This window comes from Numenius arquata, chromosome 22 (genome assembly GCF_964106895.1).
Source record: "Numenius arquata chromosome 22, bNumArq3.hap1.1, whole genome shotgun sequence".
Lineage (NCBI taxonomy): Eukaryota > Metazoa > Chordata > Aves > Charadriiformes > Scolopacidae > Numenius > Numenius arquata.
This window is the reverse complement of record NC_133597.1, coordinates 3,531,484-3,670,832: the sequence shown is the minus strand read 5'-3', so window position 1 is coordinate 3,670,832 and position 139,349 is coordinate 3,531,484. Positions and strand designations below refer to the sequence as shown.

At 54.0% G+C, this 139,349-nt stretch overlaps 3 protein-coding genes across 3 annotated transcripts; all 3 read right to left on the bottom strand.

Moving 5' to 3' along the window:
* Nucleotides 1-26,697: 26,697 nt before the first annotated feature.
* On the bottom strand, nt 26,698-75,854 carry SORL1 (sortilin related receptor 1). The gene is made up of 48 exons (XM_074162262.1): nt 75,633-75,854; nt 65,916-66,032; nt 65,482-65,607; nt 64,782-64,943; nt 62,711-62,778; nt 62,209-62,389; nt 60,117-60,218; nt 59,021-59,190; nt 58,116-58,308; nt 57,808-57,925; nt 57,208-57,281; nt 55,228-55,316; nt 54,943-55,121; nt 53,409-53,595; nt 52,264-52,392; nt 51,940-52,025; nt 50,168-50,340; nt 49,814-49,945; nt 49,190-49,281; nt 48,244-48,490; nt 47,660-47,798; nt 46,797-46,970; nt 46,526-46,639; nt 45,290-45,412; nt 44,510-44,629; nt 42,264-42,389; nt 41,914-42,021; nt 41,365-41,496; nt 40,985-41,116; nt 40,149-40,283; nt 39,627-39,782; nt 38,878-39,027; nt 38,339-38,467; nt 36,715-36,841; nt 35,998-36,167; nt 35,310-35,422; nt 34,860-34,964; nt 33,837-33,909; nt 32,528-32,610; nt 32,145-32,241; nt 31,391-31,575; nt 30,786-30,905; nt 30,517-30,681; nt 29,483-29,657; nt 28,839-28,945; nt 27,969-28,161; nt 27,639-27,851; nt 26,698-27,158 (listed from the first exon to the last, which is right to left on the bottom strand). Exons 1-48 carry the CDS (start codon nt 75,852-75,854, stop codon nt 27,091-27,093), a joined length of 6,579 nt encoding a protein of 2,192 aa, XP_074018363.1. The 3' UTR covers nt 26,698-27,090.
* Nucleotides 75,855-88,647: 12,793 nt separating this feature from the next.
* SC5D (sterol-C5-desaturase) lies at nt 88,648-92,873 on the bottom strand. The gene is made up of 4 exons (XM_074162261.1): nt 92,658-92,873; nt 90,702-90,834; nt 90,114-90,214; nt 88,648-89,827 (listed from the first exon to the last, which is right to left on the bottom strand). The coding sequence occupies exons 1-4, from the start codon at nt 92,865-92,867 to the stop codon at nt 89,402-89,404; spliced, it is 870 nt and encodes a 289-aa protein (XP_074018362.1). The 5' UTR covers nt 92,868-92,873; the 3' UTR covers nt 88,648-89,401.
* Nucleotides 92,874-107,977: 15,104 nt separating this feature from the next.
* On the bottom strand, nt 107,978-137,983 carry TECTA (tectorin alpha). The gene is made up of 23 exons (XM_074162293.1): nt 137,920-137,983; nt 134,556-134,689; nt 132,965-133,252; nt 127,751-127,888; nt 127,066-127,231; nt 124,388-124,800; nt 123,519-124,089; nt 121,410-122,002; nt 120,339-120,912; nt 118,606-119,216; nt 117,723-118,284; nt 116,085-116,284; nt 114,347-114,730; nt 113,430-113,716; nt 113,058-113,338; nt 112,788-112,898; nt 112,239-112,441; nt 111,426-111,589; nt 111,048-111,296; nt 109,870-110,032; nt 109,551-109,638; nt 108,808-108,924; nt 107,978-108,078 (listed from the first exon to the last, which is right to left on the bottom strand). Exons 1-23 carry the CDS (start codon nt 137,981-137,983, stop codon nt 107,978-107,980), a joined length of 6,462 nt encoding a protein of 2,153 aa, XP_074018394.1.
* Between the last annotated feature and the right edge of the window lie 1,366 nt (nt 137,984-139,349).

Below are 139,349 nucleotides of genomic sequence, written 5' to 3'. Positions count from 1 at the left end.
GGGTTGATCTAGTAAGCCCTCCCATCGCGCAGAGAGCAGGATAACCCTGTAGAGGAGTCTTCCCACCCAAAAGATCTCAGCTTTATTTCGTCATCTCCCCTGTGTACTGCACCACGAAGTATATATGCACTGCGATGCTCTGGTGTAAGCGACGAACACCATTCCCATTGCGCAAGAGCCCAGGTCCATCCTGGCCTCCAGGTGTCTCCTGGAGGCTCTTGCTGCTTCTGCTGCTCTTTCTGTAGCTCTGAGCAATGCCACAAGCTCTTCCGGCAGCCTCCTCTCCCCCTGTTCATCAGCAGCAAATAAAGGTATTTCTGAAGAGTTCATCTCTCAGTTTCTGGAGTGCTTTGCCCTCTCTGGATTGGAGCAGCGAGCAGCTCGCTAGTGGCAAAGACGGCAGTGAAGCATTTCTCCTCTTCGTTGCTCTTCAGGGTCCCAAGGCAGGAGGCTGAGCAGGGGCTTTCCATGCGGAGTTTGAGCTCGGGGGCTGGACGGTGTGTACACGCTGGGTAGCACAGTGCATTCCACATCCCTGCGTGGCCGACGGAAGTGCCTTCACCTGCACTTACAGCGCTTGCGGCACCGGAGCCACCACCCCAAACCTCTCCCGGGAGATGACAGTATCGAAGAGAAGCAGGTCCCAGCCGTCGGTGCATTTATCGCAGATCTCTGTGCCAGCAGAGACCTTGCTCTGAGTCACTTACCTTTGAAAAAAAACCTCAGGCTTTGGTAGTTCATTTTGCTGTTCCTTCTTTCTGCACTCCCAAAGATGGACCAGAGATGCTTTATTAGACTGAGCAGTTCCTCAAAATCAGGCTTCTTTATGGTGTCTCATCTATTGACATACCGGGCTCCCTCTCCCCAAGGCAGTATTTCCCTGCGGCGATAACTTTTCCCTGCGTGGTCAGCCTGCGGCGTTCCGAGGTGTCTGCCCCGGGGCAGGTGGGACAGGGACCTGCTGGAGGGCAGGGGTGGGCACCTGTAGGTCTCGGGGGCATCTCGCCAGCCCGCGGCCGGCTGCAGGCTTTGAGCCGCTCTCGACCCGCAGCCGCTGCCGCCCTCCCCAGAAACGCGGGGCTGTGTGAGTCACCATTGCAATCTAACATTCCGTTGCCAGTATTCCTACCTTTTAGGCGTGCATTTATTTAAGTGTGGTAGGTGTTGCTTTTTTTTTTTTTTTTTAATATTTTAAAACGATCTTTTTTTTTTTCATTTTCTCTCTGTTTTTCGGATCTTTCCGGTGGGACTGTTGAAGGCGGTGCCTTTCTTTTCCCTCTTTGCCCTGCTGGCCACCCCGACACAGTAAGCCCCCCTTGTCAAAACGGCAGCGAGCAGGGACAAGCTTTCAGGGGGACGGCTGTGCGAGGGAAGAAATGGCACCGTTGCCAGATGCTGCGGCGAGCAAACAGTGTCGGAGCCCTGCGATTTTTTTCCCCCCGCTGTATAGCAGGGCTGCTGCTGTACAGAGGGCTCCCGACAGCACCGCAGCCATGCACTTAACTGACTTTAAAAGGGACCGAGGTGAAGTAACCCTTCTTTCTTTATTTTTTTTTTTTTTTTTTTTTTAAATACCCTGTGGTGCCGAACTGAAATTGCAGCCAGCTTCTATTTTCAGAGGCCTCGGTAAGAGAATGTTTTTATCTGGAGATACAATGACTGTCGCCCCGTAGCCTGCAGTTCCCATGCTGGTGCTGCCAGGACCCATGAATGCGTGCTTTATGAGCTGCTCTCGCAGGTGTTCGGGGGGCATGTAATCACTAATGAATAGTAGGGAGACATAGAAACTCAAGGCAGGCTCTGGCACAGGGAGCTAGGCCAGGCTTTTTTTTTCAGTCTGTGAGAAAGGGAGAAAAAAAAAATTAAAAAAAAAATAAAAAAAAAGAAGTACAGTGCCTTTCCTCCTCTCCCTTTGCATACTTGACTGGGGAGAGCTCTCCCAGCCTCTGCCCGGCTAGCTAGTTATCGGCTCCATTTATACTGATATACTGACACAGATGTAAATTCGGCCATAGAATTCAATGTGCTTTTTTTTTTTTTTTAAGCCTCCCACAGGGAGCTACTGCCTGTAGAAACCCTGAGCGGGCGATGCTCCCGTCAACACGGAGTTTGCAGGAGTTGGTCTTTAGGATTTGGCTCAGCGTTTTGCGCCTTTTGGCTCCTCGCTCTCTGGGCGCCAGGGCTGGTGTATAAAATAAGTGAGGAACGGTGGCTGCAGGAGGAGTGCAGTCCTCGGTATAATTTGGAATGTGTGTGTTATGGATGGGGCCTATTATGATAATGATGATTAATTCGCCATTAAGCCTGTCTGATACTTCCCCTTCTACAACCCTATGGCGACCGTAAAAGCTTGCCTGGTAATGCATAGGCACAAAGGGAGGTGGGTTGAGTTGCATGGGCAGTTTGAATTTTGGCGTGCTGAGCTTTCAAAGGCTTGACTTTGCAGCCAAATAACGCACTCTTAATGAAATTCTGTGTCACGTGTGAAAAAAAAATAAATTAAAAAAACTCCAAGCAGGGTGTATTTTAAAAGGGGAAAATCTCTGTCTGTAATTTTCTGAAGCTACCACTTCTAACTGTTCTAACACAACAGCTCAGCAAAAGAGGGGAAATAGTCCAGTTTATTTTCTGACTCTCAGAGCCTTTGGATCAAGTGCTTTAAGCCCTCTTGACCTGTAGGCCAGCGCGGAGGTGACAGACACCCAACAGTCCTGCACCGTGTTTGCTCAGGGCTTCAGCCCCGACGGCAGGTCTCTCGCGCCGTAGATAAACTGCCTCTCGCTCAGGCTTTGGTCTGGGAGGGAGCAAAGGCTCTGTGAGCCGGGAAACGCCGACACAATTGACTTTGAGTCTTTGGGCTTGGAGAACCTGAGCTCCAACTCAGCTACGGCTACTGCAGGGTGGACGTGACCGCTGGCTCCTACTGGCAGAGCTGTTGGGAGGCAGCGTGCCTGCAAAATTCGGGTGCAGAACCTGGACGTGAAGCCAACTACCTGCCAAATGGGTAGGATTTCCCCTGGGAAAACTCCCAATGATGTCTGTTTATTATTCTTGTTATTGTTTAAACATTCTCTGGAAGAGAATAGCCCCCAAGTCATGATTACGTTTATCAGTCGGTGTCAGGTTAACAGTTATCTATAAAGCAATATATCCTTAAGCTTAAAAGGAAGGTGCTATTTTGGAAAAATATTAATATTCAGGGTGTGCTGCCTAAGCCAGTGTTTTTATTTGTGCTCATATTTTTCATTGCCTTTCTTTTACACCTCAAGGACACATTTATGATCTCCTCATAGTATTTCACTTCTGAGGTGAGGGTGATGCCTTGAGAAAAAACAGATCTCACATTAATTTGGCCCCCAAAGCCACTGAAGTGCTTGTGGAAGAGGAAAACATGAGTACAGTTCTTGGATACTTGGCTGTATTTATGAGGAATTTCCCACTTAGTGCTTTATATCTGCAGTACCAAGATATGCAAAGGTCTAATATTGGGGTAGCACACGTTTTCTTTAGAAATAAAGGGAGAGTCAGGCACTCCCTACCCTCCTGGAAGTAGCATCCCTGAAGGATTTGTCCATTGCATAAAAATCTCAGATACTGTCCGAACATGCCAGAGAAAATAAAACTTCCAGTGCTTTGCATATGTTTGCAAGTAGGGTTTTACCCTCCAGAGGAGGAAGCAGAAATGCCGAGGTGATCTGCCAGTAAATGAGGATAATTACTGATGGAAGAACGATAACACTCTGTGCTTGCAGCATACGTTTCGCACTGGGCTCTTCCAGCACTGGGCTGGTGGTGTTATGTCTCCTCTATGGCTGAGGGAAACGGGTAGGGAAGATGCCTAAGATCATTTGTAGAGCTAGTGGCGTAGCAGGAAAGAAAATCATCAATTCCCAAGTGCCAGAACATGCTTTAACCGACAGGAAGCACAGCTTTTTGGTTGGAAGATGGCTCTCTGGCTGGTTTTGCCACGTTCTTTGAGCACTTTACGAGCAGCGAATGCAACACCTATAAAATAGGAATTAGCCCTGATTTACATGAGGCGAAATGAATCACGGAGGCAGGAGATCACCACACCTAGCCTCAGCTTCCAGAAGTCAGGAGTCTCCGGTGCTTGTGGTTATAACCAGGGTGGCTTGACGAGGCCAGACATGGGAATTGTAGGAGGCACGTAAGGATCTAAACTCCGGGTGCTGAAGTCACAGTGAGGGCGCAGCCATTAGACTTCTCTGTCTTGACATGGAAGCAGTATCACTCTGGAGTTTGTCACAATTTTGGATCTCAGTATCTCATTTCTGGAAAAAAAAAGCCCAACAAGCAAAGACAGCCAACCTTTGGTTCAGGGAAGAATGAATTTCCCCAACCTGAACGGTGGCGCCAAGTCTTCGCTAAAAATTGAGTTTATTATTTTGCATCTGTTTTTCAGATATCTTGTGTTTATCTGGAAGAGGTGATTGTGTATCCCTCGCACGTACCTTCTTATCTGTAGCAGGCTAAACAACTTCAATGATTTCTAGCTTTCCTTGTACATCATTTTCCCTCCTTTCTGAGGTCCTCTGGAGGGTCTCCACCTTCCTGCAAGCTCAGATCTAGTGCTGTAGCTGAATCCTCACCAGTTATAAAGAGGGCAGAAATATTCCTCCACGTACCCACCAGGCTATTCCACCCCGGCATCGTACCCTTGATTCACGTTCAGCTTGTTATCCCCTCTGCCTGCTGGGTCCTTTTCTGCAGATCTCCTAATCAGCCTGGGGTTTATTTATGTGTTGGAATATTCCTGCCTATGTCCAATATCTTGTACTTATATCCCTATTGGATTTCGTCCAGTTATTTCAGATGATTTCACAATTTATCCACATCCTTTTGAAGGCTAATTCTGCCCTTAACATACTGGCGGTCTCTCCCAGCTCCTGTGTTGTCCGCAAATTTAATAAACAGACTCTCTGTCAAGGTCATTATGGAAAATGTTAAATAGAAACAGGAGCACGACAACCACTTAAGTTTGACACCCACCATGCAAAAATTTCCCCAAATCGTGCTGGTTTTAGCATCAGGGGAATGTAACTTCTGCCTGGAAAATCACAAGCTAGCAGCTCTCTCAAATACTTCCAAGTTCTGCTTTGTTGTCAGATCTGTGTTTCACCTTAAAAAAAAAAAAAAGACCTCCCCCATATGACTGAAATATTTTGAGATTTTTAAATAGTACCTTTCCACTTAGAACTAATGGGACCGCGTATGTACTTAAGATGACATTTTCATTCATAAAGATTGCAGGATCCACCACAACTCTCACTAGCATATTTTATTACCTCCAGAGGGGGGTACGGCAGCCATTTTAATGATGTACAATTTAAATTTGCACATGATTCACTCAAGTCGTGGGTTCGTAATTCTGTGGAGTTACAAAGTTCTTGTTCTGTAATCAGTTGCTTCCTAACTTGAAGTCATCTCAAATTATAAATTGCTTCTCTAACCATTGCAAAATACGGCAGCATAATGTCGTGATTGATGCTATAGAGAAAACTCTGGTACAGTTTGCATGCTATCAAATATAATCCTGGTGCAGGTGGGTGACTGAAGCATGGGGTAAATGCAGTTGATTAGATATTTTGTCTCATTCAGGATCCTTTTCTGCGAGCACTATGTGACTGAATGCATATTGCATGAGGGGCCTGTTCCAAAGTCCATTGAAATGAACTGAAAGACTCCCGTTTCCCCGGCGTGCCTTGGAGCAGGGCAAAAACACTGTCAGGCAGACGACAGAGATGATGTGTTTCGGCTTGCGGAGACTCTTCTAATGACAAAAACAAATGTTTTGTCTATGATGTATGGAGCTATTAATGACAGTAATTCCTCGGAGAGCCCAGTTTGCCCGATTTGCCCTTTGAGAGCCCGATTTGCAAATATTGAATACATTTCCATTTTACAGGGGGAGTGGGAGAAACTGAAGTACGGAAAATTAAACGAGATGGCCAGGTCCTTAGAGAAGAGCTAGAGCCTTGACCTCTGCTGTAACCTGACTATGTCAGGATGCTCATCCTGGCAGCTTTGATGGGATAACGCAGCTGTGATCATGTTCCTTGCTTCTAGCATCATTCCTCCCAGGGAAAAGGATGCTCCCAGGAAAAGGATGGCAGAGCACTGGAACAGGCTGCCCAGGGAGGTGGTGGAGTCTCCTTCTCTGGAGACATTCAAAATCCACCTGGACATGTTCCTGTGCAACCTGCTCTGGGTGGACCTGCGTTGGCAGCGGGGGTTGGACTAGATGATCTCCAGAGGTCCCTTCCAACCCCATGTGATTCTGTGATTCACACATCCAGCACCTGGGTCCAGCCAGGTTGCTGTTAGGCCAGCAAAGGCCGTGGTAGGGAAGAACATCAGGCCACACCAAACGGCAGCGTGCTCCAGCAAGGGAGCAGGAAAAATTAAGTGTTGGCATTTCCCGTCTCTCTTCAGTAGCTGACGTGCCACGGCAGGGACAATCCCAGCTTGTGGCCAGTCCCCAGCAGAAGTCTCATCCCCTGCCCATGTCCCAGCAGAGCTGCGTCCTTAGCTGGCCCCAGGATGGGGCTGGGACCTCCCGGAGCCCAGGGAGGAGGTGTGAGGGCAAGGGATTGGAAAGCTGAGCGTGGTTTCTCTCTGTGTTTTCCAACGAGGTCTGAGGGTTTCTCTGTTTTCCTTAGAAAAAGTGCTTTACTTTGCTTGTGTTTATTTGTGACTGTTGTCAGTGATGGGGAAGGCAGCGTCGCCTGGACCGGGCTGCTGCTGCTGCTGCTCCTGCTCTGCAGAGGCGAAACCGAGACAGGGAAGGCACCGGCAGCCTGGAGGGAAGGGGAATTATCCATGTTTCGTGGGGAACTTGTGCATGTGGATGGGATAGATGTAGGACCACCGTCGCCGAGCTAGGAGGGGAGTCCTCACCCCCTTGACCATCTCGTTTTGCCCGTGACGGAGGGAGGCAGGAACCGGGGGGAGGGAGGGGAGAGATGCAGAGCCTGCGACTGGGCACCCCGGGCTGGCAACCAGGTCTGCCACCCAGCTGGCCATCCCCGCCGCCTGCGGCAAACTGGATTTAGACGGGTTCCTGCCTCTGCTAAAGGTTCATATTTATACCTGCACCATTTCTCCTTCTTGTTGCCCCCTTCTCCTTCCTCCTCTCGCCTTATATAGTCACGCGAGGCATGGCTTCGAGGAGCAAGGGGCGGCTTGCCAGAGCCTCCGACCTCCCCTGCCGACGCCGGTCCCTCTCAAGAGCTGAAATTTTAGTCAGAGCCGCTGATGCTCTAGTGGAACTATTTGCTGCATCACGAGAGGTTGTTTGTGTAAACGCCCGGGAGAATAAATAAATAAAGCGGTGGACACCTAGAGCATAAAGCCAATCTGTAGCTGGAGGCGCAGCCCTCACCGGTGAGCGATAAATGAAACTTTGTTCCCCCAAAAGGCGTGGGGGGGGGGTTGTTTTCACACACACCCCCCCCTTCCCCATTTGCTGGTCTCTAGCGGTGCTCGAGACCTCCAAGAGGTCTGGGCGCAGATTGCAGTGACTTCCAACCTCGGCTCCGGCTCTTTGTGCCAGTATGGCATTATCTGCGGCTTTTCTTCTTTTTCTCCTCCTGCTTTCTTTAAAAAGCCGTAAAACAGCAAGTGCTATTCAGTGATTAAGATTATTTGGGTTCACTTCAGTCCTGGCGTGGTGCTAATAAAAAAAAATGTTAAAGGGTTTGTTCTCTCATTTGCAGAAGAAACCGTCTCACTGTGGGAATGAACAATTAACAACATTTAAATGAGCTGAACTTGGTCCTTTTCTTCCATTGTCTTTGTGCCTTTTGAATCATCTGGAATTGGATTTTCTCTGCTGTATATTTTCCGGTGCTCTAAAATGTTTTACATAAATTCTAGACCAGTCCCGAGATGTAACCCCCTCATCCCCGGGGTCCACAACGCCTCGAAAAAATTATGAAATGTTGTGGTTAATCACCTGGATCCCGTTGTACGATTGCGGTCTTTGGTGATCACGATTTTTCCCCTGCCATTATTTTCCCCTCTAAAGGAAATGCAGTACAAAGATGGGGAGGGCGTTCTCTCCGATTCCGTATCTGCAGGCATTTCTGCCTTCATTAATTAAAAATGATAGCAAGGCAGGCAGGCAAAAAGGTTTTGATCTTTGCATCGGAAAAAAAAAAACCACAACAAACCAGTGTGCAGCCTCTGCTAAAACCTTTCAGCGACAGATTTAAGCTCTCCTTTCACACGCTTGCAACATCAGTGGGCTGTGTGTACCTGAAAATATTGCCTCCCTTCCCCGGGAGCACGGTGGGACACGGTGCGTTTGAGCGGGGGTAGACCCATAGTGGAAATACCTCACGGAGGGTGGGCTTTATTTTTTTTTGGTGTCCGTCTCGCAGGGGCTGCCGCAGGTGTTCCCACCGGGTTATTTTACCCGGAGCACAGGGGGAGAAGGTGGTCCTTTAGCGCTAGGAGGAGGCGGGGGGGGGTGTTGGATTTTGGCTGGGATTTGTCCCTGGGTCGCCGCCCGCAAGCCGGGGGACAAGGCGAGATGCGGTGGCATCGGGGAAGAGGGATGGGAGAGAGGATTTCAAGGCCTTTTCCCGCATGCCGACGGTTCCCGCGTATGGGGGGGCTGGGGAGCTCGGGGGAGGCGCGGCGTGGTGCGGCTTTAAGAATCGAGACTCGGGACACCTCAAATGAACTCTGCAGCAGACGGCTGGAAAAAGCGCCCCGGCCCCGCTTCTTCATGATGTCATTTTTCAGGTGTCGTTTTTGCCGGATCGGGATTGGAACAGGCCTTGTTGCTAGGACATGAGTGGAAAAAGCAGCCGCCGATTGGCTGGCGGGGATTTCCCGGCCAGCCAACCGGAGGGGAGCAGTCGGCATAGAAATGAGAAGCAGAAAAGCTGCTGGCTGGGACAATTAATGTGTTTGCAGTGTCAGAGCAAATTGCGGCGCAAAGTACTGTGCGGGTACAATTAAACCGAAAAAATCTTCCCCTGTGTAGGCTGGTGATGCTGCCCTAATGGACCAGCCTTGGGTCTGAGGCAATTAGCAGCCATGCTGCCTTCTGTTTGAGTTGGCAGCTCGGAGCGGCTAGCGCGGGAAGGGGAGCTTTTTGCCTTGCGCAGCGCAGAAGATTTTTAGATAGCATTTTTATTACCTTTAGCCTGCAGAAATAGGATAGGTAGAATTCATTTCTGCTAATTTTTTTTTTTTTTTTTTTTTTTGCAATTATTGTCATTTAAGTCCATCATGCGAAGAGGAAAGGAAAAAAAAAAAAAAAAAAAAAAAGTACCAGTCTGCTGCAGGGACTCCATGTAGGAGGAAGGAGAGAGGGAAAAGCAGCTGGTGGGAAAGGCTGGTTTCCTACCCTGGAATAAACACGGCAACAGCAACAGCGAAAAGCCGGCAGGAGCCTGCTCTCTGCATAGGTCTTTGAGTAGAAACTATCGCTTTATAAAGGGTAATTGAGTATGATTCTGTTATTTCAGACCCCGGCTATAAAAAGCCTTCCTATTTAAGCTGTTAGTTGTAGTGCCTGCCTGACAGAGGAATAGCCAAGTAAGCAGATTTGCCTGCCTGTCATCCTTAACCGCTTGCTCTCGCCGGGCTCCTGCCACGCTGCTGTAACAGAGGCGGTTTTCTTACATAAATGCCCGGCTTTTCCGCAGCCATCACCCCCTTCCCTCAGGAGAGAGGCACCTCCTGGGCCATCGAATCCAGTCCCTCGCTTGCTGGCAGCCACTGTCTTGGAGAGGGATGGAGCTCCGTCTTAGAGAGGGATGGAGCTCTCTCTCCAACCTCTCTGGGGTTTTCTTCCTCCTTACCTTCTCTTCCCCCTCGCTACTTTTCCTGCGGAGTCATCCCAGCCTGTCCCCTCTCCATCACATGCCTGGACCCGCCGCTGGGACATACCGACTGCCTCCCCACGGCTCTGCAGTGGCACGTGGTCCCCCTCTGTGGGCACCGCCGAGATGCTTTTGCAGAGCCACGCGTGCCCCGGGGTGGCCCACGGGGGAGGTCAGGGGGTCCCGTGAACAAAATTATGAGTGTCAGGTACGGGGCAGGGGGCCGCAGTGGTGTCGGGGGCCGAAGGTTGATGGTTGCTTTCGTGAGTCCCCGCGGGGAGCAGGGTCAGAGGGGCAACTCCTGGCCCTGCTGGTGCCGTGAGGAGGGGAGCAGAGCTCCTCGGGGGCTCCACAATCTGGTCTCACCCACTGAAATGGCCAGCGGGGTACCATGCGGACGGGCACTGGCTCCCGTTACACATCTCCGGTTGCTGAGAAGGCTTTGGGGCTGCAGGATGGAAGGAGCAAGTATCACAACCTGTCCCTTTCCCGCATCTCCAGGAGGACAGCTCGCTCTGCAGCGCAGGCAGAAACGCCACCGGTCCTCGGACCGCTTAGGAAACCACCCATTTTATTTATACTAACCCAGAAGCACCGGGTCTAACCTGCACCAATTCCTGTTTCAGAGCATTTGCGTTTGTGGCCCGTGTCCAAAATGTGGAAAAAAAAAGATAACAATTTCTCCCTGTGTAACCAGAGCTCATCCTTATAGCAGCCAGTTAACCATTTCAGTTCCTCTGTCTTCCTAGAGTAGAAGCTATTTTAGACAGGTTTATACCAGTTTCCCCAGAGGGTGAGGCGTGCTAAGTGTCCCGACCCTGGGATGCAGGTGGATGGCCACTGGTTAGCCACAGGCTTGCTCTGCCTGGCTTCCTCGTGCCGGCTGGCTCGTGCCCGCTGCACATGCAGCAGAGCCCACAGGGCCGCGTGGCTCGAGGAAACTTCCATTCTCAAGTTCATCATGTTAAAATAACTGAATTGCCATGGAAGAGACTGGAGGGGGGAGCGAGAAGAGGGAACGCAGACACACAAACCAGAGCCCTGCTGCAGAATTAGGGCAAAAGTCTGGCCTTGTTTATTCTCATGTAAATCAAGAGTAAACCCAGGCAATTTTGTCATTCTCCTCTCTGACGCATTACTGTAAATCCTACTTTCGTAACTCGGTCATTATTTATGAGTATTACCGCAGTGCTATATGAGATCAGGGCAGAGTTATGCCTGGTCACATGCCTGTATTAAGGACTCCAGCTTGTACGGTTAAGTAGAGGAGACAAAGGCAGTCGATCATCTTCATTTTACAAATAGGGGCGGTAGGATTACACGATCTGCCGGAGAGCGTGCAGGAAGCCAGTGTCTGGTCTGGACAGGAAACGGTTTTCCTGTCCTGAAAAACTTTTCATAGTAAGAAAAAAAAAATAAAATAAAATAAAAAAAATAGTAAATCCTGTTTGACGTTTGGGTGAAGAGTTTCGAGGGCAGGAAAACACGGTCAGTAACTGCCCGGTGTGAGTTCCAGATTGGAGCCCCTGGCCCGCAGGGAGCAGGCGAAGGATGTGCCCTTGCAAATCCCTCCTCGCTCAACAGCTTTCCCCTGATTGGGGGGAGCTTATGGACCCTCCCGGCCACCGGTGCAGCCAGGGACTTCTGCTCTCCGTGATCAATGATGATCGCTTGAGCAGGATCGATTCATCCTCGCTACCTGGGGTTTTGTCTACTACATCATGTCCAGAGCATGGTGGAAAAGATTAAAAAAGAAAAAATTTTGAGCAAATCACCACCTGCTGGGACAAAGGCATTTAAAAGATGTTTTTTCTCGAGATGAAAGGCTGTATGCTGTATGTCTACTTTATATATGCTATATGTGTACCTTATCACCTATTTAATCATTTTCTGCATAGGAAAGTGGTTCAGTTGAATGTTCCCGCCTCCTGCCCAGGCTCTGCCTGGCATTGCCCTCAGTCTTTGCTCACAAGCTGAGCCCCTGGGAAGGATTGCCCTTATGACTGTACCAGCTTTTCCATCTCCAAATTGCCAGTCTGTGCCACCTGCTCCTCAAAGGCTGGAGACTCGCTCGGTGGTTGCGTGCCGGGATATCTGTTGCTGCTATTCAAGGACTTCCTCCTGGTTTGTTTTGCCATATTATTGCCCGATATTTTAGCTGGAGGACTGAAATCATAGCGGACAAATGTAAATAACGTTTAGCAGCCCGCCTTTCGCTGTCGAGGTCACACAGGCAGCGATCACACAATCACTGCGTCTCAGTAATCTCATGTTTCTGCATAACTCCACACCCCCCCCATCTGACTTCTCCATCTCACACGACAGTATCTGCTCAAACCAGACCAGGTAAACGTAACGCCTCGGTATTGACCTAGGAGGAGAAAAACGACTTTCTAATCTGTTGAAGATGGTGTTTTCTTCTCCAGTCAGCCCGTCCCCTCCTCCTACCATCATGCAGTGCAGGAGCCAGGAAAGATGAGGTCTCAGTCTGTGTATAGCAGAGCAGCAGTCTTTGTTAGACACAGTGTGTGGATACTGCAAAATACTTGGGAGAGCTGAGCAGGTATCTTTTAAAGGGGAAAAAAAGGCAATTAATTAGACTAAATAAACATATATTAGGGTTCAAAATATGCACAGCCAAAATGAAAGCCACATTCTGGTTCATTAAATCTGAAAAGACTTCACACGTTTTAAGCCTGTAATCATATTCACAGATGCAGACCCCCCTTCCCAACCTTCCCCCCACACACCCCCCCCCGCCTTCCCACAGATTTCACACCTTGGTAATGGCTATTGTAAAAAAGGAGCTGCCGATCGCAGCCGGGCGCAGGTTTGCAGCCTGCTGCAGGGGAGATGGGCTGGGGGGAGTGGGATGCACATGCAGGCAGGAAAATGACTGTTTTCCGTGGCATCTATGTCAGGTCCTCGCCACAGAGTCTGTCATGACCAGGAGGACGCGGGCTGGTGCGGTTCAAGTGCATGAGGAGGAGGAAGAGGAAGCACCAACCCCTTAGCTCATACTCTCCTTCCCCACCCTGCTCCAGCATCCCGTGCAAGCTGGGGCCGCACGCCGGACCCCCCGCTTCCATCCTTCCATCCCTCCCTCCCTCCCTCCCTCCCCTGAAGGGTGGTGTGTTACCAGGGAGCTAAGCTAAAGAACATATGGAAACGTCATGCGTGTATATATAGAAGAGGAGCGAAAATGGATGCTCTTGGGGACAATAAACATTAGTGTATCTGCAGTGGGGGGGGAAGAATTTCAGCTATTTGTGCTGATTTTATGGATTTTTGTCAGTGGTTTTTCACTGTTGTTTGTAAAAATAAACACGTATATACATATAAAATTTGAATTAGTGAGTCTGTGAAACCCAGGAGTCATTCTTTATGTGAAACTTCTGCTTTTTTCCAAAACGGCACCATCAGAAAGAAAGATGTTATGACTGCATGCCAGCAGATATTTGTAAGGAGACATTTTGAAAATCTGAAGTGATCAGTGTGAACGTTTTCAAGATGTTGGGGCTTGTTCTGGAATACCTTGGTTATTCAGTGCTTTCTTCTGGTTTTAGATAAAATGAGATCAAATCGAAAATGTTTCTAGCATGTAAAATCTCACAGGCAGCTTTGTTCGACCATTTCTTTCTTTTAGTATTTTTTTTCTGTTTTTTGGGGGGGGGGTTGTTGGTTTTTTTTTTTTAAAGAAAAATCTCTAGTGAAGATTTCACTCTGCCCCGGTGGGTGTGTATTATTCAGCAAGGAGCCAGCTCTGTGGGCTGCATCTCGCTGTACTCTCTCTTTTCAAGAAAGCAATCCCGAGGAATTTGATGCAATTACTCAGGAAAGTAAGAAAGCTCAGCGTAAGGTGTCTTGCACAGAAACCTGGATATCGTGGTTTCCGTGCCTGGATACCTTGATCGGTTTAAGCTGATTAGAAAAGCTTCTCGGTTCATTCTTGGGCAAGCTGGAAAACGATCCCTGCTTTGTATAATGAAGTATGTTATCTATCCTGCCCTATAATAAATCGAGAGCGGGGTTGGAGGGGGATTGTCATCTGGTCTAAATTAGCATTGCTCCACTGATGTTGATGGCGCCTTGACAGTGCTCACCAGGTGAGGATGTGGCCCATTTAGGGAGTTCCCGTGGGGTTACAAAAGCGGCATTGAGGACCATGATTTCAGAGAAGGAAAGAAGCCAAGAAAGGAACAGGACAGCTTGCAGGGAATCTTAAATGACATTAATTGAAATCTTATCACTTCCTTCATCTTAAGGTGAACCCGGGGCACAATAAAGAGCAATTATCTGCCATCTTCCTTCATCTGTCCCACGTGCAGGGAGGGGAAGAGTATATCCATCACTTTTTCTGCTCTACCTTTTTTTTTTTCAGTAGAGAATACGATATATTTATGGACCTGTCACCCCTTCAAACCCCTCCTTTCACAGGAGAGCTGAACAAAAGCGGGTGAAAGCAATGGAACCGGGAAAAGAGAGGGGGATCTGGAAACTGGAACCAAGTGAAAATGGGGGCTTCAGCCCTCCGAGAAGCCATTAAGGGACCTTGAGCTACCACACACGTCAGGGGGTTTGCTGTGGGCTGGAGGGGTGTGTGCTGGCAATTAATAGAGCTGAGCGGAGGCCTGGGACTCTCAAAGCTGGGACGTGTAGGCTGGGTGCAACACTTGCCGCAAGCCAAGCGAGGCTGGGACTTGCCCATAGGTCATGGAAATGGCCACAGAATCCTGCATGGGGACCGCTGGCAATTTTTTTCCCCCTGCTGCCCTTATTGGGGGGGCTGGGAGATGAAATGGAGCCCATGTCCCCGTTTAAAGCGTCAGCAGGACTGAGGGTGATCGCCCCTTCTCTTGGACAGACGCACCGAGGAGACCCAGAAGCTGGATCACATCCTGGTAGACCAGGAGGGAGATGGGTTCAGAAGGGGATCTTTGCCCTGTCCTCGCATGTATTTATATCTATTTTGCAAACACGTGGAGGACTGCAGACCTGGGGCTTTCAAAAGCAACACGGGTTTGCAGGGTTGTGCCTGGATTCCCTTTGCCTAAGGATTACGTGTCTGAAAGGAGCTTCTTGGGTATCTGAAGCGATTCGGGACAAATCAGCTCGCTCTGCAAACGTAACCCAGGCAGCAGGGAGGAAATTTTATGAGGTCATAATAGGAAAACGTGACCAAAGCCCTGGAGCTCTCTCAGCTCGTGGAAAGAGGAGCAGGACGACCGTGGTGGGACCGTAAGGGTCTCGAGAACCAGATTTCCTTGTGGCTGCTCGCTTTTTTTGGGATTCCTTGTGACCTCGGCCAGGCTGTGTAACCTCTCTCTGCCTCGGTTTCTCTGCCGGTGAGCAAACAGAGTCCTACCTCCTGGGACATCTGGGATGCCTGGGGTTTAGCAAAGCGCTGCAAGGTCCAGAGATGGAAGGTTGCTATGCGGTTGTGCAGATTTCATGTGGTTGATGGTTTGGAAAGCTGGGGCCGCACTGGGAAGAGCGGGAGCAGAGCTCACTCCTGCCCTGACAAACGTTTTGGGGTGTGAGGAATGGGCTCGAGCCCTGGGGAGGAGGAGAGGTGCTTTCTCAAAGGGCACACAGCTCCACGGAGGGGCCGTGAGCTCTTGGCCCTTTCCCTCAGCCCCTACCAGGGTGTTGCTCCCCCGGTAAGGGCCAGCATGGCTCGGCGCTGTGGCTCGTGTCCCCCGGCTTCCCCAGGAGCCGAAAAGAGGAGCAGTGTGTCCCCCGCAGCGCTGTGGGAGTTTGAGGGGAACGGGAAAGGGCACCGGCACCTGAAGCACAGGGTGCAGCCCTTCGCAGGGAGCCGGGATGGGAGAGGGGCAGGTTGCAGGCGGCTGGATTTCGACTGTGTGTACAGAAACTCCAAGGCCATGTTGCTTTCTGACAGCAAATCGATGCTGCTGTAAACACGAGAACAAAGGAGCTCGCAGAGGAGAGGGGGAAGGAATGAGGAAAAGGGAGAGAAGGAGCTCTGCTGCGCTAGAACAATGTTGGGAAAAGCCGAATTACTTCAGCACCTATTCATACCCGGGCCAAAGCTGGTGTCTCGCCCATTCCTGAGGCCGTCGAGGAAGTCGTGGCCTCAGGGGGATGAGGTGTGAGGGCGAGAGCCAGGAGTTGCGGGGTGGCTCGGCTGCTTCTGTGCCTGGTAGCCCCGGGCCACTCGCTGGGAGCAGGATTCTCTCCCAAGGTTTGGTGGCTGTTTAATGCCGAGCCGAGGGGCTGGATGAGGCAGACGCTGTACATGTGCAGCTGGTTAGGGCCGAGCCTGCCCCTCCCCTGTACAGAGTTGTCTCTCGTGATGGATATCACTGGCAGGGTGAATTCCCATTCATTTGTCCTGTGGCTTCAGCAGCGCGAGCGGTTTCCATGCAGATCCCTCAGGAGAGAAGGCTGTGGAAAAATGAGGCTTTGGGAGCCAAGATGCTGGGACTTTCTTCTTCCCGGCACTGCAGGGGAAGAGCCCGGCAGGTTTAAGTCTGGGATGGGGTCTGGGTCCTGACCCCGCATTGAGGTCGTGTCGATGCACGGGTTTGGGGTTTAACCGTTGCGTATAGGTTGGTGAAAGGGTTATTTAGGATAGCCCAGCTCAGGGCACCCTGCTGGTCCGCATGACAGAAGCACAGGTTTCCACCAGAGTTGGTGGAGTGGGAAGGCAATCAGATGCTTCACAGGTACAACGTGCCGTCGGAAGGCTCAGCCTTCCGTGAAAGTAGGGTTTTCTTGTTTGGTTGGGACTTAAAGCTCATATATTTCCTCTGGTTGTCATTGGGAAGGCCACATGGGAGAGCTTTAAGGACCCATCCTGAATGGGGAGAGGGGATTTCAGTGCGCACAGCTCGGTCCCTGAGCCTACCCATCTGCAAAGAATCAGCATAACAACACTTAATATCCTTCCCCAACATGGCAGTTGTGGGGCTTAATTAAACTGTGCAGAGTGCTCGGAGATCCTCAGATTAAAGGCTGTGTGTACTGTGAATTACAAAAGCAAACAACATGAAAATTTCCGTGTGTTGTGCTATAGCTGTCTTCATGTACCAGAAACAAATCATTTAACGTACCTCTTATATGTAACTTGTTTATATAGGATGTGCTTATTATTCCAGTAGGAGGGAAATCTGGTAGTTTTGGTGATCGTTTCTGAATACGTAATCCACATAAGGCATAAAACATCTGAATACGATGGTAAAATAGTACAAATAGGTTTTTTAACTATATACGTGTGTGTAATTAGCCATGGGAAATGTCATCCGTTTTAATAGGCCTTGAAAGATGGTGGGAGGTAAATTTAATATAGTATAAAAATAAAGGTAATCCCAGCAAAAGACAAGCGTGGAGCGGTTACTAGAGTCACCGCAGGCAGAGACAGTACGTGTTTTGTGTCCAACAATAGCAGCGTACGTGACTTGAAATGCTCTTTCCTTATAAAACAAAATACCCACTGGTTTGGCTTATTAGCGCTAATCTTCAAAGGGAGAAGCAGTCCTGAGGTTCCTGGTTCAATTCAGAAGTTCAGCTCCGCTCTGGCAGCGCTGGCTTGACAAAGTGCCATTGTTGCCCACGGCCAGGGCTGTGCATGTGTGTATGTGTGTGTGTGTGTGAGGTTTAACCTTCTGCATTTCCCCTTTTCGGCTACACAAGGAATGCCCAAAGCCAGGCAGAAATATGTCTCTGATGTATAGTTTACATGTGAAAATGCTGCAGTTGAACTTGCACTGACTCTGCTCAGAGTGGATCGGGTTAAATGGACTATTACAATGGCAGGAGCTCATCTGGAACTAATAATTTTTGAGGCCACCAAAAGTAAAAAGTAAAAAAAAAAAAAAAAAAAAAAAAAATGAAAAAAGAGAAGGGGGGGGAGGAATCCTGGTGAGTTTGGTGGCCAGTGACTAAAGCTGCTGCTGCCATCTACCGCACATGGCTGGCAGTGGGGCCAGCTGGGAACAGCTCGCTTTGGACCCAATGGGCCCCAAAACAGGTTAAAATTGTGTGTGAATAGTGGGTTCTGGTGCAGGCGGGAGCGGGTTCCCAGCTCGGCCCTTTGCGTGGGCGTAGCTGGGGTCCGGCTCGGGCTTCTCTCCACCCGCTGCGGAGCATCTTGGTGGGTCCACTGCAAAAGGGAGCGGAAGATGGGGCTTTAATTGTCGCAGGTTTCGAGGCGCCGCTCGAAATTTGCATTGTTGCCCCTCGCTTAGGATTCACCACCACGGAAGAAGTTTTTGGCTCCGTTTTTTTTTTTTTTTTGGGGGGGGGGGGGGGAAGGATGCCGTGCCGTTAACAAAGCCCTCCTGGATTGCATGCAACCTGGCTGCCTCGCAAAGCACGCGACAAAACGGGCGCTCGGTAGCCGACATCTGTTTTGTCTCAGAAGGAGCGATGCTGGTCGGTGGCCCCACCCCGCTGGAAGCGGCTCAAGCATTACCGTGCTTGCCGGCCTGGCGAGACAATAAACGGAGTCTATTTATTTCTGATGGCTGGACTCTAGCAGGTCATGGGCATGGTCCCCAAGGGCGATGCGTTCACATCCCCTTCCTCGGTTTTCTCTCTTCCATCTCTCCCGGCCGCCTCCCGTTCTTTGTGCCTACTCTCCCTTGACAGGACAAGGGGTAATGGTTTTAAATTGGAAGAGGGGAGATTGAGATTAGATATTAGGAGGAAATTCTTTCCTGTGAGGGTGGTGAGGCACTGGAACAGGTTGCCCAGGGAAGTTGTGGATGCCCCATCCCTGGAAGTGTTCCAGGCCAGGCTGGATGGGGCTTTGAGCAACCTGCTCTAGTGGAGGTGTCCCTGCCCGTGGCAGGGGGGTTGGAACTCGATGATCTTTAAGGTCCCTTCCAACTCTAACCATTCTATGATTCTGTGATTCTCCCAGGGGAGCTGGTCCCGAAACAAGCAGCTCGCCATCCTTGCGAGGTTAAATAAGTTTAGGAGGAGAAGTGCATTTGAAATGGTGCTGATCCAAACGCGTGAGCCAAAGGCCCTGTTGTCTTTACCAGCTCCGAGTCCGCCACGGTGATTTCCTGGGTACGTAGAAGCGTTGGCTGCGAGCTACATATAGCCACCGCGAAGTGGAACTGGATGGAGAAACGAAAGCTGGTCTTGTGACTAAACACACAAGTGGGAATTGGCCTCTGGGCTTCTGTTTCTGGCCCGCCGAGGGATCCCAAGCAAGCCACAGCAGGGGGAAAGGAAAGCTGTGTAATTTCAGAAAGGCAGCCTAACCCCGGCAGCCCTCAAAGGAGGAGCAGGGAGGGTGTCAGGAGAGGACCCGCCAGGCTGCTCTTCACTGGCTCTTCGAGCAGAGCCTCGGGAAGCCTCTCGGGGACGGGGTGCTAAAAAGGCGGAGATATTTGGCGAGTTCTCTTCTCCAGGCTGTGGGACAGGGGGCTCCGAAGGCAGCGCACGTGCTTCGGGAGCGGAAAGGGGCTGCGTCCAACCAGCCCCTGGGCACGGGAATGTTCTCACCCAAATCGTGGGTTTGTGGATTCACTTCACGTAGGCTGTACAGTCTTACAGTCACACGCCTCGGTGTGAGCTAGTCACCTTGAATTCCCTTTGTAGCAAAGAGGATCTGACCTACTTTAAGACAAGGGGAAGCGCTCTCTGAACTGCTGAGCCTCCTCCTTGGCTACTGGGGGGGGGCCTGGAGTGACCCTCTCAGCCTGGGCAAGGATAAATCCTGCCTGACTTTACACAGAAGCCAGGCCAGTAGGAACCTCCGACCTCTTCTGTATCTCCCTGCCATTACCCTTTGGGATCTCGGGCTTGGGGAAATAGAAAACGTGCAGGCAACCATTCTCGCAGTGGGAGGGGAGTGAAAAAGTGCAGGAAAATGTTTGAGAATGGCTCATTCAGGTTCTGAATTCCTCCTTGGAGAGGGCATCTGCTTCCCTCCCCCGGCTGCAGAAAGATCCAGGGAAAACGAGTCTTCTCGTTTGGCTGAGCCACCCTGGTGATGTGAGGCTTGGTGATGCGAATGCCACATTTTCTCCAGCTCTGCCCCAGATCCTCCACCTCTAAAATACGTTCCCCTCCTGTACAGCCAGCGTCAGGTCGTAGCAAGCCTCAGGACGTATTTAAATAACTCCTGCTCAGCTCACACCCCCAATGCCCCGTTCGCTGACTGTCTTCCTGGCTTTCCTTCCCAAATCACTGTTTGGTTCCTTTTTCATCACCCTCCAAAGCAGTGGGATTTTTTCCAGCCCAACCCCACGCAGGTGCCCTTGCCGAACGGGAGGTCAGCTCCGCTCCCTGCTTCGCTATGCAGGGCCCCGGGAGAGCAAATCTGCCAGGGCATTGTGTGAGCCCAGCTATGAGAATTTGGGGGATGTGGGCTTCTGGATGCCTATAATTTACAGGGAAGAACTAAACCACACATCCTGGAAGAGCCCCGGACTGCCATTTTTCTTGCCTCCCACATTTGGCAGGTTGCGAGGTTCGTGGCAGGAGCCAAGATGTTGGTGGTTAGCATGAATCTTTCCTTCCCACAGACCTTCTCTTCCCTCCTTAGAGCAGCGGCTGGTCTATCTGGGAGCTCTTGGCTCCTCCATCCCAATTTCCAGCTTGAGTTCTGCTGCGAAATATCCTCATTTATTTCATCGTTCCTGCCGAGAAAGGCTAAACACAAACGTTCAGGAGTCTGGCACAAGGAACTCGGATTGCTTACTCAAAAGAGGAGCGGCGAGCCAGAACTTCAGCTGCTCTCTCTCAAGATCAGAGCGCACCTATTTTGTGAAATGCTTAACCCGTGCTGGGGAGAGCTTTGGCAATCTTGGCCTTGCTGTGTTTCCACCTGGCTTCCTCGCTCCGGCAGGCAGCTCACTGAGTCTGAAATCAGTGCATCCTCATCCTCCCCTCCCCTGTGGCTGGGGGCCATCCGCTGGAAGCAGCCCCTGACTGGGATTTGTGGGAAGGAGGGATGTAGTTTCAGGAGCAGCAGAGCGAAGGGAGCCTGGATCCGGGCCTCGCAGCTGGCTTTGCGCCGTGTGCTCCAACCGAAGCTCCTCTGGTGGTTGGAATCTTCCTCCTTAATGTGTTCTCATGCGTATCGTAGTGGGGAAAAATGTTTTGCAGGGGGAATGCTCACTTGGATCTCCTTCCTCTGCATAGCCGCCTGTTTTCAAGGAACACACGGGATAGTGGCATCTTTTGATACCTCTCCCCCTTTGTCAGATGGGCTTGATTCAGAGGATGCTATGGGGAAGGGGAGGCTCAGAGAAACCCACATGACCAACATGATCATGCCTAGGCGTATTTCTTCACGAAACTCTGACTTTTCAGCCCAAAAGCAGTGGGCAAAGATTGCTGGATGCTTCCTGTGGCACATTTCATGTTCAGCTGTAAAACAAGAGACAATGAGGAGTCTCAAAGAAAAAATGAAGTCAGGTAGTGGGCAAAGCTGGCACATTTATTTGGGAACTGCCAACAAGCTCAGCAATATGTAAGATCTCTTTCTTCATTAGGAATCATTGCCTAATGGCATTACCTAAAGCAGTTGAGAGCAGGGTATACCAATTGCACGGGTACTACTGAGACTCCATGAGAAAATCTCTTATCTGTCAAGAGAAGGCCATGGGGTCTTGAGAGTCCACGGGCAGGCTAGGGAAAGGTTTGTGAGTGGGATGGTGGGCAGGAGAGTCCGGGTCTCTCAGAGCAGTATTTCTTCCGTTCATCACAAGGTAACTTGATAAATACAGTTCTGATGAAGGCAGGAAAAGATTAGGGGGAAAATCTTCCCTATCCATTAAAAGATCTGCAAGTTTTGGTAGGAGGGGAGGCATAAACAGATCTTTTTTTCTGTCAAGCCTTTACTCTGTTGAGATTTTCTCAGTCACGCTGACTACTTTAGCAGAAAGTAGGTGCATGGGAATGAGGTGTAAACTTCTTGTACCTCCTGGGGGGAGCAGCCTATTTCAGCAACAATAGGGAAAAATCAGCTTCATTCATGAAGAAGGGGGCAACGGGGAGGAAGGAATGACTGTTTGTTAATGTTGCCTTAAGCTAAACATTAATGAAGTGCAACACTTGAGATGCTTGCATGCCTCAATTATGTCCACCAAGCTCACATGTTGCCGTTCCAATTATGTAGGCTGAAAAATGAGGTACGTGTGAAGAGACTGCTGCCTGCTCATTACCTCTCCCTGCGAGCAGTAATTCCGCTCTCTTCCAGCGGCTGGGGCGTCAGGTGTTACCTGCACACACCGGGTTTGGAACACCAACAGCCCAACAGCGCAACCGCGGGGAGGGGATTGCTGTGGAAGTGGATTTTAATGGGGGAAATAACGTGTGACGAGAGGGGCAAGCCCTGGGGTTGGCGCCGGCGATGTGGCTCCGCAAACGTGGAGGTGAAGCTGGGGAAGGCTCGAGATGTTGTCTTGGAGTCTGAGGGTGTTGCTCACTTGACCGGTGCCGACCTTGAAGGAAGGGACCGAGAACCAGCCAGATATACGTGATCGCATTGTGAATGTTAGTGGCACTTTTCTGGTAGGACTCAGCTGCTCCTTCTGCAGAAAGCTCAGTTTTTCTGTATCTGAGCATCCCGTTAGCTTACAGAATGCATCTTTCTAATGTGAAACACAAATCAAATATGGGTCAGAAAAAAGTCTCCTTTTTATTGCGCTGGACACACAGAGGCTAGATAATAATTTTGGAAACCAGAATTTGGTTTGTTTACCCAGTCCGTTTTTATTATTATCATTAAGTGGGAAAAAAAAATTGACACACAAAAATTCCTTCAAAATTGTGCAATAACAACATAGCAGAAATCAGTGAATGAGAAAAAAAAAAAGACACAGAGTAGCAATTCAAATGGTATAGTCTTAAACTTCACTTAAGGAATCAGATTAGAAGTTGACACTAGCTCTAAAAAACTCATTAGAGACTGGTTGCTTGTCGACTGCTGCATGTTTTGCAGGATTAATTATAAATGTTTCCGCTAGTTCCAGTAACGAAGATGCTCTCTGGGTCCAAGAGTAACTAACTCAATTGCACCGTTTCCCTTCTGAAGTCCATTTGAAGGCGACTTGAAAGTTGTTTCGGAAAAATGTTATTTTGGTTTTTCCTAAACACAGTTTTACATTTCCACCGGCAAACTAGTGAGGTTTGTCATTAAAGACTTATCTGCCCCTGCAAAGAGATTTCAAGGATATGCAGATTCTAAGACTGAAATGTGCCCTGCTCGGTGAGAGTCCCTGGCTCAGGGGAGGCTTCCCTGGTGGCTAGTGAGAGTTTGGGGCTGCTTTTGGTGACTCTGGAAACAGGATTAATAAATAATCCTGCCCGTCGGTTGTCTGGGCGAGGCAGATCCCTCTCCACCCTGACAGGAGCTTGCAGGTGACTTTTCCCAGGGTTTCTAGAAACCTGCGGGAAGCCATAGCATTGTGTGACCACCAAGGTGACCTGCAAACACAAGGGTCCTTTGGTCACGGGGCCAAAAGGCGATGGCGTGGATGCTGGCAACCAGCATCGTCCCATCACATGCTCCCTCGTGCTCCTACGCTCGCTCCTCCCCATTTTGGCTGGGAAGGCGCTCGTATACATCTATATGCGACTTGATCTCTGGCCAAGGAAAATGGCCTTTTCCCCAGTCCTGAATCTGCCGCTCTCTCCTGCCAATGCTGTGTCAAGGTAGGAGCACATGGAACAAGTTAGGGCAGGGTTAGCCGGGGCGTGAACTTACGGCGCGCCAGCTATTCCCCGGATTAAATATCTACACGCGGAGTTTTCCCCTGCGGACAACACGACGGGCTTCACCCCCCACTCTGAAATTCCTCTAAGCCTTTACCTGGGGGCACGGGCCATCAGCCGAGCGGCAGAGGAGCTGTAAGCTCCTGCGTGCCCGGAGAGGAGGTGGCCGCCTCTGCAGGTCGCAGAGGAGCGATGTGATTTATTCAGGCTGGGAGGGACCGCTTTTTGGACCTTGAACGGGCGCTCAGATCTCGAGCTTGGGAAATGCCACCTCCTTGTAAAAAGCAAAACCCCCGCCCCCAAAAAAACCTCAAAAAAACCCCCAAGTCAGAGCAAAACAAGCCTCACGGTCCAAAAACCCACCAGATTTTAATGTTTGACTTGAGTCTTTTGTTCAAATGGACTTGAGACTACCAGCGGGCATCTGCAGTGAAGTCTGAAATGGATGTAAACACAAATCAGCTGGAAGAAGTTCCTCCTAACCAGGATACTTCCCGTACCCCTCCTTTTCCTTATGGATCCAAACATTTTTCTGGGTTCCCCTGAGGTAAACCCAAGTCACCTCCCAAAAGTTAGGGTAGCGATTCATGTCGCGTTGCATAAGGCTACGGAAACAAAACCAGAACGAAATACGCGTCCACATCCAGGTACCATATTTACAGCAGAACCCTCCCACCCCATATACATCTCTGTGAACAAGATTCCGTGCTTCAAAAGTTCATAAAAATATACAATTTACCCAGAACAGCATCTGTCCTGCTCACTCCCTGCCTGGGGCTTGGACTTCTCTATCTATATATAAAATACACTAGCCCTGTGAAGTCGCTTTGCTGAGAGCACAGTGGTGTGAAGGGGAAGTCTCAGGGGGTGGTGGTGGGGGGGTGCCTGTGCATGACAGTACTGTCCACGGAAGGTAAATTCAGCTTTGCAGGAAGCCTGCCTGCTGCAGTGCTCCCAAACACCGGGGCCACCCTGCAGACGGAGCGCGGAGGGCTCCGTTCCACCCGCGTTGAGGCACCGGTAAGCGGGAGCATTGCTTTTGAGGACAGAATTACAACAAGATGCTTTGCTGGCACCAGGCTGAGCTCCGGTACGAGCCTGGCTGAGCCACGGGTACAAAGGAGCCTTTCAGAGTGGCCAGAAGTGACCTGTCCCCCCAGCTGACGCTTGAAAGGGCCCAACCACGGGATTTCTGCAGAATATAAAGTGGTTACCAGGGTCCCCCTTGGCATCGCCCTTCCAGATACAGACACGAGACGGGCTAAATTCGACTCGCCGTACTCGAGCAGGATTTAGCCTGGGGGGTGTAAAGTCGCAGTATTTAACCGATGGCAATTCTCACCAGAGAGGTACCATCTTCCGGGACACTGTACTGTAGTTTTCCATTACCTGTGCCAGAAATATTTGCCTAATGAGGAAGGGGTTCAGTAGTCTCTCTCTCTCTCCTTTTAGGCTTTTTTTTTTTTTTTTTTTCCCCTATATCAGATCCTTTGATTTATATCTTCAGAATAGTTTAGCTTCTGGGTCAGATTCTGGTCTCTCTGCATAGCTGTAATTCTAGACAAATTGAACTCTACGTGCTGGGTTGATGCACCCAAAATTTTTACTCCCGAACAGCACCTGACCCACTAAGAAAGTAAAAATATTGCAACTCTGCAAGCTTGCTGCTATTTATAAAATCTGGTTATAGTTTGGTCCCAGCTTGGGGGGAAAAAACTGTCACCGGGAATGGTAACGCCAGTAATTGAAAATAGAGTTCGTATTTCTATAGAGTATCAAACCGTACACAACTTCAACTTTCTATACATTTTTCTGTACGTGAAATTAAATGGATCGGTCATGTATCAAAACATAGTTGGCCTCTCTCGTTTCATCTGTAGGAAGACTGCAATCAGAACTTAGTCTACGCAGCAAAAAATACTTTTGGTTTATACAAAGGAAGCGGCGTGACGAGACAGTGTGCTGTATTTTACTGGTGCGAAGCTTTGCATATATAGAGCACGGACAGGCGTGACCCGTGAACAGCCGCGCGTGTCGTCGCTCTTGGGTTGGCAAGTAGTTGGATTCGTGGCGAGATTCACATTTTGCATTCACAAAAAAAAAAAAGCTCGACAGTGGTAACAGACATTTCTACTGCTCAGCTCGGTGGCCAGTATCATGTCTACTGGGAACGTGAGATGACTAGCGATGGGAAAATAATATATATACACGTATATATATATGTTATTTCTAAAGCTGAAGGTACGACTGCAGCTACTTTTAGGAAACACTAATGAAAGAGGATCGAATCCCTGCTGTAAACCTAATGAGTTTAGATTTTTTAGTAATTACAGCTCTGTATGACTGTGGAAAATCTGTATGCGAAGCCATCTCATAGTTGTGCACAGTGGAGGCTCCCCCTTCTGTCCCCCCGACACAGTAGCATCTTAGAGAAGCTCCAGGGAGGAAAGGTGTCCTGATTAGCTGGGAAGTGTGTTTTAAGGTGTAGGGCCAATTTTTTTTAGTGACTTCACTGACGTAAACTAGAGATTAATCAGGCCACGTGTGATGGGCATGGTCAGCAGCTCAGTAGCTGCAGGTGCCCTCCGAAGGGGTTTGGGCAGGGAATGGTATGTTGTTACCACACACCTGAAGGCGAGGGTCAAAACCGTTGAGCCTGGGCGCTTGCACAGCGCTGGGAAAGGATGCTGCTGCCTGGGGGTAACCGCTCTCCCGCCGGCAGAGCCCCAAAACCCTCCTGCCCTCGGCATCTAACCCCCCTGCGGCAAGGGTTTGCATGACCATTGGCTTGGTGGGGATGCTTTTGGCTTATAGGTACAGCAGCAGGAAAGCTAAACTCACACGTAAAATATGTGCTGCAGTATCTTGACTCGGGCTCTGAGATTGCCAAAAGATTGTGCCTTTCAATAAGGGGGGAGAAATATGTAAAAATAAGGATTTTTATTATCGTGGCAAGAACAATGATGGGGATGCCAAGAGACTACTGCCTTGCAAGATAAAGTGGCACATGTTCTACACAATAATGTGTACAATGTCTGACGACTTTGGAAATCTGTTCTCAAGCAGATTTCCCAATAAATTAACACAACAAAAATACTTTCATATAAAACAAAGTCCAAAGGATTTTTTTTTTTTTTTTAAAAGTAAAAGCAAAACCATCAGGGACTATATTACTTATCTCTCTCTACATATATAATCTCCTGAATTTTTTTTTAAATAAATTTATTCTTGTCTTAGAAAAATAAAATGAGTAGCCAATTTAGTCAACGGAAAATATCTCACAGACTTAAAAGCATGCCCAGCAAGCATAGCCTTGTAAGACTAAATTATTGTTAAATCAAAGCAATTTGTTACTAAACCAACCTAGTCTGCAATTCACAGTTGATTACTACAAAGTGTATTTTTTAAATTTTTTTTGGCCCATATAAAAATAACATATTGCAACTCAAAGTGCATTTTTAAAATAAACAATCAACTATTTTTATCAAATAAAATATTTACACCATTTGGTTTGTACAGTCAGAAATGCGCTTCATGCGATGACCATGGGAACATCATCTGAAAATCCAGTTATCATTGGGGCTTCGTCATCCTCATCTCCTGAAAGATAAACCCAGAGCTCTGTTACGCTGCCCTCAGCGTTTCACGGGGCAGGAGGAAACCAGCTACCAATGCTGGCCACAAAACTGCCCTCAAAATCAGTATATTATGGCCTCATTAGTGCTCTTACCTGGTTGTTGTATCTGTTATATTCAGGTTTTAATTGACTTGCATCCATAGAATGGTTTGGGTTGGAAGGGACCTTAAAGATCATTGAGTTCCAACCCCCCTGCCATGGGCAGGGACACCTCCCACCAGACCAAGTTGCTCAAAGCCCCGTCCAGCCTGGCCTTGAACACCTCCAGGGATGGAGTGGTTTAAGTGAAGCTACTAAAACATTTATCCTGGGCCAGTTTTGTACTCTTGGAACAAATCCATGGAGATTTTGATGCCAATAGTGGCCCAAAGCATGATGGAAAAGTTAGGTCTTGCACTGGTTTCACATCCTTAGGGCTGCGTGTGAAACCAAGGGCTACGTACCTAAATCATCTCCTGAGGAGAAGATGGCCGAGCCCAGGCGGGAGCTGTAGTGGCTGTTGGCAAAGGTGGTGAAGCTGTTCTGCAGCCGTCGGTGCCTCATGTACAGCACCACGAACCCGATCCCGAGGGTCACCAGCAACAGGAACAGCACCGGTACCACGATGGCAGCGACGTCCGTGGATCTACCGGTTTTTGAGGCAGAGGAGTCCTCACCTGAGATGCGGGAGGGAAAGAAGTGCCGTTAGCAATGGATAGCACAGTTCTCTAGGAGTTTGTGAGGCTTTTGTTAGTCTTTGAGAAGGAGGATGGGGGAAAATGCCAGGGGCTTACCAGTTCCTAGTTCATCGTAGAGAAGCGTGGCCGGCTCGCCGCACATCTGCCCACTGTACAGGCACCTGGCCTGAACGGTGAATGAATAGTTGTGACCTATCTTCAGGTTGGAAACTTTGAAGAAGTTTTCCGTGGTGTTCCCGAGATAAGCCGTCATGTTCAGCAAGCTGTCAAACATGTGAATCTCGTAACCCTGAGAGTTGTGAAAACAAAGACAGAAACCCCAAATCACTTGGCTGCAGAGGTCAGGTTTGCTCCTTCTGATAGGGCTTTGAAACTTGTTTTTCCTCCCGCATCCAGCTTTGATGCGATGTGCTGGGCTATCAGCTGGGAGAGAGCAACGTGGAGCCTCCTCCAGGCATCTGTCAGCGCACACTGACCTTGGCCACTTCAGGGAGGAGAGACGGTTTCGCTCTGTCTGGTTCACTCTGTTCTTAGCATCCACCCGAGACCACCCAAAACACAGAGTCCAGGACTCGTGATGGGTTTTTATTTTGGCATACTTTGCTACCTGCCCGGGCCCTGACAGAGAACGTGTCACAGATTTTCTATCGAAGTCAAAAAAATGACAATTCCCAGACGCTACCGATGTGCTTCCCGGCACGGGGGGGGAGGGGCGATGTCCTATTCCCAGTCCTTTTGCACGTTAGAGTTGACCTTTTCCAAGAGGATAATTATGTTCCTAAAAGGTGACCGGCTGGATCTATCAGCTTCAGTGGCTTAGTCATGATAGGAATTGAAGTGAGCTCTACCTAGAGGGCTCATCAAGGGCATTCAGAGGAGCAGAGAGTACTGGTGTATTTTAAAGAGTCTGTGAAAGGAGGTTTTTCTGAAACGCTGCCTGTAGGACAGGAGAGACACGCAACTTACCCGGCTTTCATTGAAATTACTTTCCTTTAACGCCAAACTCTTCCAAAAAAGCAGAATGTGGTCATTTTCTGTTATAATTTTTAAGGCGTCCGGTGCAGACAGCGGAACTGCAAATGAGAAGAAACGGCAGGCGGGTCAGGTTTAACACTGGAGACACCGTTCTTTTGGCTGAGAAACAGCAACGGGGTCACTTCTGAAACTTGGTATCTTTTAGGGACCAGCACAATCCTCTGCTTAGAAAAGGGCTGTACTGGAGGATGGGATACTGTGGTAATATAATCCAGTAGGAGGTTTTCAGTGGATTTTTATGGTAGGACCATATGGTACTAGATGGTGTCTACTCAGCCAAACGGGCGTCTTTCCCATCTCCATCTGGGCAGGAGAAAGGCTCCCCAGCTATCGTTTGAGAGGCTTCCTCTCCACTGCTGTTGTTTGGGGGTTCAATTGGGAGCTCTCCTCCCCGGGAGCTGCAGGGAGGCCTCTCGGAACTGGGCTCTGGCTGGGGGAGAGGACTAAGCCATGGAGAAACAGCCAGCGCAGGGGTGGGATGATGGATGGCGTGAGGGATGGTGCTGGATTCCCTCTAGTGGACACCGCTGCAAGGACTCGCCCCGGCACCCACCCAGCAGAACTCTTGCCGTTACCTGTGCTGATCTTCACGCTGGATTCTTTGCTCATGTTTCCCAGTTGAACAATCACGTGGTATTTGCCTCCCGGTTCAAGTTTCTTAATGGTGTACTCCACCGTGCTGTTCCGCGTTTTCACTTTGTAGATTTTATCTGTTTTTCTTACTAAATCTTTCACTGCGACAGCGTATAACTGGAAGGGGAGGAAAGGCACACACGGTGAAAGATGTTACTTTCCTGCAGACTTGCTAGCAATTTTGTACAATGATAGGACATTAGATGGGAGGGGGTGCGTGTGGACAAAATTTGAATTAAACCATGCCCGCACTCTATAGAAAGCCCAGGAAGCAAGATTTCAAGCCTCTTGCTGCGCTCGCTGGATCCCTGCCCGAGATCAGTATTTACAGATAGAGAAAACGCAGTTACTGGAACAGATGAGGGCAGGAGGAAAATCTCAGGTTGTATTTCTTACTGAATCACAAGGATGCAGTGCAAACTCCTGCCCTGTCAAAGTTTCCGCTTTTGCCGGGAAGATTTATACCTTTGCCGTTAAATTCTCTGGACCAGGACAGGAGCGGAAAGCTTGCTGAGAAAATGACTCGCCTTCAACGGAGCGAGACCCGACGGCACGCCAGCGTGCCAGAAAACAGAACCGGGCTTTGTTGGGGCTGAGCTGGGGCGGGAGGCAGAGCCCACAGCCCGGCCGCCCCCATGTCGGTCCTGCCGACCTGCGGGTTCTGGGGAGGCTCCAGGGCAAAGCCGAAGCCCAGAACAGTGTTTGAGCACATGCCCAAGTTCACTTTCAGACTCTGTCAGCGATAGATATCCCAGATCTGACTCTTATTCACGCTGCGTTTAAAGTTATACCCCTGAGCCAGTAACATGAAGAGAGGAAATGCATGTCCCAGAGGTGTCAGCATCTTGACAACTGTTTAGATGGAGCGTAGACCTGATCTCAGACTCAGTTCTCCATCGGCAGCAGGGCAGGGATCTGTCTTTTGAGGGAGGGTTTTGAGTGCAAAGGGACAGGAAAAGGTGCTGTGAGATATTACCATGTCCTGGTCGGGCGAATCGTAGGGCGATTCCCACTTAATGACAGCGAAGGTCTTTCCGGTGTGCACCGAGTGGAGGTGCCGAGGGGGAAGGCGGTTGTCGGGGATCATCTTCACCACAACGTAGTCGGACGGTGGCCCTTGGTAGGGAGACATCACACGGACCTTGAAGGGATGAGGCAGCGGTTAATACTGTGCCTGCATCCTTCGGTAGCAAGCTACAGCCCGTAGCGCGGGTAGGAGTGGGGGGGAAGAGAAAAGGAGCCTACCAGAAACAGGTACTGCTCGTCCCGCTGCACGAGCACCGTCATGTTGTGGGAGGTCGTGGTGGTGTTGTGAGGGCTCCTGTACAGCTCAAGGAAGGATGTGGCGTAGAAGATGCCATAGACCTGCGGAGGGAGAGCACGACAGGGACGGTACAGAGCGTGGCAAGGGACAGGGCTCCCACCCGAACTATCATTGGCTGTGGCTTTTTGGGGACGTGATGCAATGACCCTTTTTCCCCCGGGCACTCCCTCCTGCCCACGTTCAGGTTCAGTCCGTCCGCTCGCCTCCGCGCTCCCCACCCCAAAATCCTGGGCTCAGCTCAGAGAACACAGCAGTCGATTGAAAGCCCGCTGGAGCATCATGCTATCTGTATTTCAGCCACTTCCCCGCTGGATCAGTGGCTGAACAGACAGACAACAAGAAGGCTTTCTTTGCTTCAGCTGAAGGGGCAGCAGGTGCCTTCCCTCATTTTTTGAGCGCAAAATTTTCAGGGTCTCGCAATCCAATCCCAACAAATAACCCTGTTTTAAGATTTTGCTTGTGTTTCGAGGCTCTGAGCTAGACCCCCCGCCTCCTGGCTGGTGAGAAAAGGGAGTTGGTGCCTTACGACATTCCTCGGTCCGGTCCAGCTGCACTCCACCGCAGTCTGGTTGACGGCCTTGGCTTTGAGACTTGGCGATGCAGGTCTTGTCCCACTGGTCACCACATGTACAAAAGACAGAGGGCTGTCACCCAGCTCCGTCCTAGCCCAAGCAGAAATTTCATAGGGGGTGTGTGCTGTCAAATTTGCCACTGAGCAAGAAGAGAAACGTGCACTATTAGGAGAGGCAAAGGACTGCAATGGCAGGGGGAGGGCACTAGGAAATGGTCAGTGTCATCACAAAGTGGTCGAGAGGAGCCTGCCTCTCTTGGTTTGTGTTTATCATTAATTTTGAGTCATTTCTTTCATACAGCAGCACCTGGGACTCTGGTATCTAACCTTTTCTTTATCGCGATGCTTTCCCATATCTAGACTCTGCACACCAGAGATTTTTCCAAACCAGAAATTTGATTAATAGGGACACGTACTATACACAAGCCCTAGAAATTGTTGACCTTTTACAGAGTAGATAAGGAACCACAAACAAAATCCCGTGTGATGAGAAAAGGCTATTGCAGCTCTGGGGGGTAAATCCCAAATCCGATTGAAATCTCCGAGTCCTAAGAAGAGAGGCCAAGGATTTGCTGTTTTGTCCTCCCATGATTTACGCTTTCCTAAAGAGAAACTGCTCAGTTGCAAAAAAAGGAATCCCACAGCCTTCTGTAAAACCTTCCATTTGGTGTTGACTAAAGCAGAATTTTACTCTTTGCACAGAACTTACCTTTTTGGACGGACTTTTCTCCTTCTATGATCAGAGTCCTTTTTTCTTGCCTGTGTGTATCAAATGTCCAGTAGATGTTCACGACGTAGCCGCTGACCTGTCAGGCAGCAAGGGCACACAATACGGACTATCAGTTCAGCTGGTTTTTGCAGGCAGTGAAAAACTCGCCGCTGAAAGTCTTTGCATTGTGTTTTCCATCCTAATGAAGAGTGCTGGGGCGGTTTATGAGTAGAAAGAAATGATTTGGCATGAAATAACTAGCTTTGAAAAGTAATTGCAATACTTAAATGGGTGGCAGCTTATCCCATCCAGTATTTAGCATTTACCCAACACAGGTCTTTTTTTCTTTATTCTAGTTTCAGAAGTAAAGGTAAAAACTTTACCTTGATATTTGTAGTCATTTTTAGGCTGAAACTGATGGAGTCCTCACTGTAGCTCTCGATGTGTATGACAGGCGGAGGAATGACTGGAAGGAAAGAGAGAAACAGCTGTTACCTCGGCTCAAAGAAATATAAATACTTACTGAGAGGGGACAGGTAAAATACAGGCTTTCATTACGACAATCACTTCTCAGAGCAGGAATCCCTCCATCTTCCACCCCCAACCTCACCCGTCTGTAAGACACGGATCCCTCAGAAAAGGCACCGACACGCTGTACCTCTGTCATTTTTTCAGTCAACCACCTACAAGCTGCCTTATCTGTGCCAGGCTTGGCACAGGAGGGACACAGCGAGCTCTGGAGACAGGTATTTACTTCTGGAGACAGGTATTTACTTCTGAACTCAGTGGGACAAGCTCATATCACAGCTAACGGCTTCTGGCCATCCAAGAACTCCTGGGGGAGGTTGGGAGCTATCGGTGGGGGCAGCTGCCGAACGCTCATGCAAAGCCTGACGGGAAAGTTATTACGGTTCTCTCTACCTCTTTTTTTTACTAACCATCAGGTACTCATGTACTTCATATTGTCTGAATGCTGCAACTTTAGTAGCCTGGTGTTTTCTTTCCTTCCTTTGTCAACATAGTGAGGATGCACTTTTATCTAACAAATTAGCAGACAATTTTGACATCAGAGTATAGGTTTGGAAGGAAAACTTGGCATGAATACAAATGATTTCAAAAGGCTTTTCTAAAAACAGTTTGGAAGGAAATGATTTGCTGTGTTGTTTGAATTTATCAACTGTCAGGCTGTAATGATGTGATAGTTCCTGGGAGCCTTACTGGTCTCTTAGTGGTCTAACCTACACGAGACGTAGAAACCATCATAATTATAACCTAAGAGGGAGTAGAAAGCATCCTTTCAGGCAGTGACAGCGAAGGAGTTTAGTGGTAATATGTCTCTCCTCTCCGAAGGCAGGATCTAGCCTACACAAGTCAGAGGGAATCCATCTGCAGGAGTCCAGGAGAGAGGGGCACCTTCTGGACAGGCTTCTCGCCTGCTTCCAGGGCAGGATGTCTATCCGACGTGCCACAGAGTTCAGAGGAAGAGTAGGCGCCCCGTTCAGACTTGCCACTGAACTTTGAGGCAGCTCAAGTTAAGCGAAATGGTACAGCAAAGTTGTTAAATAGTATAAAATGCTCAATAGTGAAGAATGAAGGATGAGGAGGGGGTTACGCATGGTGATGCCAACGCTTCGGGCTTATATTCTGCCTTTTTGTTACGTGGTCCGAGTTGACTGCAACAACGAAATTTACCTTTGCCTTTTACGGTGGTTATGGATTTGGAATCACTCCAATTTCCCACTCCTCGACTAGTTACCGCAGCAACCTTTTCAAATAAGAGGGTTAGTTAATATGAACAAATGTACCCCGCCAACATTGTATAATGCAAACAGAGATCGAGGTTAGAGCAAGGTTACGGACGTGGCGGAGCTCATGGGAAAAGGACTTTGAAGCAAACAATAGCTTAATTACTTGGCAATAAAATGCTTATTAGAGAGATAAAGCAGACTACTTTAAGTCAATTAAAGGAATCTAAGAGGAGGGAGGTGCATCCTCTTTGCAGATAACCACTCTCGCATGAGATCTTTGAGGAGCCCATCAAGATAAGGAGCTTTGGACTCTGTCAGCCATAGCGTAGGTAAGAACTGCGCCGGTGAAGTCCACGCAAGCACCGAATCCAGTTCCAAAGAGTTATTTGGGAACAAATTAGTACAGGAAGGAATACCAAGGAAGGAAAGACTTGCTCCAACTGAGCGTAAGAATAACATTGAGTCATGGTCGGGGAGAGGGGTTTATCCCACCTCCCGGTGAACTCCTCCAAGAACCCACGCTCATTCAGCACAGGGAGGATGGATATATTTCCCAGGGCTCACTGGGCAGACTTTCATTTCCTATTCTTATTAGTTGTGTCTATAATCATCCAGCTTCTCTCATCTGCATACATTCCCCACAGGCGGATCTGCTTCTTTTCCCCAGTGATACAGTCAGGACCAAATTTATCTCTGGCCCAGATCCAGTGCAATTGCAGTGACAACGGAATGGGCAATTAGCGGTGCCGATTTCATAATACAGCCGGGCCTCCTGGGAGAAGGTGCAAACCAAGGGCCTTAATTCAGGCCTTGAAGCTATATACATTAGCAGTGCAAATGCCAAGCCCCCACTGAGGGTTGTCATTAAAGGGCAGGATTTTAACAACATACTTTTTTTGGCAAGGACTTAGACCATTTAGTGAAAAGTAAGGAGAACATGCACAGACAGAGCTGTGAAAATACTCACCCTAACGGTGTATAACGTGTTGACCTGCAAGTCCTGGATCTCAGTGTAGTTCTTGGTGGTTCTAAGGGATGACCACTCCTTGGATCCACTCCTGCTGTATTCCACCTAGGAGCACCAAAACAAGGGATGAGGGCTTCGCAGCAAACATCACCATGGGGTGACAGGTCTCTCTGTGTCAAAAGGCCAGGAGAAAGAAGTACGAAAGCTTAGAAAGGGAGCCAGAAATGAAATTATGAACTTGAGGGCTGTGTCGCTACCTACAGCCCTGCAGCATTTCTCCTCCCAACTCGCCCGAGGTTCTTAGCAGATTTCCTCTACGAACTGTCCTCTTCCCGTCCCACCCCACCTCTGCGGAGATAGCTGTGTTCAGACAGGCCAGCCTGCAGTGCCACAAGCCCCCAGCAGCATTCCCTGTCCCACCATCAATCCGGACTTGGCAGCAGGACTCACGATGAATTCCCGGATGAGGCCGTGGGCGATGACGGGGGGACTCCAGCAGCCCAGCACCACTCCTTCAGCTTCTTTTTTCAGGGACAGCTGCAGGTTAAAGGGAGCGTCTGGTACTGGGGAGAGAAACAGAGGTGTCGGTGACGGTCGCAGTTGTGTGTCTGGATCACAGTGGGAAAAGCAGGATAAGGCCAGTGTCTCCCTAAAAGGTTGGGACAGAGGGGGAATGGCCAAGTGGTCCTGCCTCACGGGAGATGTCATCTTCCTGCAGGTCCCTTTCAATCCCGCTGTGGAGCAATGAAGCTTTTTTTGTACCTGGGGTGAAGCTAGGATTTTGCTAAGCTCTTCACTTTATTTTGCATCCCTTCCTTAACCCGGCCTCCACTCTGCAGCCAGAAAGATCTTGCTCCTTGCCTGCGGTACTGAAGAGTCCCACAGGCTCAGTGTAAGAAAATATAAACTTCCCAGTGATACTAAACGACTAAGTGACAGGGAAGAGGGCAGGTTGGTGACTCAGTGCAGGACTGACTCTGTGCAGGGAACCCGCAGCCCTTTTTCCCAGTCCAGCACAATTCCCAGGCCTGTGGAAAGACTCCTTTTGTTCCTAGCGGGGATACCTCCACGGTATCTACTTTCTAGGCCGAATTGGCATGCCTCGGGTCACAGACACAAGCCACGCAGGTCTGCTTACATCCTTCGGGTGTCCGGAGGGTGATGAAGTCGTTGGTGTTGTAGACTCGGCTGAGACACTGCACTTGGACTTTCACCTGATAGGTACAGTCGGGCTTGAGGACTTTCAAAACGCTGTTGGTTTTGTTGCTGTGGGTTTCCAAAATCTTCCAGATGCTTTCACCGACCGTCCTGCACGAGAGAGTCACACCCCTCCAGTCAGGACAGTGTTTTACAAAGGGTGAAACCATCCACCTGTATCTTAAGAGCTTGCTGCTGGGTTTCCTTTGCAAGTAAAGCCAAACCACCTGCTTGGAAGGGTGCTTTTTGAAAGCCTGAACTAAACATAGCTTAGTGACTTATAAGCGCCGTCCTCCGAGGTTTTCTATAACTGCTGTGCTCTCCTTTCTTGACTTTGCTCTCGTCGTTACCCGTCCCACAAAGACAAGACCCGAGCAAGAAAGAAAAGCCTGAATATAGCCACTTTACTGTCTGTGTAAACAATCTGGAGGAAACAAATACAGCTTTTTACAGATGCCCCCTGGTTACAGCTATTTTGGGTCTCCTTCACAAGCAAGTACAGAGACCTTCCAAGCAGATTGCACAGTCCCCAGCCTTTCAGGCCCGATTCTGAATGGTTCTTAGCTGTAAACATGTGCGTGCTGATCCCGTGCCTGTGTTTCTCCTATCTTTCACTTGATACGAACAGCAACGGGTCACGCAGCAACGCGCAGTGTACCTGTAGTAGACGTTGTAGACACAGGAGGATGAGGACATTCTCTTTGGCCGAGCCCACGTCAGAGTGACATCGCCGGAGAAATCGGCCGTCCACTGGAGGTTCTGGACTTTGTACACGATTGCGTCATCTGAGCAGGCAAGGGGAAAAGTTAGTCTGTCGGAGGGAAACAAGCCCTTTGCCCAGAGCAGAAGCAGGAGTTACGTTCATAGCACAAACAGCACGGGGAGGTAAAAACAGTGGTATGACCCAAGGCAGTATTTGCAGTATTCCAATTAGATGTGTAATTCAGGCTGGTGTTATCGGTGGAGAAGAGCGGGCTCTTCAGAAGGCAGTTCAGAGCAGGAACGCACCCCCGGCGCTCTTAGTTCTCCCCAAAACATCTTGGTTGTCTTTATGCAGCATCACGCAAACGTCCCCTTTCCCCCAAGGAAAGATAAAGCGTGGCTGTTGATGAAACACTCTTTAAGATAATTTTAGAAGTGTATGAGTGCAAACTGCTGGGTGCAGGCTAAGTCACTCTTCTACTCGTGTGACAAATCTGTGCTGTCACTGTAGGCCATCCAGGGCCTTTCTTTGTGTGGTTTTCCTTATCACATCTCGCCTTCAGCAGAAGGGCCCAAACGAAGGGTGGTAATTAAGGCAGTAGTCTGAGGATTGCCTTGAATGTGAACTTTACACCTGAATCGCCGCCTGACCTTGGGAGAGGCATTTAGGGGGTAACAGCACTGTGAGACCCAGCGGTGGGGACTCGGGGGGGCTCATTCGAAACAGCCCAAATCCTTTCCCCGTTCTTTCCCTCCGGGGACCCCATGCTGGAGCCCACATCCAAACCCCGTGGCCTGGCCCCGCATGGGTGCTCAGCTTCATTCCCAGTGCCGTACAGAAACCAAGCGGAGCGGAGACAAACCGCTGCCGCTTCGCTTTCCCTAACGAACTGGAAATGAAACCCAGCAGGCATGGGGGTCCATGGACAGGCACGGCAAGACAAGCTACCCGATGGAAAAGAGATGGTTTCCCCTTGGCATAGCAAGCCATGAATCTCAGCAGCTCCTTCCCCCTCCCCTGAACCTGCTAGCCTCCTCCCAATCAATATTTAATTAAAGAAGTAAAACCTGATTGATGCTCAGCCCCCCAAGCAGTTCGGTAGAAAAGCGGCTGAATCTCATGGCTGGCCAGAGACAGCGATCGATCGCTGTTATCTGCCCAGGGCGGGCTGCGGCGTGCATCCCGCCTGCCTCCACGGGGCCACCGAAGGCCAGGGTGGGAGGACCAGTGACGGTGTCCGGGCATGCGCCACAGCTCCCTGGGTCACCTTGCAAAGGAGGACAGAGCTGGAGCCTGTTGCTCCACCCGTGGGCCATGTAAAATAGACAGCTTTGCTTCTACCCATCCTAAAGTTGTTTTTTCCTGTGTCTGAGGCTGCTGGAAGTCAAATTGTCAGTGTAGAAACTGTCGGGAAAGTTTGTCCCAGGTGGTAATAAATGGGTGAGGATGGTAGCTTGGACAACTGAAGAGAGGCAAATACATCTAGGATGTTGTGAATGTAAGGTCACATATCCAGGACAGCACCTCAGTGTGCTAATACAGAGCAGGCAATGAGAAATGGGAGAGAGCTGCTCCTTACCGGTACAGTTCCTCTCATCGCTGCTGTCGGAGCAGTCCAGATATCCATCACACCGCTCTGTCACCATAATGCAGGCCTCTCCGTCCTCGCATTTATAACCGTTAGGGCACGACAGGGTGCTGTGAGTAGCTGAAAGAGGCAGAAAAGTTTCACAACTTGGGGAAGAAAAGTTCCCTCACCAGCCCCAGGCTGTTTGCAAGGGCAGGGTTGGCAGTGCTGCTTCAAAAGCAGGCACGATGCTGGGGTGGCTGCATGTCAAGGCAGTGGCAGTGTCAGAAACAGGGCTATCTCGTTTTGGGTCCATCTCCTGGCATGGTGGCATCAGAAGAACCTGGAGCTTATCCCACTGAAAACAACCACTGGCCTTCTAATGGGAATGGCACCGGTTGTTTGGGCTTTTTACTCCTTTTTTACTGTAATGCTGCATTTGCTGGCAGGATGTCACCAGGAAGAAAACTCCTTGGCGGCTCCCCCATCCTCACAAAGAGTTTCCCAAGGGAAAGAGCCAGGCGAGACGCTCTCCTCGCCCCAACACTTACGGCAGTTCCTCTCATCCGTGCCGTCCTGGCAGTCCCGCAGCCCGTCGCACTGCTTCCAGTTGGGGATGCACTTGTGGAGCTGCTGGCACTCGAACTCGAACCTGCTGCAGCGTCCCGGGAGCGCCGGGGAGGTGGCCGTCACGTTGGGTCCTGCACACAGCGGCCAGCGAGTGAGGAAACCACCCACAGCACGGACCAGGCTGCCGCTGCCACCAGGAGGGACACCAAAACCTGTCCCCAGGTCCCGACTCCACTAGATGGCAATCTCTTCCCATCTAGCAGGTAGATGGCTTCTGCTGGGATGACGCCTAAGCCATCCTCTCTCCTGACTGCAGAGGGCTGGGAAAGCAACTGGTTTGCAGGGGATGTCCTGCACGGGCTCAGAGCTCGGCAAGCCTTAGCAAGGACCACAGTGAGAAAAAAACCCTCTTTTACCTTCAGCGTAGGTGTGAGGTGGGAACCCACCCTGCAGTCCTGATCTCCGTGCCCCTACACAATCTGAGACTCAACAGCATCAGGTTTGAACAGCCTCATCTGAGCAGGGACCTGCTGCAGCAGGAATCCATGCCGCCTGCGGGGCTGGAGCAGCGTCCCAGCTGGTGGCAGGGGCTCTGACCCTCCAGGGACAGAGGAGTCGGTGGGCTTTTACAACCACGGTGTAGTTTAGCCCTGTTATCTGGCAAGGCTCTGAGACTGTGACAGTCTTGGGTGCTCCTACAGAAAAATGGGCGAGGAAGAGAAAAGCTTACGTGAAGTCGGGCAGGCTTCCTCGTCGGAGCCGTCGGCGCAGTCCTTGTAGCCATCGCAGACCCAGCTGTTCATGATGCAGGCGCCGCTGTTGCAGCGGAAGTGATTAGGCAAACACGTCGGTGGGATCGAGGTAGTCACGGGATGGACAGGAGAACCTGAAAATACACCATTCAGAGCTGATCCGAGAGGCCAGCTCCTGCGCACGGGCTCTAAGCTGTGCCTGTTCCCAGCAGGCTGAAAGCCACTATCAGTGGAGGGAAGCAAGGACATTACAAGCCCCATGTTTTCACCTGCATTCTATCTGCACAGCTCCTAATCATGATTTTTAAAAACACAGAGTAAAAAGATGCATGAGAGGGCACACACAGCCCATTCCCAGGGGATTTTTGAAGGAATGGGGGCTGGCGCAGCCCTGCGGGAAGGCAGCTGATGCCAAGAGTGGTCCTTCAGTGTGGCACAGCCCAGCCTCGGCCAGGGCTCCCGTGAGCCGAGCCGAGCCAAGCCAAGCCGTGTCCCCTTACCCTCGCAGTCCTTCTCGTCGGACCAGTCCCCGCAGTCGTTCTCCTCGTCGCACTTCCACCGCTTGGGGATGCAGTGCCCGTTCCCGCACTGGAACTGGTAGTACCGGGAGCAGTTCGGGGCCTCTGTTGGATTTTCTGACAATGAGAGGAGAGTCCTGTGAGCCCCAGTGTTATCTCACCAGTCTTCAGTATGGCTGAGGTGTTGGAGCATCTCAGGCCAGGCTACAGCTATCTAGTCCCCTGAGCAGCGTGAGCAGGGTCCTTTCTCTTCTCCTCCAGCATCCCCATTCCTCACAGCCCTCGCTAGCCTGCTGCCACCACTATTACACCTGCGTGCCGGGTACTTCATGGCCAGACACCACCTAAGAGCTCAGAACCAGAGCTGACAGCGAAATTCAGACAGAGCACGGCAGAAACGGAGAAGCAAACCCTGCAACTCTGAAACGAAGAGGCAGCTGCTTCGTCTGGCTGGGTACGGCTCCGACAGCTACCCAGGGAAGAGTGGTAAATATTGAGTTTGGCTGAAAACTGCCTGTCTGCTTTGGGCTGGGAATCTGTGAAGTAAATATGGTCACGTATGACTTAGTCAACCACAAGACGTGCCAGCCGTGTTGGATTTTCAGCGTGCTTCACTTCACCTTCCTGCCATACGAGGAAAAATGATACTGATCTCCACGTAAGACAGTCTGCAATGTGCAAGTGGAATGCTACACGCACACACGTGTACGCACACACACGAGGGCCTATGTCATACATGAAGAAGCCAGTACACCATGCTCCTGAAATTCAAAGGAGGCCGGAGCGATGGTTACAAGAGACCCTGAGGTCCCGCTCACCGCAGTTTGCTTCGTCAGAGTAATCGCCGCAGTCATCCATCCCGTCGCACTTCCACACCAGGCTGATGCACACCCCGTTCTGGCACTGGAAGCTGAACTGGTCACAGGTCCGGTGGAACTCAGGGTCCTGGGCTGCGGGGTGGCACGGAGAGAAGGCAGAGATTTAGTGTAAAGACCAGAGTCTCATCATTAAGGAGAGAGGAAAGAAGGACACTTAGAAGCAATCATGGATTTATAAGCAGAGCATTACAGTCCAGAGCCACCTCTTAGGAGAACTGGCAGCTTTCTGGTTCCCTGGGGAATGTGCTCTCCTCTCTATGCATCTGGTTTCATTCTCTATCCCACCCTCCTTTTGCAAAGAGGCACAACATCCCACTTACAGCAGCCAGCGTAGTTGGCATCTTCATCTGATCCGTCTCGACACTGGATGATGCCGTCGCACACCATGGAGTGGAACAAGCACTGCTGCCGGTTCTTGCACACGAAATCCATGTAGCGGGTGCACAGGGGTTCTGGAGAAAGGAGAGGTGAAGAGGAGAAGGGATGGCACCTCCGCAGCGCTTGGCAGCAGCGATGCCACCCGCTGCGACCTGCCCAGACCCGGAGTTCGGGAAGTTAGAGAAAGTTTCCGAGACAAATCGCTCGAGCTCTGTCCCCACACAGGCCGAGAACCCACCGGGGTACCAGCGGGTTGGCAGAGGCGTCAGGAAGGATTTGGTCACCTCCCTGAATACAGCTCCTGTGACAGCGTGCCCTCCCTGCCCGTCACAGCCCTGCCTGCTGTGCCTTGTGCTGACACGCGCAGGCCAGCCCCGTTTCCCAGGGGGCTCGGGAATGCTAACGAAGGCTTTCCCATTATCTCACCAGGGCTTTTCTCCCAGGGAGACAGGCTTTGGCAGGCGGCAAAGGCTGTCAGCCCCGGTACTCACCGCAGTGCTGCTCGTCCGAGGCATCGGAGCAGTCGTTGATGCCGTCGCAGTGTTTGCTGGTCGGGATGCAAGTGCCGTTCGGGCACTGGAAGCCGTTGCACTTTTTTTCTGAAATGCAGAATTGGGTAGATGTTGAGCAGGGCTTTTTTTTTGTTTGTTTGTTGTTTTTTTTTTAAAGCTGCCTTGAGTTAGCTACACAAAGCTCCAGCCGCCCTCTCCCTGTGTCTGCCTGCTTTTGGAGGGGTGGGAATCGTCTCCCCCGGGGTTTGCTTGCAGGGTCATCTCGGCGCGTTGGTAGAAACCCCTCCAGCCCCGCGGCAGAGCCCCCCTCCCCACGCCTGGCGCGTTACCGCAGGTGGCCGGGTCCTCGTCGGAGCCATCCTGGCAGTCGGCGTCGCCGTCGCAGGCCCAGCGCTGGGGGATGCAGTGGCCGTTGTGGCACTGGAAGCTGGAGGCCTCGCAGGTGTGATATACTGCTGAAACAGAGACGGGGGCCGGGGGGACACCCTGAGCTGTGGCACACGTCAAGTCGGGCCACGCAGCACCGGCTTCCTCTGCCGGCACCGGGACTTCATGCCGTGGCAGGTTCCAGCACAAAGCCCCCGCTCCTCAGCCCAAGCAACCACCCCGTGGGCTCCAGGCAAGAGGTTGCCAGGACCCCAGGTTCTCCCTAGATCGCGCCATGGTCTTTTTCTCCTCCGTGCCATGCTTGCTCATCAGCCTGCCGTGCCTCGGGGACGGCTTTTGGAGGCTAGCGAACCCTCCCAAAGCTCTCCCCAAGTCAGGAGCCTCTTTCCCTTCTCGTTGCTCGGTGTGTGGGGGCAAAAGTGACAGTGGTGGCATCTTGCCAGAGATGGCAAGGACCGTCACAGCGAGCACGCAAGCTTTGGTGGAACGGCAGGGTCCCCCAAGCAGGGCAGGACAGACTCAGAGACAGCCTTTAATTAAGGCAGGCAAGGCTTTTCCGTGTCGCTAAAGCAAATTAGATCTATAATTCTCCCTGGGTTTCCAAGGGAGTAGGGCCCTGGCTTTCCTTAGGCTCCTGTCACAAAAATATCTGCCTGTGGGGTATCTTGGTTGAAGCCTAGTCTATGCTGTCACTTTAGAGACAAATACTGCTCTTCAACCAGGAGAGCACTCGTCTTTATTGAGAAGAAAAGCAATGTTCGACTTAATTAAATTGCATGCTACTGGATTTTAGGTTGGCAAGTGACATGCACTTGCAGATATTTCAAAATACCACAATCTTGTGGCAGTAATATTCTATTAGGTATTCAGTGTGAAATGTAATTATTTTAGATAAGAGCAATAATTGCAGCCGGTGAAGTCAGATGAAATGTTTCTCAAATAATTGTGATCCTCTTAGATAATTTCAACTTTAGGCTTTACAGACCCGATATGCTTTCTGAAGTAGGTTCCTTTCCTGTAGTAATTCTCTCTGGGGAAACTCATATGAGAGATAAGTGATACCAATATAAATTAAACCTTCTTATAGAGCCACGCACTCGGAATACTAAAGACCAGGATGCCGCAGGGGCTGAGCACGCAGGAGCTCGGAGCCCTGAAAGGGATCTCCTGGATCCCGTGCCGGAGCCCCATGAGGGCAGGTAGCCCCGCTGTCAGTCCCAGCTGCTGCCAGTATCCTGGGGCGGGGGGGGGTCTCCTGGCCCCCCCACAGGGCTCCCCTGGCCCCATCAGCCCGTCTGCTCTTTCCACGTGGCATGGAAACCACTGCTGTTATCTTGAAATATCCCCTGCATCGCTTTACAAATACGATCACTGAGGGACTGAAGCCTTTCACTGAGGGACTGAAGCGCCGCCTACTCTCAGAACTCTCTTCTTGTGCAAATACTTAGGGTTTGGGCTCGGTTGGTCTGGGGGTTTTTGGCGTGTTTTTAATGGAAAAGACCAACACGTTGTTATCTGCTGTCTTTTCTAATGAGGAAAAGGCTCTATCTGGCTGTGAACTCCAGGAGACCACTGAGGGACGCCACTTTTACACCATGGTGCTGAGGACGGTTGACTGTTGTGACTTAGAACTGCAAATAGAGAATGAGTCTCATGGGGGTAGGACGTGCTGCAGGAGAGGCATAAACTAGGAACAAGACTATTTCTGGCCAACCAGGTTGCGTCAATATGAGTTGTAAGCAAAACCAAGTGTGGATCTTTAGATTTCCAAACAAGGGAGCCCCTTTTTGAGCAGAAGCATCCTTTGCCTGCCCGGCAGCCGCAGACCCGCTGCCCCATTCAATGGTGGTGTTTCAAAGGCAGGGCCACCGCAAAAGGCCTGTGGCCACCGCAGCAACGCACGCCTGTGGGTGCAATCTTGCAAGTCAAAAGCAAAGCTGGATCACTGTGTGAGCATCGCAAAGTGGTCAGCAAATTCAGAGGGAGCCCCAAGGCCCATTGAAGGCACTGGAAGGAGTGAAACCCTTCACTTTTGGAGCATTATATCACCCCGAGCTGAGCTGTGGGTTGCCTGGCTACCCCAGCTAACGAGCAGGGAAACTGAGGCACAAAACGTTTTACAGCACCTCAGGCTGTAAGTAATGAGTGTGTGGCACAGAAGGTTATGGATCCGCATCAAAGCGCTTACCGGTGCAGTTCACTTCATCGGACCAGTCCCTGCAGTCGTTATCACCATCGCACTTCCAGGAAAGACGGATGCACATCCCTGAGCTGCAGCTGAATTCGTCGTTTCGACACTGGTGAGCCTCTGCAAACAAGCACACACAGTTCAGATGCTGCCCGGGGCCAGGGGAGAGGAGAAGGAAAACTTCACATGGGCTATTGAGGGAGGAGAGGAGGGCGATATCTCAGAGATGACAGCCTGCACAAGCCCTGCAAAGCAGACTCCTCTTGAAAGCACGTCTTCCTGCCTCATCCCAAGACCTGAACAACAAAGAGCCACTGCCTTGCTCTCTAGCAGCCTCCTCTCTCCTTCAATTCAGCATCCCACCCCTCCGAATTGCCGAGCTGGAGGTGGACGGCCACAAACATGACAATGCCGAGCAGCCCACGCCTTGCTGGGCAGCTGCCCAAGGTCAGCTTGTAATCTCTACCAAATATTTGGCTTCGGGTCACAGGAGTACCCAAGGAGCAGAGTCGGGAGAGCTGGGTGATAATGACACCAAAGTCTCCCTGCCGGACCACAGCGAGGGGGAGAACCAGCTCCCAGCCCCGCTCTCTCATGTCCCTCATTTCCCAGTATTTATTAAGCGATGGGAGGCGGAGGTTGGCAGCCAGGATAAACAGGGAGCTCTGGAGAAGCACTGTCTTGCCTTACAGCATCTACGAGCACCTCCCCGCCCCACAACCGCTGGGTTTTCCACCCTTGCAGAGGGATGGGGAAGGAGGTTTGAGCGAGGGCACCCACCACAGTGACTCTCATCGCTGTTATCTCCGCAGTCGTCCTCCAGGTCGCATTTGTAGGACAGCGGGATGCAGGTCCCCGAGCCCTGGCAGCGGAACTGGGTGTCGGCGTCGCACACGGTGGTGGCTGGTGCGGTGGAGAGGAGGAGAAGGAGGTGGAGGTTATGGTTAGACAACGTTCCTCCTGCCCGAGCACATGGACTTAGTGCAGGGAACTGAGGACAGCATCCTGCGAGCTTTGCTCAGTGCAGCCTGAGTGACCGGGATGGGATTTTAATGGCGTTATTAGGAACTCTGCATAAAGCAGAGCAAAGAGGGGTTAGATGTCTCCCAGGGAACCAGGACCGAAGCCTGTGTCACCCACCAGGTCCACTCGCAGGCCAGTGCAGTGCCTCCCCAGCCAGGGAGCAGGAAAGCTGAGGGTCCCCACTTGAAGGGGACTTGAAAGTGCAAGTGGTGGGTCGCAGCAGAGCAGCCAAAGGAGGGGAAAAGCTGGGCATGAGCATTGCTAACCAGTCCCTGTGCCAAACTGGTAACCCCCGGCAAACCCACGCAGAGGAACGGGTACCCACAGAGGCTGTCCCTCACCCAGAGCCAGGCAACGAACTCAGACTTGGACTCTGCAGGAAAATAAACTCTTTATCAGTACAAACCGGGCATAAATGGCACCTCTCCAGGAACACCTGGTCCTCCATCGATTTCCTAACTTTAAAGCCAGCCCTTTTTCCACAGTGCCCTTCAGGTTCTGCAAAGCCTGGTAACATCTGCCCCTCCTGCAGGCATTGGCAGTCCCTGATTTTGCTCAAAAAGGCGACCTCCATCCTTAATGTGTGAACTTGATTTATTGGTTCAACACGAGGCCCACGATGTCTGCACGATGAATACAGAAAGTCACTCTCTATCTGCACTTTTTTTCTCAGCATTGGCTTTGCCCTCAATTAGCCTCAGAAGGCAATTACTGCAGGAGACAAACGCGCGCCCTCAGGGGAGAGCTGGCACCAGTCTCACCGAATTTTCAGCCCCTTACACCTGAGCTGGTCGAAGGGGAAATATTGGCCCTTGCAGGACACGACTCATCCGAGCAGCTTTGGCTGCCTCCCCGCGGAGGAGACAAATCGCACCCCCAGAGCATCTCTTGCTCTCCGTGGCTCTAAGGGAGCGCAGCCCCTCGGCTGGGGTGCGATGCCGACGCAGCAGACACCTAAACTGGGACGGGCGAATGCCGCCGCAGGACACTTACGGCAGTTCTTCTCATCGCTCATGTCCCCGCAGTCATTATCGTTGTCACACTGCCAGATGCTGTTTATGCAGTTCCCGTTGAAGCATCTGTACTGGTTGGGCAGGCACGTGTTTTCTGGTGCGAGAGGGAAAACAAAAAAACAAGCTGGCGCGAGGCATGACGCTGCTGTGCTTTCAGAAGGTCAGGCCGTACTCCTCCTCGCCCAAAGGGCGGCGGAGAGGTTGAGCAGCCCTCCATGCAAAGCAGCAGCAAGAACCGAGCGTGGTTTTACCTTCCTTCATGCAGGTGTCGTTCTTCATGACGTAGCCGTGAGGACAGTCGCACTTCACCTCCCCCGTGGGCAGCACGGTGCTGGACACCCCCTCGGGGCACTTGCAGCTCCTGCCGTTGTTCGACTTGGGCAGGCAGAGCAGGCTGCAGGGCTTGGCGATGCAGGCGTTCTCCCCTGCACGAGGAGGAGGAGGAGGAGGAGGAAGGGGACAGAGTCAGGACGGAGGGCTGGAGACACCACGGGAAGGCCAATTTCACCTGCCATCCCAGGTTTTGGGGTCAGACCCCCATAAGGAGCCGGCTCTGCAGTGCTGAGCGCTGAGGCTGTCCCTAGGAATGCACAGAGCCATCTGCTCAGGGGAGATCGAGGGCCTTAAAGGTCCTCCCAGTCTCTTGCAGGCTGCTGACCGGGGAAGCCCTTTGATGGTCTGAGGCCCTTCAGCCCTTCATCATCACGCAGGGGCCGCCGCTACCTGATTGCAGCCCAGACGGACGAGTAAGTGGAGGACAAAGCTGGTGCAGCTCTGAGACGCTAGATTTTTTTTGGCTCGTAGAGCACTTTGCACGGAAAGGCCGTGGTCTGTGACCTAAGCTATGAGGTACCACGACATCCGAGTGCCCTGTGGGCCCCCCACCACGATGGGGAGTGTCTCTCGTGGCAGCCGAGAAGTCGGGCACGCCACTAATGAAACACATTCCTTACACCAGCTCCCAAGTGCTTCAAATCCTGCAGGGAAGGGGACAACATATTCCGGCTCATGAAATGTGAGCCAGGATGGCCCGCTGGCCTGGGGACCTGTGGGATCGGGGGATGAACGCGTTCCTAAATCCCAGGAAAGACCACCTTCACACTCACGCGATTACCTGTTGTCTTTCCTCTGTAAAAGATTTTCATATCCATGATGCCATTTAATCGGCCGACTAAGATCTCCATTCTGGAGCCGCTGTTTTTGGAAGCTCGGAAAATACTCAGCTGGGACCAGTCGTTCCAGTAGATTTCGTTCTGAAACACAGGCTTTGCTCTTAGCGCGAGGAGCTGCGCCGCCGGGGCCCTGCTCGCCAGCGGGTACCTGCACTAAGCCACCCAAACCGCCTGGGCACGCCGGGCAATGGAGAAGGCAAAGCATCCTCAACCCCAGAGGGCAGAAGAAGGGGAAGACCTGAGCAGGGATGGAAGCAGCAGGCATGTTTGCTGAGAGGCAAACCAGCTGGAGAAGACATTGCAGCGCAGCTGCTCGGGGAAGCTGCACGTCTCTCGGATGTTGGTCCCGGTTTCTACCGCACCTTTCTGCTCGGAGTGGGAGGAGAGCAAGCATCACGCCTGCTCCTACCCTCCCAATCCAGCGTGCTCAACGCTCCTCTGCCACCCATCCCATACGTGCAACGACCTCCCAGCCTGTTTGCGACGGAAACGCGTGTCGATGGGAAACGAGCCGCCACATACATACCTTAAATACAGCAATAGCGTAGGGGTGAGGGAGGCTGTCCAGGATCACGGATCTCTGCAGCCCGTTGAAGTTGACCCTCTCGATCCTGTCCATATAGGCCTCGGTCCAGTAGATCCAGTGGTCATCCACGGAAATGCCGTTTGGCCACCGCACGCCCTCCGAAACGATGCAGCTGGCCGATGACCCGTCCATGTCGCTTCTGTAAATGCCAGCTCTGGAGTCTCCCCAGTCCGTCCAGAACATCAACCTGACAACAGGCAGGGAGGTTACACGAAATAACAACAAAACAGGTCACGGAGAGGAAACAGGTTATGAAGCTGAGGTCTGAGTACTCTACGTCGCACGTCTCTTGGCAAGACGTGCCTTTGGAAAGGGAGCTCTTTGCAGTTCTAAGCAACACCACTGGCATGTCTACAAGGAGCAGAGAGCTCCTTATTTAGCTGCAGGTCCTGTGGTGTGAGTGCGGCTGGGGGTCACGCGGCGTCAAACCACTTTTATTTAGCCTATATGGCTAAAGGCAGCCCAGGATGGGCAGCGCTGCATTTTTACAAAGCCGTACTCTGAAGGACGTAACTTGCATTGGGCGCTGGAATTTTGAGGGTGGCTCAGATTCTCAGGTGTCACTGCAGCTTTCCCTGCTGACCAGACCGGTTTTACTGGCAGATAAAGTTATTTACTAGTGGATGTGTACGGGGAGGAACACAGCAGTTTAATCAAAAGACAAAAACAACTTGTGACCCGTGCTCCGAGGCAGTTGGCACCTTAGTGGGGCACGCGATGGCAGGACTGGGAGCCGCACTTTCTGCCACCGCTCCCGTCCCCATCACGTCCTTTGGGGACCAAGCCTGGAGGTGCAGGAGGGTGCAGCACCCTCCCTCATGTTCACCTCTGCAGGACGGGAGTAGCAAAGCAGCCCGCTATTTGCGATGCTTGCTTGCTTTCTTACCCGTCTCGGGGAACCAGAGCGAGGGCTCGGGGTCGTTCCAGTATGGAGGAATTGAGGACGGTGAGTCGCAGGTCTCCATCCGGATTGGCAACCTGGAGCCGTAAGGGAAACCAGGAGGGGAGCGTTTACTGCGGGGCAACGCAGAGGGCAATTGCACTGGTTAAAGTTACATGAAATCCGTGGCAGGTAATTACTCTTCCCTAATGAAACAGCTGCCGTGGGCGCAGGGAGCAGTTTCTGTGATAAAAAGAGGTTAGATCGGTGTATTTATGGACGTTTCCGTGTGACTGAGCGAGCAGCTGGCTGCGGCAGGGCTCCGTCCGTACCCTGTGCTGGCAGTGCGTACGGCACAAGGGTGTTGCTGTTTCCCCCCCACATCCCCCCCCATTTCCGACGCCTGATTCTGCCTCACAAACCGACCTCAGTGTAAGTACACAGGGCTGGATGTTATCGTACCCTGTTTGCATTGAGATGCAATGCAGCGGGATGCGGGAGGAGGGTCAGCGTTCGGTAATGCCCCTCCAGCAACAAGGTTTTAAGGGGAGCAGCCAACTTAGGGCCTGGCCATCTCAAAGATGGAGTGATGCAATAACACCTCGGTAGCAAGGGTGGGCACAGCCGTACCTCAATTTTGGGAATCCCAGCATTGACCCAGTATAGCAACTGACTGAGAGGTTCAAAGGCCAAAGCTTCCACTGTTTCCAGCCCGGTGCTTACGATTATCTCTTGCCCGGAGCTGCCGTTGAGACAAAGACGCTGGAAAAAAAAATAATAAAATAAATAAATGAGGATAAAAGATGAGGAAGTTCCGCAGCCTCAAGGCGAGTGCGGTCAGGTGTGCGAGGCAAGCCCTAACAGACAGCGCAGGGAGGAGCGGTACCCGGGGTAAATATTTGTATTTCGGGGTGTTGTTAGGTGTAAGGACGCGGTGACACCGGGCGGCCGGCAGCGCGGCGGCCTCTCCGCTCCCCGTCTCACCTGTATGATGTCCAGAGTGATGTCGGCCCAGTACAGGCAGTTGTGGTCGTAGTCGAAGTCCAGGGCGACCGCCCCTCGCAGCCCGGCCAGGGGCAGCTCCTCGCTGACGCCGGAGGCGAGGTCGTAGCGGTGGATGGAGTAGCGGGTGGCGTAGAGAATGAACTCATTCTCCTCTGCAAGAACAGGCAGCGCCTTGTTTAGACCCCTCTTGGCCATTTTAAGCCACTCGAGTGGCAAGAAGAAAACGCCAGGTATATTTTTTTTTTTTTTTTCCTTACCTCCTCCCCCCGCCTCGCTGCACATTTTAGCACCTCGGCGTAAGGGAGGCAAAGGCCCTTTGTCTCAGTGGGATTAGGTTAATGAGAACGCGCTAATAGCCTTACGCGGGTCCCGGGAACACACTGCAGCCCTTGTTCCTTCCAGGGGCTGAAGGAGGAGGTAAAGACAGCAAAATCCATCCTGACCCCTTCCTTCCCACGTCAGCGTGCCGCCAATTAGAAACAAAACACCGACCCCCCTGCTCCTCAAAAATCTCGTAAAAAGAGGTGGGAGTGATGCAAATCTGCGAGTCCCTGGGGACGCCAGCACCGCAGCGAATATCCCAGAGTGGGTTTTGTTCCTAATTTGCGCAGAACCCAGTGTAATGGGATACTGGTCCGGGACCAAGTCTCCCGAGCATTAGCACACTACCGGTAAGGTCCAATAATGCTATTAATGAGTAAAGCTGATGTCAGTAAGTAACTCTGGCTGTGCATCCCTAATGAGATTATGCGGAGATACGAAACAGATACTGCACATGAAAGTGTTACCATGGTGCGAGCCAACACGTATCTGAGGACGATCAGCAAATACTCTGGGAACACGGCACTTCAAAGCCCAGCCCGGTGGGGACTGCAGGTTTATTTTTCGATCGGCAGAGCCCTTCTCAGCATGACTAACACCACTCTCTAAATAGCTCGAGAGGGCTCAGAGGGGTGAACAACGTGTCGGGCTCGGAACGAGGAGGAAAACTAAGCACGGCCTTGGCTGGAATCCCAGCAGAGGGAACGCTTCCCCAGGTGCTCGCCGGGCTGTTTTGCACCTGGAATATCTTTTTCACCCTGAAAAATCTTAGGCCGGTGCAGGGAAAACTCACGCTCAGCTCAGCCCCCATCCCTTACACAAGCCTCTTCCCTGTCTGGGGCTCGCTCTCGAGCTGCTGCACGGCAGCATGCTAATCACGCAGCTCATGACGGCAGATTAAATTAAAGCTGTAATGAGCAGAATGCAAATAACTTTGGCAGCACAGGAGCATGAGACCGTTCCAGTGCCTGGTACGTTGGAGAGGAGAAAATAAGGAGGGAGGCGAAGTCTGATGGGGACGTGCCTGAGGACTAAAGGGCAGTGTGTGCCCCACGCTGGCCCCAAACAGCCGTCGTGCGGTGACCTGGCTCAGGGTGGTACCTTCCCAAGGGTTTCCTCAGGACAGAGGTATCTTTGATCTATCCCCTGTCTTTCTGGTTGGGCTCAAGCCCGCTATGGTGAGGACACGATGGGGACAAGAGGGTTCTTGCCCGCAGCCTCTGTGTGCCCCTCAGCAGGTCCCTCAAAAGCTGTCCAAGCCCTGGACAGGACAGGAGATGATGGGTTTATAACCGACTGAGGCATTTCAGCTCCTGTGTCATAGGTTTTGTCTGAGAGCCCTCTGGGAATTGGTGCACAGTCCCTCAGGCACCGGCCAAAGCTTTTATGAATGAAGCCCTTGTGCCTGGAGCAATCCTGTACGTACTCACCAGCGAGCGGGCACGGCACCAGCTCCCCTTCGAGCCGCGACTCGATGTCTCCACCCGTACAAGTGTCCCCAGAGATCTTTCGGTAGCTGCAACAGATTACAGCCAGGCAGTTTATTTCATGGAAACTGTTAATGTGCCACCCTGTGCAGCTAGAAGCAGCAGCGATGTTTACTTGTAATGTATGTCCAAACACGCACAATTTGTTTACTGCCGCTCGTGGGGTGTTTGTGTGTGGGTTTTGTGGTTGTTCGGGGTTTTTAATCACCAACAGAATAAATCCCAGCGTTTGGAAGATCAGGCACCCCTCCCAAGTACAACACATACCCTCGAGTCTTCTTGTAAGTTGAGCCAACGGGGCAAGGGACTGGCGGGTCGTATGGTTTCCCGGCAAATTCAGGGTCAGGGACACAAACTTCTAAGGATAAGTCGTCGCTCAGCTTAAAGCCAAAATCACTGCAAGGAGAAAAAAGATGTAAGGAAGGACGAGGGAGAAGGAAAAAGTGCAGCTATGCTATACTATTACTCTGCTCTATTTTTGCATAGAAGTTTTAAGAACCCCAAGTATCTCAGAAGTCCGTTAATTTATTATCAGTATTTAGCTGCATAATATTATCTTCTGTCTCCGGGACGTTTCAAGGACATTTTGCAAATAAGCTCGCCGGTGGCCGAGCCGACTCAGGCAGGTGAGGCAGGAAGGCACAGCTGAGCCAGCGTGCCCTGAAAATCTGGCCGCAAGCCCCAGTTCTCCTGCTCTAGCTGGCAGAGGTCACTGGTCTGTCTCTTGGCTTATTCTGTCAGTAAAATGGGAGTGACGGTGCGTTTGTTCTTTGGAAAATGCTGTGGAAGAGGTTACGTCAATCTGATTTTGCAAGGAGGCCAGGGCGGTGATTCTGAGGCAGGAATCAGAGCCCCCCAGTCCTATTCCTGGTCTGCTCACGATGAGCCAGACTCGGTCTCTGTATCGGCATTGCACAGGCAGGTCTGGACGTGAGCTCTGACCGAAGTGCAGTCCCTGAAAGGCAGTTCATTTGCTAACCCTAGACCTTTGCATCGTGTTTCCTAATCCAGAGAGCCGGGCAGTGTCAGTAACTTGCAAATCGTAGATAAAAGGATATAGCAGGGCCAGTTGCATCCCTGTGGCTAAAGGGCCACTTTGCTTTTTGGCGGAGGATCTCTATATGCGATGGGAAATTGCCTGCCATCATTTGAAAGGTGATGCATTAACAATACTTTCCTCCTCTACAGAACCTTTCAAAGGCTGCCGAAAGGCTCTAAAGACATTAATTAAGTCTTATGCCCCGTTATTAATGAAAGGATGTTTTCAGCCTATTTAGTTTCCTCTTTGCCGTAAAATCAAGCAGCGATACAAAGAGCCAAGGGAATTGGATGTTCGTTCACTCTGAGCGATCGGTCACAGATATTTATCTCGGACTTACGATCCAGACTAAAAGAAATTAATCGGTCTTTACCATTCAAAGTCTTCCCTGGTACAAGAGCAGTTGGAGACCATGACAGGCCTGTCAAAATCTTCCCCGTTGAAACAGGTGGCGTGAGGAGTCCTCCTTTTGAAAACGGTTTTATGCCCCAGTAAGCATTCGTTGCCTCGCTCGTCGGAGGGCGACCACAGCTTGTAGTCGTTCTCCGTGCAGGGGACCCCTAGGAGAAGAGACAAGGTTGGGGTACAGAAAGGCGCCGTCCTTGCCACCCAGACCAAGGGTTTAAAAGCGAGACAGTCACAGATGTCCCTTGGTCACTGCTGCCTGTAAGTGCCCAGCGAGGCGGCACTTATCGAGGCTGCGCAAAGCATGATACCGTGTCCTGCGCCGTGCTCCAGGGGGGATACAGAGACCCTTGACCTCATAGGGGGGTGCAAAAGGGCTCTTGAGGGAGCCACAGGCTCCAAGCAGCCAGCCCAGCCTCCGAGGGGACTGCATGAAGCTTGGCTTCTTGCCATGGCTAGTGGCACCAGGGTGCTTGGAGCAAGGGCAAGCATGCTGGGACCCACTCACGCACCACGAAGGTGCCCGTTGCCCCTTCTCTCTGCCCGCCCTCCTCTGGCACAAAACGAGCAGTTTTACCCCCCCCCCCCACTCCGGTTTCAAGGCTCAAGCCCTGGCCTGAAGGAAAGGGCAGAGCAGAAAGCATTTCAGCTCGGAGTGTGCGGCGGCACTCGGTGACGGGAGGCAACAAGCAGCTCCGTCGCGGTGACAGTGAATTTGCGATGCCTCATTTAAATGAAGTCATTCTGGTTACCAAACAGATCCGTTTCTAACAAAACGTCAAGGGAATCAGTTATAAATTTTAGTCGAGCAAATTCCTCTGCTGGGTTTAACTGCTCTTTGATTAAAATGCTGCCTCGCAATCAAAGCTGAAATGGGTTATAAAACATTCATAGGCACAAGCCTTCAGAAGGTGGTTTTTTTTTTTTTTTCCCCTTTTTCCTTTTCAACAAATCCCTCGGCGAGGAGGGAGGGGGGATGGGGAGAGCGTAGGGGACACGAGCACCTTCAGCAGCCGGGTCCACATGGACATGGGACACGAGGGACAGGGCACCCGAACGTGGATGGTGGTACCACAGCCCCCGAGGCGATGTCCTCTCTCCCCTGGCTCCCACGGGATGGCCACGGAAGCTGGGTCTGATGCTAATGGGACTTGAGGGCATCTCTCCGGGGTCTCTTTTGGGAAATAGAATGGAAGGCAAGAGCACCAAAGGTCTTCTCTGTGCCCAATTTGTATTTAGGTGCCCAACTGCTCGTGCGCATCAGTGGGGGAATGCAAGATAAAAATTTAGATGGCAAAATAGTTTGGGTCATAGGCTGGGGTCTCTAGGTTGCTTTTGGCTTCTGAAAACCTCTCCAGTGCCCCTTGCTCACTCTCAGCCCCCCAGGAGAGGGTACGTCCAAACTCACTGGCACCCACTGGGTGGCTTGTGCGGCAGAGAGAGGACGTCTCTCCCACCGGCACAACCAGTGTGAGCAACGGCTCTGTCACCCGTCCCCTTACCCAGCACGTCCGTGGTGTTGATCTGCAGTATCAGCCAGCTGTGGCCATTCTCTTTGTACGAGCCAAAGATGGTGAATATGGTGCTCTTCTCCCCGGGCTCAGTGAGCAGGCCATACACAAACACCGGCTTCTCCGAGAAAGTGAACGTTTTCCAGGTTTCCCCTTCGTTTGTGCTGTACCTGGAGAAAAGAGGGGTGGGAGAGCTGCCAGGGGCAGGTCCTGCCCGCTGCAGGGAACTCTGTCCCGGTGCCAGCCTGAGCCCAGTGTCCCTGCCCTGCCACTTACTTGAGCTGGTCAGTCTCGGTGCCTTGCGCGATGGCCACAAGAATGCCACCGTGGTCACCCCAGGTGTAATAGTGGGGTCCAGACAGCGCCTGGAAGAGAAACGGTGCCGAGGGGTGTATCAGAGCTGGGCTGAATGAAGGGGAGTGGGCACAAACTTGAACATAAGAAGTTCCATCTAAACATGAGGAGGAACTTCTTCACTTTGAGGGTGACAGAGCCCTGGAAGAGGCTGCCCAGAGGGGTGGTGGAGCCTCCTTCTCTGGAGACATTCAAAACCTGCCTGGACACGTTCCTGTGCAACCTGCTCTGGGTGGACCTGCTTTGGCAGGGGGTTGGACTAGATGATCTCCAGAGGTCCCTTCCAACCCCCTGTGATTCTGTGAAATGCTTGACTGGAAAGCACGGTTTGTCAGAAATGCTGTCTGACCAGAGCTAATGTTTCAGGTCGCCTGGGCCGTGACAAATATCTGGAAGCACCAGAGATTCGAGTGTTTATGGGCCAACATCTGCTGTCAGGAGCTGCCAAAATGAATTCCCTTAAGGTACAGCCGTGTTTAAGAGCAGCCCTGCGCCCTGGACTCTGCTCCTCCCAAGAAAGAATTAACAGTGCCACTACACGAAGCCGGAGACCATCGCTCCCCCTCTCAGTCTGCAGCTCTTTTGTCGTGTCCGCGAGGCTTTCCCAACACTCCGCAGGGACTTCCCACCTTCCTAGGACTGCAGGTAAGTGTCGGGTTTGGGGCTGTAAGGTTTCCTCAGTGCTCAAAGAGAAGTGGGGCCGTGGGGTGCAAAAAAAATAAAAAAGCCTCAGAGGCAGTTCATACATCCATCCCATGGAAAGAAACTTGTATTTCACACACATCTCCAGCTCTGCCTAGTGACCACCAACACAAAATCACTTTTGCTTTCCTGTCCGGGGAGCCCAGCACAGCTCTGGATGAAAACAGAGAGAGGTGAGACCGCGCCGGTGACCTGGAGAGCAAGAAGCCTTCCAGCCCTGCCGCTTGCCAAAGCCGGGAGGAGGAGTTGTGTTGCTGCTGCTCCTCGGCAGCTGAGGAACCGCGGAGCTGGGTCGTTCTGCACCTCCGCTCGTGGCACAAAGGGCCCAGAGAAGCCAGGAGCCCGGCGTTGTTAGCCGCGGGTCAAGGCTTCCTCGGCATGTTTTAATTGCACTTCGATGTGCAATGCAGGGGAGGCTGGCACCTGAAAGTCTCGGCTTTGGGATACCCTTCCGTGGCCGTGAGCGCTCCTATCTTGCCACAAGGCTCCCACAGGGAAAAAAAGTGGCTCTCCCCAGCGGAATTTCGGAGGTGCCCACTCTCAGCCCATCGGCTTTGGCAGTGGCCAGACCCGTGGCACGTCCCCACCACCGCTGCGGCTGCCCAGACCTTAACCCAGACCGCGCGGCACTTACAGGAGGAAAAAGGAGGCCGTTTAATTGGCAGGAATAAATAGCTTGCAGATGTTGAAACACCATACTACACTCGCAGCAGAATGCACAGGCAGACCACAAACGCTGCCGCAGACCAGAACACCCACTTAGTGAACAGCATCAAACTCCTCGTAAAGCGAGGGCGACATCCCAGTTTCCTGGAAGATGCCAGAGCCTCTCCAGACACTCTCACGCACGGAGTCCTGGCTGTCCGTCCCGTCTAAAAGGGGCCAGATGAACTGTGCTGAGGGTAAGTCCTGGCAGCTGACAAGAAGAACTAGAGGAGGGAGTCCTCATGCGTTTGAACCCCCTGCCTTCACCTAGAGGACCGAGAGGTTCATCTCTACGCCAGCCCACACCTTGTCCTTCATTTAAAGCCCTTTTTGCCCTTGATTTGCCATTTGACGTTCAGCACCTTCCAGCTACACCTCTTGGATTCATGTGGAGGTCACCCGTAACGCCCAGGAGCTGCACATCGCTGACCTATATCGCTGCCAACGTCCTACCCACCGCATCAGCCAACCTGGGGAGCGCACGAGCAGCCTTACCTCTCTCCACCGTGCCCCGGCACTGCTCGAGACATAGACGTTGGTTTTCCTTGCCATGTTCTTGCCAACGGAGCCTAGGAGAACGGGAGAAATCATTCTTCTTGAGGAATGCAAAGCGAGCGCTTAAAAGGAAGCCAGACACCTCTACACTATTTTCATCTGTGAGCCAAATGATGATTGAGGAGCTGATTTTTCACACTATAAACTAATCTCTTCAAAAGCCAATATTTCAGACTAATCCAAGCTTTAAAAGCAGCTGGGGAAAAACCTGTGGCTATAAAGGAGGATGAAACAAAACATCTGAGTGTTTTTTTCAGTAAAGGAGCGAGACAAACAGGAATTTCAGTACATTCAAGACACCCTTCACGTGGGTAGCGGCGGGAAAGAGGATCAGGATGAAGCGGGCAGGGTTTCATGCTGCGGTGAGAGTACATGCTGTAATTACCGTACAGGGACTGCAGCAGAGAAAGGACAGCAAAAATGCACAATTTAATTGCATTTCTGCAACCTGCGCATACAAATTAGATGCTGCCAAGTTCCTCGCATCCTGACAACGACGCGCCCCAAGCCCCCACGTGGCTGCGGGAAGGAAAGAGGTACCGGTGGCGATGATCAGTCCCGGCGCCGACTCCTTGGAGAGAATGGGCATCCTCCGCAGCTGGAAATTCAGCAGCTGGCTCAGGCGCTGGGCCAGGTGGAGAGAGCAGCCCTGAGAGAACTGGAAAAGCAAAATATAGCGGCGTTTACCCTCCATCCCGCGCTCGCCTGTGTCCTCGTCCCACCTATTCCATCCCTCCCCGCTTGGAAAGGTGAGGAGGGACTCCCTTATGGCGGGATTGCAATTTCGGCCTCTTTCACGGGGGGCTTCTCCCATGCTCACCCCCCTGCCCCTTCTCGCCCCGCGCTACCTCACAGTCTATCTGCTCCCCATAGCGCGTCTGCGCCGGGGGCTGCAGCAGCTCCCAGGTGCCCCCTTTGTCAAAGGTGATGACGGAGCGCATGTTCTCCTCGCTGAAGGAGCCGTTGATCAGGGTGGCGATGTAGACGCCCCGCACGCCTTCGACGCGATGGAAGTCCGCAAAGGGCTCGTTGGCAAAATACCTGCGAGGAAGTACAAAGGTGGGCTCTGGGAATCGCAGCCTGCTACTCTGCCCTGGTGAGGCCCCATCTGGAGCACCGGGTCCAGTTCTGGGCTCCCCAGTTCAAGAAGGACAGGGAACTGCTGGAGAGGGTACAGCAGAGGACCACAAAGATGATGAGGGACCTGGAGCATCTCTCTTAAGAGGAAAGGCTGAGGGACTTGGGTCTTTTTATTTTAGAGAAGAGAAGACTGAGGGGGGATCTGATCAATGCTTATAAATACTTAAAGGGAGGGTGTCAAGAGGACGGGGCCGGTCTTTTTTCAGTGGTGCCCAGGGATAGGACAAGAGGAAATGGGCACAAACTTGAACATAAGAAGTTCCATCTAAACATGAGGAGGAACTTCTCCACTTTGAGGGTGGCAGAGCCCTGGAACAGGCTGCCCAGAGAGGTGGCGGAGTCTCCTTCTCTGGAGACGTTCAAAACCCGCCTGGACGTGTTCCTGTGCAACCTGCTCTGGGTGGACCTGCTTTGGCAGGGAGGGTTCGACTAGATGATCTCCAGAGGTCCCTTCCAACCCCATGTGATTTTGTGATTCTGAGTGCCAAGCCCGGGGATCAGGGCGATACTTTGATCAAACACAGCCACAAGCTACAAGGACTTTGGCCAATATTCTCATTAGAAGGAACTGCATTAGAGAGAAATGGATCCAATTAAGTGTGTCCCATGTTACCTGACCAAGGTGTCGCTGCCAGCTCCTCCCGGACTGTAGTAGAGCACGTTCTCTAAAGACAGGGAGAACTTCAGGCCTTCTGCCTCCGAGATGTAGAGGTTGGTACGGTTGTTATCGTGGCTGACGCAGACAAACACCTGGTCCTCCGAGGCATCAGCAACGTAATATTCCTGTGGATGGAAAAGCAAGCAGGCTTCATACGTGTGGGCACACAAGCAGGATTTACGGAGAGGCTGGCTTAGCGTTTCCTTTTATTTAGCTGTAAGTTAAATCTTTCCTCCACCCATTTGTATTTTCCCTACTTAGCAAGCAGGTATTTTCCCCTCTGCTTTTTCTTTGGTGTTTCTCCTCCCGCGATTGCAGTTCTCTGCCCTCCAACCCGCACAAGCCACCGGCAGTCCCCCGGGAGCAGCGCAGGGTGCCAAGCCCCATCGGTGCCAGAGCTCCCTCTGCCTGGAACCCACCGAGGCTGGGGGTGTCTTGCAGTCAAGAGCGTGCCCCTCACGCTCTCCTTCTTCCCTGCCAGCCTGGGGACACCACAGCACGTCTGGTTCATGGATCGCAGACTCTCTGCAAACCCTGGCTGTCCCCCTGGGCTTCCTCCACCTGCGGAGAGGACGGATGCTCCGGGCCATGACGGTGGAACCAGCGTGAGCTCGGAGACCTAGTGCCCCATGCCACGGGAAGAGGTGAGGTCCCCAAAAGCTGAGCCAAAGCACCGAGCACCGAGCTCAGCCCCTCTCTAGGGTATCTGGGCTTTGTGGCCAGCCTCCATCAGCCGTGCTGGAGGAGTGACTGTGTCTTTTCGGACAGTCTCACGCCCAGGACGGTGCCAGCCCTGCACAGTGCTCTGAATACTCCAGTATTTCTCCAGAGGCATCAATCACTAGATTAAAGAACCATCCTGGAAGCCACAAGATCATCCGAACGTGAGCTTTTGCTCAGCTAATCCCCCGAACAGGGTCATACAAGGTCCCTTCTCAGCTCCAACTCCCACAGTGTCTGGTGAAACGCAGAAAAAACTGCTGGTGACATCTGAGGGCGTCCTTGGCAAAGGAGGCAGAGAAAGGAGGTCTTCTCGGAAATCGCCACTTACCTTAATTGGATGCTTGGTTTCGAATTGTGCCACACGCATCGGCTTGCGGTTGAAGGAAACCCAGAGCTGGACCGAAGGCGGCTGCGAGCTGCCTTGCAAATGCTGTGGCAGAGCAGAGGGACACGTTAGGACTAGCTCTCGCCCCTCGAAATCACCCTCGTCCCCAGCGGCAGCCGAAAGGCAGGCTGGGGCAAACCCAAAAAACGTGCGCCTGGGACACCACCTTCCCAGCTGCCTGCCCTGGGAATGGCTATGGGAAGCAGCACTACCCAACTCCTGGTTTATATCCACACGGGCAGCGCTCAGCGAGGAGAGAAACTGCCCTTTCTGGCCGGTCAAACGGAGTTAAGGAAGCTGGTTTTAATTCCTCCTCCTCTTTGGGCAGAGCACTCTGTCCTTTCCTTCCTATTTTTAATGATTTGCACTAAATGAAAGGCACCAGGGCGAAGCCAAAAAGGTAAAAAGCTGGGGGCAACCTATTTCATACGGGATGCCAGTGGTAAGAACCTAAACCCAGATCTAGGCTCCAAAAATAAGCAGCCTGATTTTTCCCAGGCTCCGTATCACTAAGCAACCGTGCCTCCCACGGAGAGGAGCCGAAGTCGGAGTCCTGGGCGCCTCTGCCACCTAGCCTGTCCCCTCCCCAGCAGGTTCGACGTCGAGTGCCACATCCCAGACCTGGGGGTATCATTTCCACACCAGGGGTCTGCAGCCAGGCCATCCTCTGAACCCTTCTGTGCTTCCCACTGGTCTTTGCCTCAGCATGGAATATGGGTGATTTTAATGTTGTTTAGTCTAACACCGGTCGTTAGAGCTGCAGGACAAAGCGTGATGGCAGCCCCCTGTGACCCCTGAGCCTTCAGGAAGGTGGAACAGCTCCGAAGAACCCCCAAACTGAGGTCACGCTTTGAAAGATGCCGACTCCAACCAGCCCCGTGCTTTCGGAAAGCTGCTCCCCGCGCCCGGTGACTTCTCGGCAGAGAGGCGGACCATCCCCCACGTTCCCCTCTACGCCTCCAGCGAGCCTAGATAAAATCTCCTGTAAACCACAGCAGGCTGCAGAGCAGGCGGAGCGCCAAGGGAACAGGCCCCGAGAGCTGCAGGCTCTACCACCTGCGAGAAAAGCTGCCGAGAATCTGAAACTGCTCCGCAAACACGTCCCCCAGCCAGCGTCAGGCAACCCTGCAGCCTCTCGGGTGGGCAGAGGTGACACGCTGGCTGCTTGCCGCCCAGGAAATGCTACAGGGTTTAGCAAGGAGTCATCCCTAAATGGCAAAGGTTGTTCGTAAAAACAGACTCCTCGGCAGCAGCGGGGGAGGAAAGCAACGCTCACATTTTCTACAAAGAAAAATGCTCCGTGACTTCTAGAAGGAACAGGACTCAACCTCTCCCCTGTCGTGTCTCTGATCATCTGTAAAGGACTTGCCCTCAGACAAAGCACAAGACGATAGCTAGCTTTCTTCCAGGTTTGCCTGAAACCAGCCAACAGCTTCAAAAAGTATAGGGGGGCCTGGGCTGCAGAGGGACCACAAAGACTGCCGTCGCTCACCCACATCCTCCTTCCTTAGGAAAACAATCTGAAAGTCCAGCTCTCTCACCAGGCTGGAGCACGGTAGGTGACTTGGACCTTCTCCACGTTTGACAGTAATCCTCTCTGACAAGCAACCACCGAGCTGCTGAGCCACATCCCCGCTTCCCCTGCCACCGCGTCCCCCCTCGCTGGCCTTCCCAGGGTTTTTTTCCCCGGTCCCAGCACTTCCCAACCCGACCTACTTCTGCCCAGCCCAATGAAGGCAGGCACAGGGAAACGCCACCGCTCCGAGCCCTGCCGGGAGAGCGGCATCCACAAGGTGTTGCTGTGTCCACGGCGGCCCCAGGTCAAGAGGGGAAGGCAGCCACAGGCAGTCAGAGCAACACCTCCACAACAAGCTAAACACGAGGGCTGCGAGGAGCAGCAGGGAGGAGCATTGTCCCCAGCAAACGCTCTCACCACGCGTTAGACACAAGCAGAGCCATTCCCCGCTGTGGCCATGGCGCCGTCCCCAAACATCGACCGTCACTCGCCGCCGTGATTTGCTCGCCTGATACTTACCACGGACTTGGTTGCAAACATGTACTTGTCCCTGAGCTGGAAGTCCTCAACGTCTTCCAGGATTATTTCTTTATTTTCTTGGCTCTGGAAGAAATCGGTGCTGCGAAGGACAGTGGAAGCCCCAGAAGGCTCGTGCCGCTCGATGTACACCGTATTTGGCTTATCGTAGGGCTCAACTCCCCTGGGAAGAACAAAAAAGGCAGCCGTGGTGTTATTTCTGCGCTCGCAGAGCAAAGCAGAAGGCAGCGGGTACCAAGGAGCGGGAGCCTTATCAAGATGCAAGAACCAGGGGAATGTGGAGCGTCCCAGGGACCCTGCGTCGGTGGCTGTGTCTTGTCACCCCACCATGCCACATCCTCCGGGTGAGCAGAGCAGGGTGCCAGGGCTCCCGGAGCACGCTTTGGTACCCAGGTCCTTGGTTTGTGCAGGGCAGCAAAGGAGGCGAGAGGTAAGGAGCGAGAAAAGACAGGAGCTGGGTGTAACACACAGGGGCGACACGTACCAAGAAAAAGACTTCACGTGTTCCTGAATCATTATCCAGGTCTGGCCAAAATCATCCGATTTCCAGAGCTGCAACGACAAAGGTGAGAGATGCCAGTGGGACCAGGCAACCAAACAGACCCAGTCCTTTAAGAGACCCAACCTCAGGCAGCAAAGTCAGGATGAGTGTGCATCTATCGCAAAACCATGAACTACTTTGATGACTCCTCTTTATCTTTATAGCTGCAGGAGAATAACCCAAACAGGAAAAAACTGCACTTTGGTCTCCTATCAGAATAATTTCCCACTGTCTGTCGATCTACCTGGTTTTACACTATCTCAGAAATAAAAGGAAGTTGTTATAATGTACTCATGGAGTGCGTTAGCAAGGGTAAATATCTGGGCAGAGCCGTCTCCTCCTCGGAAGCCGTAACAACCCCGAGCACAGCAACAGGCTGTTGTTGCAGATCTGCGGGAATCAGTACGGGAAAGGCCTAGAGGAGAGAGAGTGTGTCTTGTTTTGCCAACAAAAGTAGCAGCGATAAAAACAACGCCAGCTCGCAGGCACATCAGCCCCTCTGCGGATCCCATCTTCCCAAGGGTCCCTGAAAACCTGCCTGGTTTTTTCCCAAGCGCTACAGTGGCATCCGAGCTGCAATTTTTGCCTCTTCTTTTTGCAGGGTACAGCCAGCCAGACTCTAGCCTCGACACTCTGCCCAGGGAAGGTACCGCTCCAGGCCAGCTCCCTCCCCGAGGAAGGCATCGGCATTGGATGCAGCACACACCCTGCTACATCCAGTGTGCCCAGGTGGCCAAGAAAGCCAATGGCATCCTGGCTTGCATTAGAAATAGTGTGACCAGCAGAAGTAGGGAGGTGATTGTCCCCCTGTACTCAGCACTGGTGAGGCCACACATGGAGTATTGTGTCCAGTTTTGGGCACCTCAATACAAGAGAGATATCGAGGTGCTGGAGCGAGTGCAGAGGAGGGCAACGAAGCTGGTGAAGGGCCTGGAGAATAAATCGTACGAAGAACGATTGAGGGAGCTGGGGCTGTTTAGTTTGAGGAAGAGGAGGCTGAGGGGAGACCTCATCACTCTCTATAACTACTTGAAAGGACATTGTCGAGAGGTTGGTGCTGGTCTCTTCTCACAAGCAAGTAGTGATAGAACAAGAGGGAATGGCTTCAAGCTGCAACAGGGTAGGTTTAGACTGGACATTAGGAAGAAATTCTTCACAGTGAGAGTGATCAGACACAGGAACGGGCTGCCCAGGGAGGTGGTTGAGTCACCATCCTTGGATGAGTTTAAGAGTCGTTTAGATGTGGTGTTGGGGGATATGGTGCAGGGAAGAACTTTGTAGTAGATGGTTGGACTCGATGATGCCAAGGGTCTTTTCCAACCTAGATGATTCTATGATCCAGACTCAAACCAACACAGACTGTGCGTATACCCTGCTTGACTGTCCCCCTCCACTTGTTGGGGGACAGTTGTTTCACCTCCAGGTTTGGCTTACGCTGCCTGTATCTATCTGAGGGTGCTGTAATTATTTACAAACTGTAGCTGGTTGCTCCAGGGGGAACAAAAAAAAAAAACCAAACCATCAGGGTTTGTTTTCAAGAAGCAATTTGTTATGCAAAAGCCAAAGCCAAACCACGTGCCCACATGAAATACTGCAGAGGTCAGTCCTGCCTCGGCTGCCAGCGCTCGGCGGTGAGTTACGACCGCGATAGTCGGGGAGATCGATACGGCCGGGAACGGCACGGAGGAAGGACCAGCATAAATGAAGGAGAAGGGAAAGCAAATGTTTAAGGCAGCCATCACACAGGTACCACATCCTCACCTCTCCAGAGGTCAGAACCCAGCCTGACCTGTTAGGGAAGGGGCGTCCTGGCCAATTTGGGACAGCTCTGCATACAGTGACCCAAAATTAGACACCATGTGGATGGTCAAAGCACAAAACCACATGGCGATGGCACAAGGCAGGGTGGCTTTTGGCACGCTGTAAGGGCTGTGGGGCACATAACGGGCCAGGGGAATGCCACAGCAAGGTAGAGGTAGGATGCTGGCCTTCCTGTCTAAACAGAAGCACTTACCTGTTTTTTAGGATGCGACCTGTCGAAGCCCAAGAGGAGGTTGGGGTTCCTGGCGTGCAGAAGGAGATCTGCCGCTCTGAAGGGAATCGAGAAGCCCTGAATGTTGTTGCAGAAGTCGGTAGTGATCCAGACGTACGGGACGAAGGCATCCACGAAGATATACTGGGAAGAGAGGAACCAAGAAGGAAGAAGGAAAGCAGGCGGTCAGCCTCCGGGAGGTCAGAGCTGAGCTCAGGGAGCAGTAAGAAAGGTACGTGTCCCAGGGGAGCCTTTGGGAGAGCAAACTCTGGAGGACAGGACTTTGCTGCCTCCAGCCACCCCCTTTCCTGCCATGCTCTGATGATCCTGAGCATGGCAGAGCTGTAGAGGCGGTATGGCAGCATGGTCGGCACATCCCACCTCTGCCTCGGGGACCCCCGGGATCACCAGAGGGGGCTCTCTTGGGAAGCAAGAGGCCCACGCAGTAACTGCTTTTGGTCCTCACTTGAGGCACAGGGGTCCATCCCTCCCCAGTGCCACAACAGAAAGGCCCCTGTGAGCACTTTCCTTGTGCAAAGGTAGGTTCTCAGCATGATCCACGGACGTGGGTCGGGGTAGCCGCACACCCGGGTCCCCTGATCCCAAGGACTGTGCCGTGTTCATACTATCGGCAGTGATAAACCATGTATGAGCCCCGCTGGGGCCACTGCCACGTCCTCACCCTCTTGTTGTCAGCCGGGCTATGGTAGAACTGGGCGATGGCCACCTCGCTGCCATTCCCCCCGCTGAAGCTGAACCTCTCCGAGATCTTCTTAAAACTCTTGCCGTAGTCGTAGGACACGTAAACCTGCCAAAGAGAGAAGCCCCAGGGTGAGCGGCGCAGAGCTCTGGTTCCCCTTCTGACAGATGTGGGTGAAAAATGAGAAAACTAAAAAGGGGGGAATCCTTAGAGATTTGCCCGAGCCAACCTTTCAGGGCTCAAGCCTTTGGGGCAAAACAGAGGGTAGTAAATGTTGGGTTTTGTGCTTCTGAACTCAAAAACGGGCTTTTTATTCATCTTCCCAGGCCAGGAGAGAAAGGAAGGCTGTATCTCGGCAGCTGCTGGTACAGAAACCAGGACGGCACCCCAGGACAGAGCCGGGTTGCAGTACTTACGTCGCTGTTTTTGGGACCCAGCAAGGACAGGCTGTCTCTGGCCAAGGCCACGATCACGTTGCTCTTCTCTCCCGCCCAGTGGACAACCATCTGATTGTGGGAATCGTTGAGGCTGACCTGCAACGCCAAGGAGAAGGGCGCCCTGAGCCACAGCGTCGTCAGTAGGGACTGTCGGAGAGCAAGCACCCGCTCGTACCGCTCCCCCTTGGAAGAATGCAGACTTTTGGGAAACTCATTCAAACCAGGGGCAGAAATAAAACAGGCCAGAAGGCAATCAGCAGAGGGACACCGGGTGGCCAGCTCTGCAGACCTTCAAGATGCCAGGGGTGTTTTGGGGCCAGCTCAGCTCCCACCTGGAGCGCTAAAATCAACGGCATTAAGGGCTTTACTTTTCCATCACCGTTTTCCGAGGTTGCTGTGCCATCATCCCACTCCCGCCTCCCCCTGCAGTCTCATTTAAAGCACGGCCAAGCGAACCAGCAGCCGCTCAGCATGACGGGGGTTACGCAGACGGTGCCACCAAGCCTGGACTGCCATCACTTACACCGAGGCCACCTCAGCAATGTATTCAAGCCCTTGTCACAAGCCACCAAGAGTTAAAGAGAAGGCTTCCCTGGGGGAGCAACGTTCGTGCATGGTAAAGCAGCATCTCCCGTGATCATATTGGCAAAAAGCGTGTGCCTGAAGGGGTTAGTTTTCCCTTTATTCATCCCCAGAGAAACAGGATTCGAGGAACACGAAGTAAGAAAACTAAAACCAAGGACCAAGGAGTGATTTCAAATCCAGGCGGACTAGGCGAAGAGCCACGGGAAACAGTCACCTCTCCCTTGGCAACTTCTTCTGTACCCTAAAGGACGTGCTGGTTTCCAACACACACACACAGTCATATGCCATTCCCGTTATTCCCCGTGCGTGCATTGTGTCCGGCAGTGCTGTAACAGCCCCAGATGCAAAGGGATGGATTCTATGGGGAAGCAATTGCAGCATCGCCACGGTGGGAGCTGAAGGGGCAGGAGCCTCTGGGCAAACCCGGTACCCAAAGCAACCACTGCCTGCAAGGGGGGGACAGCCAGTATCGCCGGGGAGGGCGGATGAAGGAGTTCATGGGCGAGCACCCCAATGGCAGCAGAAGCAGAGACGTGTGCTCAGCCCACGGCTGGTAACCCCTAAGCTCGTGGCCCTGGGAAGCTGTAATAACACAGGGCTAAGCCCTTCTTAGGCCTGATACCCTGTGGAGGAGCAAGGAGCCAGTTTAACCTCCACCAGTGACTGGAAAGTAAAACACTTGGAAAAACTAGGTCTTTACTCTAGAAGGAGAGGGAGGCGAGTGGAGCAGAAGCCCTTAAATCCCTCTTACGCAATAAGCTCAAGCAAGGGGAAAAAAAGGACATAATCAAAATCTAGCAGTGGGTGCAGCGAGCAGCCCCCCAGGGCCGGTATCCCCGGATGCCCCCCCAGCTGCCCAGCCAGAGACCCCCCCGCCGGGCAGACCACGTCGGAGCGCCCAGAGAGCAAAGGCAGCAGAGATTTAGGTCAGGCAGCAGCATCCGCTACGAAGCCAGCCAGCCTTGCACGCCCGCCGGGAAAAAAGCAGGGATGCTGTTTGAGGATGCAGGGAAGCTGGGCGGAGAAGAAGGGATCGCTGATGCCCACCCAGACAGCCCACATACAGCCTCGGGGCTGGAATCCGGAGCGGCTCGGTGCTCCCATTCCCCCTCCCATCCCTTAAAAGCAGAATAACCTCATCTCAATCTTGGACATCTACATCAGTTATTTTGGGTGCAGCTTTTTTGGGGTTCCCGGCTGCACCCGGGCTGAGGTTGCCGGCTTCGGGCAGAGTGCTAGGTTTATTAACCTGCCTAGAGTCGTGTTGGTTTTTGGAAGGGAGGGGGATAGCCCTTAGCTGTGCATTCCGAGACAGAAGCGAGCGATCCTGTCCGGGCTCCCTTCCCCAGGATAGCCCCTCCAGAGGGAATTTGTCTGTTCCCCCGAGGAAAGCAGCTGTAGATCTGCCTGAGCATCCCATCCCCAGCTCCCCTCAGCCGAGAGGGGCTTGTCACCGCCTCAGAGCCAGTTTCAGTAGTGCTTTGGGTTGTTTTTATCTGTAAGACATGCGGCAGTAGGACAGTTTCAAAAACAGGAAAACCACAGGAGACTCCTACCTTGGGCCTTGTTTTAACCTCAGCAATAAACCTCTGCAGGATTTTTTTTTCCCCCACAGGCAAAAAATGACAGCAAGCCCCCGAGAGACATCGCCCCCTCCCCGCCTCTGAGCAGGGACACCTGGGAGGTGTAGTCCAACCTAAAGAGCGACAGTAAGGTGTTTGGGTTTGGAGGAGCCAGCTGAGCCTCGTTACTCGTTAGGAGCCATGTGACCTCAAACAGCCTAATTAGGGCAGAGCCCCTCTATAAAGGCCGAACTGGGCATGAGCAAGGTTGGTCTCCCTGGTAGGAGGGAGGAAGAGCAGCACCAAGAGCCTAGGAGCTCTGCTCAGCAGAAAGCTTAGGAGCAGCTAAAGGCTGCTCCAGCATAGTTTACTAAGGGGTGTAAAGCAAGAGAAGCCAGCAGAAGGATGCCTTACACTGTAAGTCCCCTGAGAAGTGCTTGTGCAATAGCATCTCAGGTTTAGGAGCCCCATGCAGTCATCTCTGCCGGCTGCCGGTGCGGGAGACCGCAGCCTGTGGTTCAGCATTCCCGCTGCGGCCCTTTGGACCTGAATAGCTCAGGGGAGAAAGAAATGGCACTCTGGGTTTTTGCTGTCCACGTAGCAGCTCCTCATTGAAGCCGGGCTGAAGAGTACCCAATGTCCCGTTGACCAGGATGTTTTCTGTGAAAATACTTTTGCAATAAGGCTGTCGTTATCCCCGACACGAGTAACCCTGGCCCCTTTGCCAGGAGGAGGCTCATTCATCAGGAACCCACCATCACAGAGTCCCTCACTGCCCCAAACAAGGGGAAACCTTCCCCGGGAGCCAGTTTAACCTACGAACGGACAACGTGCAGTGCCTAATGGAAGCAGCACTTAGTTTAAACTCCCCTTAACGGGGAAGTGTTTTGGTCTTTGCCAAGTGATTAAGTGTATATGAAATATGCATGAAATTTTAATTTGTCCTCCTAATATGTAAGGTGCCAAATGAAGTCCAGGAGGGGAGAACTGGCACCAAGACATAACAGAAGCTGCCTGTAGCTCTAGTTAACGCTGCTAGCTTTGCTCACGCTATATATTTATTTTTGGTTTGCAGCATCTCCCAAGAAACGGACACCCCACAGAAAAAGGGCGAGAGGACAGCCCCCAGAGCTGCCATCCCACCACGAGAGCACGTCCCAGAGCAGGTAGGAGATCCTGGATGGCTCAAGGGGCACAGCCGGAGCCCGAGGGCTCCCAGGCTGGGCTGGGAGGGGTGACGTTGTGGGGACGCGTGGTGCTGTGCCAAGACAGTGGCAGTGCCTTGCTGAGCCTCCCGAGGTGATGTCCATCGGGAGACGAGCAGAGCGGGGTGCGTTGTGTGCGGTACTGGACTCTGGGCTACCAGCACCAAAGTGGGCTGGGGAGCTACCTGTGTCCCTCGATGGGTGGAGAGGTACAGCTCTGGCTATGGGACTTGGACTCCAGCTTGACCCAGGGGTTCGTTATTAATCAGGAAGCTGTGGCTCAGTGCTATGAAATTGAGGGGGTGCAGAAAAAAGGGCTCCTAGGGACTATTTATGTGTGTGTTTGTTTTTTTCCCTGTTCTGGTTATATAACTGGAGACGGGATGCTTATAAACAAACGCAGTCCCTAGGAAATTTCTGATGAGTTAACAGGTTATTACTATGGCTAGAAAAGTGAGGGTGTCAGGGAGCAATGGGTCTCCGAGGCGGAGAGCGGCTGCAGAAGCCGTCAAAGTTTTGGCATCGGCTTGGATTTTGGCCGGAAGGCTGTCGGGGGATGTTTGCAGAAGAGGAATCGGCTCAATGATTTGTACCTGTTAGCCGAGGGAATAAGGACGGGGCTAAAGAAAGCTATAGCTAAAAGGGGTCAGAAGCGAAGCCGCCGCTCGGTGAGCACAGGGCTGTAAAGGATAGGTGCTCTCACCAGTCTCCTCCTCATTCCCGGCTCGCTGGAAGCCGTCGCGGACAAGTGCAGGGCTTTTGTCCCCATTTTCTCTGCCTCCCCCCCGGCAAGGCTTACGCAATAGCCCGGCATGGAGGATGAGCGTCAGGGGCGGCTATCGCATTCCCGGCACGCCGCGTTCCCCGTGCGCTCCCGCTAAAGCTTCATTACTGTACCTTCTGCTCTGCTCCCGAGCATCTGTTTCCAGCCCTGCCACGATATTTTAAAAATACAGGCTGTGCCTGCCCTAGCGCTGCTTGCGGCTCGGACTGAAAATGCCAGGGTCTGAAATCATTGATATGAAACAGGGGTGACTCATTGCCGAGCGCGCCAGGCCCATGTTAATTGTGTTAATACTGAAATCATCTGGTGGCAGAGCTGTTTTCTCTCTGCTACCACCAACAGAGCTCTCGGCGAGCTGTTGTTCCTAGGAGGAAGGAAAAGGGCAAGGGAGGAGGAGGATTGTGGTCGAGGCCAGGGCACACTTTACCCCAGAAACGAGAGGGTCCCGGAGATGGGTCTCTCTATAAATTGATGGGGCAGGGGGTGAGGGGCAATCGAGGCCGCCCCGGCCAATTTGAGCATGCGCCGAGGACAGGCACTCCATAACCGAGGTACAGGGAAAGGCAGCAGAGAAGGTCTCACGCGCTGCCGGTGAAGCGTGCCATCAGCTAGTCATTACAGCTACAGAGAGCTTAAGCAATGCCCCCGGGACACCGCCACGCTTGCTTACTCCAACAGCCAGGGTCCACGAGGAACCTGCCGAAGGGGAAATAAGGAATAAAAACACAAATACCCTTCCTAGCCGCAGCGATGCCGGGAGCAGGAACCGTGTGGCTTCCGGAGACCCATCTCTCCCTGCAAACTTGGGCGCAAAACCAGGCACTGGGAACTTTCCCAGGGCAGTGGGGAGTGTCCCTGCCCCAGGGAGGGGGACAAAAAGGATGGGGGGTCCGGGAGGCCATGGCCAACCCTGTGCTGGGACGTGCCGTCACCACCTGGAGCACCTCCAGAAGGTTAAAGTCTAATCTGGGAAGGTCTCTGCTGGGCCGGCAAACTAGGTCAGAATTAAATACGGTTCAGTTCCGATGCAGCGTGATGGATGCCTCCGTTCGCATAGCTGGATGGCATTTACCCTGCCGGGCACCTTCCTGTCTCCTCTGGAGGAAGAAATGCTCTTTGCCAGTTTGCAGGTTGTGAGGGAAGGGAGCTAAGGTGGGCTCTCTATCCAGGATGCGCTAATGGCCTCAAAAGAAGAGAAGCCTCAGCTCTCTCTATTAAGGCATTATTTTGACAGGATTTTGACGGTATTTTAGAGTAGTTTGACGTCACAAACCGTGCCCGCATGGCGCGAAGGCCCTGGGAAGGGACTCGCAAAGCCGAGGAGCGGCTCTGCACCACGAGCCGGTGCCCGTCTGTGCCCACCGCTCTAGGGATGTCATCATCCCTGGGGAGCTAGAGGGAGATGATGGAGCTCGTCTCCCAGGGAGTGCTTTGCTTCCTCGGCGCGCAGTGCCACAGAGATAGAGGTGTCAAGGTCTCCCGCACAAGGTCAATGCGGTGGCGTTATGTTAATGGGAGAGGAATTCTTCTCGGCTGCCTAGAAAAACTCCTGTTGTACAGATAAAGACCCCTGAGCGGCGTCACGGTGCAGCGTTGGTTTTAATGGAATGCAGGCTGGGGTAGCAGGTGGGACTGGGAGAGCTAGCAGCTGAAGGACATCATCCCAGGTCTTCACCAGTGTGGAGGGAGGGGTGTCAAGGTCAGGCAGGTGGGCTGGTAAAAGGTTATCTGGTAGTAAATGGCCTGGAAATGAAGAAAACCTGGTCCTTTCCCTCAAAGGCTGGATTGGCTAGCCCCGGGAAACAGGGAGCTGGGGAAAGATGAAGTAGGTCCTCGCGGGGAGGGAGAGGGATGAGCTGGCGTTAGGGCTGCGGGGAGGCAGAGAGGGGCCGGGGAGGCAGAAAGGCAGCGCAAGGCAAAGGCGGTGAGGTTGCGTGCTTGTGGGGGAGGTTTCGGATGAGCCCTTTCCAAAGGAGGGAAAGGTTTGCCTGAGGATAAAGCTTAGACCTGTGTGTCTGTATGAGCAGCCCAGCGGCGTAAATGCTGTCCATAACCCTGATCCTCCCTCTTGCCCCTCAGGACAGGCGGACAGAGGTTGGTCTCCTGCCTCAGCACTTCTCCTCGCTGTCGGCGGCAGCTACAACCCAACACTCATCGGACAGACAGCCTCACGGACACAGAGGACACTTCATCCCAGGACGCAAGGTAGGCGGCCACATTTCTTTTCCTTGTTGGTTGCATTAAGAGAAGCCCTCACAGGCGATACGGTTCGTGGCCGGCTTTCCCCCAGGAGGGGGTGGGATTGATGCGGAGCGGTGGGGACATTCTCTAGCCAATGTACGATCTTGGTGCCAAGTACCCGCGTCCCAGGGGTGAGCAGGGATGGGCAGGCAAGAGCAGGGAGGTCGTTAAGGGCAGGCGGCAGATGAGCCACCGCCTCGGTAGCCGGGGGCCAGCGCAGGAAGGGGAAGGCAGGGCACGGTGGTTGCCGGAAGGGGTTTGGGGAGTGCCGCCGGCCCCGGGGGGGTGTGATCAGCAGTTGTTTTGCCTTGGGGATGTTTCTCTGCTGTCAGTGCCGTCCTAGAAAAGACCCGTCACGTGTCGGCGCCTGCTTCGTTACGGTCTGTCCGTTGTAATGCTTGCCAAGAGTCCCGTAGAGGTGAGGGCGGCGCGAGGGAACAAAACCCGCTCTGTCTCGAAGCTGACGGTCGCTGGAGTCGTGCGTTCGGTCTCTCAGTTGCCGGTGCTTTGGAGTCAGGAAAAACCCGGGCAAAATCACGAAGGCCACAGGGGTGTAGGCTCCCGGTCTTGTTGCTTGTTGAGGGTCCCAAAAAGCGTCGCTGTAGCCATGCGTGCCGGGATGCGATCGGTGGTGAGGATCCGGAGGAGCAATCCTAGTAACGTTTTGTGCTTGTGTCTTTGGTATCTAGGGCAAGAAGGCTCCAAGCCTGTTGCTGATGGTGTCGAGTAACCTGCGTGCGGCTCCCGAGGAGCCACAAAGGTTTTGGACTGTCTTCCCCTCCTCGATCGCGGCGACGCGTCCCTCGCTCTCGCTCCGGTCCCCTGGTGACATCTCCCACGGCGGCGACCGGCAGCACCAACCTCCCGCGCCTCCGAGCTGAGCCGGGGCTCTGTGCCATCCCACGAGGCCACACGGGGACCGCAGTCGAGAGCCGGGGAAGGAGTAGGGAGTTTTGGGGCGCGAGCCAGCACATAGCATATGGCCGAGCGACCTGCCAAACGCACGGGAGGAGGTTGCGTCCCAGATCTCAGGGACTGCAACCGCACGGCACTAGGATGCTCGGAGCAAGCACCGCCCCTGATGATCATGTCCCTTAGGAAGGGGTGTTTTTGTGACCCTGCAATGTTAGGCTGGTTAGAGGAGCAGCAGAGACCTGGGGGAGAGGGGACACGAGGAGGGCTCTGTGGTTGTGACCAGGCACAAGACTACCAAGTAGCGTGTTACACTGCTTTTTGGCTTCTGGAAGGTTTGTAATACTGCGCGGTCTTATCTGTAACGTGGGCTAGGACACATATGCTCGCTCCTTGTACCTGTGATTAAAGCACTCTACCACTCAGGAGAATTCAGAACTGTTGTTTGGTGACAATAAACTCTTTCTGGTGACATGCAGTACCTTGGCTTTAAATTTTGCATGTCCCTCCCCAAAGGAGCGGGAGGCTTTTGTAAGCTAGTCTGTAGCCGAGCTGCCCATGAGAACGGCTCCCGTTCCCTGGGCTAATCCCCTCTGAAAGCTTCAGGCCACGAGAAAAGACCAAACAGGGGCAACTTTAAACTTTGCTGAAGTCCCACTGCTTCCTACTAGTCCCATTCCAGATAGCGCCAGGGTTACTATACCCTCTCAGATGTCCCACTGCACATAGAGGATGCTCCTGCCGAAGCAGCTCTCCCCCTAACCCCCGGGTTAGGGGAAAGCCACGGGGAGAGAGGAAAGGGAAAGTGCTACAAATGTCTTTCTGTAGATGGAGAGACAAGTGTGAGGTTTGTTTCTAAAATGGGGTAGACACGCGATGCTAAAAACAGCCAAATGTTGAGGAGGTAGAGGAGGCGAAGCAGATTTTCCAGGGGAGTAGGAACAGCTTTTCCTGTCCTCTATGTGGGGGAAGAGAAGCCGGGCTTTAGGAGAAGCACTAGCCCCACACGTCCCCCTCCGATGGCCCTAGAGCCAGGCCTGCCTCACGGCTGGCTCTTTCCCATCCTAGACGTAGTAAAAAGGGGAAATTATAGAGCCCCCAGAAGGGAAAGCGCTAGCCGAGGAGGCAAACACGGATGTCACTGAAGGCTCGAAGCCTCTCCTGGAGCAGTGCCTTGTCTCTGTGGGGGTCAGCCTTTCGGGCACATGCTGGGACACAGGCAGCGTAAGTACGGAGGGTCAAGAGGTGCAACTTAGTCTAGTGCAGAGGGTGGAGAGGTAAAAAATAAAGCAGGGTTTTTAAGGCTGAAGCTGTCCCTAGCAGGCATCCCAGCAGCCCGAGCGTAAATCCTTATCACCCCTAAAGTGAAGGTTGTCTGGAAAAGGAGGGGCAAGGAGGAGCCCTTACGGGCCGGCAGGAAATTTCGCCAGCGAATCGAGCTGGAGTGGGGAGACTTTCAGAAACAGCAGTTCTTATGTTTTCCTGCGATAAGCAGCTCCTCTCCCCCTCTTCTCAAGGAGGGATGGAGGCTGGAGCACAAATGCAGAGAGGAGCCCTTCTTACAGAGAAGGGCACGGCGCCCCACAAACAGCAATGCTTTCTGCTAGAAGTCACCTCCCTCTGCCCGGCAGCGGAGCGTAGAAAGGGTCAAGGCCAGCATCTGTAGGCGAGGAGCCGCTGGCCACCGACTGGAGCAGAGGGGCTCGCGTCCCCATCCCCATCTGGCGAGCCAGCGCGTGCCCTTGGCCACCCCGCAGCTACCGCTGCCGGTCTTGCTGGAAACCAACCCGTGCGTGTCCAGTGCGAATCCGACAGTGCCGCCGGTTTGAGACGGTTTGGGGAGAAAGAGGTGGGAATAAGATCTCTGCCCGTAGGCAGAGATCAGCCGGCTCTAAACGCCTGCCACTTTGCGTGCGGGGCAAGTCGCGGGCAGGGAACAAGCGATGAGATGGAGCAGGGCTGCCTCGCCAGCAGCCCCCATCCCCGCCGGGAGCCGAGGGGATGCCGGCCATCCCCTGGCGCCATCCGCTCCATCCCCTGCACGCGTGGAAGTTGCTTTTCCGAGCAGCAAGTGTGCACAAAAACACACACACGCAGAGCACCCCCGCAGCAGCCCCGCGGGTGGCTGCAGTCCCCGAGGCCATGCGGCGACACCGGCACCGGCGACGGGGGGGGGAGGACGACAAGGGACCCGTGGCTGTGCTGGGGGGGCTGGCGACCGCATTGGTTCCCCAATTCCTCGTCCTCCGGGAGGGGGGGGGCGGGAAGCGCCGCTGGGGGTGATGCAACGCGTATTTTGGGGGGCGGAGGGGGGGGGCTGCACCGTACCGTCGTGTACCCCCCCGCCTCCCGGTCCGGCTCACCCCCCTCCCCCGGTTGCGGTTTAACCCCCGCCGTTCCGTCTCACCTGCCCGTACACCTGGATGGGCTCCGCGGGGCGCGGGGCGGCGCGGCGGCTCCGCGGGGTCTGGGCGGCGGGGGCGGGCGGCGGGTCGCGGAGCAGCAGGACGGAATGGCCGCCCGCCACCGCCGACACCACCGGCGGCAGCAGCAGCGGCAGCAGCGGCAGCAGGAGGCGGCGGGGGAACGGGGCGGCCCGGCGAACCCCGCCGCTGCTCGGCGTCGCCATGTTCGTGCCGCCGGGGCCGGGCCGAGGCGTGCGGGGCCGCGGCGAACCGGGCGGAGCGGAGCGGGGGGCCGGGAGGAGCGGAGGGGAGCGGAGCGGAGCGCCGCGCCGCCGCCCGGAGAGAATGTGCAATGGGCAGCGGCCCCCGCTCCGCGCCTCCCCCCCCCCCCCCCGCTCCGCGCCGCTCCGCGCCCGCATCCCGCCTCCCCCCCCCCCCCGCGCGGAGGATGCTCGGGGGGACACCACCACCCCCCCCCCGACCCGGGGTGGGAGAGCGTGTGCGCTTCTCCGGGGAGGACGCTCGGGATTCGGGTGGAAGAACGTGGCCAGCGGGTCCGGGGAGGTGATCCTGCCCCTCTGCTCTGCCCCGGTGAGGCCCCATCGGGAGCACCGGGTCCCCATCTGGAGCACCGGGTCCAGTTCTGGGCTCCCCAGTTCAAGAAGGACAGGGAACTGCTGGAGAGGGTACAGCAGAGGACCACAAAGATGATGAGGGGCCTGGAGCATCTCTCTTACGAGGAGAGGCTGAGGGACTTGGGTCTTTTTATTTTAGAGAAGAGAAGGCTGAGGGGGGATCTGATCAATGCTTATAAATACTGAAAGGGTGGGTGTCAAGAGGACGGGGCCGGTCTTTTTTCAGTGGTGCCCAGGGACAGGACAAGAGGAAATGGGCACAAACTTGAACATAAGAAGTTCCATCTAAACATGAGGAGGAACTTCTCCACTTTGAGGGTGGCAGAGCCCTGGAAGAGGCTGCCCAGAGAGGTGGTGGAGTCTCCTTCCCTGGAGACGTTCAAAACCCGCCTGGACAAGTTCCTGTGCAACCTGCTCTGGGTGGACCTGCTTTGGCAGGGGGTTGGACTAGATGATCTCCAGAGGTCCCTTCCAACCCCATGTGATTCTGTGATTCTGTGAATTGAAAGTTATGTTGTATAAATGGAGCTAAATAAAAGAGATAGCAAGTAATAAAGTGCGACAGAATGAAATTCAATGGAATAAAGTCAAATAATATAAAAGAAGAGAGTTCCAGCCCGTGTCGTTTGGGGGATGCACGAGGTTTTCCCACCACTGCCCAAAGAGCAGCCTAGCTGCACCTTCTCTCCCATGCACAGCCATTGCTGCGTGTGCCCCAATTCTGGGCCTGAAGCCCGCCGGTATCCGCGGGAAGCAGCGTGTTTGCCTGTGGAAGCGTGCGGGCTGAGGTTTAATAGTGTTGCAGGCTTGGTTGTCACCTGTGGCTGTGTAGGGGGTGATAAATGTGAGAGGTCCCATATGGAGAGTGTTGCGCGAGGGGACTCCCCCTCTACTCTGCACTGGTGAGGCCACAACTGGAATACTGTGTCCAGTTCTGGGCTCCCCAGTTCAAGAGAGACAGGGAACTACTGGAGAGAGTCCAGCGTAGGGCAACAAAGATGATGGAGGGGTTGGAGCACCTCCCCGATGAGGAAAGGCTGAGAGAGCTGGGACTCTTTAGCCTGGAGAAGAGAAGGCTGAGGGGAGACCTTATCTATGTTTACAAGTACCTAAAGGGTGGGTTGAAGGAGGAGGGAGCCGGACTCTTTTCAGTGGTTTCCAGTGACAGGACGAGGGGCAATGGGCACAAGCTGGAACACGGGAAGTTCCATTTAAACATGAGGAGAAACTTCTTTCCGGTGAGGGTGGCAGAGCCCTGGAACAGGCTGTCCAGGGAGGTGGTGGACTCCTCTTCTCTGGAGATCTTCAAGCCCCTCCTGGATGCAGTCCTGAGTGATGTGCTCTGGGCAACCCTGCGTCAGCAGGGGAGTTGGACTAGATGATCTCTAGAGGTCCCTTCCAACTCTGACAATTCCGTGATTCCGGGAGCATGGTCCAGGGGCAGCATGCTGGGAAGGACGGTGCTGGAAATTGTGTTTCCAAACAAAGCCTGGCTCCCCTCTGTTGCCGCAGCTGGCAACCCGCAGCTCCTACCGACAATTCCCTGCTCTTACTGTTTGTCTGTCAGGTCTGGGGTGTTTGATGCCAAACCCGTGGCTGGACACACAGATGTCCACCTATCCTAGGGCAGGGGTTGTTGCGCACGCGGGGAGTAACTGTGCAGCCCCAGGGATGTCACAATAGGGACGTTCCAAACCCATGTCAGCGTCACCGAAGGCAGCCCCAGTCCCCACAGTGCCCGGGCTGGGAGCAGGAGGCTTTTCTGCATCAGGAGCTGCAGGGTCTGCCAGGAGGGAAAAGGTGTGCACGTTTTCTACGGGGGTTATCCTTCCCTGTGTATGAAATGGGGAGGGATTTCCTGGCTCACCAGCGTTCCCGCTCCTCTCCTGGTCCATCGAGCCACGTTGGTGGAATGTTGTGAGCCAGGTGAACAGGGATAGACGGGAGAGGTTGTAGTCTTGCATACATTAATCCCACAGTTGACCACAAGGAGAGGGGTGGTTTGCAGCACAGGATCTGCTCAGCTTGGGCTTTAGAGCCGCTTCCAGTGTTGTGGAAGCTGCGTGCCACTGGTGTCCGTTCCCAGAGGTCCCGCTCACACCACGTGCACCCGGTCCATATTCTTTCTCCGAGGCAATTATTCTGCGTCTCTGGTAGTTTGGGCACTTCCAAACACACATCCATCCCTGGGAAGCTCCCGTCGGTTTTCAATGTCTACCGGCCTTGTGCAGCGATGTTTTTTTGAGCGTTGGTTTGAGGCTCTTTGCTACGTCTTAAATTTCACGGGAGAGAAGAGTAGCTGGTAAAAACTTGGGTTTCCTGTAACGGAAGATTTATGAGGTGTATGCAGTGGTGAGATTATCCAGTGGGTCAACAGTAATGCTTTGCATCTAGTTTCTGTGAAGCACTATCACGGGAGGGAGGCGGGGGGGAGCGTTTGGGGTAAGCAGTTTCCCGGCACTCGGTGGGACCCACCGCAAGGTCAGGCTCCTGGCCAGGGCTGGTGAGGAACCTGCCAGCGGGGCAGCTGGGAGGGCAATAACATAGTCTTGGGTCCTTGTCACTGAGGGGGTGGGCAGGGAGCGATGAGGAGCCGCATCTGTCTCTGGATGGGGAGAGGAAGGCATGGATGGATGTCCAGAGGAGAGAGGAAGAGGTGTAAATTATTTCATATGCAGTGGTGATAGACTTCCCCCGGTACAGTTGTGGTACTTGGAGCTCTCCATCCGAGTTTCTTTCATCTTCTTGTCTGGGCAGAGCTGGGAAGCTGCCTCACCCGAGATGCCGGTGGAAGCTGGAGGTCCCTCTGGGTCCTCTCACCCCTTCTCCCACCCATGGCGCATGGCAGGTGGATTCGAGCCGTGCCGGCGGAGCGGCTCCTTCCACCCAGGGTGAAGGTAGCTAGCCGTGTGCTCGCTCATAAACCACTCGGCATAGGTTGTGTGCTTGTGCGGTCCTTGTAACTCATCAGCGTGGTGGAGATGATGTATGGTGATCAGGGACGGTGCAGGAGCAGTGCCAGCGGTCGCAACCCTGATTTATCGGGGCCGGCCAAAGCACTGGGCTCCAAGACTGGGGGACTTCCCTGGTGCCACTGCAGGCCAGGAGAGGCACCTCTCGTGCATCCCTTCTGGAAAGCGAATCACCCCATCCCTGCCCAGGGCTTGCGTGGTCGTACCAAGGAAATCATTGTCACGTGCAGGCTTTGTAGCCACTGGGCAGTGCCATGTCATGGGTGTTAGGGATTAGGGGCAGGAAGGGGGAGCGGGCACATGAGGTGGAAGGAGAGCGCCGGATTCACGCCTAGGTGGCAGGGAAGGACCAGGGCCAGCTGTGTCCAGGCTCCCGGCATTCGGGGTCCCCCTCTCCCGCCAGCTGGAGGGTCCCCTCTGCACGGCTCTGTCTCAGGCCGGGCAGTCAGAGGCTCATCTCAGAGCTGCACTTAACAGGGATACGTGGTCCATGCATCTGAGGTGGTTTGCTTGTGTCCAACTCCATTCATGCCCAGCACAGGGGACTTTGCCACCCGTGCCTGGGTGGACACGTGTTACGTGACTTGACGGACTGAGATCGTGCCTCAGGAGTGTAGGACAGTGCAAAGATGCGAGTCTGGCGTACTAGTGCCGGCTGACCCTCCCTCTCTCCCATTCCTCCCCTTCCTCCCTGCCGTTGGCACGGTCTCCTTTTGCTGCCGCATCTATCCGGGCACGTCAGATGGAGCAGGGGTTTGCTGCAACAGGACGAGGGGTCGCACCCCGCTCAGCCGCAGGTCCCCCTGCGGAATGGGAAAGGAGGGTGACCACAGGAGAGGATGGGAGCATCGAGCCATGGCCGTTGCTGGAGCCCAATTTGTCTCTGGAAGGCAGAGGAGTTTTCCTGGGCATTGTCTTGCAGCTAAGAGAAGGCCTTACCCGCCTTTCAGCCTCAGAGGTGCTGAGAACAGATTCAGGGGTTGTACATCCTCCGTCTCTTGCGCCGTGCACTCTTCTGGCATTTCTGACGTTGTTGGGAAATCTGTAAAGAAAATGGATGTGACCCAGCAGTAAAGGAACTGGAGTCTATGAATCCCAGGGATGGTCCCGAGGCGGATCGGCTGCCCCTTATTTAGCTCACCATCAGAGCAGAAACGCCATGCAGAGCTTTCCCCAAGGTGCTTTCGCCTGAAAACCTAGTTAGTGTATTTCAATCATCGAGTCAATACAGTGATAAGGCCTCCTAATGAAGGTCGTAGCGGTCCTGGCGCAGCGTTACATCCCTCCGGATGACCGGAGGTCACCGTGGGTAAAGGCAGAGTCAATAAGGGAGTTTTATTGCGCGGGAGCAGAGCCGGTCGCTCTCCAGAGAGATGTGACCCAAAAAGGCCACGTCATTGTTTTCCAAAAGCCCCACGCGTCCGTTCCGTCGTCTGCAAAATGACACACTGTGCCTGAGAAAATTCCCCCAAAAACAAGGAATAGAAGGGAGAACGGGTTAAGAAATAGTAAGAAATGAGGAAGTGGCTTTGCTTCTTAATGGAATCATAGATTCACAGAACCATTTCCCTCTCAGGGAAAAAAGGAGAGTTTATGGCCTTTGGAAAAAGGGGCAGGCCACTCCAGAAGATTACAAAAGTGTTGGAAGGCAACCGGGGGTGTCGGTCGACTGCCGACCGAATGTGAGCCAGCAGCGTGGCAAGGCGGCCAAGAAGGCCAACAGCATCCTGGCCGGTAGCAGGAACAGATTGGCAAGTAGGACTCAGGAGGCGATAGTCCCCCTGTTCTCGGCACTGGTGAGGTGCCCCACCTGGAGTACCGTGTCTGGTTTTGGGCCCCTGAGCACAAAAAAGACATTGAGGTGCTGGAGTGCATCCAGAGAAGGGCAATGAAGCTGGTGAGGGGTCTGGAGAATAAGTCTTAGGAGGAGCTGCTAAGGGAGCTGGGGGTGTTCAGCCTGGAGAAAAGGAGGCTGAGGGGAGACTCACTGAAAGTAGGATGTAGAGAGGCGGCGATGGGTCTCTTCTCCCAAGCCACAGGCTACAGGACAAGAGGAAACGGCCTCAAGTTGCGCCAGGGGAGGTTCCGATCGGATATCAGGAAAAATTTTTACGCTGAAAGGGTTATTAAGCATTGGAACGGGCCACCCAGGGAAGGAAGGGGTCGAGGCACCATCCCTGGAGGTATTTAAAAGATGGGTAGACATAGTGCTTAGTGACATGGTTTACATCAGAGTTAGGTTGGTGGTTGGACTAGATGGTCTTAGAGGTGCCTTCCAACCTAGACAATTCTATGATTCTATGAATTAGGTTGGAAAAGATCCTCAACGTAGTGGAGTCTGACCGTTAACCTAGCACTGCCCAGTCCACCACTAAACCACGTCCCTCAGCATTACATCTACACATCTTTTAAGTACCTCCAGGGGCGGTGACTACACCGCTTCCCCGGGCGGCCCGTACTGACCCTCGACAACCCTTTTGGCGTAGAAATTTTTTCCTAATAAGCAATGTAAAACTGCCCTGGCGCCACTTGATACCTCTTATCCTACCTCTCATTACTCGGGAGGGGAGACAAACCCCCACCTCACTTTAACCTCTTTTCAAGTACTTGTAGAGAGCAACAGGGTCTGCCCTCAGCCCTCTTTTCTACGGGAGGAATGACTTCAGGTCCCTCAGTCACTCCTCATCAGAGTTGTGCTTCAGACCCCTGACCAGTGTCACAGACCTTCTCTGAACACGGTCCAGTACCTCAATGTCTTTTTTGTAGCAAGGGGCCCAAACCCAGTATTTAAGGCACAGCCTCAGCGCCCCTGAGTACAAGGGACACCATCGCCCCCCGAGTACCGCCGGCCACACTATTCCCAATTCAAGCCAGGATGCCTTCTTGGCCACCCGGGCACACCGCCAGCTCTCACACAGCTGGCCACTGACCAACATCCCCAGGTCCTTTTCCACCAGTCAGCTTTCCAGCCACTCTTCCCCAAACCCATAGCTCTGTACGGGGTCATCAAGACCCAAGCGTAAGACCCAGCCTTTAGCCCCATAGAACCTTATACCAGCGGCCTCAGCCCATCGATCCAGCCTGTCTAGATTCTTCCGTAGAGCCTTCCTACCCTCAAGCAGGTCAACACTCCCGCCCAACAGTCTTACTGAGGTTGTACTCTATCCCCTTGCCCAGATCATCGACAGAGATACTAAACGGAACAGGGCCCAACATTGAGTCCCGGGCTACACCGCTCGTGACAGGGTGTCAACCACATGTAACTCCGCTCACCACATTCTGGGCCTGGTTCTCCAGCCTATTTTTTTACCCAGCAAAGCGTATGCCCATCCAAGCTGCGAGCAGCCAGTTTCTCCAGGAGCATGCTGTGGGAAATAGTGGTAGAGGCTTTACTCACATCTGAATTTCACTGAATTTCACTGAATTTTTTTTAGAGTTGGAAGGGACCATATAGATCATCTAGGTAGACAACATTCACAGCTTTTTCCTTGTCCACTAAGTGGGTCACCTTGTGATAGAAGGATATGAGGTTATTCAAGCAGGACCCGCCTTTCATAAACCCGCGCCCACCACCTTCAATCGCCCAGTCGTCCTGAACTTGCCACACAATGGCACTCGAGACGATCTGCTCCGTAACCTTTCCCGGCACCCAGGTCAGTCCGAGAGGCCCGCATTTCCCCGATTCCTCCTTCCAGCCCTTCTTATAGATGGGAGTCACATTTGCTGCCCTCCAGCCAACTGGGACCTCCCCAGGTAGCCGGGGCTACCAAGAAGTGACAGAAAGGGGCTCGGCAAGCGCTTCAGCAGGCTCCTTCAATACTCTTGTACGGATCCCATTCAGTCCCAGAGACTGGCAGGAGTCTAAGCGGGCGTACCGGGACGTTCACCATTTCCCTGTGGGTTTCAGAGACTTTGTTCCACTCCCCGTCTTCTGGCTCAGGCGGACGGGTACATGGCAAAAAAGTGGTCTTAGTATGTGAGACAAAGAAGGCAGGAAGAACTTTAGCCTTTTCCTCATCCTTGGTCACTATGTGTCTCCCCACATCCAATAAAGGGTAGCGGTTCTCCCTAGCTCTCCTGTCGTTGTTAATGCAATTATGGAAACATTGCTTAGTGGTTTTTGTGGCAGTAGATAGAGTAAGTTACAGTTGGGCTCCGGCCCTTCTAATTTTCTCCCCCGTTTAACTGATGACATCCTCGTAGTCCTCCCGAGTCGCCTGGTCCGTCTTCCGAAGGTCATGATAAGCTTTCCTTTTCTTCCCGAGTTCCAGCCAAAGCCAGAAGGGAGAAAATCGATGCCCGGCTTTACCCCGGCCTCCGTGCCACGCTCCTCGCAGGGGGCTCCAAGCGGCGCGACTGTCCGCTCGCGCAGGGATCCGAGAAGGGTCCCTGCGCCCCCCGGGGGAATCCCTCCCACCCGGTCGCTGGGGCTGGCACAAGGGAGAGAGCGGTAGCAAAGACCTTCGGGGTGACCCTAGCGCTGGTAAACGCTAACAGATGAATAGCTCTTTCTTTGCGGAGGGAAATACACGTTTCCTTTGCCAAGGTATTTTGTGTTTCTTGAAAAAAGAGCCCGTCTCCTGCTGTAGAGAGGAGGGGGAAGAGAGCAGGGTGTATTGTAAGGTCCATCTGGATTTCATCAGCAGCAAATGACGGGAACTCCGCAAGTGAGGCGAGGACCCCCCGGCCCCCCGGTTTTCCTTCCCCTCTCCCCCTCGTCTTTCCCCTAGAGGTCCCAGAGGGCTTCTGGGACCGTGGGGGCTGGAACACAGCAGGCAGACAGAGAGCGGATAGAGGGGTTTATGGGAAGCATTGCACATAAAGGGGGGTAGTAGCTGATGGGCAGAGACGTAGGGAGAGAGAGCCCACTTCAGCCGTGGGAAGAGACCTGTGTCTGTGTAGCTTGGAGAAGACTGAGAGGGGATCTTATCAACGCTTATAAGTATCTAAAGGGCAGATGTCAAGAGGCTGGGGTCAGGCTTTCCTCAGCAGCACCCAGCGACAGGACAAGGGGCAACAGGCACAAACCAGAACATGGGAAGTTCCATCTGAACGTGAGGAAAAATATCTTTCCTTTGAGGGTGGCGGAGCCCTGGAACAGGCTGCCCCAGAGAGTGTGGGGAGTCTCCTTCTCTAGAGATATTCCAAACCCGCTCGGACGCATTCCTGTCCACCCTGCTCCAGGCAACCCCGCGCCGGCAGGGGCGTTGGACTAGATAATCTCCTGAGGACCCTTCCGACCCCTGTTATTTTGCGATGCTGGGTTTCTGAGTGGAAAAGAGTAAGTGTGCTATGGTGTGGCAGACAGAGAGGGTAAGCAGGGATGCACATAGTAGCCCCCCGGCTCAGCTCCCCCGGGACCCCGAGCGCGTCACCGCACCTCTCTGGTACCGCCGCACCGTCTCCCCTAGCTGCTTGTCGCCGCGTCCCACCTGTAGGTGCTGGCAGTCTGATGAGTGACACACTGGCTGGGAAGGAATAGCATGTAAAATAGGGCAAAATATGGCACGGCCAGCAGCGGGAGGCCGGCAAGGTCACATTGTGCCGTCTGTGTCGCTCGAGAAGCTGCGATACATCCCTCCTGGTCCATGTCTGGCACCTGCCCGACAAGCGACTCGGGCCAGATCAGGGCCAGGGGGATTTCCAAGCGGCATCACCCCGACGGCAGGACAGGGAGATCTCGGCCCCTGGCACCGTGACCATGCAGGCCGCTGCTAAGCTCCATGCTCAAACGCCAAGCAAACAAGCTCGAGTCAAAATCCTGGGCCCAAAGCTTCCTCGTGCAGCAATAGCGTCTGGTCCTGAGGATGCTCTGTGGGATGGCGGGGGGTTTCCTTATTCTGCACGTAGCCTGAGGGAAAAGCTGTACGCTTTAGACATAGCCACGGGAATGCGTGGCTATGTCTAGCCCTAACAACCCCAGGCAACGCTACAGGCTTGGGGAAGAGTGGCTGGAAAGCTGCCCAGCAGAAAAGGACCTGGGGGTGTTGGTGGACAGCCGGCTTAACATGAGCCAGCAGTGTGCCCAGGTGGCCAAGAAGGCCACCAGCATCCTGGCCTGTATCAGGAATAGCGTGGCCAGCAGGAGGAGGGCAGTGATGATGCCTCTGTACTGGGCACTGGTGAGGCCTCACCTCGAGGGCTGTGTTCAGTTCTGGGACCCTCACTACAGGAAGGACATTGAGCTGCTGGAGCGTGTCCAGAGGAGAGCCACCAAACTGGTGAGGGGTCTGGAGAACAAGTCATATGAGGAGAGGCTGAGGGAACTGGGCATGTTTAGTTTGGAGAAGAGGAGGCTGAGGGGGGACCTCATTGCCCTCTACAGCTACCTGGAAGGAGGGTGTAGAGAGGTGGGTGTTGGCCTCTTCTCCCAAGGGAATCATGACAGGAGCAGAGGAAATGGTCTGAAGCTGCGGCAGGGGAGGATTAGATTGGATATTAGGAAGAATGACTTTACAGAGAGAGTGGTCAGGCACTGGAACAGCCTGCCCAGGGAGGTGGTGGAGTCGCCATCCCTGGAGGTATTTAAGAAGCGTGTAGACGTGGCACTTGAGGGCATGCTCTAGTGCCCGAGACTGTTGGTTTGCATCTGTTTGTGGGGGGGTGTGGGGTGTGGTTGTGGGAGTTTGTTTTGGTTTTGGTGTTTGGTGTTGTGGGTTTTGTTTTGGTTTGGTTTGGTTTTTTTTTTGTTGGTTGGACTCGATGATCTCAAAGGTCCCTTCCAACCAAGAAGATTCTGTGATTCTGAGTCATGGGACACACATGGCACCGCATCTCGGTGCCTCTTTCGCGCGTTTGACCTTTGCAAGGCTCGGTCAGCACCGAAGGGGACAGGAAGGTGTCCAGGCGCCCCATGGACCGACGAGTTTGGCAATAACCAGGTCTGTGTCAGATGAGCGCATCGTCCCTTTGGGGGGACGGCCGTGCCATAGATGCTAGGGATCGGTTTTTCCTTTCTGCCTAGGCGAAGGGAGGCAAGGCAGAGGTTATCGGCCAGGCGGCGTGTCCGTGTGAGATTTGAGTGGATCTCAGGGTAGCAGGTTTGATCTTAGGATGGGCATTCGGCAGAGAGGGAGAGTCACTCGCGCCGCCCTTCGGTCCAGACACCCTGGCAGCACGTCTGGAGGTCGGTGGTCTAGGTTGGCCCCCACCTTGTCCTTACCCGAGGCCACGTGGCCAGCCTTTTCTAGGAGAAGGGGATGGATGGACAAGGGTCCCTCAGCCCTTGTGATGGGTAGAGGGCGAGCCGGGTGGACGTGAGGTTCCTGAGCTTTTTGCACATGTCACAGAACGGTCCTCACCATGACATCGTGCCTCACGCCGTCTCCAACAGCCGTGGGCCACCCTTTGAGTATCCTCCAGCGAAGCCACTCTCTTCCTCATGCCCCACAGTTCCGGGGCAATGGGAATGAGGAGGACGAGGAAGGCCACGCGCACCGGCGCAGGTCCCACCCGGTGCCACGAGCAACACCTCCATCTTGTGGTTACAGCAGCATCAGTCATCGTGTCCTACCACAGGCACTTGTAGGGAGACACCGTTAGGTGTAAAAATAAGGGATTGTGTTGTCAGGGCGCAGCCAGGCATTCCCAGAGGCGAGCTTTCCCAGCTCCGGGTCGGGGTCGGGCACGCTCGGCAGGCGGGAGACAGGCCGGATAAGGACCAGCATTCCGGGGAGGTGTGAGGGCCGGGGCGCAGGCAGTTTCCCCACGGGAGGGACGTCGTCGAGAGGCGGCGGGGGCCGGCAGCCCCCAGGGTGTCTCCCCTCTCAGCCCGCACAGAGGAGTCGGCGGGGGTCACGCCAGCCATCGGCCTCGAGGCGGCCAGGGTCGGCTCTGGGCTGCATCTCACTCCCCAAGGGTGTTCAACATGGGAAGGACATGGATCTGTGGGAGCAAGTCGACAGGAAGGCCAGGACGATGCTGCGAGGGCCAGAGGGCCTCTGCCACGAGGGCAGGCGAGAGAGTTGGGGGGGTTCAGCCGGAGAAGAGAAGGCTCCGGGGAGACCTTAGAGCCTCTTCTAGTCTCTAAAGGGGCTCCAGGAAAGCTGGGAAGGGACTCGTGATCAGGGAGGGGAGCCATAGGATGAGGGGGAAGGGTTTGACACTGGAAGAGGGAGATTGAGATGAGATCTGGGGAAGAAATTCTTTGCTGTGAGGGTGGTGAGAGCCTGGCCCTGGTTGCCCGGAGAAGCTGCGGCCGCCCCATCCCCAGAGGGGTTCAAGGTCCGGTCGGACGAGGCTGGAAGCGACCCATTCCAGTGGGAGGCGTTCCTGCCCATGGCAGGGGGGATTGGACTAGATGGTCTGTATCCGTTGTTGGAAGGTGTGAATCTATGAACGTATGAATCCTAGGGACTGTCTGGCAGAAGCAGGACTTCTGCCAGAGCATTCTGGCTGTGTCTCCCATAGCTTTTATGCAGGTGGGGTCGCGGCGCTCCCACCCGCTCCCCAGTTCTGGGCAGCCCAGTTCCAGAAGGGCAGGGGTAGAGCATGAAGGGACTAGCATATCTCTCTGATGAGCAAAGGCTGAGGGTCTTTTTATTCTGGAGAAGTCCGAGGGGGGATCTGATCAATGCCTATAAATACTGAAAGGGTGGGTGTCTGAAGGACGGGGCCAGTCTTTTTTCAGAGGTGCCCAGCGACAGGACAAGAGGTGACGGGCACAAACTTGAACATAAGAAGTTCCACCTAAACACAAGGAGGAACTTCTTTCCCATGAGGGTGGCCGAGCACCAGAACAGGCCGCCCAGAGAGGCGATGGAGTCTCCATCTCCGGAGACATTCAAAACCCACCAGCACACGTTCCTGTGTAACCCGCTCTGGCTGGACCTGCTCTGTCAGGGGGGTCGGACTAGATGATCTCCAGAAGTCCCTTCCAACCCCATGTCATTCTGTGACTCTGTGGAGTCAGCGAGGCTGGAGCCGTGCACAAGGCTCAGCGAAGGCGGAGAGACAGGGTCTCAAGAAAGGCCATGGGCTTTTCCCAGGGGTCAGATCTTGGTAGGAAACGAGGTCCGTGGATAAGCACAGTGGCATGCAAAGGGCAGCGATGGTATCAGCGCATTCGATCCGGGCCTCACCGCGACCCTCTGCAGTTCTCAGGGCTCCCGGTTAATCAGCAAACAGAGGTCAGGGTCCCCGAGCACGTGGGGGAGAGGGAATCATCACAGGGAGGAGAGAGCGGAGAGTCGGGAGCAAGGGCGAAGGGACCAAACGGCAGCCAATTTGGCAAGAGAGTTTTATTGAGCGCCGGTCAGAGCCAAAGGGCGGCCGGGTTTCAGGAGGAGGAAGGGGGAAAGCCGGCCACGAACCCACGAGCGCCCATTCCTCCCCCGCCCCATCCCGCAATGTCCTCGGAGAGCTCAAGGGACCCCCGGGACTCAACGTGCCTTTTTGTCCTACAGGTGCACCGTTTCTGGGCCGCGTCCCGTCAGCATCCCATGGGACATCGCCACACAAGAGGAAGGAGGAGAGCGCGGGAGGATTCCTGCAGCGTCTCGTGGCCGAGCCCTCGTCACACCAAGGAGCCGTCGGGAGGATCCACGCCATCGTCGGAAGGTAGGCAATGGCGTCTTTTTTTTTCGCGAAATGCAGCTTAAAAAAAAAAAACGTTAAAAAGTGGCATCGTCAGACCCTCGACTCGACGCGACACGACTCGTCCCGACGGACTCCGCGAGAGCAAGGAGGAATCAGCGACGACGGCACGCCGCACAGAGGGACAGAGAGACCGCCGCTCGCCACACGTGTCTTCGATTTGTGCCACGATACTGTTTGATTTGTGCCATGTTATTGTTGTATTTGTGCCATGTTTTTTTGCAGGCGTGCCATAGTTTCGTTTTTATTTTTGGTAAAGAATTAGCAGACCAGTAATGAAGCGCAGGGACGGTAGCGGAGCTCCAAAAGCAGCCGGGAAGGGGATCCATAGCGGGGCAGGTCAGCAGCGTAGAGCAAGACCGTAACTCATAGACGAGGCCGGACGCCGCCGTTTTGGGAGCAGGGGCGGGCGGGAGCCCTCACCAGGGACGGCCCCGTGCCAGTCGCGCTGTAGCAGGACGGGGGCTCCGTGTCCGCAGGGAAACGGTCTCGAGAGGCCGGGGAGGAACGGGACGAGGTCAGGCCGGGGAATCTCGTCCTGGAGAGGGGCCGGGCCGGGCTGGGGGAACCCTATTCCGTCTTGGCAGCCGGGGGGCCGTCGGGCGCCCCCGCGGCTTTTTCTCGGAGCTGGCGCAAGTAGTCGTGGGGGCCCTTGCCCTCGAAGGCCGTGGGGCTCTTGTAGGAGCCGCCGATCTTGTCCCAGAGGGTGAAGTACTGCCCGTAGTTGTAGTCGAAGTACAAGTGGTGGTCGGTGTGGTGGGCCGAGCCGTTGATGACGTGCCGCAGGAGGCGGGGGACGCGGTAGTCGCCGTCGTGAATGGAGATGGTCCAGACGTTGACGAAGATGTAGAGGCCCAAGTAGGTGACTTTGTGGAGGGGGAAGAGGAAGGGGTAGACGTGGTAGGGCAGGCTCTGCATGAAGCCGTCGACGGGGTGGAAGGCGTGGCTGGCGAAGGGCGTCGCGATCTTCCAGAGGTGGTGGGGCTTGTGGAAGCGCTGCAGGGAGACGGCGTGCCGTCGGTCCCCAAGGCCCACGGGCCCGGGGGGTCGACGAGGGTGGGCGTGCAGGTCGGCTCCTTTTAGGGGGTTCCCCGGGGGCCCAGGGCAGGGGAGAGGGACGCAAGGCTCGCATCGGCCGTAACGAGCGCTCGGCTCCCATCCGGATCCGAGCGGAGGCTACGCCTCGTCGGACAGGCCCCAGCCCGCCATCCCCTCACGGCCCAGCCACGTTCCCGGCACGTGGCGAGGGCCATCGCTGGGAGCCCGGCGTCCCGTCTCCTACCTTGTAGAACAGTTTGTGGTGGAGACCACGGTGTATCCAGTAGATGCCCATGTCGGTGAAGAAGAGGAAGGAGAGCATGCTGAGGAAGACACCCGTCCAGCCTGTGGGAAGAGGGAGATTAGGGGCAGTGCCCAGGGGGGCTGGAAAGCAGCGAGGGGGACCGGGGAGGCGGACGAGCCCATGCGGCCGGGGGCGCGCCGAGTCACGTTGGGGTCCGTGCCGACAGGGAGATGCGGCGAGAGGGTTGGATGGCATCTTGGGACACGGGGAAAGGGTCTCGTGAGTCCATTTTTTGTAGCTCCGTTCGGGAAAGGGACTGGAATCTTTTGTGGATGGGGGCATGCGTAGAGCAGGGTCTCGCGACCGGTCCCGGCGCCAGGGCAGAGGGGCAGCTAGAGGGTACCCGGCATCGTGAGTACTAGCTGGTACTAGAGGTACCCGGGTGGTTTTCGCAGGGCTCACAGGAGGTGCACCGTCATCAGTAGACACAGGGGGACACCGTGCGCTGCGGGGGGACCCAGACGGGTGACCCGGGCCTCGGGGAGAGGGCGGGAGGCAGAAAGAGGGGGGCAGGGGAGAGCGGCTCACCGTACGGAGAGTCCTCGATGTTGTCGTAGAGCTTGCTGTATCCCCGCACCTCAGCGAAGAAAAGGGCGACGGTGGGCACGCTGATCCAGGGGAGGGAGCGCAGGGCGTAGACGATCTCCCGGCGCACCTGGTTCTGCAGGGGGTGGCCAGAGGAGAGAAGGAGGGTCAGGGGAACAGCGGAACCGTAGGAAGGTTGCCGCCAACTCCTGGCTGAGATGCGTGCTAGACAGGCCCGAAGGACAGGACGCCGTCCAGAGGGACTGGGACAAGCCCGAGAAGGGGGTCTGTGGGAACCTCACGAGGTTCCACAGGGTCCAGGTAGGGGAACCCCCGGCATCGACGTAGGCTGGGAAAGGAGGGAGGGAGAGCGGTCTCAGCGAGAAGGACCCGGGGGTACAGGCAGACAGGAGCTGGACCGGAGCCAGCCGCATGCACGTGCAGCCCAGGAGGCCAACCGCCTCCCGGGCTGCATCCCCTGTATCGTGGCCAGGGAGGGGATCCCGTCCCTCCGCCGTGTTCCTTGGAGATCCCCCCCAGCGCGCCGCTTCCCACTCTCGGGAGACCTCCCCACCGTGCCGCTTTCCGCTCTGCGGCTGTCTGCAGAAAGAGAGGGATCTGTCGGACAGGGTCCAGAGCTGGGGTGGAGCAAAAGGAGGGCTGGAGCTTCTCTGTCGGACGGACAGGCCCAGTGCATCAGGGGCATTTAGCCCAGGAAGGCTCCAGGGAGTCTTTGGGGAGGCCTTTCAGTACCTCGGTGGGGTTTTTAGGAATGACTGGGACCATTTTTTAAGAGGGGTCCGCGGTGAGGGAAGGAAGGATAACGGCTGTAAGGTAAAAGAGGGTAGAATGAGAGGAGAGAGAAATGTTTTTTGAGGAGAGAGGGGAAGCAGAGGAACAGGTCACCAGAGGCCCACGAACATTCACGGTCGGGTTGGAGGGGACTCTGCGTGACCCAATCTCGCCGAACAGGTCCCCGCTCATGGCCGGGGGGCGGGGTCGGAGGAGAGGACCTTTACTGGGTCCCTCCATCTGAAACAAATCTGTGGTTCGGTGATGCTCCGAGTGGGGTCAGGGGGAGAGGGCGTATTGGGGCACCTAGCTGGACGTGGGGACGTGTCTTTCCCCAGGTGGCTTTCAGTGCCATAGCTCGGTACCTGGCACGTCGCAGGTCCGGGGAGAGCCACGCTAGGGACAGGGCCGGCGCCCGGGGTAGCGTGCTGTACGGGTGGGACAGGTATCCAGTCAGAGAATAGAGCCCAGCACGGGCAGCTACAGGAGGATGCAGGGGGCAGGCGCGGTAAGGGGTCGGGCCGATGCTGTATCACAAAATTTGGGCACTGAGAACGGCATCGGCACAGGCGCACGTGTCGGCAGCCAAGGCCGGGGCGCAACGCAGGCGAGGGGCAGTCACCACACGGAGGGAGGTCAGACTCCCATCCCTCCCAGGGCGATGCACGTAGGGGAAGCGGGGCACGAGGGCACGGCAGCAGCAGCGCGGGCACGCGTACGGATGCTGTAGCATCGGGGTCCCCGAGGCAGAGAATTTGTTGGCATGGAGGGTGGAGAGCAGGACGTGCGGGGCGTATCGGTGCGGCCGGGTGCGTAGCAGGCAGGGGAACGGGAGTCTCCCACGTGCAGACAGAGGGTGCCCAGCGCGGTTGGGACCGGACAGCCCAGCGTCCTCAGCAAGCCCCGACGGCAGCACCGGGTCTCGGAGGTTGGCGTCCTCAGGTGGTTTCTAGGGGCTCGGCGCGGGGGCGAAGGGGGAGTTCGGGGTCGGGGCCAGGGTGGGATCGCAGGCTCAGGAGGAAATAATCCCTCGAGAAGCGAGGGAGAGCAGAGAGGCCGCAGGGCCATTCTGCGGCAGCGCGGCCCACGCGTCTTTCGGAGCAGCCTCCCACCGGCGGACGGTGAGGGGCACTCTGTCGGCACACGGCAGGGGCGGGGGGCACCCACCTCTAGGAATTGGGGATGTTGTTTGAGTCGGTGGTCAAAGATAAAGTAGTAGCTGAGGGTGCCGAAGAGCAGGTAGAGGGCCAGCGCCCCGAGGTTGGTGATGACGAAGAGGCTGAGGAGCTGGCGGCAGGGCTCGCCCTCGGGCCAGCCAGCGGGGTAGACGTAGGGCGTGAGGAGATGCCGGTCGGCGGCATCCAGGACCAGGTCCATGGCGTGTCCTGCAGGAGAGAGAGAGGAACAGTTTGAGGGATTGTGGCAAGCGTTCCCCGTGGCTGTCCCGGGGGCGGCAGGGGTCCGGCGCGAAGGGCGTTGAGGATCGGCAGGGGAACGGAGGCGAGCTGGCGGGGAGGTCCGTCGGCCCCCCGGGTCACGGCAGCAGGGTCTGCCAGGCCCATTGGTGGGACGTCGTTTGTTTGGAAGGGTAGGAAGCGTGGACTGCGCGTGACGTAGAGGTAGGGCGGCCGCCCGGCGCCCATCACCGGGGGAGAGGGGACGCACGGCGGGTCCCGCGCCCGTCAGCGAGGTTTTGGGGAGCGAGGGCTCCTTTTCGGAGGGCACGCATCGTCTTGGGGTCCACGGCGGCATCCGGCCGGGCGATCCGGGATTCCAGAGCAGTCGGCGCAGTTTTGGGTGTCATGGGGCGATCGTAGGAGCTCCTCTGGGGGGCACCGGGGGGTGTCTAGGGGCGTTTAGGAGGCGCAGGCGACAGGTCCCGCGGCAGGGGGGGTCGGCGCCCGGGAGCTCCGTCGGCGGGAGACAGCGCGGGGGTCGGGTCTCCGGGGTCCCCCCCGCTCCCCGTCCCCTCGCCGTCCCCCTCCCCGCGGACCCCCTCCCCGTCCCCCGGTACCTGCCTGCGGGTCCCGGCGCGGCGGTGGGCGGGGAGGGGCGGCGCCGGCCCCGGTAGCGCCACGCGACGTCACCGCCAGCGCCACCTCGGGCCGTGACGTCGCTGGGGGGCGTGGCGCGGGGACAGCTCCGTCGGGGGCGGGGACCGGCACCGGTCCTGCCCGCGCGGGACGAAACGGGGGTTCTCTCGGCGTCCCCGGTATCTCAGGCAGGGGAAGGAGGGACGGAGGGATGCCGGTCCGAGCGGGGAGCCGTCGTGGGTCCCGTTCCCGGGGGAGTCTGGCCGCGAGGTCTTCGGGTCTACCGGAGGCGTCCGGCAGAATGGCTTGGGGATGAAGGTGGCGTGGCCTGGGGCGGATGAGGATGCTGCATGTGGGCAGCGAGGAACGGGACCCTATAGAGGTAGATGCCAGCGGGGTGCCAGGCGATGGCGCAGGGTGCCAATGTGGAGGCCACCACCGTGTTTCCCAGCACATGGCCACGCAGAGCACAACAAGGGGGCAGGAGGCGTGTAAGGGGTGGGATGGGCCGAGGGCACAGTGCGTCGGTGAGACCCCGAGGGGCTGCAGTCGGCACGGTCGCGTGCATCGCTCTGCTCTCAGGAGAGAGAAGGATGAATATAGGTTGTGATATAAGGCAGGATTTTATTGGTCATTGATCATAAACGTGAAGGTGGTTGTGTATCAGGAACAGTCGGGAAGAGCACCCTTGCGTCCATAGGGTACCGAGCTGAGGGAGGGGTCTGACTGTGTCATCTGGAAGACCGTCTCGTAGGTCCCAGGGCTTCCAAAAAGAGCCTGTCTCGTCTGAAGCTCCTTCTCAGAGGGGAGTCTAGGCATGGCCAGATGGTATGTGTAAAGGAGGAAAGAGGAAGGGAGTATCTTGCAGGGAGCGAGCCCGGAGGGGTGGCAGGGCACTACCGGCTATCCACGGTCTTTCTCAGCGAGGACTGTAGGCCCATTTGGGCGTCATCACAGTCCCAGACTCGGGCGTAGGTCTAAAGGGCGGTCGATGTGCAATGAACGTAGCTGAGCTATCATTCCAGCAAACATGGTTTGTTTAGCATGGTTTTAGTCTTGTCCCCAGGGTCAGTCAGCCTCAAGAGGTGTCTGTACCCGAGGGGAGGAGCAAGGCAACAGAATAACTGGTAGTGATTTTTGCATAATGACTGTTGAGGTGCGTCACCTCCTAATGGGTCTCTAGGGAGTGGGTTGGACAGTATCAGGCACCGCGCCGGAAACACGCCCTATGTTCAGGTCTCGTGATCCGCGTCCCCTAAATAAAGGCAGGGTCGGAGGCTTTTATCATGATCCCCAATGTGGGTTGTCGCTGGAGGAGGAAAAGGGTGTCAGGGGCGGGATGGTTGCGACCACTATGGAGACCATCGGGGCATATATGACGTAGTAGGGATGTTATCGGAGCGTCAGTAGTAAATCAGGGTATGGACAATCTGGAAAGGAATGGCAGTTCGGTATGATGTGCTGTACCGCAAGGTAGGGCGGGATAGAGAGGTTGCGGATGGGTATTTTCAGAGAGGGTTGGCAAGTGCCAAATCAAGGGCATGTAGCGTCCCCTCCACGTGCGGCGTCATGTAAGGGATATCTTAGCCTGGATGGGGGCGGCGAGCGACAGGCGTGCTATTTGTAGAGACTGATGAGGATGCAGGTTTTGCTGTCGATCGGGTTTCAGCACCGAGCGTCTCAGCCAGTAGGAGTAACTGTGTTGGGGCGTACTTGTGCCGTGTCTGGCATGACCCTAGCTCAGGTAGATGTTAGTCCAGAGGGGTGTACGGTTGGGCATCTGTCCCAGCGCGTGCTTGAGAGGTGATGGAACATGAGCAGATGCAATATTAGTAAGAAAGCGTTAGGCATGTATGCCAGGCAGAGTAATTTTGTAGAAAAGTGATATTAGACAAGGAAAAGATGTGTTGAAGCAAAGGGACCCTTGCACAAGCTTCTCTGTGTAGTCATAGAGGTGCGTCATACTGTGTCCGGAAATGGCTTTGGAGGATTAGATAGGAAGCAGAATGTCTTCCAGCGTTGGAAAAGGCTGTCTGAAATTTCCAGGATGTGTAGAGTTTTGGACAGGTTGTGTTGGGGCGTACTTGTGCCGTGTCTGGCATGACCCTAGCTCAGGTAGATGTTAGTCCAGAGGGGTGTACGGTTGGGCATCTGTCCCAGCGCGTGCTTGAGAGGTGATGGAACATGAGCAGATGCAATATTAGTAAGAAAGCGTTAGGCATGTATGCCAGGCAGAGTAATTTTGTAGAAAAGTGATATTAGACAAGGAAAAGATGTGTTGAAGCAAAGGGACCCTTGCACAAGCTTCTCTGTGTAGTCATAGAGGTGCGTCATACTGTGTCCGGAAATGGCTTTCTGAAATTTCCAGGATGTGTAGAGTTTTGGACAGGTTGGCAACACCAGAAATGTGCATCATGGTGAGGATGCTTTCCCCTGGCCCCAATGGGGGTCTTTTCCCAGCAGGGCCTAGGCTGATGAGGTGGGGGATGCCCACCTGGTGTGCTGAGGCAGCCTTGCCATTGGCTCCTGGGCAGGGTGTCCATCAGGAGGATGGGGGCCTTTGAGTGGGTGACCAGGGGCCAATGGCAGGCCAGAGGAAGCTGGGGGGGAGGTTCCTGTGGGGTTACCCCTGAGGGGTTGAGCGACTTCGGGAGCGTAGCGAAGAGGGACGGAGCAAAGAGGGACGGTAGTTTGCAGAGCACTTCATCTGGAGGAGCCCGGCGGCAGAAGCCTCCCGAGGTAAGCCAGCGCTCTGGAGAAGCAGGGCTGCCTTCGGCGGCCGTGCTCCCGGTACGGGGGGGGGTAGGCCGGGGAGGCTCCTCGCCTCAGCCTGCGGGACCGGGGCCCCGGGGGCGGCCCGCGGGGGCCGCCGGCGGCCCCGGGGCCCGGGGCGGCCCGCGGGGGCCGCCGGCGGCCCCGGGGCCCGGGGCGGCCCGCGGGGGCCGCCGGGGCCGGCGGCGGCCCCGGGGCCCGGGGCGGCCCGCGGGGGCCGCCGGGGCCGGCGGCGGCCCCGGGGCCCGGGGCGGCCGGCGGCGGCGCCGGGGCCCGGGGCGGCCGGCGGCGGCGCCGGGGCTGGCGGCGGCCCCGGGGCCCGGGGCGGCCCGCGGGCCCAGCCCGGGGGCCGGGAGACCGGGGCGGCTCCTCGCCTCGACCCGGCGGGGGGCGACCCGCGGGACCGGCCCGGGGGGTCGGATACCGGGGAGAGCCCCGGTGCCCTCGCCGCGGGGAAGATGCCGGGGCTTTGCCGCGGGAGCCCCGGCCTGGCTCCAGCACCCGGACAGCTCCCGGGGCCGCGGTGCGGGCGGAGGGACGGCGTGACGACGGGACGGAAACGACTGTCCAAGGAGTTCGAGAAAGTCGTTCTCGGTTGGGCCCCCTCCTCCAATAAAGGCTGATGCTCTGAGTCCTTGTCCTTTGGGTGAGCCCGTGTCTGGGCGCCGAGTTGTCACTAGCACGCACATGCACCTCCACAATTAGATAGTGAGGGGATGAGACACAGGTAGACAGGTGGGGGGGGAGAAGGAGGGAGGACGGGTGATGTGGTAGTGGGATGCCAGACTGCCATCCATGCTGAAAGTCTGTTGACTAGTCACTGTGTCTGGCTACTGCTGTTAGGCTGGGGTGTCTCCCTCTGCATCGGTGATGGCTCCCCTGGCTCATTGACGCCTCCGCAGTGCACAGGCCTGCTTGTCCTGGGAATGATACTGTCAGGCCTCTAAACAAAGACCAACAGATAATCATCACAAACACATGCCACCTGCCTTACCAGCCCCCCATAACAATCTCCTCCCACTCTAGCACTGAATGCCACAGTCATTCACAGCGAAGGCAAAGTCCTGTACAGTTAGGTGAAGCAAGGCCCAATAAAGCAGAGCACAGTCAGTGCAATACATGCGCAAAGCTAAGCACAGCACAGCACAACTAAGCTAAGTGAGGTGAGACAAAGCCCATCACATTACTGAACAGTCAAGTAAAGAAAAGTGAAGAAAAAGCAGAGCAAGACAAAGTAAAGTAAAGTACAGTAAAAAAGCCAGTCAACTCAACTGCTGCAAAGTACAAGTCAGTACAAGTCAGTACAAGTCAGTACAAGTCAAGTACTGCAAAGTCAAGGGTAGTGACAAGTAAAGGGAACAGCAAAGTGAGCAGTACAGTGAGGTAAAAAGCACAGTAAAAGCGAAGAAAACAGCAAAGTGAACTTAAAAGCAGACTTAAAAGCAGAGAAACAAATGAAGTGAAAAGCAAAGCGAAAAGCGCAAAGCAAAAAGCGCAAAGCAAAAAGCGCAGGAAAAAGCAAAGCAAAAAGCGCAGGAAAAAGCGCAGGAAAAAGCGCAGGAAAAAGCGCAGGAAAAAGCAAAGGAAAAAGCAAAGGGAAGGAAAAAGCAAAGCGAAAAGTAAAAAGTGAAAAGTAAAAAGTAAAAAGTAAAAAGTAAAAAGTAAAAAGTAAAGCAAAGCAAAGCAAAGCAAAGCAAAAAGCAAAGCAAAAAGCAAAGCAAAAAGCAAAGCAAAAAGCAAAGCAAAGCAAAGCAAAGCAAAGCAAAGCAAAGCAAAAAGCAAAAAGCAAAGCAAAGCAAAGCAAAGCGAAGTAAAAAGCAAAGCAAAGCGAAGTAAAAAGCAAAGCAAAGCGAAGTAAAAAGCAAAGCAAAGCAAAGCAAAGCGAAGGAAAAAGCAAAGCGAAGGAAAAAGCAAAGCGAAGGAAAAAGCAAAGCGAAGGAAAAAGCAAAGCGAAGGAAAAAGCGAAGGAAAAGGCGAAGGAAAAGGCGAAGGAAAAGGCGAAGGAAAAGGCGAAGGAAAAGGCGAAGGAAAAGGCGAAGGAAAAGGCGAAGGAAAAGGCGAAGGAAAAGGCGAAGGAAAAGGCGAAGGAAAAGGCGAAGGAAAAGGCGAAGGAAAAGGCGAAGGAAAAGGCGAAGGAAAAGGCGAAGCGAAGGAAAAGGCAAAGCGAAGGAAAAGGCAAAGCGAAGGAAAAGGCAAAGCGAAGGAAAAAGCAAAGCGAAGGAAAAAGCAAAAAGCAAAAAGCAAAAAGCAAAAAGCAAAAAGCAAAAAGCAAAAAGCAAAAAGCAAAAAGCAAAAAGCAAAAAGTAAAGCAAAGCAAAGCAAAGCAAAGCAAAGCAAAGCAAAAAGCAAAGCAAAAAGCAAAGCAAAGCAAAGCAAAGCAAAGCAAAGCAAAGCAAAAAGCAAAGCAAAAAGCAAAGCAAAGCAAAGCGAAGTAAAAAGCAAAGCAAAGCGAAGTAAAAAGCAAAGCAAAGCGAAGTAAAAAGCAAAGCAAAGCGAAGGAAAAAGCAAAGCGAAGGAAAAAGCAAAGCGAAGGAAAAAGCAAAGCGAAGGAAAAAGCAAAGCGAAGGAAAAAGCAAAGCGAAGGAAAAAGCAAAGCGAAGGAAAAAGCGAAGGAAAAGGCGAAGGAAAAGGCGAAGGAAAAGGCGAAGGAAAAGGCGAAGGAAAAGGCGAAGGAAAAGGCGAAGGAAAAGGCAAAGCGAAGGAAAAAGCAAAGCGAAGGAAAAAGCAAAAAGTAAAAAGTAAAAAGCAAAGTAAAAAGCAAAGTAAAAAGCAAAGTAAAAAGCAAAGTAAAAAGCAAAGTAAAAAGCAAAGTAAAGCAAAGTAAAGCAAAGTAAAGCAAAGTAAAGCAAAGCAAAGCAAAGCAAAGCAAAGCAAAGCAAAGCAAAAAGTAAAGCTAAGCAAAAAGCTAAGCAAAAAGCTAAGCAAAAAGCTAAGCAAAAAGCTAAGCAAAAAGCTAAGCAAAAAGCTAAGCAAAAAGCAAAGCAAAAAGCAAAGCAAAGCAAAAAGTAAAGTAAAGCAAAGTAAAGCAAAGTAAAGCAAAGTAAAGCAAAGTAAAGCAAAGTAAAGCAAAGTAAAGCAAAGCGAAGGAAAAAGCAAAGCGAAGGAAAAAGCAAAGCGAAGGAAAAAGCAAAGCGAAGGAAAAAGCAAAAAGTAAAAAGTAAAAAGTAAAAAGTAAAAAGTAAAAAGTAAAGCAAAGCAAAGCAAAGCAAAGCAAAGCAAAAAGCAAAGCAAAAAGCAAAGCAAAGCAAAGCAAAGCAAAAAGCAAAGCAAAGCAAAAAGCAAAAAGCAAAGCAAAGCAAAGCAAAGCGAAGTAAAAAGCAAAGCAAAGCAAAGCGAAGTAAAAAGCAAAGTAAAAAGCAAAGTAAAAAGCAAAGTAAAAAGCAAAGTAAAAAGCAAAGTAAAGCAAAGTAAAGCAAAGTAAAGCAAAGTAAAGCAAAGTAAAGCAAAGCAAAGCAAAGCAAAGCAAAAAGTAAAGCAAAGCAAAAAGCAAAGCAAAAAGCAAAGCAAAAAGCAAAGCAAAAAGCAAAGCAAAAAGCAAGGCAAAAAGCAAGGCAAAAAGCAAAGCAAAGTAAAAAGTAAAGGAAAGCAAAGTAAAGCAAAGCGAAGGAAAAAGCAAAGCGAAGGAAAAAGCGAAGGAAAAGGCGAAGGAAAAGGCGAAGGAAAAGGCGAAGGAAAAGGCGAAGGAAAAAGCGAAGGAAAAAGCGAAGGAAAAAGCGAAGGAAAAAGCGAAGGAAAAAGCGAAGGAAAAAGCGAAGGAAAAAGCAAAGGAAAAAGCAAAGGAAAAAGCAAAGGAAAAAGCAAAAAGGAAAAAGCAAAGGAAAAAGCAAAGGAAAAAGCAAAGGAAAAGGCGAAGGAAAAAGCAAAGCGAAGGAAAAAGCGAAGCAAAAAGTAAAAAGTAATAAGTAAAGCAAAGTAAAGCAAAGTAAAGCAAAGTAAAGCAAAGTAAAGCAAAGCAAAGCAAAAAGCAAAGCAAAAAGCAAAGCAAAAAGCAAAGCAAAAAGCAAAGCAAAGCGAAGTAAAAAGCGAAGTAAAAAGCAAAGCGAAGGAAAAAGCAAAGCGAAGGAAAAAGCAAAGGAAAAAGCGAAGGAAAAAGCGAAGGAAAAGGCGAAGGAAAAGGCGAAGGAAAAGGCGAAGGAAAAAGCAAAGCAAAAAGCAAAAAGTAAAAAGTAAAAAGCAAAGTAAAAAGCAAAGTAAAGCAAAGTAAAGCAAAGTAAAGCAAAGTAAAGCAAAGCAAAGCAAAGCAAAGCAAAAAGTAAAGCAAAGCAAAAAGCAAAGCAAAAAGCAAAGCAAAAAGCAAAGCAAAAAGCAAAGCAAAAAGCAAGGCAAAAAGCAAGGCAAAAAGCAAAGCAAAGTAAAAAGTAAAGTAAAGCAAAGTAAAGCAAAGCGAAGGAAAAAGCAAAGCGAAGGAAAAAGCAAAGCGAAGGGAAAAAGCAAAGCGAAGGAAAAAGCGAAGGAAAAAGCGAAGGAAAAGGCGAAGGAAAAGGCGAAGGAAAAGGCGAAGGAAAAAGCAAAGCGAAGGAAAAAGCGAAGGAAAAAGCGAAGGAAAAAGCGAAGGAAAAAGCGAAGGAAAAAGCGAAGGAAAAAGCGAAGGAAAAAGGAAAAAGCAAAGGAAAAAGCAAAGGAAAAAGGAAAAAGCAAAGGAAAAAGCAAAGGAAAAAGCAAAGGAAAAAGCAAAGGAAAAGGCGAAGGAAAAAGCAAAGCGAAGGAAAAAGCGAAGCAAAAAGTAAAAAGTAATAAGTAAAGCAAAGTAAAGCAAAGTAAAGCAAAGTAAAGCAAAGTAAAGCAAAGTAAAGCAAAGCAAAGCAAAAAGCAAAGCAAAAAGCAAAGCAAAAAGCAAAAAAAAGCAAAGCAAAGCAAAAAGCAAAGCAAAAAGTAAAGCAAAGTAAAGCAAAGCGAAGGAAAAAGCAAAGCGAAGGAAAAAGCAAAGCGAAGGAAAAGCAAAAAGTAAAGTAAAAAAAAGAGAAGTAAAGTAAAGTAAAAAGCAAAGCAAAGCAAAGCAAGGCAAGGCACATTACTTTTACTCGACTTGACTTAACAGTAAAGTAAATTACAGTTTGGTAAAGTACAGTACAGTACAGTTTGGTAAAGTAAAGTCCAGTTTGGTAAGGTAAAGTCAAGTCAAGTCAAGTCAAGTCAAGTCAAGTCCAGCCACCTGCAGCAAAGACCAGTAAAGTATTGTAAGGTCAAGTTAAGTCAGAATGAGCCTGCTAAAGCGAAGCGCCGCACGGCGCTGTGTAGCTAACTACAGTTCGGCTCTGCCATGCAAAGCACAACGGAGCTCTTCAAAGTGTTCAACAAAGTACAGTACGGTCGAGTACTGAAAAGTACCGTAAAGTCCACTCTGGCAAAGCTCCGCAAATCGCTGCAAAGTACAGCTATGTAAAATAAAGCGCTGTAGGGTAAAACTCGGCAAAGCGAAGACGAGCAGAGCAGAGCAGAGCAGAGCAGAGCAGAGCAAAGCGAACCGAACCGAACCAAACCTAAGTAAAGTGCTGAAAAGGAAAGGAAAGTAAACTTAAACGCATTAAATAATAAGACACATTACAATAACGTTAACGTTAGGTAAAGTCCAGACAGGCAAAGTGCGGTAAAGACTGGAGAAGTGAAACCCGGAAAATTCCACAAAAGTACAACTCCGACAGACACCCTGAGTTCCTGACTTCGCTCGCTCGCTTCCTTCCGTTCTTCTATACGCTTACCTCCCCTCTCCCTCGCCGAGACCACCCTCTCCCTCGCTGCCTTGGCTGCTGGCTCATGCGCAGGACAACGTCACCGGAGTCTTCCTCCTCGGCTGATGCTGACCGGACTGTCCTCTATGACGGAGTCGGCTGCCTCCGCTCGGAGCAGGCGTGCTGAGCCTGCTCTACTCCCTCGGACCATTATGTTTCCTGGTCGGCGCTTTCTCAATCACTATGACGTGCCCACAGAGATGCTAAGACCCCTTATCTCTCCGGCCGAAATGCAACCGGACACATGCAGCGCTGACAGCCTGACTGATGCACCGCGGAGACGCCCAGAGTGGACGTGCTCGGAGAGGCGCTGGGAGACCGATATGGGATGCTGGCCCTGGCCGCGTATAGGGAATGACACATACACCCACAGCATGAGGAGCGCACCGAGAAAACACGAAGGTGGCTGGACAAAGGGGAATGGTGAAAAGCAGAGAGCGTGTACCGAAAGCCTGCAAAGAGCGATGCGGGGCGCTCGCCCAGCAATGGAACCCAACCGGGACGCTGCCTGGATGCAGACCACAGAACGCAGATGAGACGCAAAGAGCGCGCAGAGAAAAGAGCCACAGCACGCACGTAGACGTTCAGTTACGGTCGACCGCGACGACACACACCAAAATATCACGCACTGCGACGGGCAGACTCTAGGCTGCCTAAAAACCACAGACGCCTTTCTCAGACTGAGTATAGAGACCCAGAATTACAAATGCGTCACGCCAGTGCCAGAGGAAACCAATGCGGACCATCATAAGGCCATTCCATGATTTACAACGCTCCAAAACACTAGGACGTCCGAGACGCGTGGGACGGACAGCACCGGGTGTGCCGGGACCGACACGGAAAGCTGCGCAAGGGACCCTGCGTGAACACGCAATGAGTCCTGATACACGAGACAGAAAACCGCTGGCAGAAACAGATACGAAAACAAAGCCAAACCTCCAAATGAATGACTACAGAAATGGAGACGGAGCAGAGAATGCCAAGATGTGGGGATGGAGCCGACCGCGGGACACGCAGACACTCTGCTCTCCGGGCTGCTGTGTCCCATAAAGGACTTTTGCATCGTTACGCCGATTAAAGTGCATGCCCATGCATATGCAACTAAAGATTACAGACATCGTTTTAACCATATATCATTATGGCACTCCACTCCACGCACATCATGCTACGCCTCACCGGAAAGAAGGGAGAAACCTGAGACTGGGCTGTCCTTGGCGAGGGGGCTGGACTGTCCTAATTCAGCAAACGTTGCAGGGGAATATAACTGTCCCTAAGGGGAACACAGAAGAAGATCGTGCTGGAAAGATTTTTTTTCTAGAAAGAAGAAGATTATGCCTGGGAAGATTCCCTGAAAAAAAACACTAAGTCCCTCTAGCTCTGTCTAAAGGGAAAGTCTTTCCCTTTCTCTCTTTTCCCATAGAGTTGTTAATTAATAGTTAGAATTCTTAAGTTCTTCAGGATTTCGTCTTAAGAATTCTCAAGGTACCTTCAGTGCCGCTTGCCGTAACTTGTCATATACCTGTTGTGAAGTAACTCGACGCACACCTCGGCACGTGCCATATTTTATAATATTCCTAACCGCTTATCTCATTAAGACCTATAGTAATCATTTAGCAAAACTAATAACTGTTTGTATACGGACTTTGAGATTTATCTCTCCTTAGTCCACGTCAGTACCCCCTTTCCTTTCAGACAGTGGGACAGGACAGCCTCCTTTCTGCCAACCCACATCAGCCCGAAGTCCTTGGGCGCTGTGCTGCCTCCTGCAGACCCTGCTGCCAACCGAAACCCTCGGATCCCTTTCTGCCAGGCTGCTCTCTGGCCGCTCCTCTCCGGATTTAGACTCTCACCCTGCGGCGCTCCTACCCCGGTGAGGAATCCAGCCTTTCCCCTCGCTCGTTTCTCCCCCCATTACTCACTGTCCAGTGCTCCCATCTATCTAGACCCCTCTACGAGGCATCTTCTCCCTCCACAGGGTTCACCGTACCTCCTGGTTTGCAATCATCAGCGATCTGACAAAGGATGCCTTCCGCTCCTGCCTCCGCATCAGTGATAAATACATTGAATGGACCTGGACATTGCACTGAACCCCGTGGAACGGTGACTGGTCAACGGGTGGATGAAACCCCTTTGCCTGGACCCTTTGCCGGTTCAGTGCCCGGTGAGGTGTTAACCCGCTCCTCCTGCTATGGGACAACTTGTTCGGAAGGATGCTGTGACAGACAGTGTCATGAGCCTGACTAAAAAGAACACAGCTACAGCCGCTCCCTTCCCTTTCTCCCCTACGCAGGTGACCTCATCATAGCAGCTAATAACAGTACATACACATGACTTTCCCCTGGTGAACCCACGCTCCCTCTGCCCAATAATTACTTCACTCTCTAAATGTAACCCCTGTGAGCTTCTCCCTGACTTCCCCAAGGACTGAGGTGAGACTGACTGGTCTGCGGGGGACTGCACTCGCACCCTACATCCTTCTGTACACTAGGAAGATTCTTGTTGGGCCCTGTGGACTTGTGAACGTTCGACTGATGTTGCCAGCCCCTGATCCCCGCCAGCCGCCCCCAATGTCACTGTCTGCTAAACGTAAGTGCCGATTCCCACGCTCCCGGTCCTCCAAATTGGGCAATTAGGCCGCCCAAAATCTACCTGCTTTATTAAAGACTGAACCTATAATACACTCATTGCGTGCCGTCACAAGCCCAGCCTCACCCTCTATTGGCCCATTGTCCTCTTTAGACTGCTTCTTCCTACTAACGTATTTAAAACCATATAATCCTAGAATTATCTAGCTTGGAATGGACCTCTCGGATCCTCCGGTCTGACAGCCGACCTAATGCTGACAGAAACCATCCCTAAACCATATGGCTCAGTGCTACCTCTACGCATCTTTTAAACGCCACCGGGGATGGTGATGCCGCCGCTTCCCTGGGCGGTCTGCTCCGAGGCTTTCTAACCCCTCCATGGTAAAACTTTTTCCACCTATCCACTCTAAACCTCCCCTGGTTCAACCTGGGGCCGTTTCCTCCTGTCCTTCAATGAGCCCTTCTCGTTACCTGAAACAACGCTCGCCCTGTTTGACCCCCATGGAGCCGAGGACCTGCCCATCTTCTCCCGGCATGTATGAACCCCAGCTCTGTGCTCTTCCCCCTAAGCCCGACCTCGCTCCCAGAGATTGCCCCGTTGCTGACTCCTCTTTAGCTCTCCTCAGAGTTCCCCCTTTGCCCTGGCTGCTGTTCTGCCCCTCTCCCTTGACTCCCTACGTGCCTTAATTACCTGCTCCTCCACTTCTAAAAGGTGGCTCTTTGACACCGACCGGCGCTCGCCCGCTCCTAAGCCCTCAAAAGCAGATTCCCGGGGCGCTCTGCTCAATAGCTCCCCAAAAACCTGACAAATGGCTATCCTGAAGTCTGGGCCGGCCCCCCAGCTCTCCTTTCTTTTTCTCATTACACTGACTGTTTTACTCTTGTCTTTAACTACAACCGATTAGCTATACTCCAATCTATACTAATCATTTTGGGAAACTAATAAATGCTTGATTACAGACCTTAGCCTTATCTCACCTTAGTCCACACCGTTGGGAATTTACAACACTGACTTCGCTTATCCTTGCTCTTTCCTGAGAGTGGGATGTGACACCGTGGCTGGGCTATTGATAGTCAACACCCACTGCAACATCCCCTCGGTGTTCCTTGCCCCTCATCCTCAGCCTGAGGCCCTCAATCACATCCTGTAACAGCTTTACAATCAAATGTCCCCCTTACATATAGCGCAACACCTCCACTGCCTGACTATCCCACCCTCAATGGCCTTTAGCCCCCCAGCCCCGTGCTCCAATCCCGGCACTCCTTCCACTGAGTCTCCCCAATAACAATGAGAGCTGACTGACCCTTCTTGGTCTCCTAGGGTTCCACGTGAGCCTCATTTCCCGTCCCCCTGCCTGCCCTGGCAGAAATGGCCCTCACGCCACTCACTCTCTGCTCCAGCCACCCCTTGCCATTGTTCCTGCTCCCCTTGAGACCCTCCTGGACTTCCCCTGGCTGCGACTGGTCCCTCATCCCAAAGAGTGCACCTTCACCAGGAACTCCAAACAACTCCTTCCCTCTCCAAACAGCACCACGACAAGACTCACCATCGACCTCCAGACCCACGCTGGCACCGCTCGCCCGTCCCACACACCAAAGACCCGGGCTCCTTGCAATGACCGCCGGCGACCACCCCTGCTCCTGTTCCTCTCCCCTACAATGGTGACCTCCGCTTGCATTCTGCCACAGCCACCAGCTGTGAGGCGAGTGGCCCGGAGACAGGCGTGCGGATGCTTGGCTGCCAGATCGCAGATCACAGGGATTCACAAAATGGTAGGGGTTAGAAGGCACCTTCAGAGACAATCTAGTCCAACCCCTCCTGCAGAAGCACGTTGGACGGGATCGCAATTAGGTGGGTTTGGAACATCTCCAGAGAAGGAGACTCTACAACCTCTCTGGGCAGCCTGTTCTAATGCACAGTCACCCTCAAAGTAAAGAATTTTTTCCTCCTGTTGAGATGGAATTCCCTGTGTTTCAGTTTGTGCCCGTTGCCCCTTGTCCTGGGCACCATTCTCTCGACACCCACCCTTTAGATATTGATAAGCATGGATGATTTGCTCAGTTGCTGCCCACCTCCTGCCACCAGGCTCCTCAACCCTCCCTGGAACCCCAGAAGACACCTCGGGTGCTCTCTTTCCTCCCTACAACTGCTTACTAATCCCCCTCCTATTAAAGAACAGTGCCCCTCTTTCCTCTGGCCCCAACCCGGACCCTCGGGCTCCCACCCACCCCAGAGAGCATGCAGCCCTGGCCCGGCACCCCAAATTCCCCGTTCCCCATCCCTCTTGGGGACTCTCTCTGGCCACGGTGTCCTCCCGGCATCGCCCCATCCCAGCCACCATCACACAGGACCACACCGCTTACGAAGGATTACAACACTTTTTATTCCCACGCAGCCGTTTCACAGAGTACAGACACAAAACAAGACACCAACACAGACAGCCCCCCCCACCCCCGACACCCACCAGCACCCCCAGGCCACTCTCGACTCTCCCGCCGGGCGCCCCAATGCCGCCCCGTGCCCACGGATCCCGACCCTGCTCTCGCCGTGAAAAAACTCCGCTGCGGCACGACGCGCACACGTAGGATGGAAACCTGCCCCGCATTTCTCTGGCTCTCGCTCCTGCCCAACAACAAGCAACTCTTTCCAAACATTGGGACCACCTTCTCACCACCGCCATGCAGTAACGGGCTTCCCGGACCCACGGGGACGAGCTGGGCTCTCGGCCCCGCACCTCGACGTACACCTCTGCTCCAGAGAGCTTGGGGGCAACGCGCTCCCGAGGTGGCACAACATCCGATGACGACAACAACGCGCCGCTCCGGCCCGCATCCCGTGCCGTGACACCTACCTCTGGTCCATACGCTCCCGAAGACCCAGGATGCCCACGGCTGGCCGTGCTCCAGCCCGTCCCACAGTAGCGACAGGGGTGTGGGCCCCCTAGAGCGCACGCTACAAGGAAAACCCAGCGACAAACTGCAAAAAAAAAAAAAAACCCTCAAGTCCCACATCGCTGATGGAAAGCTGCAAAAAAAAACACCCCACAGTCCAACATCGAAGCCGTACACCTGCAAAAAAAAAAAAAAAGGTCCCACATTGATGGCAGACACCTGCAATAAAAACCCCAAGTCCCTCATCGATGCCAACACACATCCATCTCTGCCTGGTCGTTGCTGTCGCGGTGCTGCCACGTGCCACGTTCACATTCAAGTCCGCATGAGATCTTTCTCTGGGTCAAATCCCTCTCTTGCCTCCACGTGGCGGGACGAGTCGGTGGCAGCCTGGCCGCTGTGGGGGTGCTGTCTCCTACCCTACAAAGACTCAGGCTGACGCGAGAACAGTCCTTGGCTGGGTGGCAGAGCTGCACCTACGAGGTCAGGTCCCGTGGAGCTGCCTGCAGCCACAGCCACAGCTGGGCTGCCACCAGAAGGGTCGCTGGGGCGCGGTGCTCCCCTGAAGAGCTGGAGGCTGCCAACAACACAACAAGACCCACGTGAGCTGGGACCCCAACACACGTAAAACAGGCTCCTCCCTCCTCCCCGACACCCCGGCGGCCCCTCAAACTTCACTGGTCCCAAAACTTCCTGAGTGGCCTATCTCATCACTGGGCCTCCCTCCCACAGGCCCCTTAATTGGCCTCTGGACTCTACCCATGGGCTTTACTCTACCCTGCCACTGCCACCATGCTATACGCCGTCACCACCCTTGCAGACTGCTGGCCAGCTCTCCAAAGATTGAGATGGACTTCTTATAAGAGCATGTAGTGATAGCACGAGGGGCAATCCCTTCAAACTGGAAGAGGGGGTGATTTAGACTAGATCTCAGGAAGAAGTTTTTCACTGTGAGGGTGGTGAGACACTGCCATAGGTTGCCCCAGAAAGCTGTAGATGCCCCAACCCTGGAGGTGTCCGAGGCCAGGTTAGACGGGGCTTTGAGTGACCTGCTCTAGTAGAAGGTGTCCCTGTCTGTGGCAGGCGGGGTTGGAATGAGGTCGTCTTTAAGATCCCTTCCAACCCAAACCATTCTATGGTCCTATGATTCTTCAAAGTCAGCCCTCATTGGCCTCACTCCTATCTGTGACACTCCACACGTTCCAGACACCTTCCTGATACCGTGCACACCTACGGCCCCTCAGCTGTGGAGGAAAAAGCCCCCCGTGACGCTCGCCCCGACTCCTGCGCCAGCCCCGGCACTTGCCCCTGCAGCTCTTGCCGTCCCCTTGCAGCGTCCCCGTCACGCAGCTGCACAGGGGCCCGTCCGCCCGGCTCGTGCAGATCTGCTCGCAGCCGCCGTTGTCCTCGCACCAGTCCGATCCTGGACACAAAGAGCAAAGGAGGACACCTGAGAAATGCTCCCGGACCCTTGGCTGCCACCAACACCCACAACAGGGCCCACAGGAGCCCACCCATCACCATGCCGGCACACCTTTACATCACACATAGCATGGGGATGACGCTAGGACCCACTTAGGCTTCTGTCATCCATGACCCTAAAGCAGCATCTAGTCCTGTGCTCACAACCCTCTGGGAACCTTCTCGGAAGACAAGGAGAGCACCCACAGCACAGGGACACATGCAGAAAAATGGAGCACCCCACGCCACCTGGGCTCCCACCTCTCAACCTGCCATCTCATCATCTCCTATGTCTCTAGGAACACACATCCCTGGGCAAAGCAGACCCCCGACGTGGCCCACACCTACACCAATCCCACTGGCACCTGAACACCCTCCAGCCTCACTTCCCGGCGGCAAAACCCCCTCGAACGCTCTTACACTCGTCCCAATTCCTGTACAAAGGAACAGCCTCTCCCCACAGGACCCATGCATGCTCCCTCGCCCCAGTGCCCTCGGATCCAGCCATGCCTGGGCACTGTCCCCACTGGGCTCCACCTGGATGGCAGACAACACACCACAGCCTTCCTCAGCGTCACACACACTTACGCTTCCTCCTGATAGGCCCCACGGAGAGGATCTGCTCCTTGGACTCCTCGGCGAACATGCTGGCCATCCTTGTGTGCTGAGGGCAGTTCTGCGTGGGGACAAACACCGCCTTCGTCACTCTCGGCCCCTGCCCAGCCCATCCACCCGAGTCGGCTCCCAAAGGGACCCCTGACCCCGATCCCCTGCCTTGGAGAACACAGGTCCTGAGATGACCAGCCTGTGGTGGGGCTCTCCTCCCGGAGAGCCATCTCCAGCCACCTCTCTGATGCCGGGTCAACTGCCGCCCTGCAAAGCCAGCCACCCGTCCATTGGCACTTACTATTTTGCAGGAGTATTTCTCCGAATCGCAGAGGGAGACAGCGCAGTGGAGGTGGACTTCGTCATAGTCCCCGATGAACTTGAAGACGGTGACGTGGAAACGACACGTCAACGACACGCCGTTCTCCTCTATGCCGATGGTGTTGTCCTTCATGTTTTGGCATCTGCACAAAGCACCGATGCTCACCTTAGACCTCCCGCGACTGAGACCTTCCCTTGAAGGATGCCGCTCGCCCCTGGCCCCATAAGGTACCTTGCCTTGGGTCCCACGGCACAACACTTAGATCCCACCCTAACCGCCTCCTCTGGACAAGGGACCCTGCCTCTGTAGCATGACCTCTCTCGGGCATATCCAACTTTGCTGTACTCCTGCTTCCCGAGACAATTCCTCCACGATCCACATCCCCCCGTCTCCTACAGATGCCCCGACACCTGCAGCATCAGCCATGCAATGGAAGCCGTTTCTTGCCACAGCTGGGACTCCTTCACACACGGGGCCTCTGGGTACCTCTATGCTAAGCCAACTAGCCAACTTGTCCAGTTCTGGACAGGGAACTGCTGGAGAGGGTACAGCAGAGGACCACAAAAATGATGAGGGGCCTGGGGCATCTCTCTTAAGAGGAAAGGCTGAGGGACTTGGGTCTTTTTAGTCTGGAGAAGAGAAGACTGAGGGAAGGTCTGATCTTGGTGGGTGTCAAGAGGAAGGGGCCTGTCTTTTTTCAGTGGTGCCCAGTGACAGGACAAGAGGAAACGGACACAAACTTGAACGTAAGAAGCTCCATTCAAACATGAGGAGAAACTTCTTTCCTTTGAGGATGGCAGAGCACTGGAACAGGCTGCCCAGAGAGGTGGTGGAGTCTCCGTCTCTGGAGACGTTCAAAACCCACCTGGACAAGTCCCTGTGCAACCTGCTCTGGCTGGACCTGCTTTGGCAGGGGGTTGGACTAGATGATCTCCAGAGGTCCCTTCCAACCCCATACCATTCTGTGATTCTGTGAACTAACTCCGGCACTAAAGACACGGGCTCCCCTATGTCCCACCCTTCACAGATCTTGGTCACCTGTCTCACTGACCGCAAGGTCCCCTTCTCTAACTGGTGATACCCCGCTTTGAGCATCTTCCCCAAAAGACATGACAAAAACCAAGGTGTGCCGAGCCACTTGGCCCACGGTCGCTCACCCTCCCTCGATGATGAAGTAGCGCAGCTTGTCGTTGCTGTCCCGTGAGGGGGTGGCGTAACACTTGTTCAGCATCAGGATGAGGTGGTTGGAGTCGGCCCCCACGACAAAGACCCCCACGTAGAGCACATCCCGGGTGGTGAGCACCACCTCGCCCTGCCGGTAGGGGTGCTTGTAGGAGGAGTTCTTGTACAGGGCCATCTTGGTCGTGAAGCTGCCTTCCTGCGTTGGCACCGTCAGGTTAATCACGCTAACGATGACAAAGAAATACTGGCTCAGGCAGAGGAAAGGCGACAAACCCCCATCTCGGTGCCTCGCTTCGGACCCTCACCCACGTTCTCCTGCGCCCTTGCGGCAGAAGGGGTTGTATGCCTCCTACCTGAGCATCGGCCGCACCACCGAATCCAGGGAGATCTTGATGTCCAGCTCGTAGGCGCAGGAAAATTCCACATTGATGGTCCGGTCCCGGGTGATGATGTTGCCCGTGTTATTCGCGCTCTCGATCCACACTGTGTTCTTGTACACTATGTGTGTGCTGTTGGACTGCAGAAGGAATGCAGGGTGTCACTCGGGACTGGCTGTCTCTCCCGCCCTGTTTCTAAGAATGCCCCTAAATGCCCCGCCACCCTTCTGCTGCCTCTGGGGCATCCTTACTCTAAAACACATGCCTCTGGTTTTGCCTGGTCCCCGTCCCATTAAAACACCTTCCAAGCATCCCTTGCACCAGCACATGACCCCCACTCCAACCCTGGCATCGAGCTGGGCCACCGCCGCTGAGGAGGAGGACTGCCTGGCTGGCATGAAGCTACGCTGCCTCTATACACCCCATGCCAACAAGGTCCCAGCATGCATAATGGCTCAGAATACACAGACCCCATGCTCAGCCTCCCAACTACTCTGTCTCCTCTGGACGAGGATGCCAGCAGAGCGATGGTGACCCCATGCCAAAAGACCTTGCGTGCTACAAAGCCCACCCATGACCTGGGTGGGCCTGAACATGAGCGTCCCAGACTGACTTTCAGAGCTACATGTGCATCCCAGACCCCAGTCGATTCTTAGCTCCAGGTCGCTCCAAGCTATATCCCAAAGGCATGCTGCCCTCACCTCCTCCACCCTCAGATTTGCATGAATGAGAAGACACCTGAGATGAACAGGCCCGACTTCGCTCCCAGGCAGGTGTGCCACGGCTCACCTGCACCAGATTGCCACAGTTGCCCTTGGTGTTGTTGATCTGGAAGGAGATGAAGTCCTCCCCTTCGATGCCGGGGCACTGGCGGTCGTTGACTCGCACCCCCTCGCGCTCGAAGCCCAGCTGGAACAGCTTGCACTTCGAGATGGACACCTCCATTTGGGCGGCTTTACAGGTCACCTCTGCATCAATGATGTCGTGGGTGGCTAGAGGAGAAGATGGGATAGCCTTCAGGTCACCACAAATGGCACTGCGGATCCGGGCTGCCAGCCCTCCCGTCCCTCCTCCGCCCATCAGAAATGGGCCAGGATGGTCTTCTGCAGCACACCTTGCCCGTGCAACGTCCCTGCGGCTCAAAGTGCTCCCCAGAGAGAGCTGCCCATAACTCCCACTCCAGAAAACCTCCTCCCGTCCCGAACTCTACATGGTGGCAAAACTCTGTCTTGACAGAGGTCCTGGCCCTTGGCACCTCCTTTCCCGAAGCCCCAGCACTATGATGACCTAATGCATGCCCCATGCCACTCGCTCTGTGGCCGGGGCCGGAGGACTCACTGTTCCCGTAGGGCGGGGGCTCGATGCACCCACACAGCTCCCCGCCGTTGTCCAGCTCGCAGCTGCGGTTGGGGCAGTCGGCGCCCACGCAGGGATCTTCCACCACTCCTGCTAAACAGCACAAGACAGAGCACAAACACAACCTTTATCCTCGGACCCCGGGGCGGGAGCATCTCTGACTGCCCCCCTGCCCCACCGGCCCCTCTCCCCGTTTCTGTGTCCCGGCGGGACGCAGCTCCCCTCCACCCTGAAGACCCCCGGCTCTCTTACAGCAATTCTCCTTCTCGATCCACTCGGTGCCCAGGATGCCGAAGGTGCGGCAGGCCTCGCCGTAGGCGGCCAGCGAGCCGCACAGCTGGACCTTCTTGTGGTTGTAGCAGCCGTCCAGAAAGCAGGACTCGTAAAAGGGCAGGGGGTCCAGGAGGCCGTAGCAGGGCTGGAAGAAGCCTTTCATGTCCGTCAGCTTCAGGCAGTAGCTGTCGCTCTGCAGCTCCTGGATCTGGACGTTGTCGCAGGAGGCGGCGTACTGCGAGTACTGCAGCTCGTTGCAGCTGTGGGCACCGAACACGTCGCGCGGGGGGCTCCCGACGCTGCCGGCCCCCGCTCCCGCCCGGCGGGGAAGGGCCCCCTCCAACCGCTCACCTCTTCTGCATGCCGTTGGTCTTCCAGCTCTGCGCCAGCACCACGCTGCTGACCGCCGGCTTCCCCCGCAGCGTGGCGTAGTCGTCCGTCCGGTCGCCGTTGAAGTTGCCGCAGAGGCCGCACACCTTGTTCTGCAGCCGCTCCCCGATGGTGATTTTGATGACGTTGAAGCCGTTGTAGCGGATCTGGATGTCGGGGCTGGAGTCGATGACCAGGAAGCCCTCCTGGCTGAAGATCTTCGTGGAAAGACCCGTGACGAAGGGGATGCTCACGAGGCTGCCGTTCACCTGGAGTGGAAAAGGACACGAGGCTGACGTCCCGTCCCTCCCATCCCCTCTGCCTGCAGATGCAAGTGTTAGACATGACATCCCAGCCGTGAAAACACGCCACCTTGTCTTTGGCAGGGGCCGGCACCTCCTCCTCCCCGCTCCAGCCCATGGATTGCTCTGAGTGCACCCCCTCCCTTAAACATCCACACGAGGCCGTGCCCCAAATGGAACCCTACTCATGTGCAGAGGCTCATGAAGGGCCATAGGCAGTGTCCCGCAGAGACTGAGTGACACCGCAGCAATAGCCCGCCCTTCATACCCCTCTGCTCAAAAGGACAGCTTCATCCACACCTCCACGATGCGGATGGGTACACGACTACAAATTCCCGGGCTGTGGACGGTGTTGCCTCTTGCCGGCCTTTTCATCTCAGCTGGCATCCCTCCCTCCACAGCCAGAGGACAGCCGCGTCCCTCCCCTTAGAAGCTTCCTCCACTGGGATGCAGAGCCACCGACAGAGCCTTCTGAGACCCTGATGGAGACCGTTGTGTGGCCCCAGGTGCCATCCTCCTCTGCCTGGGAGCTGGTGCCCTGCCACCCAGCCCACGGCCCTGCTCCGGAGGGAGCTGCCGCCCCTGACGAGACCTCACCTTGACGGTATTCCTGTCACTGATGAGGATCTGCTCCTCATTGATGTAGAAGTACACGGGGGAGATGACGGTGAGGTTGGGCGAGGACCACTTGTCAAAGTTGATGATGAGCTGGAAGGAGAAGTCGGGCAGCTTCTGGCAGATGGTGGAGAGGACGAAGGCGCAGTTGGCGGGGAAGCGGAGGAAGGCCCCATCGAAGGTGCGGAAGACGCCGCCGCCCGCCGCCAGGCAGAAGGAGCTCCTGGTGCTGAAGCAGCCGCGGACGCCGTTGCGCAGGGCGCACTCCTCGTCCGACTTGCAGTGCCGCGGGTCGCACTGGATGAGGTTGCGTCGGAAGCAGCGGCACCGGCGGGTGCAGTCCCCGTTCCAGAAGAGCTGCTTGGGCTGAAAGAAGGATCCGTCATCAGCTGGAATGGCTGGGGACCCCTGCCCTACCCTCTGCAGACACTTGGTTTAACCCCCTCTGCTGCACAGAAAGCGAGAGGACAGAGGAAAAGGCACAAAGAACACGCTGGCAGCTGGCACCTCCCCTGCAACATCCCTGCTACCCACAGGCACCAGGCAACTGCATTTTTCCACTCCCACTGCAACACCCCTCTCCTCTCGTACACGCACAAAAACCATGGCATGCTAAATACCTCCTGCACCCTGCCAGCCAACAACCTGTCCCCTAGGGTCCCTGTATGACAGTACCCCAATACCGGCTCCCTACGGGTGCAAGGCTGGGCAAAGACACCCTATGCAGAACAGTTTCACCGACACAAACCACAACCCACTACAACAGCACAAGTAACATCTGCTGAATCAAAGTCCCAGGTAACATACAAATAAGTAAATTCCATGTGAAACAGTAAACTCCTCTCGTGGGTAATACCTAGAGCAATCTGGTCACACAGTACTGGACTTTAGCACTCATCAAAGCCAACCTTCCCAGTTACCACACTTTCTTCCCCACTCCTCCAGTTCCCTCCCGTCCCTGCCTGACACTCGAGTTACTTTCACCTAACGCTCCTGTCACAATTTTGCCAGGCAAAAAGACTCGCCACACAGCACACTGTGGGAGAACATGCCTCTTCTCTCTGCCTCTGGTAACCCCTGGAGCCTCTAGAGCCCCGTGCCGCTGCTGCCTCATCCCTACCCTCACCGACAACCAGTTTCCACCACCAGCATGGTACCTGGCTCTCGCCTTGTGAAGTCTTACCGACTCCACTTTTCCACTCATCTAGTAGATATAAGCTGGTGGTCAGATCAGAGCTGGACCCCGGCCCCGACACAGGGACTCCTCTCGCAGGAGCGATGGTAACATGCTCTGCAGCTCAGAGGATGACTTGAGATGCCGCAAGACAGCTTGGCCTCAGCAAACTCCAACAAACATCCTGCTGGCCGTGGCTGGGGCTTTGTTACGCAACCCACATCCTCTTTCTCCTCCTCCGCTCCATGGACATCTGCATGCCCTGCCCCTTGTTTCCCACCCTGTCTTGCTTGATGCAACAACACCAGACTTCAGAGCAACCCCCAAGCGTGGCCATGGACCAGCAGACACCTGTGATGCTGATGACCTCCAGGTCCTGCAGAGCGCTTGTTCTGGCTGAGGCTATGACCTTGGCAAACAGACACAGCTCAACGCCCATTAAGGGACCAGCCTGGCTGCCGTCCTCACTCAAGGCACGAGTCTCTGCCCATAAATATCAGAAAGAGGGTGGGAGAAGGCCCCGAGGGAATGACATGAACATCGTACCTCGTAGTATTTGCCGTCGGAGTAGCAGCCGCAGTTGTGGGGAAGGATGCAGCTCTTGCCGTTGAGGACGTACCCGGGGTCGCACTGGCATCCCTCCACGCAGTAGTGGCTGCAGTCGCTCTTCAGCCGGATGGCGGCACATCGGGGCTGGCACAGGGACACGCAGCTCTCGTAGTGGCTGTTGGGGGGACAGCTGACGGCTGCAACATGAGCAGAGGACAACACACAGACAGATTAGCTCCCTGGACAAAATCAACCAGCCACACATAGGGCTGTAATCCCCACTGCTGGTGTCCCTGGGCACCTAACTCCCTCGCCAAGGTGGTTATCATGGACCGCTTTGCCCAGAGAGGGACCCGGAGCTCCCGGGCATCCAACCGAAGGGAAAAGGCAGCCTTCGTCCCTCCATCCTATGCTGCTTGCCAGCTGCCTAATCCAAGCTGAGCAACACTTCTCCATTACTCAATGCTGTCTGAGAGCTCCTGCACCGCAGTTTCCCAAGAGCCCCTTTTCCCTGTGCTCCCTGCTCTCCAGCAAACCAGCCTCCTCGCTGACACCAGGCTAATGTCTCCCTCCGGGAAGGATGCCCTTGCTGGCCCAGGGAACAGCAAACAGAGCCCCCGTGCTCTCTGCGTGGGGACACGCTTCAGGGGACGTGTTTTTGTCTGTCAGAGTGCGAAGCCTGCGGGGGCTGCTGCCCCTGCCTGGGCAAGCTGCCTCTCCCTGCGCCCCGCTGGCTCACCAGGGACCACTTAAGACACGGCATGTGGGGTGCCAGTTGGTGGCCTCGCTGCCCCTGCCCCCTGAGATCCGTGCCTACTGAGCCAAGAGTTTGCTTGTTAGAAGGAAGAACAACCTAAATTAAATTTTCAGTCTTGTTAGAAAAGACAATTACTTCCCATCTGATTTGCCAGATAGATTGGCTGCCAGAGAGGCTCCCGGCCCCCCTCCTCGGGAGCCTAATTGAACATTGCATGGTACTCTTATTGACAAGAACATGCAGCTTCATTAGAGCAAACACGTACTCCTGCCTTTGGAGCTGACTAATACAATTCCTGCTTAACAATGGAGGGATGGCTGATACCTTCTGAACTTGAGGCTTTCCCCTCTCCATCTGTGCTCCTGCTATACACCCTGCAGTTCAGAACAAATCCAAGAGAAGACAGTGCCCCAGACCCGATTCCCACACCGCTGCCCCACCCAGCCAGCACGGGAGGGACCGGCTGCCGGGCCACCAGTCCACAGACTGGTCCTCACTGGTCCACAGACAGGTCGATCTGGAGTGCTTGGTGGTCACTGTGTGCACACCTACTCCACCGCTTTAGCCCACCGCTCCATCAACTGCAGAGAAAAAGGGGGACCCCAGGGACATCCCTGGCCACTGACTGTAGGGACCTGGGACATGTCCAAGTCAATAGCCTGGAGGTAGCAGGAGCTCTGGAGCAGTAGCCTGGAGGTGGCAGGAGCTCCAGAGCAGGAGCTCTGGAGGAGCATGAGCTGGAGCAGGAGCTCTGGAGCTCCACATGGGGCTCTGCTTCCTCTCTGTGGGGTGAGCTCGGACAAGTGCTACAGCTACGGTGGACCACCCCAGGAAACACCTCTAGGAAAAGAAGGGCCCAGAGGCAGGGTGGCACTTACAGCATGAGGTGAAGTTCCTCCAGCCCATAATGGCGATGCCCTGTGTTTGGCACGTGCTGGCGTAATTCTGCAGCCAGCTGCAGGCCGTTTGCATGGCTCCCCCGTCGACACAGGTGTCAAAGAGGCAGTTCTTGTAGAAGAAGCCAGGGCTGATCTTGCTGTGGCACTTGGCGAAGACACCGCTTTGGCTCGGGATGAGGCTGCAGAGCTGCTGGGGTTTCCAGAAGCCTTCCACCTTCCCGCAGGCTGGGCAGCGGTCGCCACAGCCCACGCGGCAGAACGCGTCCCGCTTCGCCCAGCTGTGGACGAAGTCGATGATGCTGGTGGCTGGCATGCCGCCTGCGGCCACCAGGTCATCCTCCGGATTGCCGTTGTAGCGGCCGCAGAGGCCGTAGGTCAGGTTCTGGAAGCTGCGAGGGACGGTGACGGAGAGGAAGGTCTTCCAGTCATACACCACCTTCAGCCCAAAGTCGGTCTCAACCACGATGTGAAAGCCAAAAGCAAAGATGTTCACTTTGCCCTGGCCCAGCTTCAGGGGCAAGTAGAGACGCTCATCATTGACCTGCAGGGAAGAAAACGAGATGCACCGTGAGCAGAAACAATGATCAGAGCTGCCGCAGGAGGACACAAACAAGGGCTGCTCAGCGTTCCCGTAACAAGGTCTCCACCAGCCTCACATCTACATCCAAAACAAGGCAGCCAAAATGCAAGCCCTCTCCAAAACCCACGCCTGGTGGCACCCTAGGTATGAGCCCGAGCGTACGCCCTTCCCAACCCCCAGAAAACATTGCGAGACGTAAGGCCTCGTGCCTGGGGAATTGCTCCCTGGTTTGGGAGCCACAACAGGGAGAAATAACCCCGGCCATCGTGGCCCTGGACTAACCAGCACAGTGTATTTGTAGGCGCGATGGATGACAATGTTGTAATTGAAGACCTCCACTTCAACTTGTTTCACCCACAGGGCCAGAGAGGTGTCCCGGTCCTCGTTCTTGGCCGTGACTGTGAACGTGGGGAAAGTGTCCGAGCGCTCGGCCCTCGGCCGGGTGATTGTGGTGCACAGGACCAACGCGCAGCTGCTCTGGAAGTCAAAGGTGTAGCCGTCAAACGTCAGGTAGTGTCCGTAGCCGGAGACGATGCAGGAGGCGTCGGTGCGGACGTGGCAGTAGTAGAGGCCGTTCTCCTCCAGGCAGTACTCGTCATCCTTGCAGGAGACGTTCTCGCAGTACACGCTGTTGTCGGAGCCGTTGCAGTAGCAGAGGAAGTGGCAGGAGATATCCATCCAAAAGGTCTGGTTGGTGGCCAGCTGGCGCCCCTCGAAGTTGCAGCCGCACTCGCCGCGTGGAATGCAACGCGTGCCGCGGAGGGCAAAGCCCTCGTCGCACTGGCAGCCCTCGGCGCAGGTGTCGGCACAGACAGGCCCCGTGGCCAGGGTCTCGCAGGTCTCCACGCAGCTCATGCACTCCTCGAAATGGCTGTTCTCCGGGCAGGCGAGAGCTGCGGGGCCAACAAACACGGGGTGTGAGCGCCAGGCTCCGGCAGCCCTGGGGCAGCGATGGGTGGGGGAAGAGGCAAAAGGTGGGAACAGGGTGAGCAGCGACCTATTTGGGGGGAAAAAAAAGCAAAAGGGGAAACAGTCCCAGCACCCTGCCGGCCACCGGCTCTTCCCATCTCCATTACAACCGCTTCTCCTCTTGGACATCGCCCATGTGTCCTACTATGTGCTGAGCGAGACCTCCTCCCGTTATTACAGAGGGTACGAGGCCAGACGGCCTCCCTCGAACCTCCACGGCAGAGATGGGGGCTGCCTCCCCACCGCGTACTTCCACACTGGGGATTATTCACATTCGCTTCTGAATTATGAAAGTTTTCCCATCAACAGCAAGCTTATAGCGACAGCTAAAACCAAACGTTATTCAAATACTGCGCTGTCAGACACCACCTGTGGCTCCGCAATGCTCCTACACTGCATCATAAAACTTCTGGTGCCTCCTGAAATGCCACCCTGAAACTGCTTCACTGGGAAATCTGTCTCTGCTGGCATGAGCGCTGCTGAGAAACTGCTGTCTGGTACACGGGGTGGCGCTGCCTTGTCTTCGGGCTTGTGAGACATTGCATTCCTTCCGCAATTCCCCTTTCCCTTCCCTACCCTATGTAGGAGACTGTTTTGTACCCGCCGGTCCCGCTCACGGCAGAAAGCTCCAGCAGACATAGCTCTTTTGATGGCAAAGCCCATCTTTGGTTGACCGGGACAGAGAGCAGGAAAATCATCCCAGATTGCTAGTGTTTAGACACCTCTGCCCCTACCCCTTCATATGATTTTGGACATCTAATGCTGCCGTAAATGCTGTAGGGTCCGGATCTCCCACTCAAACAGCCTTTCTGCCATTGAACATCTTCCAGCTCAGCCACGGAGGAGCACCCTGTGGGTAAGGGAGACCCACCAGAGATGGGAGCAGAGACGGGGAAAGAGAGCTCACGCTTCTCAGCATCCTGTAAGAGAAGCTGCTCTACCTCTGTACACCCACAAGCTCCTGACAAAAGGACTCTGCCCGAGGTTGGCATGGTCTACGTCCCCTTCTGCCCACCCCAGGTACTTAAAAGCTTTGGCGGACTCACGGCAAAAACTGTGGCTCCTCCACTGGCCGACGTCCACCTCGGCGTTCTTGCAGGCGCTGGCGTAGCGTGCCACTGAGTCGCACAGCTCCGACCGGTTGCCCCCGCTCTGGCACAGGCGGAAGAGGCACGTCCTGTAGTAGGCCGAGACGTTGACCACGCTGTGGCACTCCAGGAAGGAGCTGTTGGTGGGGTCGTTGATGAGGCCGCAGTTGGAGCGGCTCCTATAGGACTTGAGCAGCTCCGAGTCGTTGTTGCAAGCCTTGAGGAGGTCCCCGCACTCCCCGTTGCAGATCTCGTCGAACGTGGTCCAGCTCTCCAGGAAGAGCTCCAGGTTGTCCGTGCACTTGCCCTTGGGCGGGCAGAACTCGTCGCTGGCGTTGCCGTTGAAGGAGCCGCAGAGGCCCCCGGTGCAGTTGAAGTAAGCGGTGGAGAGGCGGATCTCCAGGAGGCCTGAATCATAGTAGCCGATAGCCAGGAGCCCCTCCGACTCCATCATGGTGCCGTTGTCGCTACGGTAGATTTCCAGGCGGCCGGAAGGGTGGAAATAGGGCAGCTCCACGTCATAACCGTTCACCTACGAGCAACAAGCGGATTGAGACGCGTCAGGGAGGGTGACTGTACTTTGCATGGCTGTTCCTGTCTGCTGGCCATGCCATGTTGGGTACGTGAAACCCTCCCTGACCGGGACACCAAGGGTCAGAGCCTCCTCTGAGTGAGGGGATACAGCTATTTCCTTGCACCCACATAAACAGAAAACTTTTTTCCAGGGAAAAAACAAGTTGCAGAAGACAAGCGCAACAGCAGGAAAGTCTCCAGAGCTGACTCAGCAAGCTAACGGGAGTAACGGTGCTGTGACAACAACTTCACAGGCACCTAAAGGGCCTCCACACAGTGGTGGACCACATGGGCTTCATCCAAGTACCACCATAGTGCTTGAGGCCACGAATTTTGGGGAATGGTCTGGGGCCCCAGACCCACAAGCCCTTCTCCAAAGGGTCATCGGGTCACAGTGTGAACCACCGCCTCCCGCTCTGGCCCTGGGGTGGGCTGCCCTGATGGCAGCACCTTTACCTTGATCTCCAACAGGCTGGTGCCTCCGATCTTCACCTCTTGGCCGATTGCCTGGATCCGCACGACACGTGGCCCGTTGGGAGCGGATCCGGGCTTCTTTTGGCTGATGTCCACCTCGATGAAGTCCGGTCTCTCCGGGCAGGTTTTGAGCAGCGTGTAGGAGTGCTCCAGTGGATAAGGGAAGGCAACGCCGTCAAACGTCTGCAGCACCTGGTTCTGCCCCACCAAACACAGGCTCTCCCGCTTGGGGTAGCAGCCCCGGTAGCCGTTCTCAATGGCGCAGACCTCTCCTTCAGGGCAGGTGGTGTTAAAGCACCTGGCCTCCCCGCCGTCCTCGCACTGGCACTCCACCGTGCAGTCCGCCGCCGCCCAGAAAGACTCCCCGATGGCGTAATACCGGCCGTCCACGTCGCAGCCGCACTTCTGGATGGGGACGCAGCGGTCCGTGCTGAGGACGTGGCCCTCGTCGCACTCGCAGCCCTCGGCGCACGGGGAGGCGCAGGCCAGGGGGGCCGTGAGGTCCGAACACGTGGCGGGGCAGCGGCTGGCACACACCGAGTAGTGGCTGAGCTCCGGGCACTGCACGGCCATCCCTGTGGGCGCAGAGGGGAGGCAAACGACAGGAGGACCATATTATGGCACGGTTCGGGGCTAATGACCTCCTCCCCATCGACCCACAACAGAGACAACGCAGAGTGACCTAGGATCCCCGCTTGATGGTAGAATGGACCTCTCCATTTCTCTCCCACACATCCCCAGCCATTTTTCTCATGCAAGCAATAGAATCACAGAATCACAGAATCTTCTTGGTTGGAAGGGATCTTTGAGATCATCGAGTCCAACCACAAAAAAAACCCAAACCAAACCAAACCAAAACAAAACACCAAAAACAAAACCAAAACCCACACAAAACAAACACCCACAACCACACACCACACCCCCCCACAAACAGACACAACCCAACAATCTCAGGCACTAGAGCATGCCCTGAAGTGCCACGTCTACACGCTTCTTAAAAACCTCCAGGGATGGCGACTCCACCACCTCCCTGGGCAGGCTGTTCCAGTGCCTGACCACTCTCTCAGTAAAGTCATTCTTCCTAATATCTAATCTAAACCTCCCCTGCCCCAACTTCAGACCATTTCCTCTGCTCCTGTCATTATTCCCTTGGGAGAAGAGGCCAACACCCACCTCTCTACACCCTCCTTCCAGGTAGCTGTAGAGGGCAATGAGGTCCCCCACTCAGCCTCCTCTTCTCCAAATTAAACATGCCCAATTCCCTCAGCCTCTCCTCATATGACTTGTTCTCCAGACCCCTCACCAGTTTGGTGGCTCTCCTCTGGACACGCTCCAGCAGCTCAATGTCCTTCCTGTAGTGAGGGGCCCAGAACTGAACACAGCACTTGAGGTGAGGCCTCACCAGGGCACCATCACTGCCCTACTCCTGCTGGCCATGCTGTTCCTGATACAGGCCAGGATGCTGGTGCCCTTCTTGGCCACCTGGGCACACTGCTGGCTCATGTTCAGCCGGCTGTCCACCAACACCCCCAGGTCCTTTTCTGCTGGGCAGCTTTCCAGCCACTCTGCCCCAAGCCTGTAGCGTTGCCTGGGGTTGTTGTGACCGAAATGCAGGACCCGGCACTTGGCCTTGTTAAACCTCATCCCATTGGCCTTGGCCCATTGATCCAACCTGTCCAGATCCCTCTGTAGAGCCTTCCGACCCTCAATAGCTTCTCCAAAACAGCCCCAGAGCTCTCAAGCCACCCGCAGCTGCAAGCAAGGAGGGTGGGCTAAAAAAAGCATGCCACCGGCTGGTCCCCGTTCTGGTCCAGCCCCCATCTCTCATCAGGGCACCAGACCATCTGCAGACCGACGTTGAGCTCCCACCGTGTGCCCGACTCCTACCACCCTTTTGCTGGTGCAAGGGTCTGATGCCATGGAGAGGAGGGACTGATCGGCTCTCTCCTGACTCCCTCCACCTTGGGCAACTCCTTCCCCTGAACTTCTCCCCCTTCATCTCACGCTCTTCTGGGCACACAGGCAGACCCCTGAAATCACTCCCCTCCCTCCAGAGAGGGAAGCTCCCGGCACGAACACGCAAACACTCACCGCATCCCGTCTGGGCCCGCCACTCTCCCACCGAGATGCCCAGGGCTTGGCACACCGCGGCGTACGCCTGGATGGCTTGGCACAGGCCGGTGCCGTTATCCCGCGCGCTGCAGAGGTCGTAGACGCAGCTGTGGACGAAGGCGGTGGGGTCCACGACGGCGCTGCACTCCCACAGCGGCCCACCGCTCTTGTTGATGAAGCCGCAGTATTCGGAGGTGAAATAGAGAGACTCGGTGGCGGTGTCGCAGAGGCTGCAGTTCTCCAAGCAGCCGGGCGAGCATCTCCTCTCGGGGTGGGGCACTCGCCAGCTCTCCCCCAGCTCCGGCACCGACGTGGCCAACCTCCCGTCCGAGCGGAGGGTATCGTCCTCGGGGTCTTTATTGTAATTCCCGCACAGACCGCACGTGGTGTTGATGTACGTGCCCGGAACGGAGACGGAGGCGTAGTGTTGTCCGTCGTAGGTCACCAGCAAGCCAAAGTCGGTCTCCAGGGCCGTGGACAAGCCGCTTTGGTAGACTTTTATTGCACCCAGTTCCAGGGAGATGGGTAGGGACACCATCAAGTCATCCACCTGTGGGAACAACATCAGTCGACTGAGCCGGCACGTGAAATAGCAGAGCCCTCGTACCGGGATACAGACAGGAGCTGTACGGCCCCGTTATGGGGTCTTAGGGTTAGGGATACATGCAGAAGGACAGCCATCAGTAAGCCACAGGCATTTGCCATCACGCCTGTCACTCGTGCCCTTTCCCAGAGGGACACGTGGGGCCCAGAAAGGCCATCCCATGCTCCCAGGGCTGCCGCCGCGGTCTCACCGCCTCCTCTCGGAGCCCACCTGGCAAGTTCTCCCCTTTCAGCGGGGCTCTTACCTTTGCTTTCCCAAAGCTGCCCTTGGGGAGGACGATCTTGTGCGAGTAGACCTCCACAAAAATATCCCTCAGCCAGGAGACGGAGGAGCCGCCTCGGTTCTCGTTCTTGGCCTCCACGTTGAAGTAGGGCAGCTGGGAGCCTGGCCAGCACTGCCTGGCGAGGAGGTAGGAGCAGGAACCCTGGAAGTGAAAGAGGAAGCCGTCGAAGGTGTGGTAATGTGGATCTCCGAACACCACGCAGGTGCTGCTCTCCACCGGCACGCACTGGAAGAACTTGGTCTTCGGCTCGCACGCTTCAAAGGGGCCGCAAGCCACCTCCTGGCAGAAGATCTCGTTGTTGAAGTCCAGGCAGCGGCACTTGGTGGTGCAGTTGGCGTTGTCCCAGAAGATCTCCCCTTGGCGGAGAAACTGTCCTAAAAAGACAAAAAAAGGGAAAAATCCACGCTACATCACTTCTCTAAACAGAGGAACACGCTCTCGCTACACTGCTTCAGTCCTTGGAAGGGTCTGCTGGCCCTACAATCGAGACCGTCGCCAAAGTGTCCTGCGGCCGGGCTTCTCGGCTGCTTCCTTTGTGCAGGCTCCTGGCAGGAGCGGCTCAGCAAAGCGCTGCAGTCGCAAGCTTCGTTTTCCATGTGCGGTGCATCCCCTTCAATTCCCACCCACACCGCAAGTCCGTCGGATGGTGCGAGCGCTGTCACGAACCCCGGGGTCGGTGCCACGCTGCGCAGGCTGGCTTACTGGAAGGCTATTCCTTCCATTTTGGACACCCACCATCCTCGTTTTTCTTCAATATCACAGGACACCAGAGCTGTTTGTGTGATTTTTCTCTAAGGGAAAGTCCACTGGTAAAGCCCAAGCCTTTTGGAGGCCGTTTCTAGTGCTGTCGCTGTCCCTCAACTTTGTCATCATCTCCATAATTCCTCTGTTGACATAACTTTGCCGGTCGAAGCGCTACCCAGAGGCAATTCACTCCCATTCAGAAAGTTCTCATAGTAGTTATGAAACCAAAGAGCTGTTGATAAGTGACTTCCACACCGTACACCAGCGACAACGGGAAACGATGAGTGATCGCACAGCAAGAGACAGAGCAGACTTGTTACACGGCGGCACTATAAAGGGAGGCAGGTTTGTCTGGTGAGAGACATGAGAGAAGACGAGAGAACAAGGGTGGCAAACACCCGTGAGAGTTTCCCTCTCCTCCATATGGCCGTCTTTCACACTTCTCACACTCCTGGCTTCTGCCGTGCGCGCTGCCTGAATTTACCTCTCCTAAACTTTTTGTTCTCTTCCCTGCCTCCTACAAAGGAAGCTATTTTCCACTTCCCTGCAACAAACATCATCTCCTTTTAGAGAGACCCACTCGCAAGGGCTCCTGTGCCAACCGTCCCAGCTGATGCATCTCCTCTCGTGGGGGGGGCGACCAACTGTCCACTGCGAAACATGAATCCAGTGGTGGGATCTACCCACGCTGCCCTCGTCACCTGCAAAGCTGAAACTGGCTTTCAGCCCCTTTGCTTCCTGGGGTCGGCAGCTGGAAGTGGCTGGACTCAAAAACTCCTCCTGGGGCTGCAAGAGCCTTGGGGTCTCGTGGACCTTCTTTGGTACAGTCCTAAACTAGGACATAAAGAAGCCACGTGTCTCAGAGTGGTGACATCTCCAGTGTCCGTCAGCAAGTGACGATTCTCTCTTGCTAGAAAGACTCCCAGAGCACAGTGGATGCTCATGACAGTTTTATTTGTCAAATGGTAACACAATAATCTCTCTGCAGCGGAGTCTCTGTGCACATTTATTACTCCTTTTATATCCCCACGCTGTCGGCGACACATGCACAGACACTGTAACTGGTGCAGGGGCACAGTATTTGTCCTGCCTGGAAAAATCTGCTATTCTTCCTGCAGAGGCAAGGGGAATGGAGCCATACCATCAGCATTCCCACTCTGGGGGCAAGAGGAAATTGCTGTCCGCAGGACTTTCTCGTTGTCACCATCAGCGTCGCAGAAAAGCATCAAGATGACAACTCAGTGGCATTCAGTTCCTGCGAAACACTTGACTTCAGATAAAGGTTCTCTTTCTAGGCTGCAGGAGGCTTACAGCAACACCATGCTACTAAAATCCCAAGAAGGAAAAAGACCTAGCACAGATGACAGTTTAACTCACTGGTGGATGAAAGCAACGCCGAGAAGACTCCTGAGTGTTTATGGGCCTCTCTCCATTTCCTCTGAGCTGCCAAGTCTACCCTCATCCACACTGAGAATTTGCTGCAATTACTCCTTGTGAGCTGGGTCGGAGCATCTGTGAGCGTGCCGACATCCCTCTGGGAGAGACAACGCTAGCCGGGACAAGGAGCAAACAACGGCTGACGATGGCTTCTTCTCACGCTCTGTTGAGCATGTTCTTTGGCTGGACAAGACGTGCCAAACAATGACAAACCCCTCTGTCTGCTCGTCAAGGTGTTAGCATTTCACAGTGGGCAGACGGACAATTATCGCTGGAAGTTGGGTGATGACTTTGCACAAAGGACCCAAACCCTGCTCGCGTGTTTCTGTCCCCGCAGTTGCAGTAGCACAGCAGCCCAGAGCACTCAGGCACCTCTCCACCAGCTTCCCAACAGCTTTACCCTTTCCTGCCATTGCTCCCCAAGACCTGAAAAAAACCCAGTGCCGTTCCCCCCTCACCTCTCAGGCTGCAGCCATTGGCTGGGTCTATTTCTCTGCCATCTATTTTGAAAGCCCAGCGCCCGGGGACGTTAACGTTGGTCGTTTCTTCAATATTGACTATGTCTGGGGTTCTGGAGCCTGGGATGCTGAAGAAGTTGGTGATATTTCCTCCATTGAAGCCAGCCTAAAACAGAGAGAGAGCAAATTTCATCACACGTCTTCGCTATGGGATAGCGATGCTGCATTTCCACACTTCTCTGCCCCCTGCAATAACTCCTGAGCGTATCTTTTTCAGTTTTAAAGTCTCTTTTCAGAGATTTTGGTCAGTCTGGATGTGAGTGAAAAGTCCAACAGGTACTACAAGCAGTATGGATGTATATTTACACATTTATGTATGTGCATATATAAATGTATTTATGTATGTATATATACATTTGTATGTATGTACATGTAGATCTATGGGTATACATATTGAGTGGTGAGGCTTCCCTTAGGCAGGGAACCTCAACCCCCCTGAGCAGATGGACTGGCCATGCCACCACTGCTGACACCAAGTTTTGGGGTGCTTGTCCCACTGTGCATTGGGCTTGCAAGGCCAGTGCTGGGGATGTTGAGTGCTGGGGATGACTGCGTGGCATGAGCAAGCTACGGGCAACCATCTGAGAGCTCGACGGAGATGGAGGTACAGGATCAAGAGCCTCACCTGGGCCATCACCCCGCCGAGACCGGTCAGGGGGTCCCCTCCGCTGGCTGTCCCTGTGGTCCAGCTGATTTCATGGTAGTTAAATAGAGCAAAGGATGACACTCCGTCTGTGATCAGGACAGCTTGGAAAGTGTTTACCTGTTGAAAACCATGAGCACAGTCACAAGGTGAGCCTGCTTTTCTCACGCTGCTGGCCTGCCCTTCTGCCATGTCCCTCTCTGGCCCAGGCGAGACACAGGAGCCTCCTGGTGAGGAGCAGCAGAAGCCTAACGAGACCCAAAATACGCTTGTTCTTGCTGCTGCGACTCCCCAAGCTCCCATCCCTGGCGCTGCCTCCACCTGGGAGGACTACTTGAAAGGACATTGTAGAGAGGGTGGTGATGGTCTCTTCTCACAAGCAAATAGTGATAGAACAAGAGGGAATGGCTTCAAGCTGCAACAGGGTAGGTTTAGACTGGACATTAGGAAGAAATTCTTCACAGTGAGAGTGATCAGACACTGGAACGGGCTGCCCAGGGAGGTGATTGAGTCACCATCCTTGGATGAGTTTAAGAGTCGCTTAGATGTGGTGTTGGGGGATATGGCGTAGGGAAGAACTTTGTAGAGTAGGGTAGATGGTTGGACTCGATGATCCCAAATGTCTTTTCCAACCTAGATGATTCTATGATTCTATGACAAGACTGTCTCCGCTCCAATCTAACGCCAATAGATGGCAGCATGAGAATAAGCTCGCGGGGAAAAAGCAGTCGGCAGGATTCAGGTCGTTACGACCTGTTATCTTCCATTACCCTATCTTAGCTTTACTCCTCGCCGCATTATCTTACCCGCTTCCCTTCCACATTCATACCCTACGATACCATTAACGGTAGATTACATCCAAAGCCACCCATGTGTATTATGTGCTGTGCTCGGCTGCCAAACCCCCTCGCTGCCGGCTCAATCTGCTGCTCGTGTTCTTCCTTTCACTGGAACCGACGCTGCGTTTCCAGCCCCCCAAACTCCAGGCACATTCACGCCGCGGCCGGCCCGGGCCCCACGCAAGAAGGGCGAGCTTTGCCAGCCAGCAAAGGTGGCGTAGCCCTGAGCCCTTCGCTTTTATGGTTGCACAGAAAGGCAGAAAAGGCCTCTCCCCTTGAGATATCCCCTCTATCCATGTAGATCCAGCGGCAGAGATCATCGCTGGGAACTAACAGGCATTCCCTTCTCTCAGCTTTCTGCTTTTTCCTGTCCTCCCCATCCTTGCCCGTCCTAGACCGCTCTGTGCCGGGACCGTGCCGTCATAAAGGACTGCTCCTCCTTCCTCTGAGTGAGCAGGATCTCAGCGGAGGACAAAGCTTGGGCTGCCCCTCTTTTAATTATCCAAGACCACTACACCAGGAGCCCAGCCACCTGGGTGCTGCAAAGTGTGTAGGAAACCACTGCCACAGGAACATTTATGATACGGGAAAGCACATCGATCGTATCATCTCACCCTAGGAAGGGCTAGGTCTTACCCTGCCAGCCTGAGCTGCTCGGCGATAACAACAGTTCACATGAGCTGCTGGATGAAGGGAAGACTCCAGAGCCCCCAGGGGCTGAGCATCACTCGGTGCCACTTCACGTTCCCCTACAGCAAAGCCGCTCCTTTGATTCTTGGCTCCGAGGGGAGCGCAAATGCCTGAGGATTGAGAAGGGGACCCCGGGGCTGCACTTGCAAGCCACAAGGGAAGTGACTTCCAAGGCACGTTAGGCTCCTGCCATGAGAAATGTTGGAAACGGAGGCGAAGCAGCCTGTACGAGATGTCAGGAAGAGAGAGAGGTGTGGGCAGAGCTGCGAATGGCACAGTTGGCGCCAGGGCAAGCGGCAGAGCAAGCTCATGGGAATCCACCGATTCCACTCCTGCATCCTTTCCTCGGGATTCTGCCTCCTGCATCATGTCTCTCTTCACCTCCTCAGCAGGCTCGCTCACCTTTTTCTCTTTTCCCACCACTGTGCCATCAGAAAGCACTAACACATAACGGCAGCATCGCTTTTTATGGTGCAAAAATGCCTCTTAGATGGAGCAACAGACCCTGCTCTGGCCAGGTGCCTCTTGGAGGGTGGTGGGAGCTGACTTGGTACTGGGAGATTTGGGACGGTGGGTGCTCCTTGTTAGGAGCACTTACCCGAACCACAAACATTTCCCTGCTTAAGGCTCGTGGCCAAACATGCATCGAGCACCCTCGCCACCTAACAAGGCTCTGGGAAACCGAACCCGTTGGCTCGGGCGTCATCCAGAGACAGTCACCGCAGCATCCCCGAGGCCACATTCACAAATGTTGTTTTCTGCAGCTCTTCTGCATTGCGATGAATTTCCTGCTTAAGTTGCAGCGTGCCATTCCGCGTGCTAACCCGGAGCCCTGGCCACTATTGAACGGGAGGGCTGCTCTACAACAAAATAAATTGCATTGTGTTGCAAATGTAATTCTTCAGGCAATACACGAATCTCTATATTGCTTGCTGTCTGCAAATATATATATATGTTTTTGGTTTTTTTTTTCTGCAAGCGCTGCCAGGACTGGCAAAAAAAAAAAAAAAAGCATTAAATCTCAAGCCTCTCTAACAAATGGAAAAAAGCTGAACTGTTTATCAGAGCCAACTCCTCGAGACAGAAGAAGCCAGCTTTTGGCGCTCACAGTTCACAAGCTAATCCGAAACAACCCTTTCCCCAAACAATAGCAGGGACCCCTCGCTCGCTATCTGCCCCCCAAGCACGGGCCCTACTAGCAACATGTCAGTGGTACGGCATGGACCTCCCAACATCAGCTGCGATCACAGCTCACATATTGACCGGGTATTTAAAAGTGGTTTGTGCCCTAAACACATCACCCACCATCCCCATCCTCTGAGATACGACTCGCACATTTGTGGAAACACAAGAGCTACCACGGCTGAGTCTCTAGCATGACTCCGGTCCATCTGGATCAGTCTCCCCGTGCAGACAGGGCAGTTGTCATCGCAAAAATCCTGCCAGTATTCCTTTTGGTTCTCCCTTTCCTACCTCCCTGTCCGCACAGGATTTCAGACTGCCCGCTCAACCCTTTTCTGTGAGATGCCCTCGCCACCCTCTGGGATTAGCACTGCAGAGAGGGCGTTTCAGCCCCTGCCACAGAAAAAGCCATCAAAATTTGAAAGCAAGAGAGTTTGGGTTTTTTTGCCAAATAAATACAAATTAAAGCTCGCATTTTCTCTTTCCCGTCTCCAACTCCTCAGAGAGTGGATTACTTCCAAAACTTAATTTACTGCAGATTCCGGAGCTAGGCCTTTTTCTGCCGGAGCATCCCTCCCTCCTCACAGAGGCAAGGAGCAAATAACGCCCTTAGCTTCGTTTCAAAGCTGCCCGGCCTTGCAAGGCCATCTGAGGGTGGAAAAGTGAGCAGAGTTGCACCAAATCCCGGGTAGAGGCGAGTGGTGGGGAGGGAAGGGCAACCTACAAGCTCCAGCCTGAAGAGGGTGACCGCGGAGAAGGGAACACAGAGCAGAAGATTATGGCCAGCCAGCCAGACAACGAAGGGCTTCCCCTCTACCTCCACAGCCCGTTCTTTCCGTCACCCTCCTGAGCGTGGGACCAGTTTATTCTGGACCCCTGGAGTGGACAGACCAGTCTGGCTAGGGGGTGCTGCCCTCCAGTCCCACTCCGGGATGGGATGCAAGAACATACACCCTTATTCTCCGCTCTGTCCCTGGGCACCGCTTGCCACGTCGCAGTCTCGGGAGGAGCCTGCACCTTGGTTGCTCAGATCCCACACACAGAGCGAGGCTACTTTCGGGACCCAGGATGGCTACTATTGAGCTTCTGGGTCTCACCCAACACCCTGGCCCCATTGCTGCCACGATAACAGAATCACAGAGTCACCTAGGTTGGAAGGGACCTTTAGGATCATCTACTCTAACCTTAAAAAAAAAACAAACCACAAAACAAAACAAAAAAATAAAACCCACCAACACTAAACCATATTCCCGAGCACCATGTCAACTCGTCTTTTGAATATCTCCAGGGTTGGTGCCTCAACCACTTCCCTGGCCAGCCCATTCCAATGCTTGATAACCCTTTCAGTGAAGAAATTTTTCCTAATATCCAACCTGAACCTCCCCCGGTGCAACTTGAGACCATTTCCTCTTGTCCCATCGCCTGTGACTTGGGAGAAGAGACCTACCCCCACCTCTCTACACCCTCCTTTCAGGGAGTTGTAGAGAGCAATAAGGTCTCCCATCAGCCTCCTCTTCTCTAGACTGAACAACCCCAGCTCCCTCAGCCTCTCCTCATAAGACTTGTTCTCCAGACCCCTCACCAGCTCTGTTGCCCTTCTCTGGACACGCTCCAGCACCTCAATATCTTTTTTTGTGGGAAGGGGCCCAACCTGGACACAGCCCTCGAGGTGGGGCCTCACCAGTGCCCAGTACAGGGGGACAATGAGTCCTACTCACCACACTGTTCCTGATACAGGCCAGGATGCTGGTGGCCTTCTTGGCCACCTGGGCACACTGCTGGCTCATGTTCAGCCCACAGTTGACCAACATCCCCAGGTCCTTTTCTGCCAGGCAGCTCCAGCCACTCTGCCCCAAGCCTGTAGCGCTGTGTGGGGTTGTTGTGACCCAAGTGCAGGACCCAGCACTTGGCCTTATTGAAACTCATCCCGTTGGCCATCCATCCAGCCTGTCCAGATCCCTCTACAAGACCTTTCTACCCTCCAGCAGGTCAACACTCCCACCCAACTTGGTGTCATCTGCAAATTTACTGAGGGTGCACTCGATCCCCTCGTCCAGATCATTGAGAAAGACGTTAAAGAGAACCGAAAGACGTTAGAGAGAACGTGCCTTCAAACTGAATCACTCTATATACTGACTGCGCAGGAGCGGGTGGGAGCCTCAAGTGGTTCATATCACGACAGAGCCACTATTCAATGCCAAAACTTGGGCTCCTTTATAAAGACCTTTCTTCCGAGGTGCCTGTAGCCCCTGCACAAGTAGCTCTGGTTTATCACTGCAGAAGCACGGGGAAGCAAAGGTCGCGTACCACAGCATGGTATGAGCAAATGAGATCTGCTCAAAAGGGAACTGAGAAGCCGGAACACAAAGCGACTCACTCAATTTTACCCAAAAAGGCCAGGACAGTTATATATATATCTCTATATACAGACATATACTCAACCATCACACACCACCCATCTCGAAGCACAGCGGATCACTCTTACCGGAGTCGTGCTGCTTCCTCCGTAGAAAGTGACTTCCTCCCAGGTGACGATGAAGATCCAGATGGCGGAGAAAGAGGCCATGTCTTTGAAGTGCTTGCGGATGTCTTTGGAGGCTCTCCTCAGCAGCTCAGGGTCCGTGCTCTCCCTGTAGTAGATTTCTCCTCGGATGCCGTTGTGAACGTCTGCCCAGAACGGGGCGACGAAGGCACGGCCGTCCGTCAAGGGGAAGGCTTCTGGTGTGAACTGGCTGACGAGCGCATTGAAGGAAATCACGCCGTTGTTGTTGACCTGCACATAGAGACCTGCTTTAGTCCAAGCAAGCCTTTGCAGGTAGCAGAAAGCTGCTGGTTTACCAGAAAACGTGAGGTTGAGCAATTTTTGGCAGAAGGTGGAATGTCACACTGAGAGCTGGTGAGACAGCCTGACCATCTAGGCAGAGATTCAACCTCATCCTACCAGTGGTGGCCACAGGCTGAGTGAAGGCAGCCCTGGGAAGGACAAAACACTGAAAAAGTCTGCAAAACAGGGCTCCTACGGGCCAACACAGGAGAGGTACCCATCAGAGAGGGTGGCACCCGGCTCGGCTGGGACCCTGCCTCGGGGTCCTGGGTTTTCCCAGCCTTTGAAAAGCAGCTCTGCAGCACCGAGAGACCTGGTCGCGTGGGATGGGTGGCCACGTGGCACAATGGCTCCCAGGCAAAAGGGATAAAGCATCGGGCTCGCTGCATTTGTCATCTGTGACAGATCCTGGGGCTCCCCAAGAGCAGGGTGACACATGGTGCCACGGGCAGCCTCCCCAGAGTCTGCTGAAGAGGCTCAACAAAACAACCATTATTTTTGCCAAGCGTGGAGAACAAGTGGCCCTGCTGTCCCGAATGCTGAAATCTCCCACCACACAAGGCTTCGAAACCCCCTCGGAGTTACTGCATTCCCAGTATTGCTGTGTATAAATACGAACTGGTTGGGCAGGGAAACAAATGAGTCTTTGCCTCCCTTTTGAGTCTGTGGGGTTGGCAGGTTTATATCCTGGCTCTGGACCGGGCATACCCACAAACACTGCCTTGCCACAAAACGTGGACACACTTGGGATCTGCCCTATGGTCACGCTGACTTCGGGGCGCTCAGGCGAGCCCTCTCATAGCCCAGCCCAGAGTCGGGGTCCCCTCGTCCCAGCTTTCGCTGCGCAGCCCTCTGAGAGCTCAGCAGCCCATCCTCCTCTCGGGCACCCACATACGGGTCCAAACCATCACCCTTCTTTTTTTTCCTCCCCCTGCAGGTCTCTGCATGTTCTTGTTTCTTGTCATGTATAACAGGAATAATGTTTCTTGTGTCAAGGCCTTAGCTTCGCTGTACCATTTAATCACCTACAAAGAAAATTTATTGCCTTTTATATTCCTTCCCCATGAACATTAGCCCATTAAATATACCTTTGACTTTCTTAATCATAAAACCTATCAGTTCATGAAATCTAAGAACTTGTCAGGTAGGTGCTAATAAATCTTCCCATTCCTGACGATGGGGAGAGCGCATTTAAAATGCGGCCGCTAATGGCAAGGAAAAGAATAAAGGAAAAATCTGCTTCTCCACTTACATAAACGCTTCTGTACGGGGCTCCAAAAAAGATGAATGGGACAGAGATCTTGATCTCGGGAGAGCTTCCATCATCAACTTTGGGCGTTTTCGTGTCGTTGTGCCAGAAGGGATAGAGACTCGCCATGGCGTGAGCTGGAAGGAGAGGGAGAAGAGAGTCTTTATGGCAATGCCAGGAGTGGTCCTGGCTTCAGAGAGGCCACAGCAGAGTCCCCTGGGGTTGCCTGTCCCCAGATGTTGACCTGTGATGAGCAAAATCCCTGCCTTGCCCTCACCTCCTTCCCCCGGTGTGGACACGCCGGGGATGCTGAAGGTCTGCTGGCCACCAGCCTGCACTAAGCCAGGCAGGGCTTTGGGGTGGGATGAAACTCTACCCTGTGCACGGGGGGCAGCAGACTAATGGTGACCAGCCAAACCAGGACTTGGCCACCATGCCTTGCTCTGTCTCGTTGCCGCTGAGGGAAACAGCGCCAAAATCCTGGCACTGGCAGCAGCCAAAGATTGTCTCAAGCCAGAGCAGAGGGCCTGGGTCTGGGACAAGCTCTGGGACAGGGTCATCATTCAAAGGTTATTTAGGCCAACAGCAAAATGACCAAAAAGCACGTGTTAAGCCCATTTTACTTTCTGTGTGACCGTGATCGAGTCGTAACACCTATATCTCAGCAACAAGGACAACAGCTCCATCCCCACTGACTCCAGGATGGGGGTTTTTCAGATGGTGAGGGGCTCAGGTGCCCAGGGACCAAACAGCACCAAGACTGAACCCCAAAACCATGCTCCTGGCAGTGGCCATCCTCCTCCTCCTGGCATGGCAGAGGCCCCCCCTGGACACCAGGCCCAGCCTGCCCCACAGCCCCCCGAGGGCTCCTGGTGCTGGGTATCAGCTGCTCTGTCATTTCCTGGCAAAATCAGGTTTCCTGCTAAAAGGCCCTGCCGGTGAACATAATTATCTCTCCCTAAAAATATTTCAGAAGATGGTTTTGACGTGTTTCAAGACAAGCCTGCCGCTTTCTACCAGACGAAAAATCCATCGGCTTGAGTCACAAACGGGCACCTCTGGCCCCAGGGGCACATGTCCTTTCCCGTCCCAGCCCCTGCCAGATGTCTGCTGTCATCTCATCCCCCCATTTCTTGCAGTTAGCTACTGCTGTGGCTCTCCTCACAGAGCAAACAGGGATTTTGTTGGATTTTTCTCCCCCTCCTCCCCTCTCTGATGTACAAAAGCAGTGCCCTGTGACATTCAATCTCGGCCGACATGAGCTGCCGGGCTCTGAACAATCCCGGCTCTGTTCACCTGAATTCGGGACATGCTTTGATTTCCTAAGCCCTACCCTTGTGCTGTTCAGAGCCTCCAGCCAAGGACAGCTTGCTCTGTGCCCTGCCGTTATGGACACAGGAGGGACTTTTGGTGTTGCCCAAGCTGAGGGGGATGCTCTTTCCTTGCCATCCTGAGGATGCTCCCTCCTCAAAACTCCTTGGGAGCGGGAGAGTCGCCATCTGACCCTTCTTCACAGGCTCAATGGTCTGACTTTCCTTGGAGAAAAGGAGACAGGAGAAGAAGGCTGGTGTCCAAGCCACAAGCCTGGTTTCACAGATATATCCAAAGGGCGGCAGCAAAGCTCCTGGCTGCCAGGTAGTAAAACAAGTCGTTTCACAGCTGTTACGCACCTGATGAGTTATTACAGCTAAGGCATAGCTACAAGACACGGATTTTACTTCTTTTTTTAAATAGGAAAAAAAGCAAAAACTTCTCGATGCCAGCTTCTTTAGCACTGCTACTGCGATGCTACCATCCCTTTGTGTGCATCCCCTTGCCCAGTTGAACAGCCCAGTGTGTCCCACTGATGGTGATTTTTGCCCCGGTGGCATTTCCCATGGTGAACTGGTGGCCTCATTTCCCACGTGAGCAAAGAGAGCCACAGGTTTCGCCTGAGCCGTCCTCAGCCTGATGGCAACTCAGCAGCTGAACAGGGAAACGGCTTCCAGATTTTCCAGCTTCCCAGCTCAAGGTTTCCTTGCTAGAAGCCCTTGAGCCAGCCACACATCCCGCACCAGCCAGGCAGCGCACTTCTGCCACCTTACCAAACTGCAGAGGCTTTTCCTGCCCGTGCCAGCTGCGCTTGCCCTTCCTCAAATTGAAACATGGCCAAGACTAATTTCTCCATGAAACCCCAAGGTTTTCAACGTCATAGAAAACCACAACTTGGAAGGAGTCCCTGTCTGGTCTCACCTCCTGGCCAAAGCAGGGCTGACCCCACGGTCAGAGCAGGTTCATCCAGCCCAGATGTGACCACCACCTCTACACAAAACAGAATAACCAGAATGTACCACGAGAAAAGGGGTGCGAGTGAAAGCAGAGGCTTCCTGCTGCAGGCTTCAGCCCTGTGACCCTGCCAGTGCCACCTCTACATCTGCTGTCCGATATCATAGAATCATAGAATTGTCTGGGTTGGAAGGGACTTTTAAGATGATCCAGTCCAACCATCAACCTAACTGATAAAAAAACCCATCACTAAACCATGTCACTAAGCGCTATGTCAACCAGTCTTTTAAATACAACCAGGGATGGTGCCTCAACCCCTTCCCTGGGCAGCCTGTTCCAATGCTTAAGAACCCTTTCAGTGTAAACATTTTTCCTACTATCAAATCTGAACCTCCCCCCTGGTGCAACTTGAGGCCATTTCCTCCTGTCCCGTGGCCTGTGACTTGGGAGAAATGACTCTGTGAGCACCCCAGAGAACCCCACTACTCACGAACTGTGACTTTTTGCTATCACTCACCCAGTTTGCCCTTTACTGGATGTAGGCTGTCAGCTCACTCAGCAGTCCTAACACCAGAAACGTTTCAAACTCCTATTTCCTAGGGACTGGCCAGACCATCGCCCACCTCTGGGAAGCCCCACGTGCACACACACAGCCATATGGATGATATATGCCCCCGTACATACAGCTCATCGAGCTCAACAGCTCCTGTGGCCTGTGTATCCTGCCGGCTTTGCCGGCTTCGCGTTCAGCTCCTTGCTCCACGTAAACTGTCGTCGCTTCATTGCTCTCAATGAAGCCAGGGCCATTTGCGCAGGCTGCCCATCCATCTCCCGCGGTGCAGGCTGTCACTCCTGCAAAACTGGTACCTGGGCTTACCCACGAAGGCTTACCCTGAAATCAGTGGTCCCTCCCTCCCCACGGCAAATAATAAGTTCACCCTGGTTCTTGTCCTTGCTCCAGCCAAGGGGCTGGGTGCTGTTTTTTCCCAGCTCTCTGCACTTCTGGGCTCTCTGGGCACAGCTCCCCTCCGAGGTGATGGCTTTTTCCCAGCACAGCTGACAAGCATCGGCCTCTCCCAGCGCCCGAGCAGGAGATACTCACCTCGCTGCCGCCCAGTTATCACCAAAAGGACCACCCAGGTTCCGAGAAACGATCGCCTGTTCATCCTGCGAGGGAAAAAAACCAGAAAGCCGGACATGCATCACGTCGGTAGGAAACCCCATCCTCGAGCAAACCTCGCTGTTGCTTCCCAAAGCCACTGCCAACACGCAGACGTTGCAGGGACGGAGGTCCCTCACCCGACACACAGACCTTTCAGGGATGGAGGTCCCTGCCCTGACATGCAGACCTTTCAGGGATGGAGGTCCCTCACCCGACACACAGACCTTTCAGCGATGGAGGTCCCTCACCCGACACGCAGACGTTTCAGGGATGGAGGTCCCTCACCCACCAGGTGGACCCGAAATACCTGCTCCGTGCAGTGGTATAATGACACTTCCCTGGTGATAAGAGCAAATCACCCTGCAGGTATTGTCAAAGCAAGCCCATAAACCACCTGGAAGAGCTTCAGCTAGTTTCACGCAGCGTTTGGAAGTTGTAACTTGCCCCGTGGGCCATCTCTTCTCCCCATAGTTCAAGAGCAATTCCTCCCTGATCTGCTCAGTGCGGGGATGGATGCTTCTGCCTGACTTCAGGGGAGCAGCTTCTCCCTGCTCCAAGTGCGAGAGCCGACGCCGAGCTGCGGCGAGCTCTCCTGGTTTAAGGAGCTTCGGACACCGCTTCAGCTAATCCTCCGCGCTGGCTGCTACCACAACGATCGCTCACCGTTTCCAACGAGTGTGGAAGAACCACAAACATTTAGGGAGAAATTCATTCCTGTGAGGGTGGTGAGACTCTGGAACAGGTTGCCCAGGGAAGTCGTGGATGCCCCATCCCTGGAAGTGTTTAAGGCCAGGCTGGATGGGGCTTTGAGCAACCTGGTCTGGTGGAAGGTGTCCCTGCCCATGGCAGGGGGGTTGGAACTCGATGATCTTTAAGGTCCCTTCCAACTCTAACCATTCTATGATTTACACAGCTGGGCAACTCCATGCTGCACAGGAATCAATGACAGAGAGAGAGGCAGATGCGGGGCTGGGAAAACGAAAGCGAAATCCTGTGCCAGCTTTAATTCCTTCTGTGCCTAATGCAATTTGTTACTCGGTATTAATCCAATTGAAAATATCGCCAAAACACCTGCTTTGATTTCTTCGCCCGTCGCTTCCATTCACTACACACCGGCACGGCTCACGCAGAGCTCCCAGGAAGGTGTCCCGTGCTCCCAGCGAGCCTGTGCCCGCCGGAAAAGTACACCATCAGCTTCAGACACAAACTATACTTTTTTTACTTATTTAGACTTATTTACTTATTAGACGATAAGACATTACTTATCATCTTAGTTTCAACACCAGCCGCTCTACTCTCTACATACCACAGCGACTACAGAACCCGGCGTCTCTTTATGCTCTCCTTATCTTTATGCTCTCCCTTCGGAG

Bases quoted from the DNA above. Each gene is read 5' to 3' on its own strand.
- SORL1 (XM_074162262.1), bottom strand. From the start codon at position 75,854: ATGGCGACGCCGAGCAGCGGCGGGGTTCGCCGGGCCGCCCCGTTCCCC. The intron at 47,799-48,243 runs GTATGTATGTGG...CCTGTGTTTCAG, and splicing joins ACGCTATTGCTGTATTTAAG to AACGAAATCTACTGGAACGA. The intron at 30,906-31,390 runs GTAAGGCACCAA...CTCCCTCCGCAG, and splicing joins GGACCGGACCGAGGAATGTC to GTCTATGGCATCTTCTACGC.
- SC5D (XM_074162261.1), bottom strand. From the start codon at position 92,867: ATGGACCTGGTCCTGGATGCCGCCGACCGGCATCTCCTCACGCCCTAC. The intron at 90,835-92,657 runs GTGGGTGCCCCC...CACCCCCTGCAG, and splicing joins AACATCCCCAATTCCTAGAG to AACCAGGTGCGCCGGGAGAT. The intron at 90,215-90,701 runs GTGAGCCGCTCT...CTCTTCCCACAG, and splicing joins CATCGAGGACTCTCCGTACG to GCTGGACGGGTGTCTTCCTC.
- TECTA (XM_074162293.1), bottom strand. From the start codon at position 137,983: ATGAACAGGCGATCGTTTCTCGGAACCTGGGTGGTCCTTTTGGTGATA. The intron at 118,285-118,605 runs GTTAGTCCAGGG...TCTTCCCTGCAG, and splicing joins CCTACAAATACACTGTGCTG to GTCAATGATGAGCGTCTCTA. The intron at 109,639-109,869 runs GTAAGTGCCAAT...GTCCCCACGCAG, and splicing joins AGAAATACTCCTGCAAAATA to AACTGCCCTCAGCACACAAG.